This window comes from Vespa crabro, chromosome 23 (genome assembly GCF_910589235.1).
Source record: "Vespa crabro chromosome 23, iyVesCrab1.2, whole genome shotgun sequence".
Lineage (NCBI taxonomy): Eukaryota > Metazoa > Arthropoda > Insecta > Hymenoptera > Vespidae > Vespa > Vespa crabro.
The window spans coordinates 4,200,415-4,322,277 of record NC_060977.1 but is presented as its reverse complement, the minus strand read 5'-3'; the positions used below and the strand labels follow the sequence as shown (position 1 = coordinate 4,322,277).

Below are 121,863 nucleotides of genomic sequence, written 5' to 3'. Positions count from 1 at the left end.
CCCTGACGCAACCCTGGACGCAACCCTGACGCAACCCTGACGCAACCCTGACGCAACCCTGACGCAACCCTGACGCAACCCTGACGCAACCCTGACGCAACCCTGACGCAACCCTGACGCAACCCTGACGCAACCCTGACGCAACCCTGACGCAACCCTGACGCAACCCTGACGCAACCCTGACGCAACCCTGACGCAACCCTGACGCAACCCTGACGCAACCCTGACGCAACCCTGACGCAACCCTGACGCAACCCTGACGCAACCCTGACGCAACCCTGACGCAACCCTGACGCAACCCTGACGCAACCCTGACGCAACCCTGACGCAACCCTGACGCAACCCTGACGCAACCCTGACGCAACCCTGACGCAACCCTGACGCAACCCTGACGCAACCCTGACGCAACCCTGACGCAACCCTGACGCAACCCTGACGCAACCCTGACGCAACCCTGACGCAACCCTGACGCAACCCTGACGCAACCCTGACGCAACCCTGACGCAACCCTGACGCAACCCTGACGCAACCCTGACGCAACCCTGACGCAACCCTGACGCAACCCTGACGTAACCCTGACGCAACCCTGACGCAACCCTGACGCAACCCTGACGCAACCCTGACGCAACCCTGACGCAACCCTGACGCAACCCTGACGCAACCCTGACGCAACCCTGACGCAACCCTGACGCAACCCTGACGCAACCCTGACGCAACCCTGACGCAACCCTGACGCAACCCTGACGCAACCCTGACGCAACCCTGACGCAACCCTGACGCAACCCTGACGCAACCCTGACGCAACCCTGACGCAACCCTGACGCAACCCTGACGCAACCCTGACGCAACCCTGACGCAACCCTGACGCAACCCTGACGCAACCCTGACGCAACCCTGACGCAACCCTGACGCAACCCTGACGCAACCCTGACGCAACCCTGACGCAACCCTGACGCAACCCTGACGCAACCCTGACGCAACCCTGACGCAACCCTGACGCAACCCTGACGCAACCCTGACGCAACCCTGACGCAACCCTGACGCAACCCTGACGCAACCCTGACGCAACCCTGACGCAACCCTGACGCAACCCTGACGCAACCCTGACGCAACCCTGACGCAACCCTGACGCAACCCTGACGCAACCCTGACGCAACCCTGACGCAACCCTGACGCAACCCTGACGCAACCCTGACGCAACCCTGACGCAACCCTGACGCAACCCTGACGCAACCCTGACGCAACCCTGACGCAACCCTGACGCAACCCTGACGCAACCCTGACGCAACCCTGACGCAACCCTGACGCAACTCCGGAAGGAACCAGAATAAACTACAAACGTAACCAGTCACAACTCCGGAAGGAACCAGAAAAAACTACAAACGTAACCAGTCACAACTCCGGAAGGAACCAAAAAAAACTACAAACGTAACCAGTCACAACTCCGGAAGGAACCAGAAAAAACTACAAACGTAACCAGTCACAACTCCGGAAGGAACCAGAAAAAACTACAAACGTATCCAGTCACAACTCCGGAAGGAACCAGAAAAAACTACAAACGTAACCAGTCACAACTCCGGAAGGAACCAGAAAAAACTACAAACGTAACCAGTCACAACTCCGGAAGGAACCAGAAAAAACTACAAACGTAACCAGTCACAACTCCGGAAGGAACCAGAAAAAACTACAAACGTAACCAGTCACAACTCCGGAAGGAACCAGAAAAAACTACAAACGTAACCAGTCACAACTCCGGAAGGAACCAGAAAAAACTACAAACGTAACCAGTCACAACTCCGGAAGGAACCAGAAAAAACTACAAACGTAACCAGTTACAACTCCGGAAGGAACCAGAAAAAACTACAAACGTAACCAGTCACAACTCCGGAAGGAACCAGAAAAAACTACAAACGTAACCAGTCACAACTCCGGAAGGAACCAGAAAAAACTACAAACGTAACCAGTCACAACTCCGGAAGGAACCAGAAAAAACTACAAACGTAACCAGTCACAACTCCGGAAGGAACCAGAAAAAACTACAAACGTAACCAGTCACAACTCCGTAAGGAACCAGAAAAAGCTACAAACGTAACCAGTCACAACTCCGGAAGGAACCAGAAAAAACTACAAACGTAACCAGTCACAACTACGGAAAGAACCAGAAAAAAACTACAAACGTAACCAGTCACAACTACGGAAGGAACCAGAAAAAACCACAAACGTAACCAGTCACAACTACGGAAAGAACCAGAAAAAAACTACAAACGTAACCAGTCACAACTACGGAAGGAACCAGAAAAAACTACAAACGTAACCAGTCACAACTACGGAAGAAACCAGAACAACCTGCGGGCGAAATCAGTCACAACTCCTGAAGGAAAAGTAAAAACTACGGACGTAACCAGTTACAACTCCGGAAGGAACCAAAAAAACTACGGACTTAACCAGTCACAACTGCGGAAGGAACCAGGAAAAAAAAAGATAAAAAAACCACGAACGTAACCAAACACAAATCCGGAAAGATCCTGGAAAAAAAAGAACAAAAAACAACGGACGTAGCCAGTCACAACTCCGGAAGGGACTAGGAAAAAGATAAATAAATAAAAAAACTATGTACGTAACCAGGCACAACTCCAGCAGAAACCACGAAAGAAAATGGAAAAAAAAACTACGGACGTAGCCAGTCACAGCTCCGGAAGGAACCAGGAAGAAAAGGTAAAATAAATAAAAAAAACTATGAACGTAGCCAGTCAAAACTGCGGAAGAAACCAGGAAAAAAAAGAAAAAAAAACCAAGAACGTAATCAAACAAAAATCCGGAAAGAACAAGGAAAAAAAAAGAACAAAAAACAACGGACGTAGCCAGTCACAACTCCGGAAGGGACTAGGAAAAAAATAAATAAATAAAGAAACTATGTACGTAACCAGGCACAACTCCAGCTGAAACCACGAAAAAAAAATAGAAAAGTAAACTACGGACGTATCCAGTCACAGAACCGGAAGGAACCAGGAAAAAATGGAAAAATAAATAAAAAAAACTATGAACGTAACCATTCACAACTCCGGAAGAAGCAAGAAAAAATAGAAAGTGAAAACTACGCACGTAGCCAGTCAAAACTCTGGAAGGAACCAGGAAAAAAAAAGAAAAAATAAATAAAAAACCTACGGTCGTAGCCAGTCACAAATCCGGAAAGAACCAGGAAAAAAAGGAAAAATAAATAAAAAAAACTATGAACATAATCAGGCACAACTCAGGAAGGAACCAGAAAAAAAAGAAAATGAAAACTACGCACGTAGCCAGTAAAAACTCTGGAAGGAACCAGGAAAAAAAATGAATAAAAACCACGAACGTAACCAAACACAAATCCGGATAGAACCAGGAAAAAAGAAGAACAAAAAACTACGGACATAGCCAGTCACAACTCCGGAAGGGACCAGTAAAAAAAAGAAGAAGAAAATAAAAAAACAACGGACGTAGCAAGTCACATCTCCGGAAGGAACCAGGAAAAAAAAAGGAAAAAGAAACTACGAACGTAGGCAGTCAAAACTCCGGAGGGAACCAGGAAAAAAGAAGAAAAAATAAATTAAAAAACTACGGACTTAGCCAGTCACAACTCCGGAAGGAAGGAGGAAAAAAATAAATAAACTATGGACGTAACCAGTTACACTTCCGTAAGGAACCAGGAAGAAAAAATAAATAAAAAAACTGCGGACGTAGCCAGTCACAACTCCGGAAGGAACCAGGAAAAAATAAATAGATAACAAAACTATGGACGTAACCAGGAACAACTCCAGCAGAATCCACGAAAAAAAATGGAAATAAAAAATACGGACGTACCCAGTCACAGCTCCGGAAGGAACCAGGAAAGAAAGGGAAAAATAAATAAAAAAAACTATGAATGTAACCAGGCACAACTCTGGAAGGAACCAGAAAAAAAAGAAAATGAAAACTACGCAGGTAGCCAGTCAAAACTGCGGAAGGAACCAGGAAAGAAAAAGAAAAAAAAACCACGAACGAAACCAAACACAAATCCGGAAAGAACCAGGAAAAATAAAGAACAGAAAACTACGGACGTAGCCAGTCACAACTCCAGTAGGGAACTGTAAAAAAAAAGAAGAATAAAATAAAAAAACTACGGACGCAACAAGACACAACTCTGGAAGCAACCAGGAAAAAAAAACTACGGACGGAGCCAGTCACAACTCCGGAAGGAACCAGAAAAAAAGAGGAAAAAAAACTACGATCGTAGGCAGTCACAGCTCCAGAAGGAACCCGGAAAAAAAAAAGAAAAAGTATATAAAAAAACTACGGACTTAGCCAGTCAAAACTCCGGAAGGAACCAGGAAAAAAATAAATAAACTATAGACGTAACCAGGCACAACTCCGGAAGGAACCAGAAAAAAAAGAAAATGAAAACTACGCACGTAGCCAGTCAAAACTGCGGAAGGAACCAGGAAAGAAAAAGAAAAAAAACCACGAACGAAACCAAACACAAATCCGGAAAGGACCAGGAAAAATAAAGAACAAAAAACAACGGACGTAACCAAACACAAATCCGAAAAGCACCATGAAAAAAAAAGAACAGAAAACTACGGACGTAACCAGGCACAACTCTGGAAGCAACCAGGAAAAAAAATTTACGGACGTAGCCAGTCACAACTCCGGAAGGAACCAGGAAAAAAAAGGAAAAAAAACTACGATCGTAGGCAGTCACAACTGCAGAATGGACCAGGAGAAAAAAAAGAAAAAGTATATAAAAAAAACTATGGACGTTGCCAGTCACAACTTCGGAAGGAAGCAGGAAAAAAATAAATAAATAAAAAGACAATGAACGTAACCAGGCACAACTCCAGCAGAAACCACGATAAAAAATGGAAAAAAAAAACTACGGACGTAGCCAGTCACAGCTCCGGAAGGAACCAGGAAAAAAATGTAGTGAAAACTACGCACGTAGCCAGTCAAAACTGCGGAAGAAACAAGGAAAAAAAAAGAAAAAAAAACCAAGAACGTAATCAAACAACAATCTGGAAAGAACCAGGAAAAAAAAAGAACAAAAAACAACGGACGTAGCCAGTCACAACTCCGGAAGGGACTAGGAAAAAAATAAATAAATAAAAAAACTATGTACGTAACCAGGCACAACTCCAGCTGAAACCACGAAAAAAAAATGGAAAAGGAAACTACGGACGTATCCAGTCACAGAACCGGAAGGAACCAGGAAAAAATGGAAAAATAAAAAAAAAAACTATGAACGTAACCATTCACAACTACGGAAGAAACAAGAAAAAAAAGGAAGTGAAAACTACGCACGTAGCTAGTCAAATCTCTGGAAGGAACCAGGAAAAAAAAAAGAAAAAATAAATAAAAAACCTACGGTCGTAGCCAGTCACAACTGCGGAAGGAACCAGGAAAGAAAAAGAAAAAAACCAGGAACGTAACCAGTAACAAATCCGGAAAGATCCATGAAAAATAAAGAACAAAAAACAACGGACGTAGCCAGTCACAACTCCGGAAGGGACTAGGAAAAAAATAAATAAATAAAAAAACTATGTACGTAACCAGGCACAACTCCAGCTGAAACCACGAAAAAAAAAAAGAAAAGGAAACTACGGACGTATCCAGTCACAGAACCGGAAGGAACCAGGAAAAAATGGAAAAATAAAAAAAAAAAACTATGAACGTAACCATTCACAACTACGGAAGAAACAAGAAAAAAAAGGAAGTGAAAACTACGCACGTAGCCAGTCAAAACTCTGGAAGGAACCAGGAAAAAAAAAAGAAAAAATAAATAAAAAACCTACGGTCGTAGCCAGTCACAACTGCTGAAGGAACCAGGAAAGAAAAAGAAAAAAAACCAGGAACGTAACCAGTCACAAATCCGGAAAGAACCAGGAAAAAAAAAGAACATAAAACTACGGACATAGCCAGTCACAACTCCGGAAGGAACCAGGAAAAAAATAAATAAATAAAAAAACTATGAACGTAACCAGGCACAACTCCAACAGAAACCACGAAAAAAAATGGAAAAAAAACTACGGACGTAGCCAGTCACAGCTCCGGAAGGAACCAGGAAAAAAATGTAGTGAAAACTACGCACGTAGCCAGTCAAAACTGCGGAAGAAACCAGGAAAAAAAAGAAAAAAAAACCAAGAACGTAATCAAACAACAATCCGGAAAGAACCATGAAAAATAAAGAACAAAAAACAACGGACGTAGCCAGTCACAACTCCGGAAGGGACTAGGAAAAAAATAAATAAATAAAAAAACTATGTACGTAACCAGGCACAACTCCAGCTGAAACCACGAAAAAAAAAAAGAAAAGGAAACTACGGACGTATCCAGTCACAGAACCGGTAGGAACCAGGAAAAAATGGAAAAATAAAAAAAAAAAACTATGAACGTAACCATTCACAACTACGGAAGAAACAAGAAAAAAAAGGAAGTGAAAACTACGCACGTAGCCAGTCAAAACTCTGGAAGGAACCAGGAAAAAAAAAAGAAAAAATAAATAAAAAACCTACGGTCGTAGCCAGTCACAACTGCTGAAGGAACCAGGAAAGAAAAAGAAAAAAAACCAGGAACGTAACCAGTCACAAATCCGGAAAGAACCAGGAAAAAAAAAGAACATAAAACTACGGACATAGCCAGTCACAACTCCGGAAGGAACCAGGAAAAAAAAGGAAAAATAAATAAAAAAAAACTATGAAAGTATCCAGGCACAACTCCGGAAGGAACCAGAAAAAAAAGAAAATGAAAACTACGCACGTAGCCAGTCAAAACTCTGGAAGGAACCAGGAAAAAAAATGAACAAAAACCACGAACGTAACCAAACACAAATCCGGAAAGAACCAGGAAAAAAGAAGAACAAAAAACTACGGACATAGCCAGTCACAACTCCGGAAGGGACCAGTAAAAAAAAGAAGAAGAAAATAAAAAAACAACAGACGTATCCAGTCACAACTCTGGAAGGAACCAGGAAAAAAAAAGGGAAAAAAAACTGCGAACGTTGGCAGTCAAAACTCCGGAAGGAACCAGGAAAAAAGAAGAAAAAATAAATAAAAAAAGTGCGGACGTAGCCAGTCACAACTTCGGAAGGAAGCAGGAAAAAAATAAATAAATAAAAAAACTATGGACGTAAGCAGGCACAACTCCGAAAGGAACCAGGAAAAAAAAATAAATAAAAAAACTGCGGACGTAGCCAGTCATAACTCCGGAAGGAACCAGGAAAAAAACAAATAGATAACAAAACTATGGACGTAACCAGGCACAACTCCAGCAGAATCCACGAAAAAAAATGGAAATAAAAAATAAGGACGAGGCCAGTCACAGCTCCGGAAGGAACCAGGAAAGAAAGGGAAAAATAAATAAAAAAAACTATGAATGTAACCAGGCACAACTCTGGAAGGAACCAGAAAAAAAAGAAAATGAAAACTACGCACGTAGCCAGTCAAAACTGCGGAAGGAACCAGGAAAGAAAAAGAAAAAAAAACCACGAACGAAACCAAACACAAATCCGGTAATAACCAGGAAAAATAAAGAACAAAAAACTACGGACGCAGCCAGTCACAACTCCAGTAGGGAACAGTAAAAAAAAAGAAGAATAAAATAAAAAAACTACGGACGTAACCAAGCACAACTCTGGAAGCAACCAGGAAAAAAAACTACGGACGTAGCCAGTCACAACTCCGGAAGGAACCAGGAAAAAAAAAAGAAAATGTATATAAAAAAAACTATGGACGTTGCCAGTCACAACTTCGGAAGGAACCAGGAAAAAAATAAATAAATAAAAAAACTATGAACGTAACCAGACACAACTCCAACAAAAACAACGAAAAAAAATGGAAAAAAAAAATACGGACGTAGCCAGTCACAGCTCCGGAAGGAACCAGGAAAAAAATGTAGTGAAAACTACGCACGTAGCCAGTCAAAACTGCGGAAGAAACCAGGAAAAAAAAGAAAAAAAAACCAAGAACGTAATCAAACAACAATCCGGAAAGAACCACGAAAAATAAAGAACAAAAAACAACGGACGTAGCCAGTCACAACTCCGGAAGGGACTAGGAAAAAAATAAATAAATAAAAAAACTATGTACGTAACCAGGCACAACTCCAGCTGAAACCACGAAAAAAAAAAAGAAAAGGAAACTACGGACGTATCCAGTCACAGAACCGGAAGGAACCAGGAAAAAATGGAAAAATAAAAAAAAAAAACTATGAACGTAACCATTCACAACTACGGAAGAAACAAGAAAAAAAAGGAAGTGAAAACTACGCACGTAGCCAGTCAAAACTCTGGAAGGAACCAGGAAAAAAAAAAGAAAAAATAAATAAAAAACCTACGGTCGTAGCCAGTCACAACTGCTGAAGGAACCAGGAAAGAAAAAGAAAAAAAACCAGGAACGTAACCAGTCACAAATCCGGAAAGAACCAGGAAAAAAAAAGAACATAAAACTACGGACATAGCCAGTCACAACTCCGGAAGGAACCAGGAAAAAAAAGGAAAAATAAATAAAAAAAACTATGAACGTATCCAGGCACAACTCCGGAAGGAACCAGAAAAAAAAGAAAATGAAAACTACGCACGTAGCCAGTCAAAACTCTGGAAGGAACCAGGAAAAAAAATGAACAAAAACCACGAACGTAACCAAACACAAATCCGGAAAGAACCAGGAAAAAAGAAGAACAAAAAACTACGGACATAGCCAGTCACAACTCCGGAAGGGACCAGTAAAAAAAAGAAGAAGAAAATAAAATAACAACGGACGTAGCCAGTCACAACTCCGGAAGAAACCAGGAAAAAAGAAGAAAAAATAAATAAAAAAACTGCGGACGTAGCCAGTCACAACTTCGGAAGGAACCAGGAAAAAAATTAATATATAAAAAAACTATGGACGTAAGCAGGCACAACTCCGAAAGGAACCAGGAAAAAAAGATAAATAAAAAAACTGCGGACGTAGCCAGTCATAACTCCGGAAGGAAGCAGGAAAAAAATAAATAGATAACAAAACTATGGACGTAACCAGGTACAACTCCAGCAGAATCCACGAAAAAAAATGGAAATAAAAAATAAGGACGTAGCCAGTCACAGATCCGGAAGGAACAAGGAAAGAATGGGAAAAATGAATAAAAAAAACTATGAATGTAACCAGGCACAACTCTGGAAGGAACCAGAAAAAAAAGAAAATGAAAACTACGCACGTAGCCAGTCAAAACTGCGGAAGAAACCAGGAAAAAAAAGAAAAAAAAACCAAGAACGTAATCAAACAACAATCCGGAAAGAACCATGAAAAATAAAGAACAAAAAACAACGGACGTAGCCAGTCACAACTCCGGAAGGGAATAGGAAAAAAATAAAAAAATAAAAAAACTATGTACGTAACCAGGCACAACTCCAGCTGAAACCACGAAAAAAAAATGGAAAAGGAAACTACGGACGTATCTAGTCACAGAACCGGAAGGAACCAGGAAAAAATGGAAAAAAAAAAAAAAAAAACTATGAACGTAACCATTCACAACTACGGAAGAAACAAGAAAAAAAAGGAAGTGAAAACTACGGACGTAGCCAGTCAAAACTCTGGAAGGAACCAGGAAAAAAAATGAACAAGAACCACGAACGTAACCAAACACAAATCCGGAAAGAACCCGGAAAAAAGAAGAACAAAAAACTACGGACATAGCCAGTCACAACTCCGGAAGGGACCAGTAAATAAAAGAAGAAGAAAATAAAATAACAACGGACGTAGCCAGTCACAACTCCGGAAGGAACCAGGAAAAAAAAAGAAAATGTATATAAAAAAAACTATGGACGTTGCCAGTCACAATTTCGGAAAGAACCAGGAAAAAAATAAATAAATAAAAAAACTATGAACGTAACCAGGCACAACTCCAACAGAAACCACGAAAAAAAATGGAAAAAAAAACTACGGACGTAGCCAGTCACAGCTCCGGAAGGAACCAGGAAAAAAATGTAGTGAAAACTACGCACGTAGCCAGTCAAAACTGCGGAAGAAACCAGGAAAAAAAAGAAAAAAAAACCAAGAACGTAATCAAACAACAATCCGGAAAGAACCATGAAAAATAAAGAACAAAAAACAACGGACGTAGCCAGTCACAACTCCGGAAGGAACCAGGAAAAAAATAAATAAATAAAAAAACTATGAACGTAACCAGGCACAACTCCAACAGAAACCACGAAAAAAAATGGAAAAAAAAACTACGGACGTAGCCAGTCACAGCTCCGGAAGGAACCAGGAAAAAAATGTAGTGAAAACTACGCACGTAGCCAGTCAAAACTGCGGAAGAAACCAGGAAAAAAAAGAAAAAAAAACCAAGAACGTAATCAAACAACAATCCGGAAAGAACCATGAAAAATAAAGAACAAAAAACAACGGACGTAGCCAGTCACAACTCCGGAAGGGACTAGGAAAAAAATAAATAAATAAAAAAACTATGTACGTAACCAGGCACAACTCCAGCTGAAACCACGAAAAAAAAAAAGAAAAGGAAACTACGGACGTATCCAGGCACAGAACCGGAAGGAACCAGGAAAAAATGGAAAAATAAAAAAAAAAAACTATGAACGTAACCATTCACAACTACGGAAGAAACAAGAAAAAAAAGGAAGTGAAAACTACGCACGTAGCCAGTCAAAACTCTGGAAGGAACCAGGAAAAAAAAAAGAAAAAATAAATAAAAAACCTACGGTCGTAGCCAGTCACAACTGCTGAAGGAACCAGGAAAGAAAAAGAAAAAAAACCAGGAACGTAACCAGTCACAAATCCGGAAAGAACCAGGAAAAAAAAAGAACATAAAACTACGGACATAGCCAGTCACAACTCCGGAAGGAACCAGGAAAAAAAAGGAAAAATAAATAAAAAAAACTATGAACGTATCCAGGCACAACTCCGGAAGGAACCAGAAAAAAAAGAAAATGAAAACTACGCACGTAGCCAGTCAAAACTCTGGAAGGAACCAGGAAAAAAAATGAACAAAAACCACGAACGTAACCAAACACAAATCCGGAAAGAACCAGGAAAAAAGAAGAACAAAAAACTACGGACATAGCCAGTCACAACTCCGGAAGGGACCAGTAAAAAAAAGAAGAAGAAAATAAAATAACAACGGACGTAGCCAGTCACAACTCCGGAAGGAACCAGGAAAAAAGAAGAAAAAATAAATAAAAAAACTGCGGACGTAGCCAGTCACAACTTCGGAAGGAACCAGGAAAAAAATTAATATATGAAAAAACTATGGACGTAAGCAGGCACAACTCCGAAAGGAACCAGGAAAAAAAGATAAATAAAAAAACTGCGGGCGTAGCCAGTCATAACTCCGGAAGGAACCAGGAAAAAAATAAATAGATAACAAAACTATGGACGTAACCAGGCACAACTCCAGCAGAATCCACGAAAAAAAATGGAAATAAAAAATAAGGACGTAGCCAGTCACAGCTCCGGAAGGAACCAGGAAAGAAAGGGAAAAATAAATAAAAAAAACTATGAATGTAACCAGGCACAACTCTGGAAGGAACCAGAAAAAAAAGAAAATGAAAACTACGCACGTAGCCAGTCAAAACTGCGGAAGGAACCAGGAAAGAAAAAGAAAAAAAAACCACGAACGAAACCAAACACAAATCCGGAAATAACCAGGAAAAATAAAGAACAAAAAACTACGGACGTAGCCAGTCACAACTCCGGTAGGGAACAGTAAAAAAAAAGAAGAATAAAATAAAAAAACTACGGACGTAACCAAGCACAACTCTGGAAGCAACCAGGAAAAAAAACTACGGACGTAGCCAGTCACAACTCCGGATGGAAGAAGGAAAAGAAAGGAAAAAAAACTACGATCGTAGGCAGTCACAACTCCAGAAGGAAACAGGAAAAAAAAAAGAAAATGTATATAAAAAAAACTATGGACGTTGCCAGTCACAACTCCGGAAGGAACAAGGAAAAGAAAGGAAAAAAAACTACGATCGTAGGCAGTCACAACTCCAGAAGGAACCAGGAAAAAAAAAGAAAATGTATATAAAAAAAACTATGGACGTTGCCAGTCACAACTTCGGAAGGAACCAGGAAAAAAATAAATAAATAAAAAAACTATGAACGTAACCAGGCACAACTCCAACAGAAACCAAAAAAAAAAATGGAAAAAAAAAATACGGACGTAGCCAGTCACAGCTCCGGAAGGAACCAGGAAAAAAATGTAGTGAAAACTACGCACGTAGCCAGTCAAAACTGCGGAAGAAACCAGGAAAGAAAAGAAAAAAAAACCAAGAACGTAATCAAACAACAATCCGGAAAGAACCACGAAAAATAAAGAACAAAAAACAACGGACGTAGCCAGTCACAACTCCGGAAGGGACTAGGAAAAAAATAAATAAATAAAAAAACTATGTACGTAACCAGGCACAACTCCAGCTGAAACAACGAAAAAAAAATGGAAAAGGAGACTGCGGACGTATCCAGTCTCAGAACCGGAAGGAACCAGGAAAAAATGGAAAAATAAAAAAAAAAAACTATGAACGTAACCATTCACAACTACGGAAGAAACAAGAAAAAAAAGGAAGTGAAAACTACGCACGTAGCCAGTCAAAACTCTGGAAGGAACCAGAAAAAAAAGAAAATGAAAACTACGCACGTAGCCAGTCAAAACTCTGGAAGGAACCAGGAAAAAAGCTACAGACGTAGCCAGTCACAACTCCGGAAGGAACCAGAAAAAAAAAAACTACGAACGTTGGCAGTCAAAACTCCGGAAGGAACCAGGAAATAAGAAGAAAAAATAAACATAAAAACTATGTACTTAGCCAGTCACAACTCCGGAAGGAACCAGGAAAAAATTAAATAAATAAATAAACTATGGACGTAACCAGGCACAATTCCGTAAGGAACCAGGAAAAAAACAAATAAATAAAAAAACTATGAACGTAACCAGGCACAACTCCAGCAGAAACCACGAAAAAAAAAATGGAAAAAAAAACTACGGACGTAGCCAGTCAGAGCTCCGGAAGGAACCAGGAAAGAAAGGGAAAAATAAATAAAAAAAACTATGAACGTAACCAGGCACAACTCCGTAAGTAACCAGAAAAAAAAGAAAATGTAAACTACGCACATAAGCAGTCAAAACTGCGGAAGGAACCAGGAAAGAAAAAGAAAAAAAAACCACGAACGAAACCAAACACAAATCCGGAAAGAACCAGGAAAAATAAAGAACAAAAAACTACGGACGTAGCCAATCACAACTCCGGAAGGGAACAGTAAAAAAAAAGAAGAAAAAAATAAAAAAACTACGGACGTAACCAGGCACAACTCTGGAAGCAACCAGGAAAAAAAACTACGGATGTAGCCAGTCACAACTCCGGAAGGAACCAGGAGAAAAAAAGGAAAAAAAACTACGAACGTAGGCAGTCACAACTCCGAAAGGAACCAGGAAATAAAAAAGAAAAAGTAAATAAAAAAACTACGGACTTATCCAGTCACAACTCCGGAAGGAACCAGGAAAAAAATAAATAAATAAAAAAACTATGGACGTAACCAGGCACAACTCCAGCAGAAACCACGAAAAAAAAAATGGAAAAAAAAAACGACGGACGTAGCCAGTCACAGCTCCGGAAGGAACCAGGAAGAAAAAGGAAAAATATATAAGAAAAACTATGAACGTAACCAGGCAGAACTCCGGAAGGAACCAGAAAAAAAAGAATATGAAAACTACGCACGTATCCAGTCAAAACTGCGGAAGGAACCAGGAAAAACAAAAGGAAAAAGAAACTACGAACGTAGGCAGTCACAACTCCGTAAGGAACCAGGGAAAAAAAATGAAAAAATAAATAAAAATCTACGGATGTAACCAGGCACAATTCCGGAAGGTACCAGGAAAAAAAAACTACGGACGTAACCAGTCACAATTCCGGAGTAAACCTGAAACTACTACGGACGTAACCAGAAATAAATAAGAGTAATTAAGAAGTAATTAAGAAATATGTAAGTGGAAACTAAGAAACAACTAATACGTTTCTGGGAGAGAAACAGACGCAACTCGTACAATACAATACAATAATAATAGTAGCATTCATAAGTTTCTTCTTAATTATAGAAACAGTATAAATAATTTTTTTTGTTAACTATAATCATAATAATACGTATAATAATAGTAAGAATAGGGATATTGGTAATAATCTTTACACAGTAATAATTATTTTGATATTAGTAATAAGAATAAGCACTATTATGTAATAACATAACTACAGCAGGTAAAAATAGAATATATCTTGAGAAAAAGTGGCGAACAAATGTACGTAGTGTAAATGTTTGTATTAATTAATGTGTTGACATAATTTAATGTATTAACACGTTTAATGCTATGGTGGAGAGAAATTGCGAACAACTAGGGCTTCGGGGACTACTGCGTCAACATCCATGCTAGATGATGCGTATGAACTGTTTATTTCTTACTTTTATTAAATAAGCAATATTCTGTTTCTCTGAACATTACATATAAAAATTTTTACACCAATCATTTAAAATATTTTCAATGCTTTCTTAATATAACGATGATTCTAATAAAATTATTATATTATTATAATAATATTATTATAATATTATAATAGAGAAAAAAAAATATTACATTTCGTAAAGCGTTTCATAGCACGTAAGATGGGTTAGATTAAATAGTTTTCAGTCAATCTTCGTCGATCGATAATGACAACAAGGAAGAACCATTTGAAGGACAATACGGGATACCACGTCAGTCTCCTTTCGTACTCCGAGGTGTAAACATCGAAATGATATCTTTCCTTACCGATACATTCACTCGTCATATAGACACAGTCATTTTATAATTATTTAAACAATGTACATACACTCGTAGTACGATGAGACATTAATTAAATAATTTTACATTTCTTAAAGCGTTTCATAGCAAGTAAGATGGGTTAGATTAAATAGTTTTCAGTGAACCTTCGTCGATCGATAATGACAACAAGAAAGGACCATTCGAAGGACGATACGAGATACCACGTCAGTCTCCTTTCGTACTCCGAGGTGTAAACGTCGAAATGATATCTTTCCTTACCGCTACATTCACTCGTCATATAGACACAGTCATTTTATAATTATTTAAACAATGTACATACACTCGTAGTACGATGAGACATTAATTAAATAATTTTACATTTCTTAAAGCGTTTCATAGCACGTAAGATGGGTTAGATTAAATAGTTTTCAGTGAACCTTCGTCGATCGATAATGACAACAAGAAAGGACCATTCGAAGGACGATACGAGATACCACGTCAGTCTCCTTTCGTACTCCGAGGTGTAAACGTCGAAATGATATCTTTCCTTACCGCTACATTCACTCGTCATATAGACACAGTCATTTTATAATTATTTAAACAATGTACATACACTCGTAGTACGATGAGACATTAATTAAATAATTTTACATTTCGTAAAGCGTTTCATAGCACGTAAGATGCGTTAGATTAAATAGTTTTCAGTGAACCTTCGTCGATCGATAATGACAACAAGAAAGGACCATTCAAAGGACGATACGAGATACCACGTCAGTCACCTTTCGTTCTCCGTGGTGTAAACGTCGAAATGATATCTCTCCGTACAGGTACATTCACTCATCATATAGACACAGTCATTTTATAATTATTTAAACAATGTACATATACTCGTAGTAAGATGAGACAATAATTAAATAATTTTACATTTCGTAAAGCGTTTCATAGCACGTAAGATGGGTTAGATTAAATAGTTTTCAGTGAAACTTCGTCGATCGATAATGACAACAAGAAAGGACCATTCGAAGGACGATACGAGATACCACGTCAGTCTCCTTTCGTACTCCGAGGTGTAAACGTCGAAATGTTTGTAGTATCTCGTATCGTACTTCCAGTGTTCCTTCTTAAAAGTTCCGAACAAGAAAGAGCGAAAGACAGCAATTTTATCTAACGCGTTTTAAGAGCTATGAAACGCTTTACGAAATGTCATATTGTTTAATTAAATTATTAAGACAATTAAAAACTTTTCAATATATTTTTCTAAGAAATTATTTAAAAATTCTTTAACATCTACTCTTATCTTTAGGTATTCTAACATAAATAGCTAAGTAAAATAAAAGTACATTAACGTTTAGTAAGATATGAAATGAAAAAATGTTTAAGTCGGATAAAGACATGCAGCCATTCGCCCGATAATACTTGCGTTATATGATTTACAATTAGACTTTGCAAGTATTAACGACCCAGGTCCCACCACGTGGAGGTTGCTGCAATTGGAGACCCACGGGCTAACGGTGACTCTACTCTAAAATCCGCGTTCCGCGATACCGATCCGCCATACCTTTCCGCTTCAATGCATTGGCTTCTTAGCTAACAGGGTATGTGTAGCTTTAGCTACTACACACCTCTTACAGATAGCTCCACCATTAGCACCGTCCGCTTCAGACATAACGGGTTATTAAGCACATCCGAATTCGTGCTTTCCGAATCTCGAACAAACAAAGCGCACTCCTTAGAAATACTAATCGCGTCGCGACACTCACGTGTGTGTTATAATTACGTAGATTCTACTGTTAAGCCGAAATTCGCGAAGTACCCCCATCGAGATTTTAAAGAAATCAAAACGAAGTCCACGGTAGGACCTTTAATCGCGCCCGAACACCCACGCGAGTGTTAGAAGAACGATGACTCTACTCTAGAATTCGCGATTTCGATACGAACAATCAAACGATATATAATCGCGCCCGAGAACACCTACGCCTGTGCCCGCCGACACGCGCGCCTGTGTTCTTCCTATCCTTCCCGTATTCGCGCATAGAAATCGATGATGAAACCCGCCATGTGACGAATCATCCGGTCGCTGATGAACCTATCCCTCGATGACCTATACTGTAAAAGAAAAAGATAAAGAGGAAATAATAAAACAAAAAAATATATGAAACAAAATAATATATATATATACATATATAAAATACAAATAGAAAATAAATATATATAATTAGATAAGAGACCTAGAAAAAGAAAAGAGAAGCAGCATGCACCATTCCATCGGACCTACATAAAGCTTAGAAATTATAATTAATAAAAATAGATTAAAAACATAATTAAAAATATAAACACATAATTAAACACATAATTAAAACAAACAATTAAATACATAATTAGAAAGAAACAACATAAATAAATATTAAGAATACATAATTAAAAGGAAATAACATAATAATAACATAATTGAAAACATAATTCAAAAAAACGAATATGAGACAGAAACGAGAGCCGGAGAAAGAAAAGATAGCCCCAGAAAGAAAAGAATATAGACCCCAAAAAAGATAAGACAAGAGAAACAGTTTTATATGATTCTGTGACAGCAACCCGCACAGAAGCCCTCGCCCACAGGCCCCTCCCATGGGTCCCACCCGAGATATATAAAGGATAATTAGTGAGAGTAAATAAGAATAAATAGAAATAACAGCGGACAAAAAAGTGTGATAGAAAAATTTCCTTTTAGTTTGTCTAAGAAATTATTGTTCAATATATTTCTGTTAAATTTCTTCTTTTGAAGTATTATTAGCTATATGAAATGAAAATATGTTAATGTTTAGTTGGAATTAGTTTGAAAAGATACTGGTAAGTAATACAATATGCAGCCATTCGCTCGGTAATACTTGCATTTAAAAATTTACAATTAAACTTTGCAAGTATTAACGACCCAGGTCCCACCACGTGGAGGTTGCTGCAATTGGAGACCCACGGGCTAACGGTGACTCTACTCTAAAATCCGCGTTCCGCGATACCGATCCGCCATACCTTTCCGCTTCAATGCATTGGCTTCTTAGCTAACAGGGTATGTGTAGCTTTAGCTACTACACACCTCTTACAGATAGCTCCACCATTAGCACCGTCCGCTTCAGACATAACGGGTTATTAAGCACATCCGAATTCGTGCTTTCCGAATCTCGAACAAACAAAGCGCACTCCTTAGAAATACTAATCGCGTCGCGACACTCACGTGTGTGTTATAATTACGTAGATTCTACTGTTAAGCCGAAATTCGCGAAGTACCCCCATCGAGATTTTAAAGAAATCAAAACGAAGTCCACGGTAGGACCTTTAATCGCGCCCGAACACCCACGCGAGTGTTAGAAGAACGATGACTCTACTCTAGAATTCGCGATTTCGATACGAACAATCAAACGAAGTTTACTCGCGCCCGAGAACACCAACGCCTGTGCCCGCCGACACGCGCGCCAGTGTTCTTCCTATCCTTCCCGTATTCTCGCGTAAAAATCGATGATGAATCCTGCCATACGATGTATGATCCGGGCGCAGATGAACCTATCCCTCGATGATCTATCCTGAAAAAAAGAAACTAAGGAAAAATAAGAGAAAGCAAAAAAATATATAAAATAAAACATAATATACACATAGATTATAAATAGAAAATAAATATAATAATAAGTAAATAATATAGAAAATGAACATATATAAATAAATAAGAAAGCTAGAGAAAGAAACAATAAAAGTGCAGCTCAGCACCATTCCATGGATCCTACCTAAGACCTATAAATCATAATTAATAAGAATATATTAAAAACATAATTAAGAACATAATTAAAACATAATTAGAAACATAAACACATAATTAAACACATAATTAGACACACAATTAAATACATAATTAGAAAGAAACAACATAAATAAATATTAAGAATACATAATTAAAAGGAAATAACATAATGATAACATAATTGAAAACATAATTCAAAAGGAAAAATATGAGATAGAAACGAGAGCCGGAGTAAGAAAAGATAGCCCCAGAAAGAGAAGAATAGAGACCCCAAAAAAGATAAGACAAGAGAAAAAGTTTTATATGATGCTGTGACAGCAACCCGCACAGAAGCCCTCGCCCATAGGCCCCTCCCATGGGTCCCACCCGAGATATATAAAGGATAATTAGTGAGAGTAAATAAGAATAAATAGAAATAACAGCGGACAAAAAAGTGCGATAGAAAAATTTCCTTTTAGTTCGTCTAAGAAATTATTGTACAATAAATTCTGTGATATTTCTTCTTTCGAAGTATTATTAGCTATATAAGATGGAAATATGTTAATGTTTAGTTGGAATTAGATTAAAAAAATTATGGAAAAGTAATACAATATGCAGCCATTCGCTCGATAATACTTGCATTATAAGATTTATAATTAAACTTTGCAAGTATTAACGACCCAGGTCTCACCACGTGGAGGTTGCTGCATGTGGAGACCCACGAGCTAACGGTGACTCTACTTTACTCTAAAATCCGCGTTCCGCGATACCGATCCCTTATGCCTTCCGCTTCGGATATTTAGGGCGACTTAGCTAACAGGAGGTATCTAGCCTCAGCTACAGGGACCCCACTTACAGAGAGCTTTACCGTTCAACACCCTCGCCTCGGGCATAACGGATTATTAAGCACATCTAAATTCGTGCTTCCGAATTTCGAACAATCAAAGCGCATTAATCGCGTTCGCGACACTCACGTGTGTTATAATTACGTAGATTCTACTGTCCTATCCAAATTCGCGAAGTAATCTAATCGAAATGTCGAAGAAATAAAACAAAGTCCCCGGTAGGACTTTGAATCGCGCAAGCGAACATTCACGTGAGTGTTAGAAAAACGGTGACTCTAAGTTGAAATCCGAAGCGCACCCCGAATTTCAACATTACAACGAAGTCCATGATAGGACTTTTAATCGCGCCCGGACACCCACGCAATTGTTCGAAAAACGGTGACTCTACTCTAAATAAACTAATCGAATATTCGAGGAAACAAAACGAAGTCCCCGGTAGGACTTTTAATCGCGCACGCGAACACTCACGTGAGTGTTAGATAATAACGGTGACTCTAAGTTGAAATCCAAAGTGACATATGCTAACCGATATTTAGACTTTCCATGATATTTGTCGGGATTTCCGCCCCGCTACCAAATATGAGGATTATCATAACATCAGCCAGCTATGTACAGCACTACAAGGTAAACCGTTCGCGCACCCCGAATTTCAACACTAAAACGAAGTCCATGATAGGACTTTTAATCGCGCCCGGACACCCACGCAAGTGTTCGGAAAACGGTGACTCTACTCTAAAAAAACGCGTTCGCGAGGTAATCTAATCGAATATTCGAGCAAATTTAAACGAAGTCCCCGGTAGGACTTTTAAGTCGCGCCCGCGTTCATTCACGTGAGTGTTAGAAAAACGGTGACTCTACTCTAAATTCGCGTTTTCGATTCGAACAATCAAACGAAATTTAGTCGCGCCCGCAAACACCCACGCCTGTGCTTGCCGACAAGCGTGCGAGTGTTCTCCTATCCTGCCCGTATTCGCGCGTAAAAATCGATGATGAATCCATGTCATGCTAGGATGACGCATCCGACCGCAGGTGAATCTCGATGATCTATCCTGGAAAAAAAGAAGTTAAGAGGAAAATAAGAAAAAGAAAAGAATATATAAAATAAAACATAATAATGCTGAAAGAACAGTCCTCTTCATTTCATGGGTCCTACCTAATGCTTAAAAATTAAAATTAATAAAAATATATTAATAACAAACCTAAAAACATAAAAACATAATTAAAAGGAAATAACATAATTAAATTCTAAGAAGACATAATAAAAAGAAATGACATATTAATAACATAATTAAAAACATAATTAAAAACATAATTAAAGAAGAGAAATATTAGATAGAAAAGTTAGCACGCTGCTGAAACAACAGTCCGCTTCATCTAATGGTTCCTACCTAAAACCTGTAAATTATAATTAAAAAGAAATATCATAATATAAATCTGAAAAGACATAATGAAAAGAAATAACATATTAATAACATAATTAAAAACATAATTAAATAAGAAAAATATTAGATAGAAAAGTTAGCTGCAGAAAGATAAGAAAATAGAAGCTGCTCTACACGATGCTGAGACAACAACCCGCACAGAGGCCCACACCCATGTCCCCATCCCATGGGTCCCACCCGAGACTAATAAATCATAATTAATAATAGTAAATAAGAATGAAAAATATGAAATAGGAAAGAGTGCCCCAAAAACAGAAGAAAAAAGAAGCAGCTCTATAAGATGCTGAGAGAGCAACCCGCACAGAGGCCCACACCCATTGGCCCCTCCCATGGGTCCCACCCGATACTTATAAATCATAATTAATAATAGTAAATAAAAATGAGAAATATGAAATAAAAAAGAGAGCCGCAGAAAGAGAAGAAAAGAGAAGCAGCTCTATAAGATTCTGAGACAGCAACCCACACAGAGGTACACACCCATGAGTTCCAGCCGAGATATATATAGAGGATAATTAATGACGGTAAATAAGAAAAAATAGAAATGACAGTATTTATACGAACGATAAAATGCTGAATTTAATTTGATTAAACATAAGAAAAGTAAAAGATTAATTAAAAAGAAATGAAATATTCTGAACACAGATATAAATAAATATTATTCTCTTTGAAAGAAATATTATATTTATTAATCGATAATATATAATAATATATGTACATGTTCTCTATAACGTTGCTAAGAATATCCTATTGTTTAAATATTAATTAATTATTCCCTCACGTGTTCGCGATCCCACGACCCAGACCTAGCTGAAAAGAAATAAGGAAAGGAAAAAGAATTAATATATATATAAATTAATTATACGAACGATAAAATGCTAAATTTAATTTGATTAAACTTAAGAAAAATAAACGATTAATATAAATAAATATTATTCTCTCTGAAAAAAATATTATTATATCTATTAATCGATAGTAAATGACAATACATGAATATGATTTTTATAACGTTGCTAAGAATATCTTATTGTTTAAATATTAATTAATTATTCTTTAGGTATATCGTACATTGTTTAAATGTTAAGATAATCCTATTTATTAATTATTCCTTCCCGTGTTCGCGTTCCCACAACTTAGAGCTAGCTGAAAAGAAATAAGGAAAACGAAAGAATATGTATATATGTATATTAATTATACGAACGATAAAATTCTGAATTTAATTTAATTAAACTTAATAGCTAAGAAAAAAAATATTAATGAAAAACTGATCTAAAGAAATATTATATTACTTTTACATTTCATAGATATGTGATTTTAATATAGACCTCGATTTTATTAAAATAAAATTATGAATTTAATTGAACTTTAGAAAAGAAAAAATGTGCTAAATTTATCAATCGACTTTAACGTAAAATTTGATTTTATTAAACTAGAATCATAAATTCAATCAAGTTTTAAAAAACAGTTTAATATTAAAAAGGCATAAAATATGAAATAATCCTATTCGCGTACGCGTGGCAATGTGGGAATATTATTTACGGAAAGTTACTTCGTCTCAGTTTTTTAAATTTATACCCCTACACCCATCACCATAAGAGCATTTTGAGTGACAACATGGTAAAATTAAAATATTAACATGGTAAAACTAAGAGCCATTCTCGAAAGTTTCTAGTGAACCTTCGAAAATAACTCAATAGCCTAATAGTTGTCTTCTTGAGCCATATGTTATCTTCGGCATATAGCCTCTTCTTTGCTTCGTACCTCAACCTAATCGATTATCACTCTAAAACGACAAAATTTGATTCCAAATTCTAAGATATGAAAGAAAACCCTAATACAACCATAACGAATCTGAAAACTTATTATTATCCTTTCGAAAGATACTTTTTCGCAGAGTGGGAGAAAATAGATATTAATTATAAAAAAATTAGAAATTAGATAATAGTATATTAATTGCTGAAAATCCTGAGCTAAAAAATAATTAATTTATCATCTAGGCTTACGGACTACGTCTCTTTGTTTTTTAGCAATCATTCTACTCGATTTTTCTCTTTCAAAACCAATGACTCTATCGAGACTTTTTTGTATCAATTTAAATCGATTAAATATTTAATTAATAATTATTTAAAAATATAAAGCAAACCCTTGGACGTTCCTTCTTACAAACGAATATTTTAATTATTGTAATAAAATCATCCATAGTTTCGTTTGTAATCCAGAGACTATCCATCGCGAGTGTCTTCTTACTCGTTCTTTATTAGAACGTATGAATATCGATTCTTTACATATTTCCGTGCGAGTAAAATATTTAAAAATGTATTAAAATATTCAAAATCTCAAATAATTATAAACGCGTTTGAGCAAGAAGACTCTATCCTAATCTAATAAATAAATGAAAAACTAAAAAACCATTCACGAGTAAATCTCCGAAGAAATTTACTCGTGGTCACTCAATGCTCTTCTACTAATTAATTACAACCAATCACCCGTGCCGATTCGGACCTTTCGTCCTCGACATGATTGAGTGATTGGAGGGACTTAAAAATTCACTCACTACTTAAGAAGTTCTGCGATGGCTCCAAAACACTCGTTCAGGTCGAAATTGAGAAGGGACGATCCATATGTGGTTGAAAACTAGGTAGGTCGACATCAAAGTTCATCAAGAATATCTTCAATGATGCACTGACTCTACATCGCGATAGTTATTTTTTAACGAACGGTCACTGAATTTAATTCGCGAAACTCTACTGACTTTATAAATACAGCCTATGCGACTGTTAAAAAATTAATAAAATTGCGAACAAACACTGACTCTAACGACTGCATTGCACGCAGACGTTGCAAAAACTTTTGTTTTTCAAATCGCGAAACGCGAACGAACAAACACTGCTTCTACTTTGAAATATTCATATTTAAGCAAAACAAGATAACATCGTTGGTTCCCGAGCGATTGCAATGACGTACTGAAAAAACAAAATAAAAACAAAATTAATAATATCATGGTTATGATAAGAAACAGTATAAATTATTGAAGAAATGTAAGATATAAAAATATATTTACCTTAAGATTCGTTGACACTTGCAGCGAAGGCACACTGAGACATTTTAGATGCTAAATCCTCAAAAGACAAAGGAGAAATGATTCGGTAATCGGGATTTCGAAATTTCAATGTTTAAATAAATATACAATTGTTTAAATATTAGGCAACTACTCCGAAATTAAAATTTTTAAGTACTAGAAGTTTAAATAAAAATTATTTTAAGTCCCGCGCGCGATTCAGACTTTTTAATGTTTAAATAAATGAACTATTGTTTAAATTATACTCTATTCTATCCCTCGAGCTATAAAAACCGTGTAGATAATTATAAAATTACCGAAAATATTAATAAAATAATTTTAGCGTTTAGAAAAGAGAATCACGAAGTGCACACGTCGGAGTGCAAGAGCAAACTAATTCGCGAACTGTCAAAGTCGTGAAAAAGTGCGTTTATGTTTATCTTACCAGAGAAAACCGCTACGAAATTAAAATTTTTAAGTACAAGATGTTTATATTCAAATTACTTTAAGTCCCACGCGCTATTCAGAATTTTTATTGGTTAAATAAACGAACTATTGTTTAAATATTACTCTATTCTATCCAGCGTGCTATAAAAACCGTATAAATAATTATAAAATTACCGAAATTATTAATTTAATAGTTTTAGCGTTTAGAAAAGAGAATCACGAAGTGCACACGTCGGAGTGCAAGAGCAAACTAAGTCGCGAACTGTCAAAGTCGTGAAAAAGTGCACTTATGTTTATGTCACAAGAGAAAACCGATCAGAAATTAAAATTTTTAAGTACTAGAAGTTTAAATAAAAATTATTTTAAGTCCCGCGCGCGATTCAGACTTTTTAATGTTTAAATAAATGAACTATTGTTTAAATATTACTTTATTCTATCCCGCGTGCTATAAAAATCGTTTAGATAATTATAAAATTACCGAAAATATTAATTCATAAGTTTTAGCGTTTAGAAAAGAGAATCACGAAGTGCACACGTCGGAGTGCAAGAACAAACTAAGTCGCGAGCTGTCAAAGTCGTGTAAAAGTGCGTTTATGTTTATATTACCAGAGAAAACCGCTCCGAAATTAAAATTTTTAATTACAAGAAGATTATATTAAAATTATTTTAAGTCCCGCGCGCGATTCAGACTTTTTATTGTTTAAATAAATGAACTATTGTTTAAATAATACCCTATTCTATTCCGCGTGGTATAAAAACCGTATAAATAATTATAAAATTACCGAAGATATTAATTTAATAGTCTTAGCGTTTAGAAAAGAGAATCACGGTGTGCACACGTCGGAGTGCAAGAGCAAACTAAGTCGCGAGCTGTCAAAGTCGTGTAAAAGTGCGTTTATGTTTATATTACCAGAGAAAACCGCTCCGAAATTAAAATTTTTAATTACAAGAAGATTATATTAAAATTATTTTAAGTCCCGCGCGCGATTCAGACTTTTTATTGTTTAAATAAATGAACTATTGTTTAAATAATACACTATTCTATACCACGTGATATAAAAACCGTATAATTAATTTTAAAATTACCGAAAATATTGATTTATAAGTTTTAGCGTTTAGAAAATGGAATCTCGAAGTGCACACGTCGGAGTGCAAGAGCAAACTAAGTCGCGAGCTGTCAAAGTCGTGTAAAAGTGCGTTTATGTTTATGTCACAAGAGAAAACCGCTCCGAAATTAAAATTTTTAAAGTAATAGAAATTTATATTAAAATTATTTTAAGTCCCGCGGGCGATTCAGACTTTTTATTGTTTAAATAAATGAAATATTGTTTAAATATTACTCTATTCTATCCCGCGTGATATAAAAACCGTATAAATAAAGATAAAATTATCGAAAATATTAATTTAATAGTTTTAGCGTTTAGAAAAGAGAATCACGATGTGCACACGTCGGAGTGCAAGAGCAAACTAAGTCGCGAGCTGTCAAAGTCGTGTAAAAGTGCGTTTATGTTTATATTACCAGAGAAAACCGCTCCGAAATTAAAATTTTTAATTACAAGAAGATTATATTAAAATTATTTTAAGTCCCGCGCGCGATTCAGACTTTTTATTGTTTAAATAAATGAACTATTGTTTAAATAATACACTATTCTATCCCGCGTGCTATAAAAATCGTTTAGATAATTATAAAATTACCGAAAATATTAATTCATAAGTTTTAGCGTTTAGAAAAGAGAATCACGAAGTGCACACGTCGGAGTGCAAGAACAAACTAAGTCGCGAGCTGTCAAAGTCGTGTAAAAGTGCGTTTATGTTTATATTACCAGAGAAAACCGCTCCGAAATTAAAATTTTTAATTACAAGAAGATTATATTAAAATTATTTTAAGTCCCGCGCGCGATTCAGACTTTTTATTGTTTAAATAAATGAACTATTGTTTAAATAATACCCTATTCTATTCCGCGTGGTATAAAAACCGTATAAATAATTATAAAATTACCGAAAATATTAATTTACAATCTTTAGCGTTTAAAAGAGAATCACGGTGTGCACACGTCGGAGTGCAAAAGCAAACTAAGTCGCGAGCTGTCAAAGTCGTGTAAAAGTGCGTTTATGTTTATATTACCAGAGAAAACCGCTCCGAAATTAAAATTTTTAATTACAAGAAGATTATATTAAAATTATTTTAAGTCCTGCGCGCGATTCAGACTTTTTATTGTTTAAATAAATGAACTATTGTTTAAATAATACACTATTCTATACCACGTGATATAAAAACCGTATAATTAATTTTAAAATTACCGAAAATATTGATTTATAAGTTTTAGCGTTTAGAAAATGGAATCTCGAAGTGCACACGTCGGAGTGCAAGAGCAAACTAAGTCGCGAGCTGTCAAAGTCGTGTAAAAGTGCGTTTATGTTTATGTCACAAGAGAAAACCGCTCCGAAATTAAAATTTTTAAAGTAATAGAAATTTATATTAAAATTATTTTAAGTCCCGCGGGCGATTCAGACTTTTTATTGTTTAAATAAATGAAATATTGTTTAAATATTACTCTATTCTATCCCGCGTGATATAAAAACCGTATAAATAAAGATAAAATTATCGAAAATATTAATTTAATAGTTTTAGCGTTTAGAAAAGAGAATCACGATGTGCACACGTCGGAGTGCAAGAGCAAACTAAGTCGCGAGCTGTCAAAGTCGTGTAAAAGTGCGTTTATGTTTATATTACCAGAGAAAACCGCTCCGAAATTAAAATTTTTAATTACAAGAAGATTATATTAAAATTATTTTAAGTCCCGCGCGCGATTCAGACTTTTTATTGTTTAAATAAATGAACTATTGTTTAAATAATACACTATTCTATACCACGTGATATAAAAACCGTATAATTAATTTTAAAATTACCGAAAATATTGATTTATAAGTTTTAGCGTTTAGAAAATGGAATCTCGAAGTGCACACGTCGGAGTGCAAGAGCAAACTAAGTCGCGAGCTGTCAAAGTCGTGCAAAAGTGCGTTTATGTTTATGTCACAAGAGAAAACCGCTCCGAAATTAAAATTTTTAAAGTAATAGAAATTTATATTAAAATTATTTTAAGTCCCGCGGGCGATTCAGACTTTTTATTGTCTAAATAAATGAACTATTGTTTAAATATTACTCTATTCTATCCCGTGTGCTATGTAAACCGTATAAATAATTATAAAATTACCGAAAATATTAAGTTAATAGTTTTAGCGTTTAGAAAAGAGAATCACGAAGTGCACACGTCGGAGTGCAAGAGCATACTAAGTTGCGAACTGTCAAAGTCGCGATACAGTGCGTTTATGTTTATGTCACAAGAGAAAACCGCTCCGAAATTAAAATTTTTAATTACAAGAAGATTATATTAAAATTATTTTAAGTCCCGCGCGCAATTCAGACTTTTTATTGTTTAAATAAATGAACTATTGTTTAAATATTACTCTATTCTATCCCGTGTGCTATGTAAAACGTATAAATAATTATAAAATTACCGAAGATATTAATTTAATAGTCTTAGCGTTTAGAAAAGAGAATCACGAAGTGCACACGTCGGAGTGCAAGAGCAAACTAAGTCGCGAACTGTCAAAGTCGTGTAAAAGTGCGTTTATGTTTATATTACCAGAGAAAACCGCTCCGAAATTAAAATTTTTAAGTACTAGAAGTTTATATTAAAATTATTTTAATTCACGCGCGCGTTTCAGACTTTTTACTGTTTAAATAAATGAACTATTGTTAAAACATTACTCTATTCCATCCCGCGTGCTATGAAAACCGTATAAATAATAATAAAATTATCGAAAATATTAATTTATAAGTATTAGCGTTTAGAAAATAGAATCACGAAGTGCACACGTCGGAGTGCAAGAGCAAACTAAGTCGCGAGCTGTCAAAGTCGTGTAAAAGTGCGTTTATGTTTATGTCACAAGAGAAAACCGCTCCGAAATTAAAATTTTTAAGTACTAGAAGTTTATATTCAAATTACTTTAAGTCCCACGCGCGATTCAGAATTTTTATTGTTTAAATAAATGAACTATTGTTTAAATAATACACTATTCTATACCACGTGATATAAAAACCGTATAATTAATTTTAAAATTACCGAAATTATTAATTTAATAGTTTTAGCGTTTAGAAAAGAGAATCACGAAGTGCACACGTCGGAGTGCAAGAGCAAACTAAGTCGCGAACTGTCAAAGTCGTGAAAAAGTGCGTTTATGTTTATGTCACAAGAGAAAACCGCTCAGAAATTAAAATTTTTAAGTACTAGAAGTTTAAATAAAAATTATTTTAAGTCCCGCGCGCGATTCAGACTTTTTAATGTTTAAATAAATGAACTATTGTTTAAATATTACTTTATTCTATCCCGCGTGCTATAAAAATCGTTTAGATAATTATAAAATTACCGAAAATATTAATTCATAAGTTTTAGCGTTTAGAAAAGAGAATCACGAAGTGCACACGTCGGAGTGCAAGAGCAAACTAAGTCGCGAGCTGTCAAAGTCGTGTAAAAGTGCGTTTATGTTTATATTACCAGAGAAAACCGCTCCGAAATTAAAATTTTTAATTACAAGAAGATTATATTAAAATTATTTTACGTCCCGCGCGCGATTCAGACTTTTTATTGTTTAAATAAATGAACTATTGTTTAAATAATACACTATTCTATACCACGTGATATAAAAACCGTATAAATAATTATAAAATTACCGAAAATATTAATTTACAATCTTTAGCGTTTAAAAGAGAATCACGGTGTGCACACGTCGGAGTGCAAGAGCAAACTAAGTCGCGAGCTGTCAAAGTCGTGTAAAAGTGCGTTTATGTTTATGTCACAAGAGAAAACCGCTCCGAAATTAAAATTTTTAAGTACTAGAAGTTATTATTATTATTATTTTAACTCACCCGCGCGATTCAGACTTTTTATTGTTTAAATAAATGAACTAATGTTTAAATATTACTCTATTCTATCCCGCGTGCTATGTAAACCGTATAAATAATTATAAAATTACCGAAAATATTAATATAATAATTTTAGCGTTTAGAAAAGAGAATCACGATGTGCACACGTCGGAGTGCAAGAGCAAACTAAGTCGCGAACTGTCAAAGTCGTGAAGAAGTGCGTTTATGTTTATGTCACAAGAGAAAACTGCTCCGAAATTAAAATTTTTATGTACTAGAAGTTTAAAATAATATTATTTTAAGTCCCGCGCGCGATTCAGACTTTTTATTGTTTAAATAAATGATCTATTGTTTAAATATTACTCTATTCTATCCCGTGTGCTATGTAAACCGTATAAATAATTATAAAATTACCGAAGATATTAATTTAATAGTCTTAGCGTTTAGAAAAGAGAATCACGAAGTGCACACGTCGGAGTGCAAGAGCAAACTAAGTCTCGAGTTGTCAAAGTCGTGTAAAAGTGCGTTTATGTTTATATTACCAGAGAAAACGGCTCCGAAATTAAAATTTTTAATTACAAGAAGATTATATTAAAATTATTTTAAGTCCCGCGCGCGATTCAGACTTTTTATTGTTTAAATAAATGAACTATTGTTTAAATATTACTCTATTCTATCCCGTGTGCTATGTAAAACGTATAAATAATTATAAAATTACCGAAGATATTAATTTAATAGTCTTAGCGTTTAGAAAAGAGAATCACGAAGTGCACACGTCGGAGTGCAAGAGCAAACTAAGTCGCGAACTGTCAAAGTCGTGTAAAAGTGCGTTTATGTTTATATTACCAGAGAAAACCGCTCCGAAATTAAAATTTTTAAGTACTAGAAGTTTATATTAAAATTATTTTAAGTCCTGCGCGCGATTCAGACTTTTTATTGTTTAAATAAATGAACTATTGTTTAAATAATACCCAATTCCATCCCGCGTGGTATAAAAACCGTATAAATAATTATAAAATTTCCGAAAATATTAATTTACAATCTTTAGCGTTTAGAAAAGAGTATCACGGTGTGCACACGTCGGAGTGCAAGAGCATACTAAGTTGCGAACTGTCAAAGTCGTGTAAAAGTGCGTTTATGTTTATGTCACAAAAGAAAAACGCTCCGAAATTAAAATTTTTAATTACAAGAAGATTATATTAAAATTATTTTAAGTCCCGCGCGCGATTCAGACTTTTTATTGTTTAAATAAATGAACTATTGTTTAAATATTACTCTATTCTATCCCGTGTGCTATGTAAAACGTATAAATAATTATAAAATTACCGAAGATATTAATTTAATAGTCTTAGCGTTTAGAAAAGAGAATCACGAAGTGCACACGTCGGAGTGCAAGAGCAAACTAAGTCGCGAACTGTCAAAGTCGTGTAAAAGTGCGTTTATGTTTATATTACCAGAGAAAACCGCTCCGAAATTAAAATTTTTAAGTACTAGAAGTTTATATTAAAATTATTTTAATTCACGCGCGCGTTTCAGACTTTTTACTGTTTAAATAAATGAACTATTGTTAAAACATTACTCTATTCCATCCCGCGTGCTATGAAAACCGTATAAATAATAATAAAATTATCGAAAATATTAATTTATAAGTATTAGCGTTTAGAAAATAGAATCACGAAGTGCACACGTCGGAGTGCAAGAGCAAACTAAGTCTCGAGCTGTCAAAGTCGTGTAAAAGTGCGTTTATGTTTATGTCACAAGAGAAAACCGCTCCGAAATTAAAATTTTTAAGTACTAGAAGTTTATATTCAAATTACTTTAAGTCCCACGCGCGATTCAGAATTTTTATTGTTTAAATAAATGAACTATTGTTTAAATAATACACTATTCTATACCACGTGATATAAAAACCGTATAATTAATTTTAAAATTACCGAAATTATTAATTTAATAGTTTTAGCGTTTAGAAAAGAGAATCACGAAGTGCACACGTCGGAGTGCAAGAGCAAACTAAGTCGCGAACTGTCAAAGTCGTGAAAAAGTGCGTTTATGTTTATGTCACAAGAGAAAACCGCTCAGAAATTAAAATTTTTAAGTACTAGAAGTTTAAATAAAAATTATTTTAAGTCCCGCGCGCGATTCAGACTTTTTAATGTTTAAATAAATGAACTATTGTTTAAATATTACTTTATTCTATCCCGCGTGCTATAAAAATCGTTTAGATAATTATAAAATTACCGAAAATATTAATTCATAAGTTTTAGCGTTTAGAAAAGAGAATCACGAAGTGCACACGTCGGAGTGCAAGAGCAAACTAAATCGCGAGCTGTCAAAGTCGCGTAAAAGTGCGTTTATGTTTATATTACCAGAGAAAACCGCTCCGAAATAAAAATTTTTAATTACAAGAAGATTATATTAAAATTATTTTACGTCCCGCGCGCGATTCAGACTTTTTATTGTTTAAATAAATGAACTATTGTTTAAATAATACACTATTCTATACCACGTGATATAAAAACCGTATAATTAATTTTAAAATTACCGAAAATATTGATTTATAAGTTTTAGCGTTTAGAAAATGGAATCTCGAAGTGCACACGTCGGAGTGCAAGAGCAAACTAAGTCGCGAGCTGTCAAAGTCGTGTAAAAGTGCGTTTATGTTTATGTCACAAGAGAAAACCGCTCCGAAATTAAAATTTTTAAGTACTAGAAGTTATTATTATTATTATTTTAACTCACCCGCGCGATTCAGACTTTTTATTGTTTAAATAAATGAACTAATGTTTAAATATTACTCTATTCTATCCCGCGTGCTATGTAAACCGTATAAATAATTATAAAATTACCGAAAATATTAATATAATAATTTTAGCGTTTAGAAAAGAGAATCACGAAGTGCACACGTCGGAGTGCAAGAGCAAACTAAGTCGCGAGCTGTCAAAGTCGTGTAAAAGTGCGTTTATGTTTATGTCACAAGAGAAAACCGCTCCGAAATTAAAATTTTTAAGTACTAGAAGTTTAAAATAATATTATTTTAAGTCCCACGCGCGATTCAGAATTTTTATTGTTTAAATAAATGAACTAATGTTTAAATATTACTCTATTCTATCCCGCGTGGTATAAAAACCGTATAAATAATTATAAAATTACGAAAATATTAATATAATAGTTTTAGCGTTTAGAAAAGAGAATCACGAAGTGCACACGTCGGAGTGCAAGAGCAAACTAAGTCGCGAACTGTCAAAGTCGTGAAGAAGTGCGTTTATGTTTATGTCACAAGAGAAAACCGCTCCGAAATTAAAATTTTTAATTACAAGAAGATTATATTAAAATTATTTTAAGTCCCGCGCGCGATTCAGACTTTTTATTCTTTAAATAAATGAACTATTGTTTAAACATTACTCTATTCTATCCCACATGCTATGAAAACCGTATAAATAATAATAAAATTATCGAAAATATTAATTTATAAGTTTTAGCGTTTAGAAAAGAGAATCACGAAGTGCACACGTCGGAGTGCAAGAACAAACTAAGTCGCGAGCTGTCAAAGTCGTGTAAAAGTGCGTTTATGTTTATATTACCAGAGAAAACCGCTCCGAAATTAAAATTTTTAATTACAAGAAGATTATATTAAAATTATTTTAAGTCCCGCGCGCGATTCAGACTTTTTATTGTTTAAATAAATGAACTATTGTTTAAATAATACCCTATTCTATTCCGCGTGGTATAAAAACCGTATAAATAATTATAAAATTACCGAAGATATTAATTTAATAGTCTTAGCGTTTAGAAAAGAGAATCACGGTGTGCACACGTCGGAGTGCAAGAGCAAACTAAGTCGCGAGCTGTCAAAGTCGTGTAAAAGTGCGTTTATGTTTATATTACCAGAGAAAACCGCTCCGAAATTAAAATTTTTATGTACTAGAAGTTTAAAATAATATTATTTTAAGTCCCGCGCGCGATTCAGACTTTTTATTGTTTAAATAAATGATCTATTGTTTAAATATTACTCTATTCTATCCCGTGTGCTATGTAAACCGTATAAATAATTATAAAATTACCGAAAATATTAATTTACAATCTTTAGCTTTTAGAAAAGAGAATCACGGTGTGCACACGTCGGAGTGCAAGAGCATACTAAGTTGCGAACTGTCAAAGTCGTGTAAAAGGGCGTTTATGTTTATGTCACAAGAGAAAACCGCTCCGAAATTAAAATTTTTAAGTACTAGAAGTTTTTATTATTATTATTTTAATTCACCCGCGCGATTCAGACTTTTTATTGTTTAAATAAATGAACTATTGTTTAAACATTACTCTATTCTATCCCGCGTGCTATGTAAACCGTATAAATAATTATAAAATTACCGAAAATATTAATTTAATAGTTTTAGCGTTTAGAAAAGAGAATCACGAAGTGCACACGTCGGAGTGCAAGAGCAAACTAAGTCGCGAACTGTCAAAGTCGTGTAAAAGTGCGTTTATGTTTATATTACCAGAGAAAACCGCTCCGAAATTAAATTTTTTATGTACTAGATGTTTATATTAAAATTATTTTAAGTCCTGCGCGCGATTCAGACTTTTTATTGTTTAAATAGATGAACTATTGTTTAAATATTACTCTATTATACCCCGCGTGCTATAAAAACCGTATAAATAATTATAAAATTATCGAAAATATTAATTTATAAGTTTTAGCGTTTAGAAAATAGAATCACGAAGTGCACACGTCGGAGTGCAAGAGCAAACTAAGTCGCGTGCTGTCAAAGTCGTGTAAAAGTGCGTTTATGTTTATGTCACAAGAGAAAACCGCTCCGAAATTAAAATTTTTAAGTACTAGAATTTTATATTAAAATTATTTTAAGGCCTGCGCGCGATTCAGACTTTTTATTGTTAAAATAGATGAACTATTGTTTAAATATTACTCTATTATACCCCGCGTGCTATAAAAATCGTTTATACAATTATAAAATTATCGATATTGTTAATTAATAAACTTTAGCGTTTAGAAAAGAGAATCACGATGATCACTGGTCGGAGTGCAAGAGAAAACTAAGTCGCGAATTGTCAACGTGAAGAAAAAGGCGTTGTTGTTTATATTATACGAGGAAACTACTCCGAAATTTAAATTTCGAAGTAAATCATCTTTATTTTAAAATTATTTCAAGTCCCGCTCGTGATTCATTCTTTTCAATGTTTAAATATATGCACTATTGTTTTAATTTTACTCTATGCTCTCCCGCGAGTAATAAAAATCGTTTAAATAATTAAAAAATTATCGGAATTATTAATTTATAAGCTTTAGCGTTTAGAAAGGATAGTCGCGATGGACTGATTATATACTGAATATTGTGTCATTAGTCTTCGAATATGATGGATAATATTAAATATTTTATGTGTTTTCGTATATAGAAATGATTTTTTTAAATATTAAATGTCCATGACAGAAAATGCAAGTCGGTCGATTTGTATCTGCATATATATTTATAATGTATTTATAAAATATGTTTCACGTGTATATTAAATATATTTATAAAATATTTGTTATATGTACGTATAACGTATATGTACGAATGAAGTATATGAAAATGTCTTACCGTAAAAGAATGCTTATTAAAAGTACTCGTCTAAAAGTAAAGCGTAGGAAATTATTATTTATTATTGTGATCATTGCAAAATTATTTAAGTCTCATCAAGTATGTCGTGCATAATTTTTATAATTAACAAAAAAATTATTTATATTCCTCACCTGGTAAGACATATCTTATGTTATGATAAATATTAGTATCAGAATATATTGTAAAACCCCCGTATTTTTAAATAAAATTGCTAAAAGTTTATAATAAAGGATTTTAGATATAATGATTTTAAATATAAATTACATATAATTGTTTTTAATTATAAAATATAAACTGTATTTACATTTAAAAAATACAAAGGCATAATTTTATATATCTTTAACATTCTATAAGTCAAGATAAATATAAAATTGTACACAATACTTATCTATTTTACAGAATTTAAATATTGTAATAATATAAAAGATATAGATTATTTTCAATTGTCCGATTCTAATTGTTTATTTTCACTTTGAACAGTTTCATTGGAAATTTTTTGTTTCATCCATGCTTTCGCTGATGCCAAGAATTTAAGATTTGGTCTTTGTGATTCGTCTTCTGGAAATACGAAGTCGAATACTTCTTCCCATCCATCATTCTGAAACAATAAATAAGATTAATGTTCAAAACTATGTAATTTTATCGAAATTCTTCCAAAACTATTTAATTTTAATCCACATACTCCATCTTCTCCAACAATGCGTCTTCTTCGTTTAATTCTTCGAGGCATTTTGGCAATAATTTTAGTCTGACTCTCTTCGTCTCCTTTCTCATTTTCGAAATCTCTCCATGCTTCCAAAAGTAATACTCTACTTTCTTTGTCACCGTTTGAACGTAATGCATCATTCCCACGTTCAAAAATTCTGCGAGCTAAAGTAACATTATCAACGTCAACCTCTGATGAAGAATTAGCTAATTCAAATTTAGCATAAGCTATCCAAACCTGTAATATGATGTGATAGAATATTTATAAATTGTTAAGTTTAATATATATATATATATATATATATATATATATATATATATATATATATATATATATAAATAATAATATCACGAAAACAAACTTACTTTGACATGAAGAGTTCGTTCTAATAATCTCTCAAATAGTTGCCTAGCGTTTTCTATTTCATCCTGAGATATTTCAAAATCTATATATGACTTCCATAAAAGTTCAGGCATATCCAATCTAAATAATAAAAATAATGGAGATATTGAACGTAAAATTTTTGATAAAAAGGAAAAAAAAGAAAAAGAAAAAGAAAAAAAAAGAAAAATAAGAAAGAAAAATAAAAGAAAAATGCAACTTTAATTATATTCAGTTGCAATTTCAAGAAATATAGCTTACCTTGGCTGAGACACAGCTAATTCATAAATAGCTCTAGCACGGTCAATGTCTCCTAATAAAGTTTCTAATTCTGCAAACTGTACAGGCATTATAATAAGAAAACAAAATATAAGTGAAATGAAAAATAAGATAAATCTAACTATAAGAAAAGTAATTTACTTTCATCCATGTTGTGCAGTTTTCAGGACCAAATTCAAGGAATTTTTCATAAAGAATCCTGCATCTATCAAATTCTCTAAGTTGTATCTCTAAATCAATGTAACCGCGGTACAATTTATCTCTTGGACAAACACCCAATGCCATACCCTGAATTAAATGAAATTAAATATTTGAAAATAGAATAATTCAATGCTTATAAATAAGAAAAAGAAAAAGAAGAAGAAAAAGAAAAATGGAAAAAAAAAAAGAAAACAGCATACCAATGTTTTTCTTGCTACAGTCAAATTCTTTTGCCGTATTTCGAAAAATGCATAAAATAGCCATATTTTAGAAAAAGTAAAGTGTTTATGTGGAATAAGTTCTAAACAGGTTCTAAAAAATACAAAAATATTATAAAGTTATACCTTTGTACATAACAATAATTTAATATGAAATAAACTGTACCTGTAAACTTGACGACATCTATCTATATCTTCCGTGTCAAGTTCTTCGTACAATGCGTAATTTATCCATAGATAGATATATCGTCTCCAATATTGCTTCTCCTGTAAAAAAAAAAAAAAATAAAATTCATTTTATGGAAAAGAACTTCAATATGACTTCAGAATTATTAAAATGTAAATATTCATTACCTTAGTAGGAGGGACATTTGCTATAGCTCGTTCATACGTTTCTCTTACAACATCAGGATTCCCTTCAGATTCTACTAATCTCAAATAGTCGAACCAAGCATCATAGTTAGAAGGATTTTCCTTGACTTCTTGTTCATATTGATATTTTCTTTTACTAACTATTACATCTTCAATTCCTATTTAAAAATTATTTATAAAATTCACTTTGCTTTTTTTTTTTTATAAATTTATACAAATTAATATTAATAGTTCAAATTATTTAATATACAAAATAAATCTTACCCGAACGATCTCCATACTTCTTTTCGTGTATGGTATATGCTTTATATATTTCTTCTGTTCTTTCTTTCGAAATATTGTCTAAAGCATATTTATAAATTATTCTTGCTCTATCATGCTATCAAAGAAATATTAAAGTTATATTGTATTTTAATAGACAAACATTATATATTGTTATTTTAAAATATTACTTCTCTCTGTCCTTCTTCAAATCTTGCAAATGCTATAAATAGTCTTTCATCTAAGCTCTCATCTCCGAAAAAGTTTACAGCACGTTCATAAACTTTGCGTGCTCCATTTATGAATCCATGAGATTCTTCAAAACGTGCATACTTTATCCAATGTTTTACATCAGGATGGACCATTACAAAACGTTCATATATCTCCCTTGCTCTTTGTATTTCTTTATATCGTAATTCAAATTTAATATACGTTTGCCATGCCTGTTCGTCAGGTTCCCATTCCATCCATCGCTCAAAAACTTGACGTGCTCCTATAATAAATCTTTATTGAATCTAGTTTTGCGAAATAAAAAATAATTCCTAATTTTTATATCAAATCTTACCAGCAATATTTTCGAGCATTTCTTCCATGTATGTGTATTTGTACCAAAATTGATTAGCTCTAGGTAAAATTGTGACTGCACGATCCCATAAATTTCTAGCATGATTTATTTGCCTATTACGCATTTCCATTTCGGTGTACTTCAACCATAATGTAATGTTTCTGTGATCAACGTCTAACGCACGTTCATATATAGATCTAAAATAAATTGGACTTAATTGAAAGCCACCTAACTACTACAAAATTTACTACTTTTTCTATACAAAGTAGTACCTTGCTCTCTGTATTTGTTTCTGACTTTCTTCCCATTGAGCATATTTTATCCAATTCGTTATAACCATACGGTTCTTACGTATATTATCTTCATAGATCTTTCGTTTTCGATGTTGATAATCAGCCAATTCATGAGGATCTGATATTTTTTGCTTAGGTGGCTAAAAGAAAATACTTATAGGTGAATTGTTCTCTATTAGAAATAAAATTATTTATAGGTTTAACATAATGCCATAAAGATCTTTTATATTATTCTTACTGGAGGTAAAATTTCCAAATCTCTTTCCTTTGCTTCCCTCAATAATTGTTCTGCTGTGATTTGAATTTCCGCTGGTGCTTTGTTTTTTACCTTAAAAAAATTTTAATTGTAAATAAGTCTTACAATTACACAAGTACAGTATATATACATATATATATATATATATATATATATATATATATATATATATATATATATATGTATATGTATGATTTATAATTATAAAATAAAATACACTAATGTATAATAATCATTTTACCTTAGCCACTTTGGGCATTTTTTGTGATTTTTCCATGACGATGATTGATCGTTATTCTAATCGAATAAACAAAATTTTGTCGACATCCAAGCAAAAATAACCTAACAACAAGTTAGATCTTGCCCGTACACACCGCATATGATCATTTACGTTATATCCAATAGCTAGATGGTTGAAGACAGAAGAGAATTTCTATACTCCTTCAAAACTTACTTAATATTTCGAGCACTAGATGGCGAAACTAGATCAGCCAACTTCGTTCTTTCTTTGATATTGCGATTACAGCGCCAAAGCATAGCTGCTAAACTAAAGCATACAATAATCTAATATTTTGTATTTTATAGAATATCGATAATTTTTATATATTTATATTATTTAAATTTTCATGATTTGATAATTATAGTTAAGAAAACTAATGGCAATAATATAATACATATATCTATAAGAATATATATTATTTAAGTTTAGTGTCTTGTATATTTATGTGTTGTATATGGTAAAAGTGAAATCATATTTACAATTACCATAACTGTACATTATTGAAAGTAATAGGTGGCCAAATCTGGGCCAAGAGAAAGTTTAATAAGAAAACTTACTTTGGTATATATAATCAAAAATATATATATAAATACCAATCACTTATGAAAGTTACAACTTATACTTTATACGATCATTCTATCTTAATCTCCATTTTACAAAGAACTTTACAATGCAAATATTTTGTGTAGTAAGTTTATGTTAACACACAAAAACGACATAAAACTTATTTGTGAATACAAATCTGTACAAAAGTCAATTCCGTGTTATGTGTACATATGTAATATTTAATTTATACTTTTGTTTTTCTTCCAGAGTTACAAGAAATACATCCTTGTATACTTACTTCTAAATACAATATGTATTATTACTTGTAATAAATGTAAGTTCAATTTATATTTTGTTACAACGAATTTGCTTTTAGCAACTGAGACAATTGCATGAAACAATTTATTGTGTATTTTTTGTGTAAAATTATATATTTTCTACGATCAAAGATAAAATAAATACAGCATAAAAGCTGTAAATATATGTACAAATATATATATGTAATTTATAATAGTCAGATGTGTATATGTGTAAATATCATTTCATGGAATATGCGTGTGCGTGCGTGCGTGCGTGCGTGCGTGTGTGTAAGATACAATATTATGAAAAATATATATTATATATAGAAATATCTTTTCTGTTTTAGCAACATCAACTAATCTTTTATCAAAGTTAGAATATATGAATAAATTAAAAAGGCCTGTATATACATTTGTTAAAACTGACAAAGAGGCGAATATTAAATGGGGTGTGCGCCATTACGTTCCCAGAATGAGTGAAATAAAAGTTAACTGAACGATGTAATTTAACAGCGCGACAACAGACATCCTTAACTGAAAAAAATGATTATGAGCTATTTGATGCATTTATATATTGTTGATATCGTGTATAACTCTATAATTTATTTCTGATTTTATGGATTAAAACTATATATTTCTTGGTACATTTTATTTCTATCTTTCATATATAATTATTTTTTCTATAAAGTAAATACAATTTATAAAAATGTTAATTATATAATATAAACGAATAAACGTATTAAAACAATTGTTTTAATTGAGAAGTGCATAAAAAATACAATCATATCTTATACTATTACTAATTGTAAGAGTATTTTTAAGCTGTTGTATGATTTTATAGATTTATAAAATACCAAAGCGTTAGATGGACTCTATAGCCCGACCAATGAATCGAACCACTTCAGAGAATGTGTCTACTTGCAGAAAAAGTTTAAAATATGGTTCACGTGATTGAGAGTGAAACGTTGTACGCGTGCTCACGCTCACGTATCACTTTGCTCGACGTACGAAATGTTAGGATGAGTGGGAGAGTTATTTGCTGAGAAAAGTAAATATCGGACTGGGCGTCTCGTCTTAAGAAAATCGATCAATGACCATCCTCGTCTATATGTGTATATATATATATATATACACCTGATTTCCGCTTCGAAGAATTAAGTTTTATGTAATCACGCTATATGCAGATATTATAACGTGATAAATACAGTTTTGTATAAAATGGCTAAATACAAAATTCAAAAAATTGAATAAATTTCATTTATTTTAGTCACATCAGGAAAATAATATGTTAGTAAAAAGAAAGTTTAACGACACCTAAATATATGCAATAGAATTGTAAACATTATGCTTGTATTTATTGTCTATTATAATCATATATCGTGCAGTATAATCTGCTATTATATATATATATATATATATATATATATATATATATATATATATATATGTATATATTGTTATAAATAATATTATTTATATTTGACTTTTATTAATTCTGGAAATAATCCACGACAATGAAAAAAGAATTTATATGTGTACAAAATTTAAATAACATTAAGATATATTTATCCTGTGCAGATGGTGATGTTAACTAACATATATAAATTTTAATAATAGTGGCGTCGCGTCGAATGACTCGTAAAAAGTTTTATTATATTTACATAAATTCGTAAGACTATTTTCAAATTGGTATATTTCATGACTTGTTTGCGTGTAATTTTTTTCGATTCTTCAATCTATAAATAGGAATATAATCAGATTTCTAATATCGTAACAATTTATGAAGATTATCTTGAATGAAAACACTTGCTCGATGTACTTTCACGTATAACATAATCTGTTGTATTTTATTACGATTATTAGAATTTCACCATTCACACGCGTTTCTTGCATCATTCTAGTTTGAAGAACAGATGGTTGCCTAATATGATTCATCCTTTTCGTTCGAGCATCATTAGACAGTATTCACGTGCATAATTCCATTGATCTTCTAATTATATTGTGTTCGAAACATATATACGGCAATCTGAGATATCTCAAATATTACGTGGATTACATCAGATAAAATTAAATCACACACACTCGATGATTTCTTTCGTTATCGCACTTGCGATTTCTTTTTAATATATAGACTTTATGTCACTTTCCAAAGCGCGTGTATGAACTAATGTTATAATACTGTATTACTGTTTCTTCTTTTTTTTTTCTTCTTCTTTCGTAAAAGAATATTAATTTTTGAAAAGTATATTCGATTTTTACGTTGTATAATATACTCTTATATACACACTATTCAGGTTAATTAAGTTGATTTCATCATTAATAAAGTTACGTAATTGAAATAATTATTTCAGAGTTTGAAATGTAAGAATTAATTTTAAACGAATAAATATCATATTTGTAATAATCGTGACATCTTATGAAATATGATTTTAGAAGAACGTTCTACGCTAGAATCGAAAATAAAGGATGAATTCGCTGATGAATTATTAACGAATGCGTGCTCGCGTCTCTAAAAAAAAAAAAAAAAAAAAAAATTGCATCAGACAGAAACGTGTGCGCCTACTATCGATGGCACATGCTTCCAAGAAATATCTTCGGGTGTTACGTGCTTTCAAGCATACGCGCCGGCTTACTACGGGAGTCAAAGTATTACCTATGAGATAGCAAAATAAAATGTATATATATATATATATATATATGTCGACGATCGAAATGAGAAGATGGTTTTAAAATTGAAATTCATTGTAAAAAATCAACAATAAGTTGGTACGATTTTTCGAAACGATCAATAACATCATGGTTTTTCTTTCGTTAATCGCACTCATACAGCTGTACGAGCCGGTGGTAAGTATAAAAAGTGGGAGAATGAAGGTCACCTTAGGAAATGCTACTGTGAGTTCTGTCAGTTCAGTCAGTAGTAAACCGGCGTGCCGGCTGGAAGTTTACTTGAGCTCTCGTTATCGGTCTGCAACAGCTTTGAGGATCTATCTTCATTGAGATTACGAGAAATATATACTTAAAAGGTCAGTGAAAACACGTTATGCTTTAACGTAGAAAAATTGTACATTTTTATTTTTCATCGATTTATGATATTAACGATAGGAAACAGTAATAAGAGGGATGTCTAATGATTATACGTAATGTAAACCTGTAATTTTCGTCTTTTTTATTACTTATCTGATATTATTGATATTTCTTCGTAAAGAAAAAAAAAAGGAGAGAGAGAGAGAGAGAGAGGGAGAAAAGAAAAAGAGGAAAGAAAAAAGGATTTCTCAAGAGGTGAACGTGCGGAATTTATTTATCGTCATGGATCTTCGTTTCTTTTCTGTGAAGTATGATACAATGGAATGCGATACGGCATGATGGATACTTCAATAATTTCTTTTTTTTTATCGCGACATTCCTTCGGTTAAATTTATAAATTGATTCTAATAGAATATGTTGAATTTGCAATTAAATTCCAGAGATGTATCATACATATGTCGTTTTTCTATGATACGATATAGAATACCGGCAAAAATGCCGGTCAAACTTTAATGCCTATCGTAGTGCCATCTTATGGCTACGTTCCCTAACAATGTCATTTGTTCTCCTATCAAAATATCTATAATCGATAAAACTGTTAATATGAGTTCTTTCCCCATCTGGAATTTTACACTTGACTGTGTACGATTTGAAAAAAAAAAAAAAAAAGAAAAGGAAACCGCGATTAATTCTCCAGCTGCGGTTTTAATATCATTTATTGAGAATTATTATCGATACATGTAATTCGAAATATATGTATATCGTAAAAATTTCATATATGTATTTATCTTATAGACGAACGATTATTTTTCACATAAAATAAAATAAAATAAAATAAAATAAAATAAAATAAAATAAAATACTGTTTACGAGTTGGCAAAATTTCAATATAAAATTGTATATATTTCCTTATGTAATGTGTTCTTTAATTAATCGTCTTTTACTTTGCATTATTAAACGACGCTTTTACAGAATATTATTTTTTGTTTCAACAAACCATTTATTGTTTTATTGCTTCTCTGAATGTATTTTTCTCGAATATTTGCTAATCGTCGAACAATCGCTTTTCTGATCTTCTTCGCTTCTAAAATACGGAAGCATGAAAAAATTGGATAAAAATAGCCAGTCGTTTCGAACGCAGGAAATATAAATGTGGAGACGTGATGTTATCTGACCCCTTTGACCTTCCGGGTACGATGACCTTCAGCAAAAATTTATGCGTGAAGAGTATTATTCCGAAATATTTGCTCGTACTTTTTATGCATTGCAAATTATATTTTGATTCAATAAGATATCTATCTAGATGTAATTCTTCGTCATACTTTCACACAGAATGATAAACAATAATAATGCGCATGGTAATAATCTAAAGATTAATCGATCGATTCGAAGATAACATCTACTAGACGTTTGACGATTACTAATGAGATTATTAATAATTTATTTGTTATTGATAATGTGCCAAAATAAACTTCGTAAATTGTATTTAAACTTGAAATATTAATTGCGAAAGACATTACATTTTTATAGATCTTGATAGAAATTTATTTTTCTTATTTATTTTTATTGTTAGAATTTATTTACAACTAAACAATATTAACGTTTGTGTTATTAATAATTACGTGAATATAGAAAATTTTGCAGCCTTCTAAAATTATATTTTTCTTTAATTTTATTAATTAATAAAATCCGAAATCTTAATCCTTTCTAGTATTAAAATTGCTTCCATTTCGTGAGGAAAGGGAGCTTTTGGAAGAGGAGAGTATGAAGATATCATCTGAATGATAGAGAAGATGGATCTTTTTTGTTATCTGTCTTCCTTCCCCCCCCTAATATTTGGATTTGCGTTACGTTGGAGTAGATAACAATAGAACATTATATATATATATATAAAAATATTTATAAAATATATATATTTATAAAATATATAAAATATTTATATATTTATTATATATTTATGCACAGATTTTAATAAAAAATACTGAGAAATACTGAAGAATAGCGAAAATAAAAAATGAAATACCGAAATAATGGACGGTAGATAACAGGAAAGATTCCAAAGCGAAAGAAATCCTGCTCTGACTTAACATTGATCTTTTTTTTCAGAAAAATGACGTCGTTGAATGAAAAATTATTGAGCACCGTTGTGGAACCCACCTCGAATGGAAAAAACAAAGTTACAGTAGTGGGTGTTGGCCAAGTCGGAATGGCATGTGCCTTTAGTATTTTGACAAATGTAAGTATTCATTGTTTCCTTTTTAACGTAAGATTGTAAAATTTCTTTTACAAAATGAACCTGAAATCACAAAAAGAGAGGAGAAAAATATATGCATAATTTTATTCTTTATATGTTATATAAATAAATATTTAACATTTCGTATTAGAGATCGACTTATCCTTTATGAAGATATTAATCGAGAGTACGAATATATGTAGAATATTAGTGTATTTTCGTTTATAGAACGTGTCGAACGATCTTGTTCTCGTCGATGTGATGGCAGACAAGCTAAAAGGAGAAATGATGGATCTGCAACACGGGAGTGCGTTTTTGAAGAACGCAAGGATCAATGCCAGTACGGACTACGCGGCTACAGCGAATTCAACTCTATGTATCGTGACTGCGGGTGCTCGTCAACGAGAAGGCGAAACAAGACTCGATCTTGTTCAAAGGAACACCGACATCTTCAAAGGGATCATTCCTCAGCTGGTCAAATATAGTCCGAATACGATCTTATTGATTGTATCTAATCCCGTTGACATATTGACTTATGTAGCATGGAAGTTATCCGGTTTGCCGGAGAATCGGGTTATTGGTAGCGGCACCAATTTGGATTCCACCCGTTTTCGTTTCTTACTTTCTCAAAAGCTCAACGTAGCGCCGACCTCTTGTCATGCCTGGGTAATTGGAGAACATGGTGACAGTAGCGGTAAATAGAACAAATAAATACAACTATTGAACAACTTTAATAGTTTTGAAAATTTCATTTTATTCCAAGTAATTATCATAATTATTAAAATGTTTTTAGTGCCGCTTTGGTCCAGCGTAAACGTCGCCGGTGTACGTTTCCGCGATCTTAAACCTGACATCGGTACTAGCAAAGACGAAGAACATTGGGATGAATTACATAAACAGGTCGTTGAAAGTGCATATGAGGTCATCAAGCTCAAAGGTTATACTTCCTGGGCAATCGGACTTAACGTATCGAGTCTTGCAGCAACGATACTGCGAAACACTCATCAAGTTCATGCCGTTACCGTCAAACTTACCGTAAGTGGATAAAGTAGGAAGTTTTGTTCGTATCATATGCAAATGTTTTCATTAATATTGAGCCAACGAAATTCATTACTTACTTAAATGAATATTTTTTTTTTTAATATCCACTATTTACATATATCGAATATTTACATATTTAATAATTAATAATTAGTAATAAATGTGTAATGATATTGAAGGGTCATCATGGTATTACCGAGGACGTTTTCTTATCTCTACCGTCTATGTTGGGGGAAAACGGTGTCACGTCAATTGTTAATCAAATATTGACGGATGAAGAGCGGGAGCTACTTCAAAAATCAGCCAATACAATACATGAAGTCCAGAAAAATCTGAAGCTTTAAACTACAGGCAGTAATGCGCGTTCTACTTTACATTTTTCTTTGCCCTTTATATGTCGTATGTCTGTTCAATTTATATTTATTTTATTCGAACATTAATTATTCTATTCTCGCAACTCGTGATATCGGTGATTGCTTCCAGTATTTTTTCTTATATCATACAATTGCATTTATTTCGATGAAATTATTATTATTATTATTATTATTATTAATAATAATAATTTAATTCGACGGAAATTTTAGTTATTTCACAATAATTAATTATTTAGTGGAATTTGCTTTTGATGAATGTTAAAGGTGCTAACTGTATTATTTATTTTATAATATCTACTTAAAATTGTGTTCAAGAGAATTTCTTTTCTTTTTTTAATTTTATGACAAGCATATACAAATGTCGCAATTTACTTCTTTTTTTTTTTTTTCAACGTTAAAAAATTCAAGCCAGAAACGTACGAGTTTTAGTATTAATATTGTAATTAATATTGACGTCGTGATAGGAGTATCATTATAATACTTCTCCCAATGAAATAAAGTTAAATCTAAATTCTTTATTACATAGAAAAGATGCAAAGTACATTGTTCTAGGAACTGAAACGTATTGTATGTTTTACAATTAAACTATGAATTATCATACTATTAATGCTCCTTGCGTTTTCAAGGTTCTTTCTTTTATAAAACTGATATTTGTAATAAATGTTCCCGAATTATTTAACATATAAGAATTAAGGAAATATTTCACTTCAAATATCTATTTGATAATTAGGTGATAACCTATCAATCTTTTCCATTTATCCGTTACTGATAAATTAGTATTAAATTAGTTACAAGCGCGGTGTAACCATGGATTCGTATAATAATTGACAAACTGTGGCAGTGACAGTATATCGAAGTTTCCGCGAATGTCGCTCGAAAATGTCTGGCCCTATATGAATCGAGCGAGGGGAAAGGACTGTTGCGAAACACATGAAAAATCGACGGGAACCGTGTAATTAAAAGAATGGTACTAACCCTCCATTTGTCGTCTCCCTTTTTACGTATCTGTTTCAAAAATTGGGAATATGTCACATCGAAAAGAAGTATTGGTATCAATCGACGTATTAGAGATTTACCACCGACTATATTAAAGGATATCTTAAACGGTAAAAATGATGGAAAGATAATCGAATCAGCATCATTCACGGGTGATGCTTCTTGTGGATCTGAAAAGCAACGAACAGATTTGCAGTAAGTATCGTTATATATATCGCGTTAAAATATATTTTTAAAAATCAAATGTTTCAACTTGATTCTCCGTTATCTAATATATCGAGATTTTTCATTTGACGTTCTTTGTTCTCACTGTTCAGACCGGTATGTCTACGTGAGGAACTCTTGTGCAAGGTGTCTAATCCCGTAAGAGATTGTTGTCATAAAGTATCCATCGTCGGTGCTGGCATGGTCGGTATTGGTGTTGCCACCGCGCTTCTATTTCAGGTATAAAGGAACCTTTCTCTCTCTCCCTCTCTCTCTCTCTCTCTCTCTCTCTCTCTCTCTCTCTCTCCTTTCTTTCTTCTCCATTCACAGTCTACTTTGAGGCAAAGTGAAAGTTTGTATGTCATACGAGGAAATCGTATGGCTATATATATGAGATCTTATAATCAATAATCTTGGAATGTACCAGAAATTCATCGTACCATAGTAATTTTAAATAAAAAAATGTCCTAATCATTTCAATACTAGAAAATCGCCTCGCATGTTGCTATTGTCGACGCGTTTCCGAAAAAGTTGGAAGGAGAGGGCATGGACCTTTCTCATGGTTCACTTCTTATAGGAGATCCACATATCGAGTTTGATACAGGTAATGCGATTTTTTATGAATTTTTAATAAATAACATCGTTTGATTTATTTATTAATCCTAACGGACTAAAAGCAAATATATAGTTTGATTAAAAATTAAGGGTCAGTTGAATATTTCCTTTGTTAGAAGCAATAGACAAAAAAAAATATATATATTAAGAAAAATTTTATGATTTCATATAATAAATATTTTAAGAGTACGAACAGCTAACTTCCGATTAGACCCGGATGATTTCTAATTTTTTTTTTATCGAACACTTTGTATTTTTTTAATTAATTGCATATTTTCATCGATTATTTGTAAAAAATTATTAAATTTTATATTAATTTTAGTGAAACAAGTAAAAATTATGAACGCCATTAATCAAATATGGAATGTTTCTAAATGTACGAAAAAATATAATTAGAAGATGTCGATTATGTGCACAAGAAAATGACGGACATGAAAATTTATTGAATTAAGAAAGCTGTTCTTTTTTTTATTATTATAAATTAATTACACAGTTTTTATTCTCAATTAACAGCTTTAATATGATAAATATACACGCTAATATCTCATCCATTATTAACTTTAGGCTTATACTTGTTTAATAATTTTATAAAGATAATTGATTAGAATATCTAATTAATTAAAAAATATAAAGTGTTCCATAAGAAAAACTAAATATTATTATCCTTCCTGCCTCACCGGAAGTGGAGTATTTTATTCCATACTCTTAAAATATTTAACATATGAAATTATGGAACTTTTCTCAATTTTTTTTTTTTTCTTTTGGTCCTAAGAAATGAGATACTCAATTGGTTCCTTTCATTTATAATCAACCCATACACGCACGCACACGCACGCACACATACACACACACACACTAATTTATGAATTATAACTTCTTTGTAGATTTTTGTATCACGAGCAATTCCAGAGTAGTGGTCATTTGTGCAGGAATAAAACAGCAAAAAAGCGAAACCCGTTTGGATTTAACAAAACGAAATACTGACATCTTCAAAACCATAATACCTCCTTTATTAAGTTTTAGTCCTAACGCGGTTTTCGTTATCGCTAGTAATCCAGGTTATTACGAATTTGATTGGTCGTGAATTCAAATGTAAACAAAAGAAAAAAAGGCAAAATTTTCTCTTCCTTCCAGTCGATATTCTTTCATATGTAACATGGAAAGTGAGTGGTTTGCCCTACTATCGTGTTATCGGTTGCGGAACTCATATAGATACCTGCAGATTTCGATACTTAATCTCAGATCGTTTAGGTATCGCTCCAAGTTCCGTTAACGGTATAATAATAGGCGAGCACGGAGATTCTCAAGGTAAATGTATATATATATATATATATGTAATATCATGTAATATCATTTATATATTAAAATAATTTTATTTCACTTATTATTTTATTATATTTGCGAATTAAAAATATATATATATACTTATATCTTATACTATTGCATTTTTATTTTTATGCAATAGAGAATTAAGATTTTTATTAATTAACTTTATATTATCTAAGTCGCCTTTAGATTTTCCGATGATTTTTCTTATATGTTCTATCGATTATTTCATATTGCACAGTTCCACTTTGGTCTGGAGTGAACGTTGCAGGAGTGCAATTTCGCGATATCATACCGAATATTGGTTTGGAAACCGACGAAGAAAAATGGTACGAAATTTCCAGGGAAGTAGTTCAATTGTAAGTTACATTTTATTTTATTAAAGAATTTCTTGTGAAAAAGAATAAAAAGAGAGAGATGTTAATCAATTCAAATGTGACACATTTTAGAGGTACAGTGGTCAGATGTTTGAAAGGATATACGAATACTACGATAGGACTTTGCGTGGCTGACATCGTAAATGCAATATTGGGGAATACACAACGCATATTGAACGTATCGACTATGATACAAGTAGATACATTAAATTCTAATATAATAATTTCAATAAATTTTATCTATTTTCTGACTCTCGTTTCATATCCTAGGGACATTTCGACATATGTAATGAATTATTTCTATCATTACCTTGCGCGATTGGCGAAAACGGCGTCACAAAGATAGTGAGACTACGTATGACTGAATTCGAGAAGAAGTTATTTCAAACATCTGCGAATATTGTGTACAATGTTCAAAAGGATCTCAAGATATAGTTGATTCCATATTGGTCGTATAAGAACTACATTCCGTTTTTTGTGCCATGTTTAACTTGACGTGTAAAAAGTATTACTATCGCTTTCAATAAATCATGTGTCGTCTTTTGATCTTTTTAGCGCGTGACTTATCTCCATAATAAAATGAAACTCAAAACATTTTATTCTTTCAGATATATTTTCGAGAAACGTTCAGTTTTCGTCCCATATAATATTCACTTTTAGCATTCTAGGTAATTATTATAGAATTACGATTCATTTCACGGATTTCGATGATTTTTTTTTTTAAATACGTTGTAAAAATCAACATTTTAAATAATTTATTCCTACAGATATAACATATTAGTTTCCATATTCATGAAAATGTTTCTAACATTTTTACTTTGATATGATGAGTTGTATGTCGCTTAAGCTTGGATTAGGCTTATCTACGGGCATGATTATACTATATCGTGCTGCAACGTCTTTATATTCTCAATTAGTAAAGAGAAAGAGATGAAAAAGGACAGCAAATTAGTCTGTCTATGACTGTTTAAAATGAATATATACTTATGTACAAAGATACGTACAAGATACTTATTTTTCCATGAAATGAATTTAAAGAAAAAATTATTTTTGAAATTATATCTTAATTTTTGTCAAAGGTTCTATAGAACCGAATGGTTCTATATGACCGAAAACAACATGATAGAAGTTCTTGTATTATCAGAAACTTATCTTAATTATTAATGAATTAGCTGACGTCATTGGTACGTCCCTTTAATTTTTATATTTATATATTTCTAACTAATCTATTCTGAAAACAATGTTATTGTGTTCAAAGTGTTAAATCGATGATAAGATCGATGATAGTTCTTTTTTTTTTTTCTCATTGAATGAAAATTATGCTTACGCCAAGAAAGAAGCAAGTGTAAGCTTCTCCCTTAAATTCCATTAAATTAAAGAAGAGAATAAATAGGGGAAGGTGAAAGGTGACCGTTGGATGGTATTGGAAGGTCGTACCGCGACACTAAGGACCGTATGCCGCAGGCTAGGCCACTGCAAGGTGAGAGGAAGCTACGGATATTGGTCGTCAGATGTCGTTTCGAAAACTTTACCACCGCGGTAGCAAGCAACGTCGCGTATATATGTACGTAAGTTGCTCGAAGGCGAAAAACAGGGCCGTAGTCGACAGTCGGTCAATATGTATATGACATAAAATTAAAATACCGATTCTATCAGAATTTCGAACCTTTTCGTTTTACTTTTCTCATATAGATTCATTTTACAAATGTTATTCTTTTATCATGACTTCGACGATGTTGAACGTGCTTATCAACAATAACAATACTTTATATAAACGTGCGATATATTTTTTTCTTGCGTATGATGCAGAGTTGTTCGAGTTTGTTCTACTTTTACCCAAAGAAGGTCCACTTGGAACGCCAGACGTGCGTTAGCGATCCGAAAAGCTCGTAAATCATACGTCAAAAGCACTTTCGCGTTGGAGCACATCAATTCACATCTGCTTCAATGGCGCTTATATCCTATACATATTGCATTGTGTATATATATATATATATACATGTATGTAGATTGTGTACATGCATTTAAATAAGTGTTTCGTATGCGTGTTAAATAAGATTTATATATATATATATATATTGCACGTACACACATATGTTTTATTGTTAATACCTTCGCAAACCAAGATTCTCCTGGATAATATATTTTTTTTAGCGAAAGATAAGCCCATTCGATCGCGACAAATAATTCACGCGACTCGATCGATTGTTTTCTAAACTCTTTTTATTTTCCCATGAATAATAATTCAAGTAATCGTCGCGAAATTATCGAAAATCTTCGTTTAATCCATAACGATAATATAGAGAAACGATCCGAAAAAGAATTTCCGATCATTCATTAGATTTGTAACGATTAAACGTGCTACGCTGAAAGTTTATACATTTTTCCAAACGAACATGTATGTATGTACATACGTATGTTTGTATTTATTTACGCACGGTAAGCATGACGTAACGCAAAACACTTTTTTTGCTACGAGACTATACGAAAGGACAAGCGAGTCTACGAGATACTTTTCCATCGTATCTTTCTTCAATCGGAGGAATCTCTCTCGGCGGGCAACGACTCTGGCTTTCTCTCTCGACGATGGAAAATGCATGGTCATCGTTTCGAATAAACAATTATCGCAGATTTTTAATAAAATATCTTCGTTTCTCTCTATATCTTGGTTCGATTTTTAAAAACTGACCCATCGATGATTTTCACCCGACTTCGATTAATCGAAATAGAGATTTCTTCGAGCAGAAGTTGGAGCTTTCGTTTGATGAAAAGAAAAAAGTAGGAAAAAAGATGAGAGAAAGAAGAAAAGAAAATGGTAAAAGGATTAGAACATGAAGAGTTTAATTTGATTATATAAAGAAGAAAAAAATACATATATATATATATATACGTATATATATATATATATATATATATATATATATATATATATATGTATGTATGTTCGTGGGTGCGTGTGTGATGGATAAAAAGTAATAAAAGGTAGGGGTCCCGCGGTTAAAAAGAGCCGTTACTGTTCGGGCCAGGTAGAGGTGGCAGAATCGGGCCCCGTTCTCCCGATGACTCCTGTCGTCCGTCAGTGGAGCTCAGTTAGTAGACAGTCGGTCCGCCCTGTCAGCTGGTCTCGTCCAATCGCGCGTTAACGTAGCTGCCGGATGGTAAACCGAGCGCGGTAGACAATATAAACAGTCGGTCAATCGGAGAGCCCTCGATCGTAGTTTATAAGGGATCGAGTAGGTATAAAAAAAGAGAAAGGGCAAAGTTAGTAAAGCGGCCCGCGCGCCGCATGTGCGCGAGTGTGCAGCTTCTCCACCGGAAACACCAACGACACGGTGCGAGGGATCGGTGTACGCGAGGAAAACGAAAACGAAGGAGAGGCAGAAGAAGGAGGAGAAGGAGGAGAAGGAAGTGAACGAAAAAGAAAAGGAGTCGCGCTTTCTTAAATAGAAATAAAAAATAAAATAAGAGAAGCGAAAGGAAGGAAGGAAGGTAGGAAGGAAGGTAGGAAGGAAGGAAGGAAGGAAGGAAGGAAGGAAGGAAGGAAGGAAGAAAGGAAGGAAGGAAGAAAGGAAAGAAAGAAAGAAGGAAGAAAGGAAGGAAGGAAGGAAGGAAGAGAAGAGTTCGACCGGTCAGGCAGGAAATGACTATATCGTACGCGAGCGAAGTGCCAAACGGCTCCAGCTTTGGCTGTTTCTGGAGGATCCTGGTCAAGTGAGTCACTTTCATTTATTTTCTTCGATAATTTTTTTTGCCCTCCTTAAGCTTTCTACAATATTTCTTCGTCTTGTTATTTCCTCTCGTCGATTTCTGCTATATGCAGAAGGAATAACTTAAGTTCGGTGCCTTAGCAACAGTTGGACGAGCTGAGCGCACCTTTGATTTTTCCTTCTTTCCTTTCTTCCTTCCTTCTTCTTTTCTTTTTTCTTTTTTCCATTCCTTCTTTCCTCACTTCGTCAACTCTATTTTCATTTCTTACATATATACATATATATATATATATATATATATGTGTGTGTGTGTATATATGTATATATGTATGTATGTATACATATAAAGAAGAAAAAAGAAGAGAAACCAACAATGATAAGCCTAAGTCACCTTCCAAGTTATATTTTTTTTTATTAGTGAGTTTCGCGATTCTTCCATATCGGCGAGGCGCAGCAATCGTAGTCCTTGATCTAGAAATGTAATGTTAGTTTCCGACGAACGTCGACACCGCCAGTATAGAAAATGCTGAGACTACTTACATATCTGAAGAGATGGTCGTTCGTCGAATTCCCTTTGTCAAAGTATGGTGTTATTCTTGTTAATCAGATCAAAGTCGAAAATTTTATTTGCATAATATTGTATGTAAATCATTGGAATGAAAAAAATGACGAGCCTCCCTTCGTGGAATATATTTAATCGAGTTTATATATGTCTTTTATGACTTGGTAAAAGAAAAAGAGATAGAACACGAACACGTGACAGAAAGAAAGCGTCGTTAACTCCCTTGAGGATCTTTCGTTCACGATGTCCAAAGTATTTCTTATTAAAATTAATTGAAATACAATCGAACAAGGTCATATGCAAGTTCGTACGATTCTGTTAAATTATCTTCTCATATGGTCGAACGATTGAAACTGTGATAATAAAAATCGAACGATACGTGCATTTCAATGGAATGAGTACGCTTTGAATCGTTACCACATGCTCCTTTATCTCTATCTATCTATGTGATACTAGAAAAGCGAGCTACGTAACCGGATTATCGAGAAGTTTGGTACGGACTTGGTCCAGGAAATTGGAGCACCAACTCCCAACAGACGGCATAGTCGACGTGCTATATAAGACGAAGACATTGCGAGATTCCGACCTGTGGATCATTGTGCAACATTTGACTTTCGACTCGATTTACAATTTTGTAGAATCGTTTAAGAGTTTGTTCCTATACAAAAAAAAGAAAAAGAAAAAAAAAAAACAAAAAAAGGAAAAAGAAAGAGAAAAAAGAAAAAGAAAGAGAAAAAAGAAAAAAAAAGAGAAAAGAAGAAAAAGTACTAATAATAAAAAGAAAAGAAAAAGACCATTGGGAACGAATTGCATTACACAGCGAATGGATTATTCGAATCATTTGATTTCATGAAAAAATTGAAGACTTTTACGAATTTCAATTTCGTCTACCTATTCGAATGTAAAGTTGTGCGTAGGCTACAACAAATGAGGGACATGTAAAATCCGTCAGTACAAAAATGGTGCTTGGCCAACGCATGTTTGTCGTACAGAGCAACGTTTTTGAGGAAATAAGGTCGTGGATAAATCGATTTTAACTGTAACCGAGCACACACGCTTCGTTCGTCGTATTGCCGTTCCGCAAAATTACGTACGTCTCGAGTATTTCCCAACTGTAGTTTATGCGTCTAGCCTTTACCGAAAATGTTTCGACAATAACATTAACGTTAGTTAAATGATGATATTACAATATATAATACATATGCGTAGATAAATTTGACAAATTTTTCTTTTGGGAAATATATTGTCGTAAGGACGAATATAAAAAGGAAAATTTTATCTTAGAATATAATTATTTATTACATCTTATAAGATTTTGTCAATGACGAGAAATTTACAAAAGCAAACCCATAATGTACGTCAGCGAGTCGAATATGTATATATATATATATATACATACACATATTTTTTAAACGTTCTTCGAATATTCAATAACGTTCTACTACTGTAAAAAGGTATTGTCCTCTTATTACATAATCGTTTTCAAGAATCGGAGACATCGATGCTCGTCTCGAGAAGATCCACCGAACACGACTTTTGAAATTATGTGAAAAATAAAATATTATACAATAGCTTCTGGGAAAATGTTTCGCATCGGTATAATGACGTCGAGATAAAGTTTGTAACGTCGAAAGAAATACATAATATGTACTATGATTACGATATAAAGATCGATTCGTTCTGCATTCAGATATTCTGAGAAACAACGACGATCTTCTATACGAAAGTATTTGATTAAGAAGAATTCAAATATGGATAAATAATTTTACGGGGATTACGTTACACTCATTTCTCTTGAAAATATTGCGCAAATTATGAGGAAATGAAGAGGGGGAAAGAGAGAGAGAGAGAGAGAGAGAGGAACGATGACAACTCTTCTTTAACATTATCGATTTTGGCTGATATCGTCGTCGAACGTCATCGGACAACACTGATCTGAATACTGGTCTGAACAAGATCTCTTTGTATAGAAGGAAAAAAAGACTATATAAGACTACCTATATAGTGTAATATTATTCGAAGAAAGAATCAAATTACACCATAATATTTGTTCGTTTCTTCCTTTCGAAAAATGTATTTATGCCGCTCATTAAAATATTAGTCGTTAACGTAGATAAATAATTTCAAATCAGTCCGTCGAATCTTATTCCACGTGAAATTGGAAACGTCGAACAAATATCGATATGAAATATAAATATAAAATTAAAATAAATATAAGACTTACCATATAACACTTGTTGATACTGAATGCTAAGAAAAAGATTTATTTTCTGATATTTATGACGTCATTTAAAAAGCATTTTTCTTAAGTGTTAAGTTACTTCAAAGACTTTTTTCAATATCTATCAATAGATATTAATATTGAACATATATGATGGCTTCGTTAATCTGATTAATAAACATAACATAAAGGGAATCCATAAAGATATCTGAGAGAGAAGAGAGCTTATTAAAATCAGCATTTAATATTTGTTTCTTCATGAATATGCCGAGAAAAGCGTGAAAAACGCATATTGCTCTTGCACGAACGATTGCAACCAATTCAAACGTCCTTGTCGGAGCTCGTTTGTTGACATTTCCACGACCTTTAAGCGGCGTCGACGGTTGTCGCGGTAGTGGCAGCGCCGAGATCCTCTCCGATTCTTGGTTTCTCTCTGGCAAGTCTAGAAACTGCTCCTTCGGAACGGCCTTAACGGCTTTCACGTAAGATCTCGCTTTCCTATGTGCGTTATACCACAGGCAACGTACGCTGGTAAAACGAGAGCCTGCGACCACTATTGACTTGCTCTATAAATATACCACAGAATGTCCAGAAATAGAAAGATATCTCTTGTATCGAACCAGAAATTCCTACAAGATGAGGATCTTGATGACTTGTAATATTTAGTTTAAATCGAGAAGTGGGTAGGTAGTATGATCACATTTTATCTATTCACATCGATTTACGAAAAAAGAAAAACATTGTTTCAATTTTCATGAAGGATCATAGCGATAAAAATTGGTACCGCTATTCGAACGTCATATTGAAGATTTTAAAGAAAGATTTTTTTTCTTCTTTATTTTTTCTTTTTATCTTTTTTTTTAACACGGTGACATATCTAGGATTTTCCGTGGCTGGATTTTCCTCAATTGCTTAACGGCATATTTCGACCTACGCACGACACGAAATGCAAAATCTATATGGTTGTTTGAATACGGAAACGTTGAAAATATGCGTTCTACGATCCTTGTTTATTCGTCCTTGTTTAGTCGGGAGCGCCGATGAAATATCCAAGTATTATCGAAAAGAAACTTTGACGTGTTCCTTTATCGTATCTTGCCTCCTATTAGCGATTACTTTATACTGTATCTATGTTCGTGCTCGTCGCATCGCATTATTAAGATCGAAGGAAAGAAAACGAAGATAATACATAGACGTTATCGGTAATATCGAAAAGTGTAGGATGTACATGTTTGCCTCCGATAGTTCTCATTAATGCCAGAGGAAAATCTTTTTGCTCTTTTTTAACGACACATAAGATGAAGTCGGCACGCACGCTTATTCATTTTCTTCTTTTGTAGTTCTTCGGTAGTATCGAAGCATACCAGCTGGAACGAACAGCTTTCCTATCCGCTTCCAGTCGGGAGAGACCGCTTAGAAAAAGGAAGGATTACGATAAACGCTTCTATAAATACATAGGGAGAATCCAGAACGATCTATAAATACGATACGTCCATCCAGAAATAGAAAATATTCTTGTTAAGTTTCACGCTGTGTCACGGTAATGGAGGAAAGGAGATTCTCTAGCGGCACATCGACTGCTGGATTCATTATGGCTCTAATCTATCTCTATTGAGATAATTTTCAGATTTGTCAATACGATTTAAATAATTCATTTATTTATTTATCGTATTAATTTATCGTAAATAAATTGCAAGAAAATTAGACGCGCGGAATATTTACGATAAGAAATAAAAAGAATTTCAATTATTTACTTCATTTTTGTCTATTCACTCGATATTTAAATCGGATCGATTCGTATGATTTTTAATAATGCGTGAGAAATAGGGATTAACCGGGATCTTTATAACGCACTGTTATGATTTAATGAGAGAAAACGATTCGTAATTTTCTTGGTAAGGAAGCAACTTTAACGTCGATGATTTTATGTAAGAACTAGAAGTCGTCCGGTTACCTCTGCGCTTTATAATATTACTGTTACTTATGTTCGTCGGTTTTTAGAATGTATTTTTCAATCGTCGATGGAATTATTATTTTTTTACTTTCGATCCAACATTGCTTTCACATGATCTATAAGGTAGAGATCATCGGATTTGCGTTTATTTCAATACTTTAGAGCGATCATTATAACAATACGAAGTCTAGTTGTGTAAAAGTTGGCGCGATCACGTGCGCAAAGTACTCTCGGCACGTGTACGGAAGAGTCGGGGTAGATATAGGCGGAAAAGCATGCGTGAAAGCTAATATGATTTCAAGTTGTACCAATGGAAAATTATAAACTATCCAGTTGAAAATTTGTAATTGATCGAACATATTGTTTTCCTCTCGTTTGTATTTATTTTCCTTTTGGATGAATTTCTTTTTTTCTTCTCTTTTTAATTTCTATTAACTTATAACAATATACAATTTATTTTACACACACACACACGCACATATATATATATATATATTATATTAAATAAATTAATAATTATAAATATATATTATATATACCTGGTGCATATGATTTTGATGTCGTAACGTCCAAAGATTAATGTCTGTCAAGGTTTTGAAGGAATATAGGAAAAAGAGGAGATTTGAAGAGATAAAGGGCGTGGCCATTGAAAAGTGCGAGTAGGGCCCATGGGCCTATTCGAGTTACAACCATATTTAACACGTCGAATGCTATAGGGATGATTGCCGATATTAAGATAAATGCATAAAGTATTACGATACAGTTTAACTTAATCGTTTTATATAATATTTTATCATAATATGCATCCTATAACGAAATAATTGATTTCGGCATTACCGTAAAGCATTTATGTTAAATTGGTACGGCATTCACAACGCGTTAATAACAATAATAATAATAAAATAATAATAATAACGATAATAATAAGATAATTGTGGCAATTGCCTTAATGCCTAAGGGTACAAGACATAATATTTAAAAAATCCTCGGAGAAAATAATTTAAGATCAATGGGAAAAATTGCATTTGAACATGAAATTTAAATTAGGTATAAATAATATTTATAAATCAAATTCCTTCAAAGTGATTCTTCATGCGTTTACGTACAATAAAATATGCAATATATGATCGATTTACAAAATATAAGTTAATTTCCTTGTACATACATGTAGAATTGAATAAAAATAATTCATATTTTTGTCCCAGATTGTATAACTGGTGGATATGTGAAAAAATTAGGTAAATATTGAGAAAAGAGAGATAAAAATAATAATAACAACAATAATAAAAATAAAAGTAATAGTACCAACATGGTGATAAAAATAATAATTATATTTTAGCGATAATAGCGCGTATGTGTGGATGTGCGGGTGGGGAGGTTCAGTGGTAAGTAACATTATCGTGAAGTTTATTTAGAGTGCACGTACACATGATATCTTATCGTTATTTAAATTATTCGAAGAGGGTCACATGAGATCGATCGATCACGAGGAATTCGATCTCATTACCTTTTCTACCACGAAAAAACGAAGAAACAATCGGTATAGCGAATTTAGTTTGCCAGTAGCCTCGCCTCTTTTATGAGCTCCACTCTTGTCCACGAAACGTAGCCGGCCAGTGTCGTTTTTGCGGCACTACGAATTACAATGAGACCCAATGGATACTGGTTGCACCGCGATGCGCTTCGATAGCGTGGCATACATTTCGTCGTTTAGCTCGCGCTCGTCTTTTGAGAGCGTGTGCGTGCGTGTGAATGCATTTTTTTAACACGAGTGCCGCTACGTTCCTATCGAATCGCCTAGAAACTCGCAACTGACCCAGCCTGTGCCTTTGTGCGATCTCAGTGGCTCTCGTGACTCTTGTTAATTCGCATGCTCTGCCTGTCTGTCTGTCCATCTGTTCGTCTCTCTCTCTCTCTCTCTCTCTCTCTTCTTTCATATATTTACTTTTTATTTCATATTGAATCATAGTCCATATTGATCATAGTTCAGACATTGAGCTTAGGATCGAGTTTCCATTTGCATATAGGCTCTTAGATATCAGACGCTGCTAAATAGACTTTAGATCGGAAGTTTCCAAGATACGACCATCTTTTTCTACGTATTATATTGAATAGTTAAATTTAAATATAACATAATTAACCGTGTAACACTCAAACGTAGATACGTCGCTCTGAAATTTATCTCTGCTGATGGATTTTAGATGTTTTTTCCTTTTTCTTTTTCAAAACGCATGTTTAATGTAATTATGAATTTGTACAATAATGAAATAACTCGAGATCTCTTTTTTACATGGTTCATTTTGTATATCTATTTGGTATAAAAGATATCATTTTTATATTAAATAGAAATCTGGTGAATATGCAAAGTCCTAGAAATTTATTAGCCTGAAAATGAGTTTGCTTTCTAAAAACGTCAATAATATGAATGCGTTTTTATAATTCGTCCTTCATTCAAAAATTTCACAAATATCGAAGTGATCAAGAGGGAGAAAAAATGCGCGATCGTTTTACCTTCGTGATATGGATTCAGAACTTTCCTTTGATCCTTGATCGAAATTGAAAAAATATCACGTAGCCGGATAAGAGGACATAATCGCAGGGTCGTGAATTCTCATGGAAGTACGACTATATATTCTGAAAAGACGGCAAAGTTTTATTAAATGATCGCGTGATGTGTGACGGACATTCGAGTTCCAATAATTCGCCGAGTAAAATGTGAAATCGATCGTGCACACCTTTTTGCCTTTCGACATTGAGAAAATCTTAGCATCCGTCTTCGTAATCTGCGAAGCCGAGAACGCTTTTTTTTTTTTTTTTCCTTCGCCTCCTATGCCGATCTACGTTTCCTCTCCGTTCTTAATCCGAGACGAAAAACGATCTAGGTTTTTGAGCGATCTTAATTCCAAGTAAAACTTGTTTAAGGAGATCGTCGGTATCATTGGATACTCTACGTACGTTTCCATACGACTTTTTTTCTTGTTTCGATATACAGGGTGTTTCATTTGACTTGAGCACTTGAATTATTTTCGTTGTTTCCGACGATACGAAACAAATCTTAAGGAAGGAAGTACTTTGATACAAAGTGGGGAAATATTTTCATCGGTGGCATTCTTTTTTTTCGATCGTTTCTTCGAAGTCAATGATCGTTAATCATTTTTCTTTTTTTAAGTCATCCTTTCAAAGCTATATTTTTAAATGGATCGGCATATTTGGTACATGGTAATGGTTTGGAAAAAATAAATTCAATATCTTTTTAATTAGTTGACTTTATTGACTTTTACATAATTTCGAAGAAGAAACAAGGATGCGTTTAGAGAGAAACAAAAGTATCTAAAATTTAGGCGTGTCGAATTATTTCGAACAACTAAAATAAATGTTTTTGGTCGACTGGCCTACATTTTCGATATTCCAATTTATCGTATATTTCATTTTAAATGTATGTATATTTTAAATGATTGCACGGTTTTGCTATAATTCATGCTGTATAGTAAATGGAGCAAACGCGTGAATGAATCTAACGTTTCACTTCACCTCTCCCAACATATAGACAAGTACCATTACCATCACTATCATTATCATAATCATCATTACTATATTATTATTATTGTTATTATTGTTGTTATTATTGTTGTTATTATTGTTGTTATTATTATTATTATTATTATTATTATTATTACTTGCCCAAGGATGTCAATCTCGCTTTTCAACAGTTATGTCTTTTCCCTTCCTTTTTGTTACCTTATTACAAGAAACTTTAGAGAGATGCATCGAAATTATCGAATTCGAAACATTAAAAGTATACTTGTTGTTTTAAATGTTCGACCAATTTCGTGGAAAACTCGTTAATTTCGTAAAAACATCGAACGGGGAATGAATAGAAGTCACGCTTCGTTCGCTTTGTTTCTTTATCTCTCTGTCAGAACAAATAATATTTACGAAATGCGAAATCAAGAGCTACGATAGTTGTTTCCTTTACGGTAAATGTTGCTTCACTTATAATCGTTTAAATCTTTTCGAATGTTAAGAAAAATCTTATCCAATGAGATCTAATAAATCTCAAGATAAATCGCGTTTGTTAGTATTCCATTGGAGATTATAGATACCTAATGCACCTAAGAAATCTTGTATCGTGCTTTGTGAAATATTCACCTGTTTCTCGGTCATACGTATCGATGTGTGCGGCACGTTGACCCGCATACATACATACCATTTTATGGTCGAGCATTAACCATAGTACTTCGATGGATCGCAAAGACAAATATTCCTTCGGTGGATTTTTCTTTGTTTTTTCTTCAACTCATTTCGAAGAACAAAGTTTCGAAAAAACTCGTCTGTAACGAATATACGAATAGTCGAGTATCGTAAAAGGTTGAATATTTTAATCACTTCCGGATTTTAGCTTCAGTTTGGATAATTACGTAATCGTTAGGAAAAATATAAATACCTCAGAATATCTTGGAAGATCTAACGAAGATCCACGGAAGTGCAGAAAAAGTCCGAGAGAATTGGTAAGGGCAAACGCTGAGCATCACTCCGTGAAGCGTGACCGGCGTTAGTTATGCAACGTTTTGTTGCTTCGTGGCCTTGTTGCCCGCATTGGTATTATCTTGCTTAGAGCAAAGGAATCAATTACAATTTGTTGCCTTGATGATCGTATCTTCGATGAAAGGTGAAGGAGACCTCTTTACGCCTCTTTGCGTCTCGTCTCTTTGTGCATACGCCCATATCAATATGCCGATGATGCTTTTCGCAACGAAGGGGTATTAGATTTCAATTTGATCGACGAACGAAGGACGAGATAGATCGGTTGGAAAATTTTTAAAGGAGAGAAAAAATCCTCGATAAAAAATAATACTCGAATATTTTCTTTCGAGGAATTATCTTCATCCTCGCGAAATGTTCACGTTCAATTAACGAGTAATTATTTCAGCGAACTCTTATCTTAATCTAGATAAAGATAAAGATACATAATAGCCGCTATTATAATTTCTTTTTTTTTGCTCTTTTCGAAATCTCCATGTTTTATTTCGTACGAAGAATTACATAGATTAGACATGGAATCTCTCGAATAGACGCGCGATACACTCGGCTAAAAGTGATTGCCGCGAATTCCTCTAACACATTGATCATTCTAATGAACCATGATCATGTAATGGGATTACGAAGAATGTTATCAAAATATTTCCGTGAGCAGACATGCGACTATAAAAGAAAAAAGAAAAGGAAAAAATAAATACAAAGTTTACAATTTAATTTGATCAGGATCGATCGTAAAATTGCCGGTGTCATTAAACGGAATTTTAATAACCAGAATAATCAGAACTCTGAAACAGACGAAGGACGGACGAACGAACGAACGAACGAACGAACGAACGAACGAACGAATTCGATTCAAATTCGCGAGACATAGACCACCTCTATAACGTTCGTCCTTGCGTCTGGCGTTTATCGAGAGTTTTAGTGACGAAAATAAACAGGAAGCGTAGCGATGATTCCCCAAGAGGCCATTGCTCGTTATCCACCAAGGTCATATAAATTTTACCACTTGTTAAATTATTCCTTTGGTTCGTCTGATATGCCCGATCAACGAATCATTCGGTTAATTCGTATCACTCTCGTAACATGAAAAATAAATTAATTATCGTTCTTACGATTCTAGCAACAATAAGTTTTGGCACGGAAATAATTCCTCTTCGTTGCGAATTAGACGTGCATTTATGTACATATGTGATACGCAATAAACACGTGAATACATACCTTCGACGCATAATCGACGTACTCCTCGCATCTCGATTCGAGATATACAAGGTTGCTTGTAAATGTGTCACTGTCAATAAGGCTGCTCATCGGTATGTATAATGCTTGCCTAAACACCGATCGTCGTCGCTAGGACACTTTAATTATTTTCATGGTTCTCGTGAGGTAGTTGAGGAGAGAGCTATAAAAGAGTTTTTCTATGCTCTCGGCATAATGAAAGAAAGAAAGAAAGAAAAAGAATCGTAGAAGGCTATTCGTTCTTAAATACTTACTTGGAACGGCTCCCGAGAAAAATCAATATCCAGTCGGATTATCATCGGATTAAAAAAGAATATTTAAGAAGAAATGACGTAGATTTTTCTTTATTTTTCATTTCTACGAATATATCACACGCTTATGCAAAATTCTTTCGACGATGATTAAAGATTAAAGGGATGCATAATTTTTCATAAATTTTATTATGCGAATATCGTTTTCGTTTTCTTTCTTTTTTCGCACGATTATTCATTTTTCTTCATAAAGGATAACCTTTAGAGGATAACCAGAGCCACTTATTCTTTCTTTTATTTTGTTTCTTTAATTATTACCTTATATTAACTCATTAGCAGTTCAAACAGTTGACCAATTTTTTTTTTCCACGATGACTACGAACACGTATATTATCAGTTTTCATCCGACTTAAGGCCGATTCACACATTTCAATTCAATTTTAATTCTAACTCCGTTTCGATTATTCATTCGCGATACTTTTCTTTTTTTTTTTTTTTTTTTTTTTAACGACTGACAAAATTCCGATAATTTTCGATCTCTTTTATGTAAAAGCGAATAGTGAATAGAATCGATTTTTTACGTATGTTTAATATATCGCAATGATATGTATGAATAAAAAAAAATTGAAACCGAACTGCGACCAAACAGGATTAAGATTTGAAATTTCGATATTACCGATGTTTGCTTATTCCGATAGAGTGATCCTTTAAGAATATCTTTCCGTTTGATTTTTTGAGAAATTGGCAAAATTGCGGTTAGGAGACTGTAAAACGTAATGTGGCGTGTGGCCAACCAAATAGGCATAAATAAGGTCTTGTTTGTGTCGGTTTTCTAAGGTATTGCGGTTTAATGAATCTGCAACGTTTTCTTACTCGTAAGCCGTATGACAGAATAGTGAAATACGTTTAGCAAAGAGCTTCAGCGACAATACATTTTTCAAGCCTATAAATGACTATTTTAAAATAAATATTACATCGAAGTTTTGAATGGAATTACATTTTCTCGAAATTACATCTCTTGACAATTTTATCAAATTCTGAAGATATTAACTTGAAATTTATACAGGAGTTGTAGAACACTATGACAATATTGATAATATGTGATGTCAAATTGAAATGATTGAACATCGTTTTGTAAGAAAAAGTAATTCGAATTTTTCCAAATTTTGTCAATTTCACTTCCATTTGCAATTCTTTCAGGTATAAGTAATAGAGGAAAACCTGAAGAAAAGAGATGTCTTTGGGATTTTCCAAGACCTTGATACATTCGATCGGAATTGTGATAAGACAAAATTTTATGTAGTTCCTTTAATTACGTTTTAACATTGATATTGTTAATCTGGAAAATCTCGTTGGATTTTTTTTTTTTTTCTTTCTATAACGTTACAATTAATATCAATAAAAAGTAAAAAGTTTTATATTCATTCGCGGACTTTATTACGAACAATTAAATGCGGACATTATTATGAACAGTTAAACGTGGACTTAGTTAATGAACAATTTTAAACGATAAGAATAAATTTTGTAAATTTAAAATCTATCTAGAGTCCCTTGAAATGAAGGAATAGTAGAATGAAGTGAAATGTGTGAATCGACCTTTAAATTTACTATCTTCGATCGGACGCCATTATTAACACTTTACCATTATTAATTCTTTACCGACGTTAATCTTATGTACGAGAATTATGTAAACAGTCGTATATAAAGGAAGCCCAACGAACGCGGCACGTGTGTTTAAACACCGTTCGTACGTTCGTTCGCTTCCGTAATCGTATTGCGTATCAGGAACTTTCGTTAAATCGATTAACATTTTTCTCTTTTGTCGTATATGGAAAAAATATTTTTGATAAATAACAATAATCTTTGTCGTAAATCCTGAAAAATGTATTACTATATTATAGACAATATATATTGGAACGATATAAAAGTATTGTGAAAAGTCAGAAGAACAATGCAGACGATAAGAACAATAAAATGATGCAAATCCAGTATTAATCTCAAATAATGTACTGGATTAGAATTATCGTTTAGATCAGAGATTTTCAAAGCGTTTCTTCGTTTATCTAATCCGACAAGGATACCGAAAAGAGGGTTTATATTTTTCAATGCGAACACGAGTCCGATACCTTGTGGCACTTTTTTCTACTTCTTTTTTTCTACAATAAAAATAATGATCTTTCGTGACGCAAAGTGTGATACTGAGACATTACATTCTCGTAAAATATATTTTAACGAGCACGAACGACCTATGACCGTGTCTCATATCAATCGAATGACGATTACCTTCGCAAAAAAATTCGAAATACGAATTCACAATCAGTATTACGTAATCAAATAATCCACTTACGTAGTACGGATGTATATGTACATGTATCTCGAGATTATCAAAGACCTCGATCAATACGTATGCTAATTAACGACACGATATGACGATTCTAAACCAAGCTACTCCTATAAACGTTTGTGTAATGCGAACGCCCAAAAACAGTTCGAGGATTTTATGGTCCACGATCTTACTATGAGTTTCATTTTATATTCCTGTCTCTATACGTTTCTTTTTTCTTTTTTTTTTTTTCATTTTTTCTTTTTTCATTTTTTTCTTCATTTTTTTTTTTTATATAGCATTCATTCTAATGACGTCAGAGGTGTCATACGAGGGATAACAGTTTTAGTTTCTAATTTAGTTTATTATTATTCATTCAAATGCCGCTTATCTTTCGATCTGTTACTAAAATAAATGAGATGTATCAGAAGAATGATTAATATACAATGAGGATATGAAATATGCGTGAAAGATTTACATTATTTCCCTGTCACTGACGTTTCGAGTCTCTCTTTTTCACATAGCGATCTCGATCCAGGAAGAGAACATTTCTCATTGTCCGCCTACGAAGAGCGTAGATATAGGGTCATGCAAAGAGAGCCCACGAATCTCGATAGACATTGTTACGAAAGAGTGGATTTGAAACAGGTGATTGAAAAAAGTATTGACGACTTGAAATTATGATAGTGATTAGCATAGGCGGGTTTTTTCTTTTACACATTTTCTTTCAGTTTTCTTTTTTTTTTCTTTTTTTTCTTCTAAGACGATTTGATATTACTTACAAGTTTTATTTCAATATCATTAATAAATATTAACAATACATATAATTTATTTATTTATTTATTTAATAAAATAGAATGTCTATAAGTTTGTTAAGATACAGATACGGTTATATGAAATAAAGGCTATATAAGTATAGATTTTTTGCAATTAATTTCACTTTTAGATAAAAACAATTCTTTTTTGTCTGAAAGCTTACTGTTTGATTTTGAAAAATAATAGAAATTAAGAAAAACGAATTGAAGAGTTATAAAAATATATATTTATTTCAAAGGAAATTCTACGAAGAGTGTTTTAGTTATGTATCTGTTTTCACATAGCGATGATCAATATCTTTTCAAAAGTCAAAGCGATGAATAGTTTCCTGGAACAAACTTTCTAACATTTGAAATGTTATTTTCTCAGTAGCATTTATAATACGATTTCGAAGTTCATAAATAGTTCTTCTACCAGTATACACCTTCGAATTAATGAAATTCCAGGGAAAAATATATCTAATGGTGTTAAATCGGTTGAACATGTTCCGCCATTACCGATCTAGCGACCTGGAAACCGTCCATCTAGATAATCACGTACTTACATTAATCATTTCTGCTGTCATCGTTCACAGATCCGGTTCTATGAAATTTTGTTAATAATTCACGAATAACCTTGTTTGTTTAATCTCTCTTATGAAACTTCCCTTGAAAATGTTTTCTCATTTCTCACGCCTATTATTATATTGCATGTTGGCAAAAACACATGTCTATACACATTCATGATTAGCGATACGGCTCTGGAATAGAAAATTTATATATTAAAGAAAATTCGAAATGTTAATTGAATTTCTTTTTCCTTTCTTATTCAAATTTGCGCACCGGACGTACATGTCTTTTTATGCTGTCTTCTTGCTGGCATAGGATTAAAAGGAAAAAAGAAAAACTTGTATAAAAACATTGCCATTTTTGATTACAACTAGATATATTAATATGTTTTTCTTAATTATAAGAAATAAGAAATCGGTGCTTGATATTGTCGAGTAATATTGAAAAATATCTATATTCGATGGAATACAACTTACGACTTTATATACGATTCGATATAACGCTATACTGTAATATAATAGTATATTGAGATTGTACAACAGGATACTATTTAACATTATGCAGTTCTATAACATTGTGTTGGTCAATATAATTCTACGACATAGGTAAACCGTTCCGATACTCCGACGCTTTTTAACAATCGTTCACTCACAAAAGCGTACCCCTACACGTGTTTACACACATACTAATACTCTGAATGACCTAAAAACGTACTTAAAATATACACACTCCCTAACTCATTCACGCACAACGTATTCTATCACTCATTCTATACGATATCTTTAGGAGCAACACCCAAGCATTGTTAGTTACTTAAACTACATTGTTTCCACTGTCTTACACAACTTCTATTCTCTATCTTACGCTATTAACATAATTGATTCGTGATACTAATATAAAAACATTATTCGGATTAAAGTCTTACTTATATCCGATTTTTCTTCTGTACGAAGTAACAAGTGCTAGAAACGTTCCCATTGAATTTCAACGAAGTGTAATGCGATTTATACTATCGTGATCAGAGTCGCTTATACATCATACCGATTCGCTTTTGAATAATAACCGATAAAACATTCTAATCTAGGCCATTGAAGCTGCATTAGATGCATCTGGATTCGGTGACCGTGACCGTGATACGCGATTTTATATCTTGGCAATGACTCCATTAATTACGAAGTCTTTATGATCTCTGACAAATACCGACTGGATTCGATGAATGATGGATATTCGAAGGAGGGAAACAGGGGACCGTAAGATTTTCACACTTTCGAGAATTAATTTTGAACATTAATCTATGGATATATGCATTTACATGTATCCATACATGTATGTAAATTTTACTGCAAAAGTGACGTTTCATTATTTAAATATAGAAATTTACATCATTTTGATCAAGATATCGTTTCACTTTTCGATCACCTTGCATTCTTTCTCTCTCTCTCTCTCTCTCTCTCTCTCTCTCTCTCTCTCTCTTACCGACTAACGTATTTTATATCGTGAGATTTTCGAAAGTATTTTTTGCGGTCGCCTTTCACTCGGGTCATCTTATTGTTCTCAAATGTCAGTTCACCGTTGGGTGTTACGAGGAGTTTGCTTCCAAACTTTCGAGATACTGTAGACGGGACTGATATACGATTGGTACTGCTCTATCGTTTCATACATTATTCACCGGATCCAGTGGATTTTTCTTCTTTCTCTTTTTTCTTTTTTTTGTTTTTTATCTCAGCAAATTACAGATTAGGAACAAAATTTTCCATTTATCCTACGTAAGCGATCGCAATCGCATTTCCGTTTGCATTCTGCATGGATCGTATAATGCGCAAACATTATGAATGAATCCGCGTTGGGATACGACAGTATGTGCCTGCGCAAACATAAGTAGATACACTTGGCGTATAGGCATTGGGTACTTTGCAAAGAAAGGAAGGAAGGAAAATAGAAAAAGGGGAAAAAAAGGAAAATGAAAAGGGAGGGGATGCCGCGGGTTGGTACTGCAGCTAGGGTAAAAGAGGAGAAGAAACGAAATTGTGCAACGTGGCTCAGGCAGAACGGCATCCGTCTGGTCGACAAGAGCGATAAAAGGCCTTGGCGAGCCTTGACCGGTGGACCGTTACTTTACGCCATCTAGCACGGAGCCAGACTCCCTATTTTCCTCTTACTAGACGCGAGACGAGTCAACTTCTGTCTTTATAGGTGTCTATTCAGCTTTGATAGAAAACATTTGAATCTCTTTTCTTTGTGGTGGTATTTTCTTTCTCTTCTTTTTTCTTTTTTTTTCCTTTCCTTTCCTTCGATCGGCTCAATTCTTAAAAATTCTAATTTTCTACGGTTGATCGTCGACGAAAAAACACAAGTTATATTCATTATATCCACAGAGCGTATATCCACTTTGATCTTCGAATTTAACAGGAAAAAATCGATTATATAATTAATCGTATCGACTTAAGAGCCGAGCGTCGTTTAGTCCGTCTCTTTTTTTTTTTTGTTCTTTTGCTCGATAGGATCGTACAATGTCTTGGCACGTCCTTGATTAATTCACGATCGATGCTGATCGATTAGAGATTACAATTTCGAATGGATTTAATGATATTTGATGGAAAATTCGTTTAAAAAATTTTACCGATCTCTTTTCTAGTATTATTTATATAAATAATTTATATAAATATTTATATAGAAAATATTTTAAATAAATTGCATCGAATATTGGTAACGATACGAGTTAAGCTTTAACAGTATGACGATAAAAGCGAATGAAGTTTGAGCAATGTATATGACTATACGTTATTGTTACATGTAGCTTGTTTGCAAAGCATTGTGACGATGAGTCATGTTTAAGTAATATTTAGCATTCCGTGTACTGATACGAACGTATCGATGGCGTACTAGTCACTTCCTATGTAATTTTTTGCGGCATGTCGAATCGAACTCATGATTTCCTTTTGAATAAATTTGATAATTTACATGGATCCACGTTCTTCAGGTAGGGGAGCGTATAGTCTTTAAAGACGTTAATAAGAAATACACAAAAGAATGAGGAAGAAAGGCATTTGAAGATAACGATCAAACCTTTGAACTAGAGTGTCCTACCTAAGAAAGGATTATATAATTTTTCATTGTCCATAAACGCTCACGCTTCTTCGCGTTTATAGTTCTCTTAATGGTTTGTCGTCGACTAATATAATCATTCTTTCGAGAAGGAGAATAGAAAGAAAGCCACTCGGAGAATAAATCTTTACGCTCTCGTGTCACGCTTTAAAAGTGAGATTATGTCATGGGTTATTAATATAATATTGACATGAATATATATATATATATATATATATATATATATATATATATATATATGTATGTATGTATGCATGTATGTATATATAAATATTGACGAGTCTATCTTTGCATTTTCTTGACATGCTCGCAAGAGAACGTTTACGTAATAAAACAATGACGAACTTTTGTCGAATCTCGTGAGTTTTCCTTTAATAATTGTCCCATAGCTATTAGATGTTGATCGACGTGAAATCACTTGTAGAAAGGAAAAAGGAGAATAAAATAAAATAGAAAAATGAAGAAAGGTCATAAAATAATAAAAACATTGGTGGAACTTATCGGTTAAATAAATTCAAACGCTCTCGAAAAATTAGTAAATCACAACGCGATTCAGTTTGGAATCTTGATCGATGGATAAAACCGGTCCGTACAGAAGAAGAGAATTCGTTCCGTATAAGTTTGCGGCCGGTGCGCAACTGTTCGCATTGAAACCACGAAGCAAGGAGAGAAAGGACTAAAAAGGAAACGCGTTTCCAGGCGAGCTAAATTGCCGCTATAGTATTATGTTATAACGATCTTGCATAAACGCCAGCTGATATCTGATTGCTTACATATATGTATGTGTGTATGTATGTATATACGCAGGCCCTCACTTGGTCCATTCACTTAGGAGGACCGAGTGAGCGAACGAATATGAGAGAGAAGAGAGCGAGAGAGAATGCGTAGAATGCGTGTGCGAGCTCTCCATCTTTCCTTTTCTCTCTTTCAACGCGTCATCGACGTTCACTTATATGTACGTCAACCTTTACGACCTGCGTCAACATTTCTTCCTTAGTTACACAAGTCTCTGTCGCCTCGGTAAAGTACTCGAACCTCGTCTTTCGATGGCAAAAAGAAAGGAAAAAGAAAGAAGGGAAAAAAGAAAGAAAGAAAAAGAGCAGAAAATAAAATTGTTTTACAAGTCTCAATTCCAAGATCAAATTTAAGATCGGATAGTGTTATCGTTATGTTCTCGTCGTTAACGTTATTTCTATTCCATTGTTCGTATAATTTGTAGAACCTTATCTTAACTCTCTCGTAACAATTTGACCGAGAGGATGAATATATATATATATATATCTACATACGTAGATAAATATGTATGTAGATATATAAATACGTACGTACATGTAAGACTCGATGTAATCAATGACGCAAGGATCCTCTTATATAGAACGTCGAAGATGGTAAGTTTATCTGCAATTGTACGATCTGCCTGCAAGGTACTACGGTCGAAATCTATTCGTTCTTGAGGTTTACAGGTATTACTTTACTCTTATTATTGAAATCCATTTATAATGTGATATCTGAGTTAATGCCCGAACATGACGAAAGACACTTTAGTATTATATCAATTCTGGTTAAAAGAACTTTTCTTTTTCTTTTTCTTTTTCGAGATAACACGCAATGTTTCGTGATGTAGACGCGTAGGTCGAATTCCAAACTTTTCGTTCGTTGTTTAAATCTTTCTTCTACCTATTTTGTTATTTATTTAGTTAATCTTTCTTTTTATACATTTGTCAAACGTTTGTCAGCCATCATTTCGTTTTTATTAATATTTAATTGTTTTCATATTACATGATACTTAAACGCATTTTCTACCGACAGATTCATTAGATCTTTTTATTAAACATTTTCAATCAAATGGCCTCTATCTTATGTTTAGAAAGCTATTGCGATGGTTTTCAAAATTTGAACTTTTTCTTTTATATTTCCTTAATCATTATATATATATATATATATATATATATATATATATATATATATGTGACGCTCTGGTGGGCGGGCAAAAGAGTATAAATCAGAATTATAAATTAACTCAATTTATACGGTTTTTTATATTATACTGCATTTTTAATATATACATATATAGTACAAAATGGCAGGTAAAGAAGCGGTAAAGAAATGAAATAAAATTGTATTATTAAAATCATAAATCAATGTATTTTTTTTGATTATTTTGAAATGTTTACAGGATGGTTAAAGAAAGATTATTTTTAGTTGCACATAAGATTTTTTTCATTAAAAAGATTCTTATTGCCGATAAAACTGATCATTCTTTCATCAAATTTTAAACAACTAATTTTTGTAATTTTTTGTCAAAAATATACTTTGGTATAGTTTTATAATAGTTTACACAGAAATGTATTATTCAAGAGATCGTATATTTCTAATGAAAAAGATTTTTACGACTTCCGCATCTTGATAATCAGCTTCAAAAATAGCTCTAATATATATTACATTTAGCCATCAAAATGTAGTAACTTTTACTTGAAACATTTGTTTATGAAAGCAATAAGATCGAAGATATTCGACTATATCGTTTAAATTGTGACACTCTCTATAGATTTATCAAAGAAATTAGATTTGTCAAAAAGAAAAGAGAAAAAAAAAGAATTAAAAAATGTGAATTACTTTAATTATAAATAAAATATAAGTTTTTGTCGTCAACACAATGGCTTACCCATTGATGGCTTTTAATTTTTGTTTTCTCTTCTACGATAGAACATTATCGAAATTATTATCAAAGTATTAAATTTATTAATAGTGATTCGTATTGATGGAAAAAATATATTTACATATATCATAAGAATAGACAACGAAAACAAAAAGCACAAAGAGAACGATACACGCACGGTGCACGCTATAATTCAACTAGTGACGGAGTAAGAAACAACGAGGTGTCGTTATACGTGAATTCACATTTCGTCTTCTAAACACGTCACGCAGATAAAGCAGATAATCTTAAACATACTAAACACTAACCAATTTAACACTCTTATATCTTATCCTTTTCGTTTTATTATTTCTCTTTCATTCTCGTTTCTTTTATTACTATTCGCATTTATTTGCGTGATAGAAAATTTCTTGTTTTTTTTTTTTCTATCAGTACTTACGAAAGCTCGATCAACGTTTGCTTTCACGGATATCCTGTTTACCGTTTATGAAAATCAAAGAATACTCAGAGGGATCTCCGCACGCAACGGAAACTGATCTTGCGCGTTATGATTCATTCGGCGAACTTATTCGCCGTAAGCCATGAATCATAAGAGCTTTAGAGTCCCGCTATAAACGCAGGATTTTTCTTGGAAGTCAATGTGAATTTTAATTATCACTAGTGCACAATTTATTTGCAGTTTATTATACAATCTATATGAGTCGCGAAATTGTTTTTCCTTCCTTTTACTTTTTTATTTCTTTTCTTTTTTTTTTTCTTTTTTTTTCAATGCTCTTGTGGTCCGTTCAATGGCGCGATCTCGTACAGGACATCATTTGAAATCGACTCGTAGTAATTTATGATAATCATTATTTTCCGTAGTCATGGAATCTCATGACACCGCAAAACAATCAATTGATTATCGATAAGCGGTCGAATAATATTGTCGATAACAATCGTGTGAATAAGAGAAGACAATGCATCGTCTCTCGTGAAACTTGGACTAGTTTATTAAATATTGATTCATTATAATAACAACTAAATGATAATGCATACATACATATACTCCTTTTGTTCAGCCTTTAAACTCGTTAGATTATCGATAGGAAAATAAAGTTTCAAACATTAACGTCATAACGAATTTAGCATAGACATCAATTATGCAATTAACTTTTTCGCTTCGAACGGCGTATACCTAAGATGTCTTAGGTATAAATGATCAAACTCTTTACTGGTACGTTCTTTGAGTAGAAATTAGAAAAAAAAAAATGTTATATAAACATAAAATCGTAAACGTTTCATTATTATACGCTATTATCTTGAAAAAAAAAGGACGGCTTTGATTTATGTTCCCATTTTAAAATGTTCTTCCCTGTTTCGAATGCAAACTTGACATCGTAAGAAGACTGAGTTTATTACTCTTCGAATTTCAGCTTCAGCTCAGTGAATGCATAATTATTGATCCTTCCAATTAATACCGTCGGTTTATTATTACATTGGGGCGTATCAATAACGATCTCGTTATTAATAATAAATCGATTTCATATTTTTACTCGCTAAACCGTGTGCGAATCTTTGTTTATATAACTTTTTTTTTCTTATTTCTATTCGAGGAAATATTGGAGAAGTTTGATCGTTTAAACGAGGGACACTTTGTATATACCTTTTCGTATATAATGGATTCTCATATATATATATATATACGAAGAATGTATATAGGGTGTGACTGAATGGTCTATACAAACTTTGAGAATAAGTTCCGGGGATTTGAACAAATAGAATATGTTTTATAAATATGGGGTTGAAAATGTATACTTTTGGACTTATGACGATTCGAAATTTTCAGGAATGTTTGGAGAAATTATCACGTCAAATCATATAGGACTAACAAAATGTATTTTTTTTTTATTTGGGTAAGGAATGCAGGTTGAAGGAGGATTAAAGGAAATACGAGGGATTCAAAAAAGCAAAGTTAGGCGCTTAGACATTCACGGGACATTTCACAAGACATTTATATTTACTTAGGACCTCGAATTTCATTCTCAAAATTTATACAGATCATTCAGTTACATCCTGCATATACGTCATCGAGAAATTAATGTTCTGATACGAACACGAAGAGTAATTTTATATATATATATATATATATACATATATTGTATGAATATATGTATATTACGATGAAGTACAGGTACATATACCCCATGAAAAAATGGACGCTCAGATATGAATAAGGTATCGAGTATCGTAAACATCCCGTATGTCAGCGTCGAGCTGTCAGCGATGCGTTTCGTTCACGGAAAATGCATTATTTGACGAGCTCTCGTCGGAGCGAAGGGGTCAATCATATTGATCTACGAGCCAAACGACATTTATTGGAGTTCTTTTTAATTCGATAAATCATGTATTGTCAAAAGACATTCTTCAACACATGTTTTGTTAGAATTATATATAGATACCAGTTTATCCTATCCAGTTTTCGAAAGGAAATAACAAAAGTATAATTTGGAATAAAGAGTAAAACTGAACCAACGCTTTTTACAATAGTAGTAACACTTTAGTAAGTTAACTTAAGTTAATCTTTAAAGAACGGGTCATGCACATCTTTATGCGATCATCTTTATGCACACGTCATCGTCTGACGATCGATAAATCAATTGATCGATCAAGATATCATCGGAGGCTTATTGTTAGATCAAAGCGAGAAGAGACATCCATTCGTCGTCGGGGCGGAGATGACCGATGGGTCAATCGCATGCAAACGATCTCGTAACAGAAAACGAGTTTTCAGTTACGCTGAAACACCGTCGACATCGCTGATGCACCGTCGATATCAACGTTTTTCTACATGAGATTTTTCTTCCTATGAGCAATAATAGATAGTAATAATAATCTTGCTCGTTTCTTTTAATACATTTATTACGAAGCCGAAACGATGATTAATCAAAATAAAATATCAGAATAAAGTATTAATTTTATTTATTTTATCAACAAGTATGTATTTTGTAGAACAATGAATACTTTAATAAGTATAAATAATAAAATCATAAGTAATAGAAGTGATCGGTATAATTGAAGATGAATAATTGAAGTAACCAGTATAAATAATTGTTGGTACAAATAATAGCGCGTTAATAATAGTTTTTATTTGCGTCTTGTTTTATTATAATTACTTAACGTTCAATAGCAACGAATAATTGTATTTAGAAATTGTATTTTAATTAAAATACTGACAAAAATTTGTCGATATAATACTGGCCGCTCATATTACGTCATTTGACATCTTATCATAAATACTGATCGTTTATTTCAAATAGGAATTGAAACAAATTATTGAAAATAATACAATATAATCGAATGAATAACAAGCAAAAATATATATGATTTAATCGATCTGAGTAGTGGCGTGCTTAATACGCATCATCATAATACGCATTTCGTACGTTCGCCTTTAGCCACGTTCTTTTTTAATATTCCCACGTCATTTTGGACGGAGAATCGTTAAGTCGAGAGAAGGCCGAGACACAGAAGGATAGAATAAACGTCGATTATGCGCGGTGCGGTAGCTGTTGCGGCAGTGTGTAACATGGATGAATTTACGGTGGCGTCGTGTCATCGAATGTCACTGCACGAAAGCAATGGGGCAATGCCTCCTACCATGACCCACTGACACGAAAACAATGAAAATAACTCGTAACTCGTGAGAGCAATACTTCGAGTCGTCGTAATCGACATGTTCGTGCCATTAAAAGCGAAAAATAATCATCGTACTTTTCAATCCAAAACAGGATCTCACCAAAACTATAATATAATGCGTTTACGAGAGAATATTTTTGAGAGATGTGAAAAGAAAAAGAAGGAAGAAAAAGAAAAAAAGAAAAAAAGAAGAGAAAAAAGGAAAAGGAGAAAGAAGAACGACCGTTAAGTATGTTTAACATTTAAATTATGATATAGATCTGAATATTATTATAAAAACATCAATGATCTTCAAGGAAAGAGACGAAAAGAAAGGAGGATATCCAAGGTGTCCAAGTTTTGTTAACGATGCTATTTCGCAAGGTATTTCACGAGTATCGAAATTCAACGACTTGACATCCGTTCAAAGAAGGATCGTTTTACCGCTATACTTTCACTGATTTCGAGAGACTTTTCGTTCGATAAAGATAAATATTTATAATAATTTTCACGAGAGTGTTTCATCGTTAAATAAAGGTTTCTTCGAAGAAGTCGTTGTTTGTTCACGTAATGAAATAAATTACGATGATTTATGTACGTAAAGTCTTGTTTAACTGGCTATACCATAATATTTAAGGATTTTCCTCTGTTATTTTTACTCCCATTTCGTTTTATTCGCGCGATACTCATTTTTATACCTTCTTTATATCGTTTCTCGATTCCGCCATTGGTGATTTTATTCACTAGCAATAATAATGAAAGGCGCCAACGACGCCACATGTCTCGGCGACTTCTCCGCTATCCATTTTCAGATGACTCGTTTCAGATAAGACGAACTTTTACGAGGAAAATTATCTTTGTTTCGTTCAATGTCGCTTTCTAATGGTTCTTGATTTCTAACGTTATTGGTATTCTCCCAAGAATTCTGTAAAAGTGAAAGGAATGCATATGAGCCGATTTTAATTAAGCTTCCACTCATCGTATAGTTCTAATCGCATCGCTCCTACAGTCCTAATCGCCGGAGCTTCTTTTCTAATAACAAAAGAAAATGATGCGAATCATCGATCAATTAATATACATTAGAGTGATATTATGAAGTATCGGAACGTTAATAAACAGAGTGAGGATAATTTTTTGAATTAGAATCGATAAAGCGAATAACAAATTTCTACAAATGTAGAGATGCTCGTTGATGCTAACAGTTGGAATAATTAGTCAACTCATTAGAGGTTATTAAGCCCAAAGAAATAACGATATAATTGATCTTTTAATAGAAATTAGAATTACACGTATTATTTTTATGATTACCTTTAGAAAATTGCGCATCGGGCGTATACTCGATGACGATAGTTAGAAATTTTTATAAACTATAGTAGGAAAGTTAACGTCAACGATGCAACAGAGTTATACGAATTCGCGAAACAAATGAATTATTGAAAATATTTAAAATCGAAATTATATAGTACGCGCGTATCTATATTATAAAATATAATTTTACGTATATATATAATATAAATTTTTTTCATCGATCATTTGCTATTCTGTTCATTCACAGCTTACTATAGTAGTTATATATGGAGAACAAAACACCACGCGATATCGTCACGGTAGTTGGACTCATCGTTTGGAATGTTCTCATTGTACCAGACATCCTATCCTTTCTTTCCTTTTAATATATCCCTACGTCGGTCGATAATTATTTTTGTTACGTTCAAATCTCGAACCAAATTATATTTTGGATCTTTCGTTAAATTAATTAAAATATATTTAATATTTGATTTTTTAACACTTTAGTCGTCTAAACGCGATCGTCGACCTTCAATTTACAATTTAATCTCATATTATTTTACGTTTAAATAAGTTGACGATAACACATAAATAATAATCTTCGATTTATTTCAAGACAATCTTTATTCATTTCCAAATTTTACGATTTTAATGATAATCAGTTATGTCACATTTTCTTTTGAAATATCCATGATATCATCTCGTCGAAATTCATGCTCATATGTTTTGTTTTTAAAATATGATACGTGCTAAGTGTCCTGATAATTTCTTTATCTTTTCAAGTTAATAGTAATAATAATTAGGACTTAGCATCGCGACATTTCTTTTTCATTTTCGTCATTATTGTGAAATGAATGGACGTGGAACATTTAAAATCCGAACAATAAGCATTTGAAATTCGAAGGTAGGATCCGAAGCATAATAAGAAATAAGCTAGTTAGTCTAGTGTGTCTGACAGGTGCACTTGAAGTAGAACGCTTGATATCGACGGTGTGCTTGACAGGTACACTTCGAATGATAAGGGGGTTAAGTTATTACATTTGTAATATCAGTTGAACACATTCGTTTCAAAAGATGAGACATATGTATCTTTCTTTTCTTTTTTTTTTTTTTTTTCTTTTTTCTTTTTTTTTTATACATTTAACATTCTCTCCGGAGAATGAAATATGTCGCGTGTATTTTTTCTGTCTCTCACAAATCATATGAGAATATTAAATGTTTCCAAGTATTTTTAACATATTTCTTGATCGCCGACTGTACGTATCTCTTCGTACAGCAGTCTTTAACGTGGTAATAGCACGTCAAAATCAAAAGTTATAATTTTATTCTCATATAACATTGATTTTATTTCTTTGCCAGATAAAATCTGTTAATGTTATTTAAAATGAAAAGTGTAAAATGAAGAATCATCATATTATCGTATAAGATGATATTTCTATTGATTATATCAAAGTAATGATTGATTTTCACGTTCAATGCGGATTACCATTATTCAAAGAATTGTAAAGTTATACATGTGGAAACAAATTTGAATCAATAAAATTACAAGTTTAGATTTTCTATTAATTTTAATAATTCTTCGTCATGTTATGTATGTACGTTCGAAAAAGAGAAATCACAACGTTTTCGTATTTTTTCAGTAAAAATCACTCAAAGCGAATGCCTTAAATATTGGAAAATCAAATAGCATAATATAATGGTATTGAACCATGACTCTTTCTGAAATACCACAAAGTTGTCAATTTCATTCGCATTTCTATTCTGACCACTGTGCTGCATACGAAGTTGAGCATTCAACCGTTTGAAATATTCATAATAAACAATTGCGTTTGAATGTCGTAAAATACCGTTGAAATCTATTCTCCTTCTTTCGGGAGAACTAACCATCCCTGACACACATTTGATTCGCGACGTATTTACTTCACTCTTCGTCTGTGAATATTTATATATGAATACGTTTAAAATTGGAATTAGTCCAGGGCCAACGTGGAAATTTAAATAAAAGTAAATTTGTAATACTCTTTTGGTATAAACAAACATGTTGCACAATCGTGTAATTCCTTGGAGGTGGGGGGGGGGGGCGAACAGGAAAAAAGATCTTCTTCGAAGCAAAAAGGGAATATCGTCTCTTTTCTTTTTTCCTTTTTAAAAAAAGCCTTACTAACGTGAACCGATCTTGTTGCTTAGCAAGAAATATTCGCCGAAGTGGATTAAACTGCGTCTCGGTGACACAGAAAATGTTGTAATTCGGTAAATGTAACGGATAATCGAAGTTTCAGCGTACTTCGGAGCAAAGATACGTGAGTCGACACGAAGCAAACCTCAGAAATAACGGAACAGCCGGACGGACGTTTCGCACAGTCGAGACAAACTACAACCATAGATTCGAGATGGCGAAGAAAGAATAATTGCGCTTAGTAGAGAGTCACGGAAGTTTGTTATATACATATAATTTCTGTCTCTTTATGTATACGTTTACATATATAGAAAAGTGACGATGACGATACAAAAGGGATCTAGTAAACGTGCGAATTTTTTTCATATAAGATAAAAAAAAGATAGATGATGACTATGGACATTTCGTAGTTGCAGCCGTGAAGTTCGTTCACACGAAATCAGGAAGTTTTGACGAAAAGAAGTTACGACGAGTTTATCGAACGTGTTTCTATTATTCTATCACACTAGCTGACATAATTTCATATCGTCGGAAATAAAAAGATAACTTGTACGCGTACAATTTTCTTCTTATATATGTAATCTCTTTTAACTTATTCTTAATCTTATTTCTTTTTCTTTATTTTCAGATGGCGGGGATCGGTTTACAAACTAATCTGGCGGGAATTACTGGCCTACCTCTTCGTTTACTACCTCATCAATTTTACATATCGATATGCGCTCAACGAGCAGCAACGTGCGTGAGTATATGAGTTATTTATCGAATTGAATATGTATATGTATATATGCACATATACATACATATACATATATATATATATATATATATATATATATATATATATATATATATATCTGTATATATACAAGAGATTTACATAATTTTCATCGAAATTGTCGAAATTTTTATAAACGACGAGTTGTTATTTCTATTTAATTATTCAACAGGAAAAATAATTTTGATAATGTGAAAAAATCATCATTTTGTCTATACTTTTGTGACAAATCAGTATATGATATGTCTTTTCAAATGTTACAGAAAAATATGATAAAATATTAATTCTACAAATTGCAGGATGCTTTACCCTGGAATTAACTTTCGCTCGGAATACATTAATATCAATTTTTATATTATCTTAATATATAAGTAATAAGTAAGTGTAATTGTGGTTGCACATAGGAGTTTTTAAAAAAAGTTTGTTTTATTCGAAACAATATGGCACAGTTTTCGAACGCAGAAGTCGACGAAAATTCTTGAAAGAATGATTAATTCGTTTAACTTTTTGAACAAAATTAATACCCCAATCAATAATATTCCAAATAAAATGGAAGATGATCTTGTGTTTTAAACATCTTTACAATCTCAATAAGAAAATTTTAAATCGATAGGATAAAAATTCATTGTGATTTATGTGCGTGGGATTAAAAAAATTATCGCAAGCGTTTAATGCTTCAAACTTGCAAACTTCTGTCACACTCTCAATTAAATAGAATAATATAGAAAGATATTTTTTGAGATTTTGAATATGAAGAGAAGGTAAAGAAAAGTTTGGATTATTTGTAACCATCATAGTGACATTTTTCTATAAAGGTTCGATTTAAATATTATACATGAATGTATCATTAATCATTTTGGCGCTCGTTACGAAGGAAAAGGAATGATTCGACGAGGATCGGCAATGATTCGTGAGCGTGCGCGTGCGCATTTCTTTACGTATGTCCGCCATAAACGTACTTTTTATGGGCGCAAATAAAGCGACTCTCGATCAGCCTTGTATTGGCAACAAAATCCGAAGGCTGTGCGAGCACCTGGATCACGCTTGATCCTCGGCAGGGTTCTCGTTTTGATATTTACGAGCCAATCTTTCTTTTTCCCTTTTTTCTCTTCTCCTCTTCTTTTTTCTCTCTTACAACACTTCAACTTGCAATTTCACCGAGCTCGAGCACGTTCTTTCTTCTTCGGTTCTCCTTCTTTTTTCTCCCCGTTGCTTCCTTTTTTTCTATCTTTTCCCTCTTTTAATTTTATTTTATTTAACTTCACGTTTCCGCTTCTCTTTGGCGTGAAGCGTGACTTTAGCGTGAGTCCTAAGAAATTACATGTACGAGTAAATTTCACTAAGAATTTCGCAGTATCGCGTTATGTCTGCCAAGAAGAGGATGAAGTGAAAAAACAAATAAAACTTTCAACGACCGAAGAAGATGTCTTAGCTAGATATTTCTCTCTTCACGAGAGACGACGAATAAAAATCAACGGCGTAGTTCGAAAGCGTAGCCTTGCAAGCACGTTAGACACGCTTTAGATCGAATAAACGCGCACGTCGAGAGGTGCAAGCGTTTCATTTATCTTCGAATACCAATATCTTTTCTATCTAGACGATTTAGCATATTTCTACAGGCATCATCACTTTTTTTTTTTTCAATTTCGTCGTTTTAATACTCGTTACTTTTCCTAGAACGAACTTTACGAAAGTGGACATTAGATAAATGAAAACTCTCTGAAAATGTTTCTTTATTTTTACGCGCGAACGCGTCTGGATAGCCAGACGCACGTTCATTACCATCGGAGGATGATAGCTCGTAGATAATCAAACTTAGGATCACTTACCCTTCGTGGGCGAAGTTCATGCAAATACAGGTACATTAAACGGTAGTTATGAACGTGACACGCTTTTACGGACGTGGACAAGTGCTTACGTATATTCTTCTGCAGTCTCTCGCAAATCTGATACATAGGAAACTGTTTCCTAACGGTTCACTTGGTTTCCAATTCGCGGAATTATGCCGTAAGATTGCCTATAATATTGTTGACGATCGAATATATCTTTCTCTCTCTCTCTCTCTCTCTCCCTCTCTCTTCTTATATCGTAATAAAAATAATTAGCTTCTTTTATTTGATCGAATATCAAAGAACTCGTCATTTCATTATCGTGCAAATTGGAAAATAATTTCTTATAATCCTTACAAATGGTATTCGTAGGAAATAGGTAAAATAACAGATTTCGTGGTAACATAAAAGCTCGTAAATCATATTTGAAATTGTCTCATAATAATTCAAACCGAATGAATTTAAATATAAGGAAAGAAAGTTATTTACTTAAAAGAGAAAAATCCAATTTACTTCACGCACGCCCTATATAAGCCGTGCGCTTGCGCTTGCGCGAGCGCGAAAGGCTTAACGTATGATATTTCATACGTGCCGAGGAGTTAAACGTGCTTGGCATTAAAAAACGCATAAAACGTAACCTGTTATTTATGCCGGGCTAAAAGTGGTGAGGAGAGGAGATGAGAGGAAAGGAGAGAAGAAGGAGAGGAGGATGCAAAAAGATCGGCCGGTTAAAATCGCTTCGATTCGTCGCTTCTAAATTTAGAAAGCGTAGGGCTGGTTTAAGTTCTGGTTTTTAGGGCCTCTCCAAAAGAAGGTAAAAGAAACGATAAAGGACGCGCACAAAAGGAGCGAAACGAGCAAGACAGGTTACTCGTGGTGTGATGCATCGAAAAGATCGCGTATTGTTGCATCCACGGAACGTCGAGTTCACTCTCTTTTTCATCCTTTTTCCTTTTTCTCTTTCTTTCTTTCTTTTCTTTTTTCTTTTTTTTTTTTCATTTCTCCCTTCTTCTTCCTTTTTCTTTCTCCTCAATGCATATCCTCGAATGATAATCGATGAATAATGACTTTCTGGACGTTCGTCATTTTTAAGCTACCATGAAGCAACGTATGTTTTTTCGGTGACTAATGAGACATGGGTAGCGTTATGTCAATAATACTTCAGCTGCGCGAATTGAACTTCATTATCGTCGGGAATTCCATCAAGAACTGGTTACGTTCGTTGAAATATATTGAAGAATCGAGTAAGAATCGTTTAGTGATAACGTGAGAATCTTCAATACGGAATGTCAATTGATCATAACTATCAACGATGATTCATAACTATTCGTTTAATTATAATAAAAAAAAAAAAAAAAAAAAAAAAGAAAAGAAAAAAAACGAAAGAAAGATAAAATCGAAGAAGTATGTTTTTAATGAACTTCCTTTATAGCCTTCGAACGAAGAAAAATAAATACCTTTATCTTTATTGATCTTCTATAACTTGAAATAATTTGATAAGTAGTACAAATTCGTTAAGCTATAATATTACCTTCCTCTCCATCCCTATTCCCTATCTGTTATCTAGTTAAATAATAATAATTGTGGCAAATAAAGAAAAAAAAAAAAAAACGAAGATAATTTTAATATGTAAATTTAAATAACCTGGAAACATTTTAAACACAACGCATACGATTATTTTACAGAATCTTCGAAAAGATACGTTATTATTTCGGGAACTCGAGCGAATCGATTCCGATGTCGTTCGTCCTGGGATTCTACGTGAGTCTCGTAGTGAAGAGGTGGTGGGAGCAGTACAAGCTTTTACCGTGGCCGGACAATCTGGCCCTCTTCATCAGCGCCGCCATTCCTGGAAACGTAAGTAGAAACCACCAGCTATTGTATATCTCGATCTTTCGTTCTCACTCTCGTAGAAATCGAATCGAAAAAGAAAGATCTAAAGGTCTTTCAAAGAGTTAAGGTTAAATTCTCAGAAGGACCGAAGGATGTACCACTCCGCCCTTCTCTCTCTCTCTCTCTCTCTCTCTCTCTCTCTCTCTCTCTCTCTCTCCCCCCTTCTCTCTTTCTCTTTCGACATAAATCGAATCGATGAATAGAAACGTCCATCCGACCGTATTCGGAGTGGCACTCCAAGCTGGACGTATCGTCTAAATCCAATGGATTGTTGCCCTCGAGCAACTCAGAAGTCGACGTTGGTACGCTCGAGTTAAGGAAAAAGAAAAAAAAGAAAAAACAAGAAGAAGAAAAAGTAAAATGAAAAACACTTTGAAAATAGAAACGCATCCTTTTCCATGAGTAAAGTCGTTCGAGCGATAATCGATGCAGCCTTGCAGTCAAGCTGTCGGGAGCCTATGTTGCGCTTGTGTCTCATTACGCTAATGAATTGCCGTGACACGTTTCGGTGTCGTTAACCTAAGTAGGTAACAGTCGTGCCAGGCCACGCCCAGAAGTGAAAAAAAAAGGTTACGCCGAACTAACACGCATCCTACGAAATGGCAGAAGAGTTTGTCTTCCTCCGTAATTTTTCTATCGTTTAACCCTTTATAACAGTAAACAGACGGATTCCATTCATCCGTATCTCGAATGAACCTTGGCACACATAAAATAATCCACGTTCTCTATAAGTTATTAAAAATCCTAATAATTAGGACTACGATCGAACGAATTCCATCCGATATAAAATAAGAAACGAAACTGTTACGTATGATAAGTAACCTTTGCCATGGTTAACGAGTTTAATAGATGACATAAATAAGAAGGAGAAAATATAGACAAGATGGATAGAAGTCTATCTGGTTTATCAGCTGATCGGATGAACGGGGCAAGCACGCCGCTTTGAACTTTATTCTTGATCGAGAGCGAGCTTTCAGCCTCTGGTCAATGACACAATGGCCGAGAGAAAGTGCAATGTATAGTGACCGAAGAAGAAGGACGAACCTACGCGTCGTTCGAGAACCGCCAACTCTGCGAAGTAGGTATGTACATCTTTCTTCCTCGAACCTTCGGAGACCAAACCGGGTCTCCGTTGCACCACCGACGCTACCACCTCCGCGTATAATCTATCTAACGTCTGGTAAACGTACGCCGAGTGCTGCCGCCTTACAATGGATCCAGCGATGGGACCGAAATGCATTCGAAATTTCATCTACGTTCATTTTCACGATCATCTCTCCTTAGATATATTTATGGTAAAGAAATGTTCGATTATTCTTGAATATCTTCCTTTCATCGGCTTTAATCAGTTATTTCTATGAAACCATTAACTTTCACATTTCATACAATTTCACCAATTCCAGTTATCTAGAAACTTTAAGGAGGTTGGAATTATAAAATAAAAAAGAAGATTATGTGTATGTGTATTCTACATTCCCTATTAGAATTGTAAATCACTTTTGACTAAAGAGATATGCGTCTAGAATAAAGGGAAAAAAAGAGAATACAACTTTTGAGTGACATTTGGGACGAGTATCAAATTATCATACGAGGAATCATGATTGTACATGTATTCATATTAGGAATCTGAATAACTTTGTGTAGTTGAGATAAGAAGGATTTGTTTTCTTCGAATTGCGTTATGGTGTGAATATAACAAGCAATTCGAAGAAATTCATAGGAAATTTTATATGATTAAATTATTATTTGTATGTAAAGAAAAGCGAGAGTCATTTCGGTCAGTAAATATTTATGAAGTATCGAAGTTGAACAGGCAAGAAATGATATCTATTGGTCGCGATATGCTCGATCCCATCGCTAGTACGGATGTTGTGTTAACGGAGCAAGAACAGCAGACCGGTCGCCTCTAAACTTTTTAAACGTTTTCTTATGCAACACCCCCCTCTGTCTACCCCTCTTAACTCTCTCTCTCTCCTCATTCCTCTTCTTTCCTTACCTTCGCTTCTCCACTTTCGGCCACGTTACTTTCGTTTCGTTGCCGCAAAACGTTGGAATGCTACGATTTCCAAGCGGAACGCCACCGGTGAAAACAGCCCGCGCCGTCTGCTCGCGATCGTACCACGACGATAGCGTATTTTGCCAACTGAGAATGTAGAAAATGTAATTTATTATCGTTATGAAGAAGTTAATTACCGTGGAATTTAATAAAACACTTAACTCTATTATCCTAGATGTGTCCGAAGATTTTTCTTCATTGATGATGAATTTTATAATTATTACAATTACAAAGCACTCCGCTTTTTAGATTGATCCTGACATCTATAATAGGTAGAGTAATAAATATTGATGAATAGATGAGGATTGTCAAATACATACAGTGTCGCTTCTATTCTATGCCACAACACAAGTTCTTTTCTTTTTTTTATTACTTAGTACAAGTGATATCTAATGGTAAATATGTAAAGTAAACAAGGAAAATTATATAAATTATACGTAGACGCGTGAGATTACAACTTCGTGCGTTTCATATTAATTTATTAATTAATATTTACATTGAATATTTGTATCCTTTTGCTGTTTATAAAATATATATTATTGTTACCAGAAATACATTAGATAATTGAATTGAATGGTTTATTTTTTTATTATTAACGACAAATGTAGAGTGCATAAATCCTTTCTTTAATCTTTTATACGATGTTGTAAAACGATTAATGACAAATTAATTGAACAAATAACAGACATCTGAAACATTAGTTGCAGTATAGAATATTATATATTATATTTGCTAAAAAGATTGATAAGAAAATAAGAAATTAAATAATAGAAATTATTTTAAAAGTTACGATCTTAATAACTCGACAAGACTTTATATTATTTATTTAGAGAAGAAAAGAAATGGAGTATAGGTTGATAGGAAATTATACAATTATTGTATTAATAATATTAGATAAAGATGATATTAGTTTGTATAAAAATTGATAGAAGAATAAGAAATCATAATAGGAACTATTTTAAAAATAAAATCTGATCCTGATAACACTTCTTTATATTATTTATAAATGAAAAGGAAAAAAAAAAAATGGAGTATATAATAAAGGTTGATAAAAAGTAAAATAATTTCATTGTTAATTCTGAGAGAAAGGACAGTGGGTCCTTCCAATTGGTCTAAAGAAAGAGGACTTAGCGACACGATTACGAACGCGCGCTCGCGAGTAATCGCGTAATACAAAGTACTCGATTTGTGAATGAGCCACGTCTCGTGGGTAGCAGCAGTCGAGCATAGCTTAGAACGTTCCTTTCATTGAAATCTAATTGGAATGCAAGACCCGAGGCCAGGAGGATGGTACGACTCCCACCTTTACATAGTCGGAGGATCGTTTCCAAGCTGCCAAGCCGGGCATTTTTACACGCACGACGATAAGTCGCAGAATTCCGAGGATAAGGAGGCATATGTCGCACCGCAAACATACTTCTTTATAGATCAAGAATAATAATAAAAGAAAAAAAAAAAAGAGAACGATAAAAAGAGAAGTATATAAGGATTGAACTGAAGGATGCTTGGAAAAGAGGAGACATAAGAGTGCAGTGAAATTAAATATGAAAGTAGGACGACGCGCGACGATGTGTGAATCAATTTCTCTTATCGACCGCGTGACTATATTTTTCAATCTTTTTTCCTTACAAACGCTATCGATTATTTACATATATATATACATATATATATATATATATATATATATATATATATATATATACACAATATACTTTTTCAGAATAATCGCCTTTTTTCGATAATAAGAACAATTTATTAAGGGTAGCGTTTTGATGTACTATGTATATAAAGAAAGAAAAGATTTCCAAAAACAAAGGAATTTAAAAATGATAATATATGATGATCTCACAGGTGTCCAGATCATGACAGAAGAATAATACGTAATAGTAATTATAAAAAATTAGATTAATTTCTATCAGCAATGTTTTTCTTTTCCTTTTTTTTTCTTTCGTTCGATAATAATAATTAGAAGGAAACGATCAAATCGAACGAAGGATCTATCGATCATCTTTATTTCCAAGACTGTATTAACTTTCGATGATATCGTCGCACGAAAGTGAGCAACTTTCTTCCTCGTTCCTTGTATGAGCAGATCGTTCTAGATCAGCACGTGGCTCGCGTAACGCTTACCGTGCACGTGTTATGAGAGCCTCTCAAAAATTTGACTTCCGACAACTTTCTTCCAGCGTCTAGCACATACATTATACCGAAAATACGTGGTCGAAGGTACAAAATGCTTTATCTCGTAGCTATGCGACGTTGAATACGATCGTAAAGAGTCGTAACAAAGAAGAAGGTAAGAAGGAAATAAGAGACGACGTATAAGAAGTTTCTCATCGATGATGATAAATCGATCGGCGATCTATCGAGCCAATACATTCCACGGAAATCGATTCGAACTATCGCGCGCGTGACTCGCCGAGAAGAGCCTTCATACATACGAAGAACAGTTTCAAGACTCGAATCCTCGAGATCTCCGATTGGATTGTTATTCCGTTGGGTGATCGAGTCTTCCACATCGTGCCGGTGCCATCGACCGATTACAAAAAGAGTGAGATAGGATTAGGATTAAACGACGTTAGAAAAGATATTTATTTGAAAAATGAAAGGAAAAATTGGATCGGTTTTATCGGACATTTTTCTTCGATCGATCGACGTTGCGATCGAAAATCGCCGCGTACGTCGTCGACAATGAAGATTCGTGGGCGTCGTTCCTGACGAGAGAACGAGGGGAAAGTGCCGTGAGAGTCCTGAAAACGTGTCTTGCATTTGTTCAACCGAGGAAGCGGAGTTTTTTTTCTTTTTTTTTCTTTTCTCGTCGAACGAGATCCGTGCCTTCTGCGCCCCGAAGGAAGGTACTTTTTCTTAACTTTTTTTTCCCCTCCCCTTCCTACTTCTAACGCTTAACGCGTTAAATTTACATCGATGTCATTGAAATTTTCAAAAACTCGCATAACGTTCGTACAGGTATTGTTCGGCCATTTGAAATGTCTCCGTTGTTTTCGACGACGGGAAACGATCATTTGACAAGACTTTTATATTAACATATTCTTATAAGGTACAACATTTTTGATTTTGTCGAGATTTCAAGATTATTTATGTGGTAAATATATAAATTAAATCAATGAAAAAAAGAACAAGCATATGCTTCAAGATATGAACTTCGGTCTCTTTATATATAACTCTAAAATATCTAAATACAGTAAAATAATCTATTTCGAATGTTATCCAGATTGGTTTTTTATTGGTCAAAATGTATCTCCTTAGAAGACAAACACATGAATTCTTGGAGAGAGACCAATCAGAAAGAATTAATTTTTCTCAATGATAAAACAAGCTTTCCCTCTGACTTAGGAACTGTGAGTAGTTCACTCAATCTTGAATACTCGTTACAACACAATCTTGTGAAATCAAATTATCTGATACATTCCAACCCAACATGAAAACCCTCGAAATCAAGTATTACATCTTTTCAGTTGTTTTACTTGTAATTACTATGGGATATCCCACAACAATTAATTTTCCTGCGAATCGTGATAGTTCAATCAACCTATCTATACAGTTGAGAACAACGTGCAATTTTCGGACAAGGTATATACGTAAAATATACCGATAAATAAGTGTGTGAGGGTCGCTCGTACGAAACAACGATTGCACATATAGATATGAATCATCATTCTGATCGAGGTCAACGATTCATATGTTTCAGGACGAGAGAGGACGACTGATGAGGCGGAATATCGTGAGGTATGCCGTTTTGGCCTATGTTATCACCCTTCAGAGGATCTCCCTGAGGGTTAAGAGACGTTTCCCGACTCTTCAACATATCGTCGATGTCGGTTAGTGAGTTAAAATTATACTTATTGTGTAATTCTTATTAACGATAACACCGAGCGGTAAAATTGGATACATTAGCCATAAGAGTGTATTAGGACGACAGCGTATCTGTTGATCATATGTCTAGAAGTAGTTTCGAAATAAAATGATACAAATTCGTAAAATATTTAAATGATTGTAAAGGAGTTATCTAGTTATTTTAAATTTCTTGAAAATTCTTACAAATAAAAGATTTCCATCATGAAAAATTCGAACCGCATACAAGGACAGAACAAAATACTTTCGTCCTAAACTCGAATGGTTATGAGTCATATTGCTGCCAATATGAGATATCCTTTCATGATAAAAGTTATATTAAAAAATTACTGATAAGTTAAATCTGTTTCATGTAAAATGCGCAGCCGATGGATTAAACAGAGTTTAGCCAAAGCATTGAGTCTCCTTTTTATGTTAGTAAATAATTTGATATCTTCGGTTAAAGAAATAATATTTGTGGAAGCACCACTTCGCGTTGAATACAGCGATATTTTGCGAAGCAATGCATCATATCTGAGACAATATTAAAAAAGTAAACTTATTACAGATATCACATATTTTTGCATATGCTCTTATATTTCTGCATGTGCTCATACATATTATATTTTCATATTTCATGACGTTATCTGTATCTTGCATCTTCACCCATGTCTTTGTTGTATGATCGTAAGGGCGGAGTTCTTTTTTTTTTCAAAATCAGCAACTAATTAGATTGCACTGTTTTATTTCATTTTGTCCTCGCATCTCTAAGAGAATTAAGGACAAGTTCTTACTGCACGGCTGAGAACGCACTCGTCGGTTACTCTCAGTTATTCTCAGTTATTTTCAGTTACTCTTAAATTACTCTGAATTATTCGTCAGTTATTCTTGATTATTCTAAAGCACGGTTATAAACAAACACAAAAAAGAACTGAATAACTCAAGAGATAGTATTTTTATTATGACTAATCACTAAAAATAAAAACAAAATTTATCAATAAAGATAAAATTCGAGACAGATCTTTTTTAATGTACGTCAAAGCAACCGCATCTCTGCACTCTGTACAAAAACAAACTTTCGGACGCGAAACATGTGATAGAATATATGGCGAGTAACTCTTTAATATTCGGTCCGCACGCAGTAGTACTATCTTATATTCTAACCGATTCTAAAGGAAATGTCAAAAATTGTGACATATTTTTATATTATGATAATTTATTATGTGTAGATAAGAAAATCATAATATTTCTTTATTTAATAAAGTTATATACTATCTTTGATAATATTTATAGATGGTATCAATATAGAATTCGTATGCTACAAAAATATAATAAATATACATTCATTATTTATTAACAATAAAAATATTTTCATAATATTTGCTAGCTTATCCGTTTTGTTTAATAACATGTTGCAATCGATTACACACATTGAGAAGAAGTTTTATTAAATTGTTCCCCCATAATAATATTTGAATAGATTTGACTTTTCGAGATATTGTTATGTCTGTCAAAATCTGTTTCATTTCATTAATTAAAATGTAATTATTTAAAAATTGTAATATAACGCGCGAATTCAGTATTCATACCTCCAATGAACATTATCATTAAGGAATATTCATTAGCGAAAAAGAAAAGGGACGTACAATTGTCATGACTTTTTAATATTAATTATTGATGACAATTAAGTTGTTTCAATGTACAATACTTATATAAATAGAAACTTTATTGTAAAAAAAATTCGCAAATACAAGCTACTAATTAATACTTTTTTTTCTTTATTATCTTCAAAGCGACGTATCGATAGGATATTTTTGTATGATCGCTTTCACCGTTCTATATTTCAACAGATACGAATAGTATACAATAATTGCTATCACAATACCAGCTACGAGGACTTTTTCAAAGAGAAATAACAGCACGTATCGCTAAATTTCACTTCCACTATAATTATTATCATTTCAAGGTCCAAGATGCAATTAATAGCCTTGGTATTTCCTACGTAATTTAACATCCTTTTGCGATATCAAGGACATCGCAACGATGGACATGTTGCGCTGCTTCCGAAACGATAAGTTGAAATTTCAAATACGAATGATCTTTCTTCCTTTTTCTTTTCGTGGATTATAATACATAGATACACACACACACACACACATATATATATATATATATACATCGACATCACACAAGGAATCTTATCGAAAGCTTAACGAATCTTTTCGATCATTATTTAGCCTATTCGACGATTAATTAAATGAGGAACTCGCACGTTATATTCATGGCCTCGACATCGTTCGCACATGTTTGTGATGGGCTATTACGTAAATCCGTTATGGCATTGTCCGCGTTCGCGTCATACTTTCATTTCTTCTTACATATGTAAGTCCTGACGGATTCTTCTATCTTGCTAACAATAATCGGCCTTTGAAACATCTTCATTAGCACGATCATATTATTAATGATTGTACGAATCGTTCTTCATGGAATATTTTTTCGAAATTGATTAAAAAATTCTCTTACGAATGAATTGTCTCGTACATTAACGATAATAATACAAAAAAATGATTAAGCAAATAAATATTTATGCGGACATACATGGTTCTTGAAGAGACCTTCAAGTATTCGTCGTTTTCAGGTTTAGTCAGGTCGCTCGCTTGTTTGCTTGCTTATTTCTTTTCTTTATTTTATGAGTCTTCCGTTCTTTCGTCGTCGGTCGTGCAGCCAATTGCGGACCCAAACAAAGTATCCGCTCGTCGTGCCCTCCGGAAAGCACATATCCAACGTGTCATCCGAAAACGAGAATAGTACACACATACATGCGAAACGGATTCTCTCGTAGAAAGCGATATTCCTCAAGGTCAACAAGAGGAGCATTTTCTTCATTGCTTTTGTTTCCACTTGCCGCGAATTTCTTGGAAACAAAGCACTTTGCAATTTGAACGTAACATACGTATCTCTCTCTCTCTCTCTCTCTCTCTCTCTCGATACTAATTATTTTTAGGCACAACCATCAAGGAGTGTCTTATTGATACATAAATAATTCAAAAATATAGCGGATGCTACTATAACTGTTTATATGTAAGGTGAATTATTGAGAATTTCTTCGAGAATGTTTTAAACATCGTAAGATTCATTATGATTAAATTAAGCTTAAATGACTATCAGGAATTTTAGATCGTATAAAAGGAGGTTTATATTGTTGTAAAATGTTAACTGCATGGTAAACTTGTGAACATTAAAATTCGCCTGCAGTATTATATATTTCATCCTATATATATATATATATTTACTTTTATCTCGTTCACCTCGCATTCTTATATTAAGGACATTTTTCTCGCGGATTAATTACTATCGCAATTTCAACCCAATTAACTTTCAGCGTACTTACACACTGAATATAGAACGGTATCTTAGGATGATTATTTGAGAACCATTCACGTTACTGTTTAGGATATTCTTTCTAATTGTGCTAATTTCTTTATATTTCATATTTTGATATAAAGAAATTTTATACGAACACTTTTTACCATGACATGTGAATATCGTCAGAATATTTTTGAATACTTATATGTATGTATAGTTACATAGATTGTCGTGCAATACGTACATTCGTAAAAGGATGAAAGATAAGGGAGACTTATCGAAAATTTATTTTCACTACCATTTATTCTCGAGTTCTCGAGGTATCAGGGATTTCACTTGACGACGACGACGACGACGACGACGACGACGACGACGACGACGACGACGATGAATTAGAACTCAACGAGCGAAAAAAGATTGTAAAGTAGGCCTTGGCACTGGACACCGCGAGAGCGATCGACGTGCGATCCGATGTTTTCCTATCGTTTCGCGTCAATGGTCGCGAACACGCTTCTATTTCACAAGAGAAACGTTTCCGCGATCAAAATAGAATCCCGTAGGTCATCGTAAACAAGATTTTCTTGTAAGCGACGTGAAAGAAGAAACCGTGCTGACTCCTTACGGTGCATTGGCTATCTTTCTTTCGCATTAATCCATTTAATTCCGCGTTTTAAAACGAACCAGTATTTATTTTTACCAGGAGAAATTTGTAATACAAAATACGAAGCTTTCCCATATTTCACTTTACAAATTGTTTACATGTTTGATTTTTAAGAATATACAAATGATGTTTTAACGAAAACATTAGATATATATTATGATATATTCTATAAGATAATCGATAAATAGAACGTCAACATTTTCTCGAGCGTATGATTTGCTGAACGAATATGTATAATGTATAATCTGTGGGATATATATAATAATGCGATAAATACGTCATGAAATGAACTTTGTGAGGTACATTGAGGAAGGTTAATATCGAGATTAGCTCTGTTTTCATTATCTTGAAAATACAACCTCGCGATATACTGTAGTTTAATTTATCCAAGTGTTACGTTGTTATTTGTTTGACGCGTCTCAACGGTAGCCTTTCGGATAAATAAAAATTTGCGAGAAGGATAACTTTGTTCAATGACACATTTCCTTTTTGTCTATTTATTAGGAAGGAAATAATCGAGAGCGACGGATGCGATGGCGAAAGACTCAGGTAGACTAGAAATAGCATGTGTTTTTCGCCGTTCGATTCTAAGAATCTTCCATGAAACATGAGCCGTCGCGATCGCGATCTCTCGATCGGGAAATAAGCGTAAGCAAGTCGATAGAAGAAAAACGATATTTCTTTGGTGGTAGAGAACCGGCCATCCTCCCTTCTCCGTCAGTACGATACCACTTTTCCGTTCTACCCTTGACGTGCACGTGAACGCGTCACGCACAATAAATGCGAAAGAAACATGCGTGATTCACGTTGAGGATGAAAGGGAGAGAGAAGTAGCAGAAGGACTACGAGCCAAATCGGCTTCGTAACTCTCGTAGAACGAGAGAGAAACGAATAAAATAAAATTGTACCAAGCCTCGTGATGCGCGTCCGTCCATCAATAATGCAATGCAACGCGGAGAAAATGCGGCGCATTCTTCCGTGTAAAAAAGACATGGTGCTTTTTTCTACGTCATCTCTCATTCTCTTCTCTGAGGCAATAACACAACAACAGCAACAACAACGGCGACGACGACGGCGGCGACGACGGCGACGAGAGAATCATACCTAGAATGAAATCATACTCTTCTCAGGATCGCCGGCAAAGATTCGAGTGTTATGTCGATCAAGCCGGTTATCGGGTGCTTGTTGGACAATTAAACTTTCCGTTTGAATGTTTTATACATAAAACATAATCATCGCCGTCGGTTCTTGAGAAATCAGGAAGAGAATCCTATCGTAATATTCTGAGCACGTGCACCTTTTCTCCCTCCACTGGTGCTCCTGCATCGACGCAACTAATCCTTTCTTTCTTTGCAATCCCATCTCTTGGGTATCTTGGGTTACTCGAAATGACTTCTCGAGTAGTTCCTATGAACGAAATAAGAAGGATGGAATACTACTACGTAGTTTATTTAATAAGTTATCGTCGAATAAGAATTGAGTAAAGGAGCAACGTTTTGCCTTTCGTTAAATTTATTATTCATCTTTGATGCAACAAGTCTTTGACGTAAGAGAGACCATTCGCATAGTTTTCTAACAAATAATGCGGTATAAAGTGAGAAACAACATGTTTTTGGAACTATTTTCTGTCGATCTCTTTATGCGGAAAAAGATTTATCGTTAGACCGAATTGCAGATTGTTTTTAGTGCGCAACCCGCATAATATAAAATATTACGAACGAATGAAGATAAACCGATAGAGAAATCTAACCTCTAATAATAACTTTTACGATGGTTAACGAACGATTTCGAAAATTTACTCTTGTAATCCTTTCTTTTTCGTTTTTTCTTTCGTTTTGTTTTTTCTTCCCTTTCCTTTCCTTCTCTATTTTTAGCGGGTAATCATCGCTCTCAACGAGAGATACATATGTATATTGCGAAATGTACGGAAACGATGGATTCTAGAAGAACCATTTGGAACGGTATATCGTGCGTTGCCTTTTGAATAAAGTTTCGTCGAGTTTCCGTTGAGTTAGAGGCTGTTACAAAAGTTCACGGACCGATGGTTCCGTAATAACGCAATCATTGAGATTCACCGTTAAGGGAAAATTATGCGCCACGATTTCTCTTACTGCCCGTCGTTTCTTTTCTCTTAATACGATTCATTCATATATAACTCTTGAGAAAAAAGATATTGTTGTGATAAACAGGTCGATTAGGTTCATAAAGAGAAAGGAAATAGAAGAAATTCGAAGGAAGTATCAATCGACGAGAGAAAAAAAGAAAGACAACTACTTGGATCAGTCAGTTCGTGGAAAGTATCGATGAGAGATAAAAGTCGTGAAAAGAAAAGAAAAGGAGAACGCGGCAAGATGGTAAGAAGAATGGGGTGTGGTGTTGGGTGGTGGTATGTTTGAGTGGAGGTTTGAGTGGAGGTTTGAGTGGATCTTTGCGATAAGGAAAGAAAAGGAACGAGTGGTGTCGACATGCCACGGTAAGAGGCAATTTTCACGTGCGTCCGGGTAATTTTCAACGAAGCGAACCGCGTCAAGAACGCTTAGAAACGCGGAGCGCCGGCGCCAATTCTTCGCTCGTCTTCTTCATTTTCCTTTTCCTTTTCCTTCTTGGCACGATCCTCCTTTTGCAATGGCTCGACTCGATAACCGCGTGTACCAGAGCCACGGCATGCAACCTGCCTTCTATTACCGGAGCCAACAGCCGTGTAGACGTTTACAACGGGCTTCTTCTACTCGTTTCTTCTTCTTCTTTTTCTTCCTCTTCTTCGTCTTCTTCTTCGCAAGTCGATCTCGTCTGTACCAACGGTAATATCATTTTCATCTCTTTTATTCTCTTTTCGTATGTAAAGAAATGAAAGACGCATGCCTTATTATATGCCATCACCAAAATTGATTAAGGAAATTTGAATGTTTTTATTGAAAAAGAATTTTTGCTTCTCTTCGTTTCTTCAATATACATATAAACTATAATCTTTCTCGATCGATCTCGATGTTCAATATTATGATTCTGGGTAGATCCATTACTTCCTTTTCTTGTCTTGTCTTGTCTTGTCTTGTCTTGTCTTTATATAAAACATATCTCTACTTACGACCGAATCGATATAATTCAAGGTGTAACCGTCGTCTAACTGTGCGACCAACTATGGTGCAAATAAATCGTTTTCATTTGACTATTTCTCTATTGGGTCGAAGTGAAACATTTAGAAAAGTATACACGAGATTTGTCTGTTAACCCGTTCGTATACAGCAAAGAATCCATAAGAGGAATCTATGTTTTAAATATAGCCGGTGTAATGAGAACCATAATCTATCTCTGGCAATAGGTGGTAATTGGCTAGATTCTTGGCTATCACGGCCAACGACAGGCTGTTATGCGTCTCCCGTGAAACGCGTCTTTGATTCCTCTTCTTCTTCTCGTACGAACTCGAACGAAGGCTTCGGGAATCGTGCCAACCGACCACCATCAGGATCATCATCATTATCGTCAAGATCTCGTCATCATCATTATCGTTCGCGTCCTCACCAAGCACGTAGACGAGACCAGAGCAAGAAACTCGAATATATTTTTTATTTTTCTTTCTTTTCTTTTCTTTTCCGTACGGCTCCATCTTAAGCGTAATATAGACGAGAACGCATGCGTTCGTCTATATTTAGATCAAATTATTGTTCCGAGGAAAGTTTCTCCGTGATTATGCGTAACGAGCGATCAAGAAGATCGATCCTAAAGGAAATCGACCTAACCGAACACGCTCCTTCTAGACACGCTCGGTTTAATCCGAGTCTTATGCTTCCGAGGCATTCCGTTATACCTTTCTACTAGAGAACAAACCGTTTTTCTTATCTACGGAAATACATTCCGTATGATCGATCTTGGAAATTGGATCTCACGGAAGTGCTTTTCCGTTCTCGAGTATCTCGCCTTGGCGCGAGCCCTGTTCTCTATCTCAAAAAGACCGAAGAATTCGTGGTCTTTGCCTCGTAGTACTACCGTTCGATGTGGATCGGCCTTGAGGAAGGTCGGACCTTGACCGCGCTCGCCTAAATAAGGTAAAACGAGAGAGGAGACGAGGAGTTCTTCTCGTCGAAAAACGCGCACTTTCTCATTGTGACAGGCTCGATTTCTCGATGTATCTTATAGAAATCAACATTCTATGTGGTCAGGGAACACCGCAATCTATATTTCTACACATATCATATGTATTTTACATTAACGGCTAACGCTATCGTTAATATTCCTAGACAACTTTAGATCATTTCTTTCGAGGATGGAATCTTTTATGACGTTTTTTTAAGTTTTCCTTAACTTTCGTTTATTTTCAAATCATAAATCAAATTCAATCGAGATTACTTGTCAATCTTCCTTACCGTAAGTAACCTTACATTTTTATACTAATTTCACTCGTTTCGACAGTATCAGATATGATATTGAATGTAAAGATCCCAAAGATTTCTTTAACATTGCCAACAGTTTCGATGATAATCGTTTGTTTCACCTTTTGATATATCGACAATGTAAGAAACTATCTAAGGTCGTGGTTAAAAATAGCTATCATCTCGTAGGATTGCGATATATTCATGGTTAATTATCTTTAATAGCTCTGGGCTCTTTAAAGAAATGTCCATTAACATTTAATGGCAGATCACGTGATAAAAAGATATTTACAAAACCTGGAGTAATCGTTTATTATTTTCTTTTTGCTTCTTTTCTCTTCTCTTTCTTTCTTGTTTATCAATTTTCAACGTATCAATGATAGTTGTCCAATTTTCAAAGGGTGATGTTGCGCAAAACCTACTGTCGATCTTCCTTCGCGATTTCGTTCGGCAGAGGCCGTGCGTGCCAGCTCGAAATTTGCCAGAACGATTACGAATGCGAAACGGTCACGATAGCATCGATTAGCTTACAGAATGTGAACGCATCGAAGCGCTCGGCGAAATGCGCGGCGAAGAAATATTCAAATATTGTTCCGAGGTAATCGATCCATCGTTTCGGCCTGTTTGCCCGAAGATTTTCGCTTTCGCTTTGTAATTTCTTATAGGTATTAGAAAGGAAGAATCATCTTGTTAAAAATGAATTAATCCTTTCATATTACCTTCCCCATGCATATAGACGCACCCATATATATGAACGAAAATCTAATCTAATTTAATCTAATTTAAAAATAATCTTTAAATCTAATCTAATCATTTCTGGACCTTTTTCATTGCGACAACAAAGTCAATATTTTTCACAAAAGTATAATCAATATTTCTATTATATTAATTTTGCACATATTGTTAACGATAATATATATATATATATATATATATATATATATATATATATATATATATACACACTGTATGCTTTTTCAGAGAAAACTAACTTGGTAAAAATGATGCACCCGAGAGGATCTTCCTTTCTCTTTTTTCTGTTTTTTTCTTTTTCCTTCTTGTCAGTAATCGCAGACCTCAAAACTCATTTCTCGCTGAGCACGTGGCTCTCGCGCGCTCTCCGAAAAATTTGTTCTCCCCGCAAGTATGTCTGTCTCCATGGAGGTTTATGTGTGTGCGTGTGCCCGTGCATATGTATGTCAACGCTACATCGATTCCGTGCTTCGAACACAAGCACGAGCACGTGGTTGGATTCCCGATCTGTTCTCATGGAAATTCCCGTAAGTTTCTCTGCGAAGAGCGCGCGCGCGTTAGCCTGGAAGGTCTCTCGTTGAGCTTAAAAATAACTATACTTATACTCCGACGTATACTTTTCTCGTCTTCCCGAACGATAGCGAAATCGCTTTAATGACACATTTAATGGTGGAGTTTCGGAAGCGTACGTGTTTGGATTGAAATTTTTCATTCCTTCCCTTTCAAACCTCGTAATAGTTCAAAGACACCGATGATTACGCGATTGAATCTACAAAGGATTGCCGACAGATAGAGATAGATAGATAGACATTCAGATTTTCATTTCATTAGCATCGTCATGGTTGTTTAATATATTGAATGCATACTATAGATATGATCTCGATGATCAGCCTACAATTTTACAATGTTATTATTAGTTAAAAAAGTTCTATTACATTTCATGCATTAAAAGTAAATTTTATCGTTACGGTGAGAGTTAATTATCTATCGTGAATATTACGATAATACAATTGTTTTTGATCTCTTTTATCTATCAAAAAAATTATTAATCAATGAATTTTTGGATTCGTACAGAATTAATTTGTTAGCCAATGTGCTAATATAAGGCCTTTCGAAGGTCATTCAACGATCGTTCGTAAAAATATAATCACTTTGATTTTCACCTTGGCAATAGTCGAGTCTATTGACACTCAGTGCGCGCATCAACGGACGAACGCAAAGACCGTGCGGTGCGATTTAAAGTTCCTCACCTCTAATTACGCGGGAATATTTCCTAATCAGTGCAGTTTCACCGGCGCCAGGCCGCCACGGTCGACATCCTTTTGGCCACGCCAACCACGTACACTACACGTACGCACCACGCCTCGATACTTTGCTTTACCTACCGATTTTCCAGCGTGCGAGGAATCCACTTCGAAAGAACTTTTCTCGGTAGTAAGAGCGTGTTGTTAGAACCGTTCTCGAGTGCATTCTCGAAGTGATTGTTCGAATTGAATCTCCTTTCTTCATTAACTGAATCGATACGATCGATATTAGAATAAATTCGAATGGTTGAATAGAATCGTTAGTAGGCTCATATATTTGTAAGTCTTATTTTCACGTTTTCATCCATAATACAATTAATTATTTAGTTAGTTCATATTAGAAGATTAATATTTGTGACAAAAGGTAGAAAATGCTCGTAGACTTGTAGCTTTATACTATAGTATCCTGTTAAAAAGAAAATATTTAGAAAATAGCACGTCCCCTTGTAACGCAGCTCCACATAACACGGTCGAAAGATTGTAATTTGTCCCATCTGTACATATATATATATATATATTGTTCGTGATACCGATCGTACATTTATGTATTTGGGAGCTGTCGATTAAAGTTAACGATTATATCGAGTAGGTTAAAGTCAAATGTTTTGAACGAATTAAGCAAGATATAGATATAATATATATTTTTCATTTGTTCATTTATGGTTCCTGCAACAAAGACAAATCTTGAAATGATCAGTAATTTACACTTTTCACGATAAATCTCTACGCCTTTACAAATATGTATTTCCAAGTGCATATATAATTCGTATTTGTATAATTTATTATTCATGTAAAGTAGAATGTATACTTCCTGTTATACGATTTCCTGTACTTTTCTTGGAAGAACGGAAATTAGTTGTAAGAAGATACAAATTCATATATCCGATCCTGAAAATATTCCATTAAAAGACCATAGTTTATTGAAATGAATCATTGATCCAAGTGGTCCAAGTCATACATTTCTCGCTTTGAAATATTTGCAAATTTGCTTTTGAATTGTATAAAAATTATTTTTTCTGTAATGACAAAAATAGAACGTATGTAAATATATATACGTATTCATTATTGAAAAATAATTCTTTTACGTAATTTGAAAGTTTTTTATTCTTGTAATATTTCAAATGAATTACAGAGATCATTTTCGTAATCACCGGTTAGTAATATACAAGTGTGGGGTGGGCGAGATTGCGTTGTGCAGGACCCTTAAGAACCCTTACGGACTATCCGGAAGGACAGGTTTTCTTCGAAGGATGCTTTCCAAGGTGGACGTAGAGCGCGTAGAAACGAGGAGGAGAGCTCCGTTTATCTCTTTTTTACTTTCGTTCCGACCTTGCCAGCCGTGCAAGGACCTTCGCGTTCCTTGACCTCAAAGAGCATCGCTCATCCTACGGCTCGACGTCGCATCAATATATACAAGCATCGCAACCCCTCGTCTCTTCTATCCTCCCTTTGACTTTTCGTTCGTGACACGAGACGACATAGCTAACCAACCACCCTCGGTAAACGAACGTCTTCTTTTTTATTTTTTCTTCCTTTTTCTCTGACCGACTCGTTTCAATGCGACTCGCTTTCTCTTCCTTCGTTCTTTCTTTCTTTTTTTCTTCTTAAGTCTTAAGTTAAGTCATGTTACGTGTCGGATTTGGTTTTATGAGGACACAAACTTAAGTTCGTCTTCGAAGCGATTAAATGGACGAGTAGAATGAATATTTTAGTATTAAAATGAAAGAGCGAGAGAGAGAGAGAGAGAGAGAGAGAGAGGGGGGGAGAAAGATAAATTTCTGCGAGAGAAAAACTAGAGAGAAGAGAGGTGTCTCGCTTTCTTGGCGAGTTCATTCTTGAGGGTATTAAGAAAAAAATCTTAAGGGCGTATTTATTCCTTTTGGGTGGTTATTTATTCCTTTTTGGTGGCGTATTTATTCCTTTTTCGTGGTTACGATATATTATTTTTTACATAACAGTAATAGAAAATCGATAATGTTGGATATCATCCATTTTGATATATCCAGCGATAGTAGTAGAGATTGTAATATTTGTAATGATAAATAATAATAAATCGTATAAAAAGTACAAGATAGTTTTATATGGAATAAAGATGTGACGAAAATAGAGATTAGGATCGCGAAATGGGAACGTAACAGTCGACAGTAATCGATTCCGGAAAGTCTTCCTCGCCTTCTTTGGCAATTCATTAAAAAATTCTTTGAACCCTTCACCGTCCATCTCCATTTTCTTTTCTTTTCTTTTTTTTTTCTCTCCCCATGCTTTACGACGTTACATTTCTCGTTTCCGCGAATTCTTCAAGGATACGTTGGACGCGGCCAGAATTATAAGCCACCGAGTAGAGTTTTGTCGAGAGTCTCGAATCGTTCAATCCCATCGCTATGCACAGTGTCGAGTAAGACGGGCGCACGTGCTCGGACGCTTTCTCAATTAGCGTCGATTTACTTGCTTTAGCGTGTGTTAGTGGGATTAAGTAACCGATATCTCTCTCGACTGTGAGTCCAGTGTCAATGCATCGTCAGGTTGTAGCAGTTGAGGAGATCGCCGTCGTTTTATACATTGCACCGTCTCCAAATGAATTTTCACGATGTCTCGTAAATTAATAACCCTATCAGGAATATCTCGTTAAGTTACCAGTAGCCTCGTAAAATGGCGCGAAAGTAAACATAAATTTGTACCCGATGGTAATTTACCTTCGTGAAATTCTTCAAAAACTTAAAATAGGCATCATATCTACTCGAGATATTATTATTATCGTTATTATTATAATCGATACAAACGAATTTATGTTTACGATCGTTCTACGCTCATTTTATTCGTTTCCTCCTGTTTAATTCATTCGTAGGAACGCCCCTTTCGAGAATTTTCTTCACATCGGACTTTCTTTTGAGGCGTCTCACATCTCTCGACGACTTCCGGGACTTGGATATCTTCACGGCTGGCGCCAAGCGTCCGTTTTCAATTTTATTTCTTCGTCGATCCCAGTCGCCGGCTGATCGTTCCCTCGTAATTGGTCCGTAGCGTAACGATGGACGCGAGCGATTCCTGGGATGGCTCTTCTCTTTCACTCTTTTATCGATAATCACTACTACGTATCTAAGCGTAGTTGTTCGTTTCATAAAAAGGAAAGGAAAAGAAAGGAAAAAGAAAGGGAAGAAAAACAACGAAGAAGAGGAAAAAAATCCATCGAGTACAAACGGATGGAGGCGATGGATTGTTCGGAATTAAAATTCGCTTTTCGTTTAAATAAGTAAGAATATAAATCCGCGAGACAAGAAGTAATTGGAATCGAGCGGTAGCAGGAATAAAATATTTTTCGTTTGAAAGTCGCCGGCCTCGAACGGAGAACGAAGCTTACTTCGATCGGAACGATTGTAAACTTATGTCATTCTTTCAAAATGTAATGTAAATGCAAACTATTAGCTGCACGTAGTATCTACGTTGATTGGGTTGGATATAACGTGTTAAAAGTCACGTTAATAAATCGAATAAAGATAATATTTGTCATGTTGATACATTGATATATTTATTAATAATTAATTTTAATCCTATTATTAAATACTATAATCTATTATTATTGTGAAATGTGAAAATAAAAACTGGAACCTTTTAAAATATTTCATCCTATTCGATATATTTTGGAGAATGTTACGTGTTTGAATTTCATAATTTTTCAAGAGAATCAAACAAAATATTTAAATAATTTATATTTAGGATTAATAATTGTTCATATAATTATCCGAGATATTTATTATATTTATCTTTCTGTAAAGTTGCGTTTCCTTTTGTCAAAAACTGAAAAGGAAACATCTTCATAATCGTTTCCTTTGAATTCGCTTGCTGCTTGAATATTTTCTAAAATACTTTAACGTCGATTTCATAGAGTATTTTTATCTCTTAACATATGCATTTATTTACTTATTTATCTATTTGTTTGTTTGCCGACAATAGCCATTACACACCATACATTTTAGTCTGTAGATATGATACATTATGCGAATTTATCAGATATGTATGTATATTTATGCCAGGCTATAGTATATTATTTATTTTATAAAAAAGATATCGAAAAAACTTACGTTGGAATTGGCAAATAAGAAAATGTTAAATCAATAAATTATGCTTATTTGGCGATTAAATGAATGATGCGTACGTTGATGTAGGAACAATAGTAATGCTTTACTAATAAAGAGTATAATGACAAGACTAATGATTAATTTCTCAACAATTATGGAGTATTATATAGTGTTCTTCTGATTATTTTTTCATAATCCATAGATACGAAATTGTTAATCATAGCCAAACGAAATTTAAAAATCCTTAATATACGTATGAACTCGTTCTACAATGGACAATGGTAGAAAAAGGCATTGAGTTACGAATGTTATTAATTCTATGAGAAAATACATTCGGCCTTTTCGATTTAGTAGAACATTCGGATGATATAAAATTCGGATAATGAAGATTGGTGTCACAGTAACGACGCAAACTATGTGGAAGATCGTTCGATCGAACGAACAACCAAGGATGTTTCTTCGGCGTTGACTCGGTTTTTACGTTAAGGTCATTACCTGTACCTGTTACCACCAGTTGTCTCCTTTCCGACGAGAAAGGAGTAAGATCTGTGGCGTCAGCGTCGATATCAACGCGTCTCTTATTTTCTTCTCCTATAACAGATTGTTTTTCAAAGGAACGCGAACTCGTCTATGGCACAACTATGCCTCGAGTTATTTGATAACAGGCCCCGAGGAAGAGTTCTCGTTTCTTTTAACTTTTATACCAGGAGGAAAGAGTATCAAAGAGGAATGATCCGGACTTCGTTACGGCTATGTAAGCCGACGTAGAACGCGGCCGTTCTGATCTAACAATAAAAAGATGCCCTCGAGAGAAATTACCGAGTTCCCGTTAGTCTATCCGATATCGATCGACCATACCTGCGATGCTCTACCGTGCTCGACATGACTTTTAAGATCGTTTTTGCTGGTCCGAGGACGATCCTCGTAATGTGTCTCCCGATAGAATCCAATCTACCTTCCTTTGTGAATTCCACGACGACCCACTTGACTTAAATGTTTCGCTGAATTAATAGAAATCATCGATATTCAACGTTTCAAGATCTAACAGATATTAAATCGTGAGATTATTTTTATGATCTGTTGCGTCAATTTTTTATCTAAACATCACACCATCTTTTCAAACATTCGTTATTTCTTTAGTTTCATTATCACAAATTGAGTTTAATAACGTAATACTCTTTATTATTTATTAATGATTCAGGATTTTTAATGGAATAACAACAAATTTTCTTAATTTTTTATATAGAACTTTCATAAACTCCGAAGTAACTTTTAACAAAAGTATCAAAAAGTACCACCATTATTTTTCCTATATTAACTTTGGACACATTGAATTTTATATTAATATCAAATTTATATTTTCGATCGAAATAAGAAGAAATGTTATTCGTTGTTGACATGTTCGATCGATCATCCAACTACAATCGATCAATAGACCCAACTACAATCGCTGCATAATCGGGCCGGATCGAGGATTTTACTGGACACTTTGACGAGAAATCATTTTTCTCATATCGGATATGAGAACTAAATTTTCCTCGTGTTTCTTAAATATCCACTCAACTTCAAGAATAAGATTGATTATAAATTGTTGTTGTAAAGAACAAAAAAAACCTATAAAGACATACAAATTTGTTTAATACTAGACGAATCGCATTATGTAGAGCATCGAGGATATTATTATAATATGTTATTATTATAATATATATATATATATATATATATGTGTGTGTGTCCTTCTTACAAGTGGACAACTTGATACTTCAAAAATAACACGATTGTTTTGGAAATGTTCTTAATGAAATAGAACTTTTAATTACACAATTGTATTATTTATTAATTCAATTGCTTAATAAATTAATTATTTATTAATTTCATAATCTTCTTAACGAGATAGAATTTAACGTGGCTCTTATATCTGCTTTATAAAAATATAAGGAAATATGGAGAGAGGAAAAATCGTGAATGTTGAAAAGTGAAGGTCCTTTGAATCGTATATAGCAATATAATGATAATAATAATGATAATAATAATGATTATACTGACAGAGCCAACACTGCGACAAAAATCATATACCAAAAACTGGCAATAAAATATCAAGTTATGAAAACGAAAAATACAAATCATACTCTAACAGAATAGTAGTCAGGTAAATATTATACCGGATATTGCGTTAATTAATAAAAGATATCTTACCTTAAGGACATCGCCGTATTAAACGACAGAAATGCAACGGATGAACAATAGGAAGAAATGAGGAGATACAGATTTGTATCAATTAAGAGAAAAGAAACATTCCAAGTAATATTATTGCTCATCAGAATAGCGCATCGTAATGGCGAAAAATTTCATGGACTATCTTAAAACATTACAATTACGTAGATGAACGTAATTGTAACAGAAACATTGAAGAACTGTTCTAAGAAGAATGAAACAATATAGAAATGATAAAATAATACGTGACTTGGTCGAAATCCATCATAAAATCGCAATGCGTGAGAAGTAACGCTGATAATAATAATAACAATAACAACAACAATAAAAATATATAATAAGAGAATAATAATAATTATGATTATGGTGAAAGTGAGACAAGTGGAGTGGAACCTCCATTCTCGTATTCCCGAAGGACGTGTTTGATTTATTACTCATGATCTTATAATAAATTTGTATTTGTTGACGACGAAAATAATACGGAAATATTAATGGTACCATGTACCATGACGAAATTGACGCCGGTGATACCCCAAGTGTTGAAATAATAAAATCCTTCTGCGTAAATGGATGTCTGTGCCTTTTAAGATTGCTTTTAAGACCGCAGAAAAGTTGTACTTACTTACTTACGTACTTACGTCTTTCGAGCTCCGATTGTTTCTAGGCCGACGCATATACTATACGTATATATTTCACTCTTTCACGTATATCGTATGCATCGCGCGTGTGGAAGTCCGAGAACGTGGTGTGCGCGTCTGTAAGTCACTAACATAAACTAAAATTACCGTGCGCGAAAGTTGCTGTTAGATATGTCGATAACATTCCACGTTGTTCTTGATTTTGCGAAGAACGCGGATTCTTTATTAATTAACGCAACGATCGACGAATCATTTTTTCACGTATTTCTTTCACTTTAAATTCTCAAAAAAGCATTTATTTTTCGCCGAGAAAGTATATAAAGTATATAAAAAATTTTGTCGAAAAGTGACAAGCGACGCGATAACGTTCCTTTCAATTCATATCGCGAATAATGCTAAAGCAATGCGATAGCGTATGTTTTCAACGTATGTCGATAGCGTACCGTTGATTACGCTACGTGGACCGATGCTCTGAAACTTTTCGACGTGAAATGTGAAAAGCGCAATCGCGCTGCGTGCCATTCGAATGGTTAAACGCGATTACAGAGAACTTATCTTTTCGATATGAACAAAGGCATAACAAATGAATATCTTTAAAAGAGATATTTATTATAAAACCTTTTCCTATATTTAAGCTTTATATTTAAATCTATAACGATTGTAAATAAATTCATTTGTGTACGTATCGTTATGTGCGATTGTATTCGTTCTACCTTCGATATATTTATTTACATATAAATAAAACGTGGATCTACAAGTTATTTCGGTTTGATTCAACATTCCCTTTGAAGTTGGCGGTGTTAGTCATTAACACGAATTACGTCGGTTGAGTTAAAAAAAAAAAAAAAAGAGATCTTCAAAAGCATCTCTGATCGAAGGTCGAAGGTACAAACAAAGGGCGGAATATTTTGACTGTAGACAATTATTGATTTAGTGAACGATGTGTGTGTGTGTGTGTGTGTGTGTGACTTCTTTGAAAACGATATAAAAGAATAAATAAGACGGTCCTTTAGGTCGTATTTAAAAACAAATATTTTTCTTTTAAGGTCTAATGATGGAATCGGAGAAAAAAATCTTCGAGATGATGAACAAAAAAGCGGCCATGTCGAAATATTGGATGCCGCTCGTCTGGGCTACTAACATCATCAATAGGGCAAGGAAAGAAGCTCTGATCACTAGTGACCAAGTAGTGCAAACCCTTCTTGTCGAACTCAGCGACATCCGGAAGAGGCTTGGCGCACTGATCGGTTACGACACTGTTTGCGTTCCTCTTGTTTACACTCAGGTGAGTAGCCTCGAATTGAATTCAGCTACGATCCAACTTCCTGGCACGTATGTTGCGAGAAGTTAACTCCTTCCGTAAATTCTTTCCTTTTTAGATGTTCGTTTCTTTGTTTCTTTTTCATAAATACGTGATTATTACTGGAATAGTATTAAACTTTCAGCATTTTTCTTTTTTCTTTCATGAGACTCTTGCGACATTGAAGATAGAATCAAACAATTTTCTCATTAATCTTAATTTCGTCCAAGTTTGATCGTCGTCAATAGAAATATGAAAAAATTAATATATAAGTGATGGATTTCAATAATATAATTGAGTTGGCAGAAAATCACAAAATCGATGTCACAAGATTAAAATCACAAAGTATTGAAGCGATGTGAAAAAATAAAATTATCATTTTTCTCGGCCGACGATTATAGAATTTTGATGACATTAATTCTGGCAATAAAGAAACAGGTTAAAAATACTCAGAAATACTTTACATTCTTAAACGATTAGAGGGACAAATGTACAGGTACGTATCGCGTTACGCATAGCTGTAATTAAATATGAAAGTAAGAAATATCTTGTCTCTCAGAAGCGAATATATTAAAAACTTTATACGAGTATAAATCTCGGATTTAAATCGTTACCCGTTGACTCGTTGAGCAAAAATGTAATTATCGATTTATCAGGTTATATAATCAACGAATCCAATTTATTTAAGATGCTTTAAAATGATGAAAAGCAGTAAAATCTCGATATCTTTTTATTTTATTTATATTTTCTAAGATAAAGAAATAATAGTTGTTCTCGGTATCATTAACTATTCGCGTAAGTAGCAGCATTGTCGTACTTATTACGCCGTTGTCATTGACAGATGTTCAATGTTCGATGCGAACATCTTCATCGACTTCTGACATACGTTATTATCGACATCCATAGCTTCAACGTCGTCAACAGACGATTTATATTACATAACTCTTCTTCGCATTTCCATCGAATAAATCGACTGTGTTTTGCGCGTTTTATCGTGGACATAACAGGTCGTGCGAATGGAATAAATAAAATAAATACATCTTTCTAATTATTCTCTAATCATTCATCGTTCATTAACTCTATAGGGAAATAAACGAGCACGTTTTGTTTGTTCATAATCCGAATATATCTCGAGACGTTTTACGAACTAAACTTAAGTTCGTTATCCTTTTTAAAAGATTACCATTTCCATTCCACGAGTATTTACCACGACCCTTTAAATGATGAATTCCCTTCCTGGAAAGACAAACCGCTTTCGTACTCGCAATTAGATGATGTACGCGAATTGTGCAAACGTAATTGCTGCTCATCACCTAACGTTCCTAATTGTCGAGCACAAGTGTCATTATTTTCGCAGTATTAAAGAGACAGGTTGCTACGTAATTCCGACGCTACGTGAGTCGTGTCAGGATATCAAATTTTCGAGGTATAAAAGTAGAATTGTCTGCGATAAATTTTTTTTTCATTACATCAGAGGACAATCATTTCTGTGAATCTTTAGAGTATTTTCTTCTTTTCCTTCTTTTTTCTTTTTCTTTTTCTTTTTTTTCTCTCTTCGTTCGTCAAAACTACCAATCATACATGTCATGCATAATGTCGATCACATATGTCATGTTTAAATCAAAGATTCTAACTATACGATGGCGGTGCAACAATAGCGGCAGGATAATAACGAGTGTTTAATGTTTGGCCGATACGAAGCAACCGATCATTCGTTTGTCGCTGATAGAAAAGGTTTTACATGTCGATGTATGAACGTTCTTACTTCTCGATAAAGCTTTGCCATGAGATAAGCAAGACGACGCATTTCGATGTAATCATTTATTTCGTGATTTACGTCGCTGTATAATCGAGCATCGGTGCTCGTTAATACTTATACAAGCATACCTCGGACTCGTTGTAAAACAACGTTTGAGAGTATTCCATCTACAATTATCTACTTTTTAAACTGACGTTTCTACTTCTATATATCCTTATATGCATATTTTTTCCTTATTCCTACTGCGTTTCTTTTCTTTTTTTTTCCTTTTTTTTTTTTTTTCTTACTTATATATTTCTTATTACAGGACTTTGTTCCTATTTGAATTAATTAATTTTTCCCATCCCGTTATGTCGAATGTTTTTGACGATGTTCGAAAAAAAAAGTACAATAATTCATTCGAATGATTATTTACGATCATTTCGTTTTGGTTACATTCTGAACGAGATGGATAGATTTTCATCGAGCTCGGTGAAATTGCAAGAAGGTTACGCGGTAACGGCGTTGGCTCTGCAACAGCGTGCCGTCTAATGATACGTTTACAGAACAGTTTAATGCCTGTTTTCCATGTTCACCATTCACCTTACACGCTTGCACAACAAGTGCCTTTGATTTTTTTTTCCTTTTTCCTACGATTCTAAGTGTCTTCTTCCGAAGCGAGGGCCCCCGACATCAATAACGAGAGAATATATAAACCTATACAATTAATTTGTATAGGTTTATTAAAGAGGAAATGGGCCATTTATTTATGGCAGCTTCATTATCCATGATAAAGAAAAATAATGAAACGGCAATGTGAGTGAGGAAAATAAAAGTAAACGAACGAATTTGCATCTCGTTGATTTATTTTGCAAATCGATTTTGAGCCTGTGCAGATGACAAAGTGTAAAAAGCAAATGGTAAGCACAGTTGCCACAGTATGTGCATGAAGGTGATGCACGTTGCATGGTCAAGGTCGACGGGAGAGTTGGCCAGTAATTTTGCGGCGATACGTCACGCCTGCGGGGACCATTTCACGGCGCATTCGAGAGGAATCGGTCGAATACGTTGTCGCGTAGAACTTTGATTGGTAGCGAACGAATGGTTCGTTTCTTTCCTTTTCTTCTTTTTCTTTTCCTTTTTTTTCTTTCTTTCTTTCGCTCTTTGTCTCTCACGTACGTAAAGAGCATGTTTTGCTTTTGCATAAACTACCGTTTCCCGATGGCCTTCGTCGAGAAAGGCGTGAGTGTTGTCCTTGATATTCATTCATATCGGGTCGATTCCTTTTTTTGTGCCTACCAGTTGTCAACAAAATTATTGCGTTAATATATTTCCTTTTCTTTTCCTTATCTCTTCTTTTATTTTCTTCTTCCTCTTTTTTCTTCTTTTTTTCTTTTTTAATCACCATAATGTAGATAGATGGTTTAATTGGAATTTCAAAATATTCGTAATCCAAAAATAATAATATCTACGCGCTTACGTTAGCAAGGTGATTTGTTGAAAGGTTCTTCGAATAAGTATACAAAGGCGAGCATAGAAATAAATGAAGGATTATTAAAATTCTTGGTTTAACGTACAACTTCGTACAGTCATTTGCATTTACGATGTCTCGAAATTATTAATGCGTGACTGTGTTTGCCTTTCAGGTTGTTACGCTGTCGCTTTACGCGTACTTCTTCTCGGCTCTACTCGGTAGACAGTTTATCGAACGCACTGAAGCGGGTGGTGGGAAATACGAGGAACCGGACATGTATTTTCCTTTTTTCACGGCCCTACAGGTACGAAGTGCATAATAATTAGATCAGAGTACGTACAGTAAGTGTAAAAAGTATATAATTTTTTACAAATATATATTTCCTTTGCGCAATACATAAATTTGTGTTTAACAATTTAATTTTATATATGCCCATGAGCAAAACAAACGCATTCAAAGACATTTAATGGAGTTTATAATGGGTAATCAAAAATAACTACTTGTAATATCAAAAATTATCAATGGATTTTAATTATTTTTCTTTTATTTATTAATAACACGCGCGAGATGATAGAAAACTATTTCACGTGTATTTGAAAATAAACATTTTTATGTTTAATAGAGGCTTTGAAAATTTTCTCGACTATTCTCGCCATGCCCTTGCACGATTGTTTCAAGCATTTTACAAAGCCTTCTTAAATAGTTTCACTCTATTAGGTATTAGGAGAATAGGAGATTTTTTTCATCGAGAATTTGCAGCCAAAATTTGCAGAAAAATTCTATAGAATTAAAGGAATTTCAAGACATCTTTATCCTTGAAATCTCTCTTGAAAGCAGTTCTTCGCAAAGACTGATTTATAATTTTGCCTCGTGTTCAATCATGCTGAAGGATCCAATCCTGATTTCCATAGTGCCAGATAACAAAAGATTTTCTGTTCAAAATAAATAACACTGGGAAAAACGTAAAAATACATCGGAGAAGACTTGACGTGAAATAATCGTGAAAGAGTACCATCAAAAACTTAAAAAATTGTCTTGACGACATTTGCATTAGATCTACGGGTGATCATTTTGAACATGTTATCAATTAATAAAAAAAAGGAAAAAACGAGGCAATTAAAATTCGTTGATAATTCGTAAGGTTATGAAGTTATCGTCGATTATTTCGGATCATTGCGTATGTTTGTAAGAAATTATATTAATTTACGATTTGTTTTTAGTTTTGCTTTTATGTTGGATGGCTTAAAGTAGCCGAGGTACTTATTAATCCTTTCGGCGAGGACGACGATGATATCGAATTAAATTGGCTGATAGATAGACACATTAAAGTAAGTTTAAAATATTTCAAATATATTTTATTTAATTGAATTTAATGCGAGCTAATGAAATCCCTCGATTAGGCTGGTTATATGATCGTCGATGAGATGCACGAAGAGCATCCTGAATTATTGAAAGATCAATATTGGGACGAAGTGGTGCCTCGAGATCTTCCATATACGGTAGCAAGCGAGCAATATCGACGAGAAGAACCAAAGGGTTCGGCGGAACATTACAAGGTAAAGGACAGCGATGCTCTCTACGCTAATGTAATGATGGGAACACAAATTCATAGTCACGTGCAACATCGCAAGGTCCATCAGGATGACATGTATGCAGATTATGTGAGTGAAATTGAATATTTGAAATGTATTCATTGATCAAATTTTTGTCTTCTTTACATTGGACATCATTTCCACGGGCAAATTTAAATATTGTATGCATATTATATATTTTGTAGGAAAGCGTAGACACCCCATTGGTGGAGCGAAGAAAGAATTGGCTTCAACGGCAAATCACGCGAATGGGTTCCGTACGTAGTTCATCGACTACTTACAGCAGTGGAGGAGGTTTCTTTGCACGAAATCGTCACAACAGCGTGTACAGTAGTCCTGAAACAGGAGGCTTGCCAACGACAACTAATCCGAATTTGAAAATATCGCTGTATGACCGTCTCGTAGGTCGTAAAAGTATCCGCAGCCAACGAATGGGCAGGCAAGGTGTGTATTTTACGAGTAAGAGAGAAGGCAACAAAATCTGTTGAAAAAAGTTGTTACATATCTTATCCTCGAACGATTTAATGTGTCATTAATTGATCGTTCTTAAATATAAACGAAAACAAAAAAGAACAACGTTCGATGAGCTTAATCATTCAGTTCCAGCATAGTTGAAAGCATGTTAACTGATGATATTGTAGCTTCTTGTTTTCACGAGTCATTCACAAATAACGCGGCGTCAAACCGCTCAAAGGACAATAACGTGTCCTTGCGTAATCGCTCTAAGACTCGTCTCGTATATATCTTAGCATTGTTCTGACGGGAGGAACGAGTATTATGTTGTTGTAACCAGACCATATTGTTGTAAAAGACCACCGTCGAGAGAAACATCGAATGATCAATCGTAAAAGAAACGCATGAAAATAATCGAGGAAAGCAAAAATTCGCGAATTTTCATTATCTTTGATTCCCCTAGTTCCGTGAGCGCGCGAATTACGCAATGCGTACACCCATACGACCTTGTATAACCTCATCGATTTCCGCAATTACTTGCCACGTGCCTCGAAAGAAAAAACTCGAGGCCTTGTGCTTCTTTCTCCTCTCTTTCCAATCACTTGTTTTGATAAAAAAAAAGAAAAGAAAAGAAAAGAAAAAAGAAAAACGCAAGGAATAGATAGAAATAAAGAAGAAGTAAGAATGCGCGATCCGGTATAATCAAACAATCATCCTCGTTCGTTCTACTCTTGAATCGTGACAAGACGGAACACGGAAAGATCATGAGTTTCTTTACATTGGTCATCGTGCGAAAGCAATAAAGATCGAAACAAACCTCGTGGTCATTAACTTTCCTTATAGAATGGTACTCGTTTCCTAGAAAATATGTAAGATTCTCGGTTTAATCGAAATTTTGTTCGAGGAAGTGTCCTCGGTCTATACGGAACTCGAAGAAAGTTAATTCATTTCTAATCATAGGTACGATGACGAAGTTGAACTCGGTACCAGTATCCTTGAAGAACAGGCCACGTATACCGACCCCGGACGTAACAAAGGAGGTAGTCGATCGTGAGCAGAGATTGGCATTGTCAGCGAGCAACACGGCTAACATCGGTGCTGGCGTTGTTGGCGTTATACCGGCAAATGGTCATTATACTACTGATTTACCGGTGGTCCAGGTGGTCCTGTCGCCGATTCAGGAGACCGAGGGAACGCCAGCAAATGCGAAATCGGGTGCAGCTGCTTTGGCACAAGCGGTACTGTCACCGACTTTAACTGGCGCCGGTTTGGTAGCACCTGTTACTCTAACGCCAGTAACTATGAGCCAGCTGACGCAGTTAGGTTTGGTCACGACTACATCAGCTTCTTCGTATAGACCCACGAACATACAGAGCAATAACACGATTCAGGCTACCTTGACGGAAGTCAACAGTAGCGAGGAGGAAGGTTCAGGAAGCGGAAGTTCCAGTAGTAGAAGCGAAAGTATCACTGGTCAAGAAGAGAGAAGTACCCCATTAATCGGCGATAATACTAGTCCCGTAATTAGTAATGGAAGTTCACCTACCTTCGACAGTTACAACGATCGTTCTCCAATTCTTATGAATCCAGAGAAATTGGGATATGTCGTAGCTTTACCAACTACACAAGAGACCCATCTGCAAACTGCGATAGAACCACGCGGCAGAAGATCAGCCTCTTTACCTGGACCACCCGTTATCCAATTAAAGGAAGATAGAAGCATGTCCTTGCCCCATTCTCCAGGTCTCCAACCGAGAGAAACTCGTGCAGCTTCTGTTTCAAGTAGACACGATAATCCTAATTTAGACAGACTCGCTATAATTTCTCCAAATCATGATTTACGACCTAGAACCAATAGTTTCGGTCATGAACTCACGAGGAACAATCAGCAGCGTAATCAGGAGACCTCGAGGAAAATAAGTAGCGCTTCTTGTAACAACGCTGCGATCTCAACGGCACCGATTGTACCAACCCAGACGACAGGCTCTCCTAGCAAAAGGGGCGAGGTCTATGTTTGACCGAAATTTTTTCTTATCAGGATCCTTCGTCTTTCCTCTTTAGCGTCTTCGTGACTATTCCGATTTCGCGAATTAGAGATCGTACGAGGAGAAGATAAAAGATATTTCGATCTACCTTTTCCATTCGTCCACTATTGTGATGTATTTCTTTTTTTTTCTTTTTTTTTTTTTTTCTTCTTGTACATAGTACGACGTGGCAGGAGAGTCAAACCATCGAAACTATTTTTCATGGACAATAGCATCGATCGCGAGACTGCTTTTTACGGATTTTTATTATTATTATTATTATTATTGTTTTTATCTTTTTCTCTTTTTTTTTCTTGTTATCTTTTTGTTTCTTTCTTCTTCTTTTTTTTTTTTTTTTGTTCCTCACCAAATATGACTTTTTATTAAGGAATTTTACTTTCACACACCTGTAGTCTCGCGTCGATTTCGAAAGTGACTTTAAAGATCAAGTCGATATCCTGTAAATACTATCTATTTGTGCATATAATCTCTAGGAACACTCAACGGCATAGTTTAAAATCGAGCTAGAACTTTTATAATATAAATAAAAATGAAAAAACACGTGTTGTTACGTGTGTGCGTGTGTGTATGTGTATATCGCTGAATCGTTACTAAAGTGCAATCTCTCGTATAAGTATAATGGTCCTTAAAATAGAGCGAAATAAATTTCGTCATCGGACTCGATGGAAAGTACGATGGTGTATATTTTTTGTTTTTTTATCACACGTGCAATATTGTACTAGTGTTAATGTAGAATGCATTTTTATCTTTGCCGTTTGATAACTATAATATTAATTACCGAAAAAACGAACGCGGCGTAGAATTTCGACGAGAACCGATTATTTTAGATTTTTATTAAAATAATCAAAGCTGACAATGAAGCATAAATAGGCCTTTACTTTAATTTTTAACGAGCTTTTGTCAGTTAAATCATAGGCCAAATCATCGATTGTAATGAACCGTAAAAGTGTGAATATCAGTGCGTTGCAGTATAGAAGTCATCAACTATGATATATAAATCAATAAATAAATATATATATATATATGTACATATATATATATATATATATATATATATATTTATATATTTGTGTATTTCGTCATGTGTGATATGAAGTTTTATACATATTTATATTATACGATTTATGATGGGATTGTATCTAAGAGTATGTAACGATATTCTACTATTTACGGGCTATTAACATATGCAAAACTTTATGTATGCCATTGTAAATAGGTGTGCGTTTTTCCAACCGAAGGAGAACGTCTTTTTCACGATAAGAAGACAATTGCCATATTTATTCAATGACGGTCGGCTCGAAAGTTTCGTATACGTGATACTAGAACAATGAATTTCTATGCACTTCTTCGCGTATGATTATACACGAATGATTATGCCATATCGAAATATTGTATAAAGCTGTTACATAGTTGTCGATGTTTTATAGATTCATTCATTCTAGAAATCTGTATATGCTTTGTCGAATGGCAAATATGTTTTTTCGACTAATATATAGATAGAAAGAGTATTAGTTGTTTCGAGATCTACAAGATCTTTGCGAGTACTTCAACAATGAAACATAAGATATAGAAGATGACAAATAATCCAACATGATATATATATATATATATATATATGTATATATATATGTATATATATAATACACATATATATATATATATGTATATATATATGTATATATATAATACACTTGTTTACGGTTTAAATAGTCGTCTTTTAGTTTCACGATGTATTAGAAAAGAGCGGTGAGTCAAAATCTAAACGGACAAAGTCTTCGATCGCTGATAAAATGAAATATAACAAAATCGGATGAACGAGCATAAGTTTGTCGTACGACAAACGTACTTACGTGTACATAGTTAACTGATTAAGTTAATATCGTTTTACGTATCGATCGATGTTCTCGATATTAGCGAAGTAAGAAACTTTATTATATACGTGTCCGTGTTCGTCTGTGTATATGTACGTGTGTGAGCGCGCGTCTGTTTGTATTTGTTGCGACGGTAGATGCTGTTATTGTTGCTCTACAACTTGTGAGACATTTAAATAATTAAAGATAATCGAACGGGGTAAATTAATTACATGATCATGCTTTTATACGTGCAAGATCAAACGTTGAGAATTTTGTAAATATTACGTTGAATTCGTCGATTGGATCGATAATTCGTGGATGCAGAAGAGGAAGAGAAGATATTTTCGTTATTTACATATATCGAACGAACAATGCGATCGACGATTAAATAAATATTTTTTTTCCTTTTTTTTAATGACGCGACAATGTTTTACTGTATTTAATGAACGATTCGTCGCGAAGCCGAACGTTTTACACGTACGAAGACTCTGATGGCGAGACGAAATATTTCGTGTTGTAAATATTTATCTTGCAGTATTTTTTATATATAGGTATATACATATATATGTATATATATATGTATATATAAAAAAGATTTGTTTATACATAAATATATACGTATGTATATATATATATATATATATATATATATATATATATACATTTGTATGCGCATAAACAAATCCTTTTTGTATTATCGCACATGTCTAATTATTGTCTCGAAGAACAAGGAAGACAAGAAAGTGCGAGCGATTGTTTGTTTCGGAAAATATCGGCTGACACGCGATCACGTTCGTGCGATATAATGAGTTAGTAGAGATGTTTCATATTATATTTTCCTTATTATATTATGTGTAATCAAGAATAAAATAAATTTTTTTTTAAGTATTCCTGTTTTTTTTTCTTTTTTTATTATAAACTACTCTGCGGGTTACATAAAGAAGAAATGAATAATAATAACAAGAATGATGATCTAACTGATTTACCAACAATCGGTAATATCATACGACTCGTTGAGCTTGATTGTAATTCCAATAGATAGAATATTCGATCGATTAGAGTATCTATCATAGGTAGAGTTATCAAATTTTCGGAGGGGATCTTCGTTTCAACGATTGCATTTCATATATAAAAAAAAAACTATAGGGCAGGTAAAAAGTTTTTAAGCAATGTTAAAAATTAATTGTTCTTTCCAGAAACTTTTTAGCCTTTTGTAGTTTAACGAGCTAGAATTGCAGTTTTACAATTTGAAAAAATTAATCGAGAAAGTTTCGGAAAAGTCGCAATTGATTTGTAAAATTATTTAAAAACTTTTGATCCAGCTAAGAATTTTTATGAGGTCCCGTATACGCATTAGAAAGAATCAGAGTTGACGGATTTATTAATTGAAAATCTCGAAAAGCCTCATAGCGACAGATATTATTGATCGGGCAATTTATCAAATCGCTGGCAGGTAATTGCCCGATGTGAAATTTTCAAATGGCACAACATGACACTTTAAAATAACAGGACCGAACATATGATAGCAAAGTGTGCAGCTTCAACGAGACTTCGTTGTCTCGAGTCTCTCAAACAAATAGGAGTGGCTAGCACGATCGTCATTATCCACACCGAACTGTCTAATATGTATCAGACGATAAATATTTATTAGGTGCACCCGTCGTCCTAACGATCTATTCGTCGTCGTTGCAATCAACTCAAATCGCACGGTACTGTAATATCTATTCGTGCAATGAGTCTGTTCTACTGTCATAACTGGCTTTGAAGATTGTGCAAGTTGTAAAGTTTATTTACTCGGACAGTTATATTTTTAGAAAATTGACGGCCATTGATGGAAAAAGAGCATATATAGGCTTATGTGCCCTTTCTTTTTCCATAAATCGTCTAAATCGATTTAGGTATGTGTCGTATATGTATATAACGTACAAAGGACATGTTGTTTCTTTAATGTTTACATTACGTAGACGCTGTTGCATTATCTTGTGATCTTGAAGGTTTGCGCGATAGTACGTGGTAGTTTGTCCGACGGTCGCTCGCTTATCGATCGTGCTTTCGTACAATATTGTTTCTTTTCTTTTTGTTTTCTGTAAAAAAATTATGAATATGACTTTGTATATAGTATTAGAGCTGCGAGTGATACATTTCACCTAATGTCTTACTAATTAAATGTTTTGTTTATTTTTCTATTTGATTATGAATATTTTATTTCAATAGTATATTTATATACAAAAAAAACAACAAAAATTGTAAACTTAATAAGTAATTATATTTAATTAAATAAACAATAAAAAAGAAGCCACTTTTTTATCAGATTCATGGAAAAAGAGTACATGAATGGTGAGGTAAGATAGTCATGTTAGATTTTTGAGAATTTGTAAAGAGAACGAAATCGCGGTGGGATCTCTGAGTCTTGGCGTTGAGAATGCTGCGGTGTAATAATAAATCATGCGTCTCGCGGATTATCGGGCAGAGCGTGGCCGCTTACGCGATGTTCGCCGGACGTTTCCTTATCGTAGTGGGTATGCGTTTGCACTCAGCTATATCGAGTAGTCTCTCCATCTTTATGGACCAACCTCAGCCCACAACCATCCCTTCCTCTCCCTCCACCCCCTTCTCGCGTTGAATATCCTTGACACCTTCGTGTTCCACTCATATCTTTCTTCCTATCCCTCGTCTTCATGATGCTTTTTCTTTTTTCTTTTCTTTTCTTTCTTTTTTTATTCTTTTTCCCTTTTCCCTTTTTCCTTATTCTCCCTCTCTCTCTCTCTCTCTCTCTATCTTGGTTCTCTCGCTCGCAATCCGTCCGCGATCTAGCTGCCTGCACGATCGATCATGCGAATATACGTCAAGTCGCGTTT

General features: G+C 34.0%; 4 protein-coding genes and 1 long non-coding RNA gene across 7 annotated transcripts; 4 read left to right on the top strand and 1 right to left on the bottom strand.

Moving 5' to 3' along the window:
• Window positions 1-35,224: 35,224 nt before the first annotated feature.
• On the bottom strand, window positions 35,225-38,839 carry LOC124431983 (protein crooked neck). The gene is made up of 14 exons (XM_046980426.1): window positions 38,655-38,839; window positions 38,396-38,485; window positions 38,137-38,297; window positions 37,865-38,061; window positions 37,491-37,792; window positions 37,303-37,417; window positions 37,021-37,196; window positions 36,833-36,933; window positions 36,649-36,760; window positions 36,389-36,535; window positions 36,230-36,306; window positions 35,953-36,070; window positions 35,564-35,824; window positions 35,225-35,479 (listed from the first exon to the last, which is right to left on the bottom strand). The coding sequence occupies exons 1-14, from the start codon at window positions 38,688-38,690 to the stop codon at window positions 35,321-35,323; spliced, it is 2,052 nt and encodes a 683-aa protein (XP_046836382.1). The 5' UTR covers window positions 38,691-38,839; the 3' UTR covers window positions 35,225-35,320.
• A 162-nt stretch (window positions 38,840-39,001) lies between these two features.
• LOC124432003 lies at window positions 39,002-40,786 on the top strand. The gene is made up of 4 exons (XR_006944165.1): window positions 39,002-39,381; window positions 39,507-39,573; window positions 39,886-40,179; window positions 40,380-40,786. It is a non-coding gene; the product is annotated as an uncharacterized LOC124432003 (long non-coding RNA).
• Window positions 40,787-42,407: 1,621 nt separating this feature from the next.
• LOC124432038 (L-lactate dehydrogenase-like) lies at window positions 42,408-46,817 on the top strand. The gene is made up of 5 exons (XM_046980536.1): window positions 42,408-42,561; window positions 44,669-44,798; window positions 45,024-45,489; window positions 45,589-45,830; window positions 46,016-46,817. Exons 2-5 carry the CDS (start codon window positions 44,673-44,675, stop codon window positions 46,178-46,180), a joined length of 999 nt encoding a protein of 332 aa, XP_046836492.1. The 5' UTR covers window positions 42,408-42,561; window positions 44,669-44,672; the 3' UTR covers window positions 46,181-46,817.
• A 133-nt stretch (window positions 46,818-46,950) lies between these two features.
• LOC124432037 (L-lactate dehydrogenase B chain-like) lies at window positions 46,951-50,320 on the top strand. The gene is made up of 8 exons (XM_046980535.1): window positions 46,951-47,401; window positions 47,524-47,650; window positions 47,897-48,014; window positions 48,910-49,083; window positions 49,160-49,333; window positions 49,593-49,710; window positions 49,801-49,924; window positions 49,999-50,320. The coding sequence occupies exons 1-8, from the start codon at window positions 47,175-47,177 to the stop codon at window positions 50,161-50,163; spliced, it is 1,227 nt and encodes a 408-aa protein (XP_046836491.1). The 5' UTR covers window positions 46,951-47,174; the 3' UTR covers window positions 50,164-50,320.
• Window positions 50,321-53,224: 2,904 nt separating this feature from the next.
• On the top strand, window positions 53,225-119,893 carry LOC124431997 (bestrophin homolog 15). 3 transcript variants are annotated; one of them, XM_046980454.1, is made up of 10 exons: window positions 53,225-53,439; window positions 81,395-81,501; window positions 85,056-85,227; window positions 91,029-91,158; window positions 109,597-109,835; window positions 113,235-113,366; window positions 114,283-114,390; window positions 114,463-114,723; window positions 114,840-115,098; window positions 116,068-119,893. In XM_046980454.1, the coding sequence occupies exons 2-10, from the start codon at window positions 81,395-81,397 to the stop codon at window positions 117,123-117,125; spliced, it is 2,466 nt and encodes an 821-aa protein (XP_046836410.1). In that variant the 5' UTR covers window positions 53,225-53,439; the 3' UTR covers window positions 117,126-119,893. The 3 variants fall into 3 exon arrangements, with proteins under 3 accessions (XP_046836410.1, XP_046836409.1, XP_046836411.1); XM_046980453.1 differs by having other exon boundaries at window positions 81,395-81,505; XM_046980455.1 differs by lacking the exon at window positions 53,225-53,439 and adding an exon at window positions 80,741-81,315.
• Window positions 119,894-121,863: the final 1,970 nt, after the last annotated feature.

Excerpts from the sequence above, each read along its gene's own strand:
- LOC124431983 (XM_046980426.1), bottom strand. The coding sequence starts at position 38,690 with ATGGAAAAATCACAAAAAATGCCCAAAGTGGCTAAG. Across the intron at positions 38,298-38,395 it reads ATTTGGAAATTTTACCTCCA|CCACCTAAGCAAAAAATATC; the intron begins GTAAGAATAATA and ends ATTTTCTTTTAG. Across the intron at positions 37,197-37,302 it reads GAAGTATGGAGATCGTTCGG|GAATTGAAGATGTAATAGTT; the intron begins GTAAGATTTATT and ends ATTTTTAAATAG.
- LOC124432038 (XM_046980536.1), top strand. The coding sequence starts at position 44,673 with ATGACGTCGTTGAATGAAAAATTATTGAGCACCGTTGTGGAACCCACC. Across the intron at positions 45,490-45,588 it reads AGAACATGGTGACAGTAGCG|TGCCGCTTTGGTCCAGCGTA; the intron begins GTAAATAGAACA and ends AAATGTTTTTAG. Across the intron at positions 45,831-46,015 it reads CCGTTACCGTCAAACTTACC|GGTCATCATGGTATTACCGA; the intron begins GTAAGTGGATAA and ends ATGATATTGAAG.
- LOC124432037 (XM_046980535.1), top strand. The coding sequence starts at position 47,175 with ATGGTACTAACCCTCCATTTGTCGTCTCCCTTTTTACGTATCTGTTTC. Across the intron at positions 49,334-49,592 it reads CGAGCACGGAGATTCTCAAG|TTCCACTTTGGTCTGGAGTG; the intron begins GTAAATGTATAT and ends CATATTGCACAG. Across the intron at positions 49,711-49,800 it reads TCCAGGGAAGTAGTTCAATT|AGGTACAGTGGTCAGATGTT; the intron begins GTAAGTTACATT and ends GACACATTTTAG.
- LOC124431997 (XM_046980453.1), top strand. The coding sequence starts at position 53,369 with ATGACTATATCGTACGCGAGCGAAGTGCCAAACGGCTCCAGCTTTGGC. Across the intron at positions 81,506-85,055 it reads CTCAACGAGCAGCAACGTGC|AATCTTCGAAAAGATACGTT; the intron begins GTGAGTATATGA and ends ATTATTTTACAG. Across the intron at positions 109,836-113,234 it reads TTCCTCTTGTTTACACTCAG|GTTGTTACGCTGTCGCTTTA; the intron begins GTGAGTAGCCTC and ends TTTGCCTTTCAG.